Below are 107,797 nucleotides of genomic sequence, written 5' to 3'. Positions count from 1 at the left end.
GAACAATTTCCCGAAGAGAGCATATGGATTCGTTGTCCCTAGACTTGGCGCATCGGCAAACAATCCGATGTCTCCGGAATCAACGGTTTTTCCTGAAAAAGCATCAAATTTTCCTTAGCATGCTATGAAAGCTTGATGCACACCGCGACGCCATAGTCAGGCAGCTACCACGTGGGTGAAAAATGGCTGGAATATTCAATTGCAAACTTTCTTTTAACTAGAAAATGATCATTGCGAGCAATCCTGATATTATTCAGTCGAATTCTGAATCTTTGCATAGCAAATTTGTATTTTTTTGCAAATTTTTCATCCACGTGGTAGCTGCCTGACGTATGGCGTCGCGGTGTTCATTAAGTTTTCATAGCATGCTAAGGAAAATTTGATGCTTTTTCAGGGAAAACCGTTGATTCCGGAGACATCGGATTGTTTGCCGATGCGCCAGGTCTAGGGACAACGAATCCATATGCTCTCTTCGGGAAAAGTGTTCTCCAGACCATTCCCCATAGGCCTGACCATACCAGAAGTTGGCGCGTGATTTTCTCAGACCTGTAGGAGCGTTTGAACAAAAAGTTCCAATTTCCCATAGGAATTCCCATGTAAACTTTAACCCTGATGCGCGCAGCCAGTTTACAACCAAATGAGCTGATATTTGGCATGAAAGTCCCTATGGGCATGCCCTACAAGGGGAACCATACTAAAACTTGATCCGAGAACTTTTTGAAAAACGTACCCACCCTACTATCCATGTTTGTTAAAACAGCAATTTTGCATCATCCGCAAGGTTGAAAAAAATCACTTCTTCGAATTTTCAACACTGATCATTCGTTTTTCTATGCAATTATCCTGCCATACAGGGATTCCACATGGGTTTTGAAAATGTCTGTGAAAAAGTTTGTGTATGTCTGTGCATTTGTCTGAAATTCTAATATATTAATTCATAGTCATAGAAATCCATCAGAAATTGCATTTATAAGCATTTGAAGACTAACGAAATAAGTTCCGGTTGATATTTTTTTTACAAAATAATAAGATCATGAAGTTTTCAAAAGTCTGTGCACCTCAAAAAATTTCTGACACAAGCAAAAATATCTGTGAAACACAGGCAAATCTGTGCATCTGGCATCTCTGCTGCCATATCAAATAGACATAACAAATGTAGAAAATCTGTTCAAAGAGACGGAGTCATGTTATAGAACGCATTGTGAAAATTCGCATTGAAAAAATACAAAAATACATTGAAAGCCCCTTCCATGTGTACACGATAGACGGTTTGATTGTGTAAAAATCTGAGTGTACAAGAAAGCTCCAAGACTGGCGCCTGCACGGGAGCAAAAAGAGAGCAAAGTTTCAAGAGAAGAGAGAATCTCGGTATTATGCTCTCTCCCCTGCTCGCACGCTGTTATGGCACCTGACTTGAAACTTTCTTGGACACCCAGATTTTGAACACCACCAAACCGTCTGTCGTGTACACATGGAATGGGCTTTCAATGTATTTTTTGGATGCGGCAGTGGTGCAAGTCGTACAGGCTGGCGGCTGTGGGGGAGCAGGCCTGCAAAAAGTTTCCAACCCACTGTACTCATGAAGCAAACCAACATTTAAATTCACTGTTAGCTTGTGACTGTAAGCTTACTGTATCTGTCCAACCACAGCCGCTCGACTCGTGCCGGTCTGCTGCTAGAAAATGAGGAACGTGAATAAAAGAGATCCACTCATTCAATTCCAGTCGTATGACAGACTTGGGGAATCTTCTTAAAACACTATTAAGACTATTTTTAAACATTTGCATGGTTCTAGACGGTGCAAAACACTTAAAACATTGATAATTTGTATTCAAAATTACAGTTCCACGCATAAATGTAAACGTTTTGCATAAAAACTTACTTCTTTATGTGTGTGCGTGCAACGTCGAATGAGCTTTGGCCGACTACTGCCACACAGGGCAGCTGCTCAGTGAGCTAGGGCACTCACGACTGCACTGGGTTTGTTTATGTCACGGTTTTGTGATTTGGTGAATGGAAATGAAAAAATCGTGTCAGCGTCGCCGATTTTTGTCTCATGCTCCTTTACATTTTTTGCACTGTTGGGGAGATTTTCAATTGCGCGGCCAATTTTCATTGTGCGTTCTATGACATGAAACATGATTCCGTTTTTCTGTTTCATGATTTTGGATGAGGTATGGCAGTGCGTGGCCGAATGGTTACGCTTTCCGCTTTGTAAGCGGATGATTCTGGGTTCGATTCCCATCTGCTGCAACCTTCCATCGGAAGAGGAAGTAAAATGTCGGTTCCGGCCTTGGTTGTTAGGCCGTTAAGTCATCCCAGGTGTAGGAGTCGTCTCCATGCCATTAGTACAAACAACACACCAAACCAAACCTACTCCGGTGGAATCGCTGGCGGCGGTTGGACTCGCAACCCGAAGGTCGTCAGTTCAAACACTGGGGTGGAAGGTTCCTTGGAGTAGAAAGAGGTTTGGGTGCTCTCCCCATTCAAGCCTTCGGACTCCTAGGTTCGAGCAGAAACTTGCAATAGAGACCACAAAAGACCCGTGGGTCGTTAATGTGGATGGTTTGATTTTTTTGATGGCATGTGTTCGGACAAATACTTTTGTAAATGTCTTTACCACAAAAACTTGTAGTTTGATCAATAATGGTTTATGGAAAACTTTGAATACAGTCCAGACTCGATTAACCGAAGGCCTTAGAAAATTTTCACTTCGAATAATCAATGCCTCGGATAATCGAATCACGAAAAAAAATCGTTGTCTTATTTTTTATGGCCGAGCTAAAGTATGACCCATAAACTACTTTACAATGATTTTGAATGTTTAAATCCACGATGGCGGCCAAAACGGCGGTGATTACTTATTAGAAAATTGCATTTTTTTATTTAAAAGACAACCAAATTTTTAAATTTGACTAAAATTAGGTTGCAGAACTCGAACTTGATGTTAAAAGTAAACAAATATAAAAAAGAAAAACAAATTTTGTTTGGTCATGATTTTATTATCCCAAATCCCATACAAACCTTCAAATAATCGTACTTCGGCTAATCAAAACTTCGGATAATCAAGTAGTTTTGTAGTTTTCTACGAACAAACAAATATTGAATAGGAAGTAAATTTCCACGACCCGTGATGAGTATCGGGCCGCATTTACAAAGCGGATTTAGAAAAATAAAAGTCGCTCGAGGCGTGGTTCGATCCCCCGTTCTTTGGATTGGTAAGCAAAAATGTTGACCACTAGGCAATGCCGTCTTGGTGAGCTTGGACTGGAATTAGGAATACTGTTACAACAGAGAGCGGGTTGTGGCGCTATAACCACGGCAAACAGAGCCAGGGCATTTGTGGAAATACAATGTCCCATCCCAGAGGGTCCCGGAGTATCAAACCATGGTGCTCCCAAATGGTGTTGTTGTATGAATAATCACTCCGTGGTCCAGATCCAGCTAGTGATGATACACTACCTTATCTTTACCAAGCAATTGAATCCAGAAGGGAAATTTAGTTTTGAGATTTTTTTTATTTTGAATGGTTTAGATCACCAAATCAGCTAGAATTGATCAAAATCTATCAGTTTCATGGTATATAGTTTGGATTGTAAATCCTGCTATGTATTTAAAGAGAATAATAATTTATTAAACATTTCAAGTCAAAACGTTTTTAAATTCAAAATATTTTTCAACTTGCTTAAACATGCTTGATGTGGTTATCTGTGTGAAAAATGCATTTTATTTTGTTTTTTTTTTTTTGGAAAAATATAATGTAGGGGAAATTCTCGTATGTTTGGCAGGTTAAGGGAGCGTTCTTTTATTACGTAACGCAGTAGGGAGAAGGGGGTGCGAGGCCGTGTTACGCTCCATACAAAATTTTTAAAATTTGTATGGAAATTTTGTTACGAGGGGGGGGGGGAGGGGGTCTAAAAGTCCGATTTTTCGCGTTACGTAGTAAAAGAACGCTCCCTAAGCACTCGCTCCTAACTCCATCCAATTTGCTGATTTTCACTATTTAAATAGCTAATTTAGTCAAACTTTTGATAGAAACTTGCTTGCTCACTTCTTATTGAGCTATTTATCACTCGATTTCAGTTGAAAGTTAGCTTTAAATGAATGTCAAAGTTCTGACCTGCCAACATTAGAGGCACGCTGGAATTAGATGCTGTTCCCCTATGCCGTTTGATTTTTTTTATCAATTATGAAAGCGAACGGTATAAGCTTTGAAAAATATTAAGCAACTTTATCATTTTCAAAATTAAAATATGATCAAAAAAAACTATTAATATTTTTTTGGCAAAAATATCAAATTTGAAATAATTTGAATACTGTTCAGAATCTATTATCCGAAGCCTTGATTATCCAAAGTTTCGATTAACCGAAGTTCGATTATCCGAAGGCCATACAAACATAGGATAATCGAATCATGAAAAAAAAATTTCGTATTTTTTTATTTTCTTACTTTGCACATCATATCCGAGTTCTGTGACTCCATATTAGTCAAATTTGAGTTGTTCGTTGCCTTTAGCATACAAAATATTTTTTTGTTGTATTTCAACACCACCATTTTAGCCGCCATATTGGTCTAAAAAAATCTAAATCACTTTGGAGCATGTTTGGAGTCATATTCAAGCTCAAAAAGAAAATAATTTTAAAAAAATCCTCATTCGATTATCCGAAGATTCGATTATCCGAAGTAATTTTTTTTTAAGGCCTGCGGATAATCGAATCTGGACTGTATACATTCTTTGAAAGTTTTCGCTCTCTTTCTTCCATAAATTACAAATATTTAAATCGTATATGTATGCAACAGTTTTATTTCTTGAGTTTTATTTGAAAAGGTTCTACATTGGACAATCATTGGACAACATTGGAAATCGCGTAGGTTATAGGACTTTTTAAAAATAACTCTAGATTTGTTTTTCAAACTTTCAGTGAACATTATTTCCGGCCCATCACTGCTTAAAAAATATCTGGCCCGCTGTGCTAAAGGGTTGGGCACCCCTGCTGCATATTGTTTTCAATCACGTGAGGTTTGAGCCCTTACTCAATTAATGTAATGATTTATTGGATTAACACAAATATTACAATTGTACTTTTCGTATTTTTTTTATAACATGCTTAGGACCAAACAAATGAAACAAAACACCGCGACAGAATAAATAGCAACAGGTAAACACTAGAGGTGTCTGAAGAAAACCAAACACAGTAAAAATAACAACAACATTTTGAATAAAAACTTCAAATAACACATTTGTTTGCTTAAATTAAAATAAATCACTTACATCAAACCCAAAAAAATGTATCGCCCCCGAAACAAGCTAAAATGAATAATCGGAAATGGTGTGAATGTCTGGCATGAACACTCAGTGCGTGTTCTAGCGTGTTGCTCGTACTGACTCAGAGCGAAGGGTACATAGGGAAGGGATCTTTTTTTCTCTCTTAAAAAGATTTTAAATGAGGGGAAACAACACAATTTCACATTTTCAAACGCAACAACTGAAAACGGCAGAAAAACATGTTTAGGCATTTCTACTACACGTTTAAAAGGTGAAAATCAATTTGTTAAAGTTTTAAAGAAACTTTCTAGCTATCTCCTAAATTACAGTCCATACATAATCATTCTTGGGCTGCTCGAGTTTTCGTCCAATTGAGTTCATATTTGTGGTTTTAAAAATGCAACCAACGTGCTTCGTTGTTTTCTCAATACCAGTCAACCGTGTGACCACTTTTAAATAACTTCCCCCATCGTGATGAGCCACGATGACGACCCATGGCCACACAACCCGGCCACCCCCACTAATGTATCGAAAGTTAAACGAAGAGGAAAGAGATACTCCACCGATAAACTGTGCTCAGTTAACGCTTTGCTAGCGTTATTTCATGCTACGTTTGCAAACATCAAAGAATTATACACTGATATGCATAATAATGAAAAAGGATGCCATTGCGCTATTCTCGTATAACACTTGTAGGTATGAGGTACGAAGGGTACCAAGTGATTATTGGTCATTCATCTTTTTCTAACACGTTATGCTTGAATGTTACCTGTGGGGGGAGCCAGTATTGAAAGGCGATTATTTCGTTTCAATGATTGCACTGGTTGGCTGCTATATTTATACACATATTGAGATTCAACACGTGTCGGACCATTTAAGGATAAGGGTTAAAAGGATAAAAGCAAAATGGAAATTGGACCCAAAAAACTTGTGAAAAGATGATAAAATGTTTGAAACAAAGAAATAAATATAACTTTTTGTCAAATGCAGAACTAAAAATATATATATATTTTTTGTCACTGTATAGAAAGGGAGAAAGTATCGGTGAAGACCTCATCCAGATTTTGATGATCAGCAAAATTTGCAAAATAAGTTGTGTTTATATTGTGTCTACCTACAAACTTTTAAAAACGTGCCCAAAAATTGATTTCTTTCCATGCACAGAGTTTATTTTACTAGAGGAACCATTATAAATAATTAAAATGTATTGAATTTCCAATTTCATTCCCTGATTGCTAGCTAATATTTTATTATTCTTAAATTTACACTAGCTATTAATATCAATCAACTCAACCAAACGCTTCAATGTAATATATTTAAAACTGTTTTAATATTTTTGTTCAAATTTATTCTTTCTACACATATGATAAGTCAATTTCATAAACTTAACATCAAATGAACTGTACAATCCTTTTAAAAATGACACTCGTTGGTTACTGTCATGCGCACTTGAATTTTCCAGAAATCTACCTTTATTTGCCAGCACAGTGGGAGTTTGTAATCAGAAATACAATGAAATAAGAGTTTTTTTTGTCAAGCTGAATAATGCATCGAGATGAGTACAAACTAATCTAAAGCAAAAAATCGAAACTTTCAATAGAACGTACTAATATTCATCTGGAAATTGTGACAAATTTTGTGTCAAAAATGTGTAATTTTACATCAGGAACTTTTGAAAATATAATCAGTTTAGGATTGTGTACTGTCAATACCTAGATCCGTGACTCATGGTAAAACATCCAATAAGCAATAAATATAAATTTTGTTTATTGGACCTTTAAAAAACAAAAGAAACTATGAATCATTGATGTGATTAAACTTTCGTTTTGAGAGGCACCTAAAATTAACAGTTTTGACTTTTTGCTGTCGTTCTGAAATATACTTCCAATATCAACTCAATCCCATGCAATAGCCAAACGATTTGTTCCATACAGAACTAGGTGATATACGTCCACTGTACGCACTTGCAACACATCTGGAGAGGGAAATGAATTTTCCCCCACTTTTACCATTTCGAGTAAAAGAGGGGAAAATTCAGGATAGAAAACCCGAGTACCTCATATGAAGAAATTTATTCTGCACGTGTCAGTTTAGTTGAACAGACGTAAGTTGATAGCACCTGTTAAATCTTAAGCGTACTGATAAGGACAAACACGTTGCCATCTTTCGAGTCAAACCCAACACCTTCGATTATCCTAAAATTGAACAAATAACTAAGTGTTGCTCCGCAAGTTGAGCGAAATCCTGCAATTGAAATTTTTGGGTGTTAATCATTTATTAAAAATAAAACAGGGTGCCATTACAGGAAAAGCGATGAACATTCGATATTCTCTGCGGTGTAACTGTGTTAGTGAGTGAAGCACGAAGTGCAAGTGCGAAACCATGCGATGGTTGAACGAGAGCAATCGGTGAATTTCACCTCTTCACGGAATTTTCACTCCATAGTCCTGTCTTCACTGTTGATGAATCAAGTCGATAAATTCAGGTGTTGGCTGAAAAATTTATAAGAAATCATGTTTAACCTTAACTATGAGTTGCCAATTTTCATCTAATGTTGGCTTGCAAGTTAATCACAAAAAAACTGAGAAGAACAGTGCAAAATACAAATCCTTGAGGAATAGTTGAAGTTGGTACCTACGCAATGATTCTCAATTTGAAAAATAGTTCAATCAGTTTGAAAACAGCGCACACACATTTGCTGTAACTACAGTAAAGAAATTTGTTTAAATTGAAGTCAATTTGAATCGTTTCTGTTACCACACCGTGCTTTGTTACAGTTTAATGGTTTGAAAAGTTTTAGAAATAGACACCTTTAAATATAATTGATCGAAAAGTTTCATTTCTATTTAATTCATGTGTGTGGCGCTTGTGCGTGTGTCTGTGTGCGCGCTGGTTTTCTCTTTTCTGTCCTGGCTAATCAGTATTGCTCTTGTGTAGAAAAACCGAGAATTGAGAGAGGAAAAAAGTATTTCTTCTCGAATCAAATTTAAGAGAATGTGACCAGCCCAGGTGTAAGAAAAAAGCGTAAACCAATGGAAAACTTTCGTTCTTTGTGTGTTTATGCAACCAGAATCATCATTATAGTGATTCAACAAAACTAAAGCGTGTCAATGAATACCCCTACAATTCCTAAAAGTGCTTGAATCAAAGAAATCAATCAATGTCAATAAGAACTCTACACTTGAATACGATTATCTTCATCGTAGTTTTGTCGAAATGAAAGTGAAATTGCAAGTAAGTAATTGGTTTCAGAGATCTGTTTCAAGTGTAACTTCAGTGTTTTTCAATGAACAATTATTGGTCACAATTGTTGTTTAAATCTTTACCATTTCCTCAAAATGTTAAATGGTGTTTTTAGAGACATGATTTGTATGTGTTTCGCCTTTCTTAAAAAGAAAGGTAAAAAATGCTTGTTTCTGGCCGCTTTTTTTGAATATACATCAAAATTCGTCGGTTAAAAAGAATCAAATATTGATTCAAAAATTGATTCTAAACCCTTGGTGGTCGTGCAAAGTGCCATTGCACTTAAAAATAAGCTTTATCGTTGTGGCTGAGAACAATAAAATCACAAATTTGACCATACAATTTTAGAACCAGTGACCAAACATGAACGCCAGCGTCACAAGCGAACAATTTGATTTTGATTTCAACCAAACTTTTTATTTCAATTTATGTACCTTAATCCAGATTCATGTTGAAAACGTGGAATTACACACTTTCAATTACACGATTTCAATTTACAGTTTAGACTCGACTCGATCGATCTGAAGGGTTGTATGGGACCTCTGATAATAAAATCAAGAACAAAAAAAAAGTTTTCGTATTTTTTAAGTTTTAACTTTGATTATACAATTCAAATTCTTCAATTCCATTTTACTCAAACTTGAATAGTTGATTGCCTATTAATGTACAAAATGCTTTTTTTTATAATTCATCACCTCCATTTTGGCCGCCATCTCGGATTTAAAACTTTGAAATCACTTTAGAGTATATGTGTACAATCAAAAATAAGACAACAAAAAAAATGTATGCATTTCTCTGCGGTTTTACACAATTTTAACATGTTTAATTTCGTTAACAAAAATATTTACAATCTAAAGTAATTTCGATGTACGCCACCGCTTCAATTTCTTCTTCGCAAGAAAATTCTGTCAAGTCAGGTTAAAAATTTTAACTATTGATTGCAACTTTTTACTATTGAATTGTTGAGATTCTGGCTTTTTATGTTTTTTTTTATATTTGTTTTACTTTTTATTCCCTCCCTCGACCAGAGCCGAGAGACTAAAACCATTTTTTTTGCATCTGTACAATTCTTTGCGAAATCAGCCGACTTTTTATGTTTTGTAGTTTTTGATTTGGTTCAAACTATCACCAAAGAAGCCATTTTGTGTCATTGGTTCATCCACACAATTTTAGTAGCTGTTCATACACAAATGGTACGTAAATATTCGAAACCTGTAACTTTTCAATGATTTTTTTATTGTGTCTTCGGCAAAATTGTAGGTATTGTTGAGGACTATTCAGAGAAAATGGGTTCATAGAAAACAAATTTGATGATAATTCAAATAAGGCTGTTGCAAATAGTTTTCAAAGTTTATGATAAACTATTAGTTGCTGAGATATCGACATTTGAATTTTGAGGGTTGTTTGGGTAAAAAAAAACTTCAATTTTTATGTGTATTTTTCTTGAAGCCGCTGTATCTCAGCAACCAGAGGTCCTTAATGTTTCTTAGACGAAATCGTAGGAAATTTGGTGTACTTTTTCAGGAATGTTAATCATAAAAATCATGGAGACTATTCAAAAAAGTAAAAAACCGGAATTTATCGGATAAAATTAAACTTTGAAGGGCTATATCTTGCAAACGTTGAACTTATTCAAAAAAAAAATGCAAAGTACTTTTCGATTGCAAATTAGATTCTACACAATAAAGATTTCAATTTTATAACAAAAATCACAGTGGCAGTGCGTGGCCGAATGGTTACGCTGTCCGCTTTGTAAGCGGATGATTCTGGGTTCGATTCCCATCTGCTGCAACCTTCCATCGGAAGAGGAAGTAAAATGTCGGTCCCGGCCTTGGTTGTTAGGCCGTTAAGTCATTCCAGGTGTAGGAGTCGTCTCCATGCCATAAGTACAAACAACACACCAAACCAAGCCTACTCCGGTGGAATCGCTGGCGGCGGTTGGACTCGCAATCCAAAGGTCGTCAGTTCAAACACTGGGGTGGAAGGTTCCTTGGAGTAGAAAGAGGTTTGGGTGCTCTCCCCATTCAAGCCTTCGGACTCCTAGGTTCGAGCAGAAACTTGCAATAGAGACCACTAAAGACCCGGGGGTCGTTAATGTGGATGGTTTGATTTTTGTTTTTTGAACAAAAATCACTGTTTAAAAAAAATCATAACTCGTCGACAAAATTTTGATCCATACTTCTGAATGGCTTAAAAGATGCGGATTTTTGTCCTCTTAAACATATAAAAAAATCAAAAGTGCGGTTTTTGGGAAATTGATTATTTGAGAAAAAAAAAGTTAATAAAAAAACACAAATCAAATTCCTTTCTAAGACCCTAAACAACCCAAGACCCTAAACTTTTGCTGCAGGCTGGATACATTGGAAAGCACCGAGCCTCAACCGGTAGTTGGTCGATTTTCAAAATGGTTCCTTTTCTAATTTCAATTGAGTTGCGTCTCGCTAATTTCAAAATCATGTTAAAATCCAAAATGTAAAATTTTCCGTGTAAAACAGCTTCTATCGAGAAATTAAAAGTGAGAGTGTGTGCAACATGGAGTTAAACTTTCTGTGAAGTTGCTGTGAAGATTACCATGGCACTTTGAAAAGTTTAACTCCATGTTGCACGCACACACTCTCACTTTTAATTTCTCGATCGGATGGTGAAGTAAAACGTCGGTCCCGGTTTCTCCTGTCTCGTCAGAGGCGCTGGAGCAGAAATCCCACGTTAGAGGAAGGCCATGCCCCGGAGGGCGTAGTGCCAATAGTTTCGTTTTTTTTTCGTAAAATTTTCCGAACCCGACACACTCCAACAACTTTCATCAAGATCGAAAATTGCAGTTCACGATCACTAGTTACAACTTTGTGATCTTACATCTACATCTACAAAAAAAAATCTTTATTTGCGTCTCTCGTCGCACCTACCCGGTGACATGAAACGGTAACTGTTATACGGATGAAAGCTTTTCGTTCACGCAGAAAACGCCTACAGGTATACTATGTGCTGTTCAATGTTTCCAGTAAATTTTGTTTTTATTCCGCCCTCAAACGTCAAACCTTACAAATTCGTTGCCGGATCTCTTCAAAAAATTCTTTGGTTTGATGTTTGGATTTTGTAATCCAAAGGAAGTCGTCCTGTTTTTGTATTCGAATTTTCAAATGGAATTCATTTTGAATCGTATACGAGTTCCGTTTCAAACGCAACAACCGGCTCTTGTTCGTAAATGTACCTAAAATTTTAACAAGTTCCAAGTCGACGAGAGAGAATGACCTTACTCAAAATTGAAATCGAATACACATATTTCACTGGTAAAGTCCAAATAAGGGCCGTAAGATGGAGTCTCTTAAACACATAAGAAATTCATTAAAAATTTTGTTTTAGAATATTTTAATATAATATAAAATATTAAACATGAGTGATTCAAAGTTTTCTTGTTCTCAAATTATTGTTCAACTTAACCCCTTTCCGCCCAGAGAAAAATCGAGATTTTACAGTTTTCCTTGCTATTATCTACAGAATTGACCAAATTGGATGGAATTTGAATTGGAGGCAGTAAAAATCTTAAATAACACTGTGCAGGAAGAATGGGATCATATTATTCATTAGTTTTTGAGAAATTTCAATTTTTATTGGTGCTCGGGTGCAATCATAGGCGTTAGAGGGTTAAAAGAACATTTTAATCGAATCTAATCTAACCTTAGCGCAGCCATTCTTTCGGAAGCATCCTGGAGAATGTTGGGGTGATTACTTTTAAAATCCCTCTTTTCTAAACGGCCAGGCTTACTGCGTCAAGTTTTCCACAAAGATGATTCGTTGAAGTGGATTTAGTTTGAGCACGAATGTTCAAACAACAATACAATTCTGAATCTAGGTCTATTCATAAGATAATCAAAACAAGAGAAAACATTAAACTTAAATAGTTCTGTGTGCAAAACATCAATCAATATAGATCAATTGCAGCTAATACACGCAAATAACATAGCTCGTAGCAATAACAATAGCATTGTAGCTCCAAAACATCACTGTTTACCTGAAATTTTATTCCAATTTCGGATTCAGCGGACAAAATTACTATAAGAAAGCATACCCTGACCTTTAAAACGCAAAGTCGTGTAATTAGTAGACCTTGCTTCTGAATTTTGAGAAATTTTGAAAATTGCCACTTTTTTCTCACTAATACTCAAATATCTCGGCACTGGAGTGTAAAAATTAAATTTTCTCAGAGAGAAAAATGTTCGCCATGATTTTTTTTACAAGCTGCATGCACTGGTTTTGCTGGGAAAAAATGCCTAAATTAAATGACCATTTCTGAAAAAAGTTTCGAAAAATGCGATTTTTTCGACATAAATCCGCCTAGGAGAGGCCAAAAACTTCAATTTTGGTCCAATTTTGATAGTGTATCTTAATCTATGGACAAAAACCTATCGTTTAAGCAAAATACACAGTAGATTGAAACAGTTTTTGTGTTGATTCCAACAGATTTTAGAAAATTTGTTCAAAAAAGTGACTTTTTTAGTAAATTGAAGTGGGGGGTGCGAAAAAGTATTTTATTATTTTTTCTTGTCTTAGAAGACATTGTTTCTAACATCATAATCTATCATTTAAGAAGTGAGCACCTGAAATTCCTCGACATGACTTCAAAATGGAACAGCCTTGTATACACGAAGGTGGGTCTTGGAGGTCAAATTAAAAATTTCGTATTTCGAGTGATTTTATAGTCTTTCCTCAGTAAAGCGAGGAAGGCAAAAATATGGAAACAATAAGGCAATGTTGGAAAAATTAAATAAATATGTGTCGGTCTTTGCGTAGCCACCGACGTCATTTAGTTTTTTTCGAACAGATCTTTGTAATGTCAATCTTCAATGGCATATTTAAAACTTCAATTTTCATCCAATTTTTAGCAAGAATCAATCATATGCATTAATTTGACAAAGTCAAATATTTCGAACTTATTTTTAAATAATTCAAGCAACTTTTGAACCGGCACTTGATTCATACAAAAACTTGCTTTTTGTACTGTAACTGTATTGAGGTTTTCCTCGCCGAACAATGCTCCATTATTGTTCTTCAGTACAGTTGACCTTTGACTATTTTGCCTTCCACAAGTGTTCTCGTGTTTCATGTGAAAAAAGAAGCAAAAAACATGCTGAATGTGCACCTACATGCTGCTTAAAAAAAAGAACGACAAACATAACAAGAAGAGTCGACCGTGATACAAGAGCCTTTTGTGATGATTGACTGACTATAGTGAAGATCGGGCATGAGGTTAAAGCAAAGGTAGAGTATAATCGAGAAAGTATACAGGAGGAAATTTTTGCTCTCACCCTCCATCCAACCGGAGACAGTTTTATTAGTGACAACCAACAACCGGATGATGAAAATCGATATTTTTCACTTTCGTAACTAACGCCTACAGAAGCTTCTCTGAAGCATATAAATTGGGTGTGGTCTTGGCGTTCTAGCGCGTTAACTTGCTTTGTAATCATGTTTTTTTTTCTAAATGGTAACAAAACATTTTGCCAAATTATTGATTGTTTTAATTAACTTTAAAAAAATCTTGGTACATAAAAGCGCAAATTTTGAAATGTATCCTTCTTTAGAATTTTTTTTTTCATGATAATTATCAAATCAATCTCGCACCTGGCACCTCAGACGTACTTCTGTTTCCTTTTTAAAAAAGTAACGCAACCAGTTGACTGTTGCCAAACGAATCGTTCTCGCAACCTAGCTCATTACCATGAGTGTCATTCACAAGTTATAGTGCTTATACGTGTTCAAGATAACTTCGTACTAATTAAACTGCAAGCCGAGCCAGGCTGAGAGTGGAAAACATGAAATGTGGGGTGCTCTTTGCTGCACAGCTTTCTTTCGGGTGTTTAAAATACAACAATGACATAGCTAGAATAAACATTTGTTGTTTTCTGAATCGACAGAACAATGTTAATTTAACCAAAAAAAAAAATAGCCAAATTTAAATATGTGGTAATATATCAAATGGTGCCATGTACATAGCCTTTGCTTGTATTTCAAATGTCAGTGATCGAAAGTTATGAGCACTAAAGAGTGCTTATTTTGGCTGAAAATAAGGTCTCTTTCTTATGTTTATGATATTTGAATTAAATTTTATAACATTTTCCAAGGTGGTATATTTTGAATCAAGTTATTGAATACATGTGAGGAAGTCATCACCGCCTTACTTTATCCGAAGTTTTTTATTAATTGCCAAATCGTTTTTTTTATGGCCAGGTCTGGATGGTTTTCAAGTAAAAATCTGTGTAAGTTTCATAAGTGTTTTTTTTTCTTTCTTTATCAATTACAGTTGAAAGGCAAATGCAAAAAACAAGTTTAACAACACGCCACAAAAATGTGAAAAGTAAGAACCTTTGTTTGTAGAACACAACGTTATAGTACTGTTAAGTTTTCATAAGTGAATTTTTATTTAGTTCATGTGATAAAAGGTTAAATAGCGGTACAGTAAATCATAACCTGTGGACATCAGTGTAACATGCGTGAAGCTTTTCCGGGTCTTCCATTTAATAGTAACGTTGCAGCTGAAAAATTACTCCTGTCAACGTTGTCAGCACCACTCGATCAAACGGTTCATCTAAAAGAGCAAAAAGTCAACAACAAATTAAGACATTCAACAGTGTCACCGTTAACAGTTTCACTGTCATCGTCGTCGTTGTCGTCGAACGCAACTGTAGCTTCAAATTCAGCAGCAACATCGCACAAACACGGACCAGGCATAGTCATCACCGAAAAGATTATAAATAATAGCCAAGGTGAAACCATTGAGGAAGCATTGGTGGATACCGAATCGGAAAAGAATGTTGTACTTGATTCTCACAGTGCACAAAGCAACGTTGGCAATCTGCCATCAACAGTCGTCCAAGCAGGAACAGCAGTAGCAACAACAACTACAACAAGTAATGCTGGAACATCATCAACTACTCCATCATTCGGTGAACTCGATGAATTGCACAGCATTTTGCATTTCCCCGAAGAAGTGGCGTTACGGATAACCGATACCGAGTATCATTTGTTCTATCAGGTGAGGTTCATCGTCGTCATCCTGCTTTGGCTGGGTCAATTGTTAAAGGCGATATATCATCCTTTTAGGTATTACCCAACGATTTCATTAATGACGCAATCCTTGAGCTACAGAAAGAGCAAACATTTAAAACCAGTAATCAAAATCACACTAGCCTGAGCACAACGAGCGTCAGTTGTAGTAATAACAACGTTAGTCGAACGCAAGAACCAAAAGATTCTTCATCAGTTAACGGTATTGGAACAGCAGACAGTACTGCAATAACAGCTGACACTCACAGTGAATATCAATCATCACTGAGTTCTATACGGAAACGGTTTGAAGAGGTTCGTATGCGTGGAATTTGGGACATTTCGATTTTAAATTTAAATCCTTATTTTCAACACATTTTACGCGAGGATGCTTGACTAGCTTAATTTGTATCAAAACATTCAAAGAGAAGAGCGTTCACTGGCTCAATCAAAAGGCTGTGAGTTACACACGGCGAACGAGTCTAGTGTGCGTATTCTAATGTTATTTTTGAAATGGTCCTATAAGCTATTGTCTTATAGCCTCTGGTTTTGTTTAGTAAAAATCGTATTCGTTTTTTGCATGATTGAGATCGTTCAACAACATAGATTTTACGTGCCGTCATCAGGGGTGAAATTGGGTCTAGGGGTGAGATTAGGTCATACTAAAATGCTGACCCAATATCACCCCCAGACATTGAGTCACCCCTGATGATTGTAACAAGAACTAAAAATATAAACGTGCCAAACAGGTGCGCTTAAATTTCGTCCAGCATTTAGTTTAAAAGATCAGTTTGGGTTGAAAAAATGATTAAACCGTTTTTTTTTGCGCAAATTACTTCTGGTCAGCTATAAGTTTTAGTAATGTTTGCTTCAAATTTCCTTCCAGACCAGTGCGTGGACCAACTACTTTGTTCTTTCACAAGGTACACAAGATGAACGAAAAGCGGCCTTTGCATGCCTGTTGCGTGTTGCTATTTCATGCTGGAATATTGGAAATTTCAATGGTGCTAAAGAGATAGTGGATGGTCTGAAGTAAGTGGGTGGCAAAGGGAAAGTAATACTGCAATGCAAAAACAAAAATCAAACAATTCCCGCAAAACATCCGGATCAGGGGTTTCTTTCGGCCTCCAGCGGAATACGATTGCTGTAGGCCGGCGGAAACTACTTGCTTCTGGTGGCGTTATATTCATCGTAATCGTGAAAATTAACAAATGTTGTCTTAAATTTTGCATAAATTGTATTTTGTGTAGTACAACTTCAATTGTTTACTGCCCTCGCAGGTCAATCAAACGAGAATCAATCTGGTCTTCGGAAGCAGAACGAGCGAGGAATTCTGCCTTCGAATTTCTTACAAATGTTTTTGATTCCAACGAATATGAAAACGCTCTATCAAGGGCACTGGTAAGGGCATGGAGTTTGATTTTTTTCTCCAAATTACTCTATTTGAAAATCAACTTTCAGGCAATCTCAACTTGTAGGACTGTTCCTTATTTTAAGAATCATATTAATGAGTTGAAAAAGTTGTTACGAGCGGTTCCAGAGTCATTACATGATGGTGATGATGATGATGTCCAATGCCAACAAGATAGATATTATTTGGGAGAAACAAAACAGATTCTCCAAGAGGATGACGAAGAAATGTTGCTTCGGTTATCCCAGGTGGAGCTACCACTGAAACATCCCGAAACATCCACTTCAAGTGAAAGTCCTACAGTTGATAATTTAGAGCAAACCATTTATCAAAGGGTACAACCCGCCTTCAAAACTATACTTGCGTGCGTTAGCCATCATCAAAGTTTGTGCCGTGAGCTGCCTCACAGCTTGCAGGAGTTTCTCAGAACAGCAGCAAACAGTCCTCGTCAAACTAAAATTCCCCTGTATCAACCGTCGAATCTTCAGGAATTGGAAGAGGACTACGAGGTGGAGATTGGGAATTACAATCCTGTTCAACCTTTGTTTTACGACCACGGAGTCAGCATCGTACCTCTTTCTACCAAAAAATCCAACGTTGTTGATCATCACATTTTGCAGGTAACATATAGCAACTTTTGCAGTTGTTTTTTTTAACTTTACTAGCATAAAAATACATCTAGATATTACATCATGGAACGACAGCAGTACTGTGGGAGCCAGAAATCCCGGCGGAACGTTCTACCTTTGTGTATCTGCGGCTTGAGCGATCATGTTCGTGCATTTCTTGGCAACGGACTGCGTGGCGCAGAATTAAGTCTCAACAAGGTGATTTACTCAACCAGCAATTCCGAGTTTAAACCAACAGGGGTCAAACCAAATGGGCTCCGATTTAACTTTTTTTCGAATCGTTTTTTTTTCGAAAACGTTGCTTAATCCACCCTTAGTAATGCTATCCAAAATAGACACAAGGGGGACCTTTCAGTGTTCTATAAATTTGACTCATCATTCATACCATCAGATTGGGTAGGCAGATCTTCATAATTCAGGACACTTATGTGTTCACAACTTTTGATAGGGTTGTCAGATCTGTATTTAACTAAACTAATATAATTTAACATCGCTATTTATGGGATTCCAAGCCAGATCGAATGAGACCAGACAAAAACGGTTGTGCCAGAGGCGATATTCAAAAAAAAGTAAAGTTATGGTTATATGTTGGACAAGGCGAAAATGTGTTCTCAAAATTGTGACATGCTTTCGAGATATAATTTCTGTCAAAAAACAAAACCGGTGCATCAGCATTATGTAATGGAGACGCATGTCGCTTTGAGTTTTTTTTTAACTTAAAAGCAAAATTTAACCCTCTACTGCCCAAATTTTTCTTTTCAAAATTTTTTATTTTTCCCTTGTTCAGAAGGTCATTTTGAGCAACTTTTGTTCTACGAAAAACTTTACATCTCTTTTTTATGCTTTTCTTTTTTCCTTTTTAGTATTTTAATTTGCATTTATCATGTTCAGTTAATGTTTAGCCTATTCTACCACCTCCTATCATTACATTTTTCCTATCTAATTTTTTCATGTTTTCACTTGTTTTTAAGCCTGTTTTTAAAATTTTCGGCTATAAAATAGCCCCATTATTATTTAAATTGTAAATAAATGCGAAGAGGCATAGTCTGGAACACTAGAAAAATTACTGCATACTTCTTTTTACTTAAAATATAGGCGAAATTCTCGTATGTTTGGAAGGTTAACCCTCTACAACCTAACCCCGCCTTTAGACGGGCTTTGATCTGAAAATCGCCAAAAATCCATTTTTCAACCAATTTTTAATCTTTAAAATGCAATGAAGAACTCTTGAAATTTTAGAAAATTTTAGGGTTGGAAGTTTTATTTGCTTTAAGTGACTTTGCCAATGTTTTTAAAAATGTCATTTTTTTAGGGGTCAACTTTGGCTGTGTTTTTTACTAACATTTCCTTTATTTTAAGTAAAAATAAGTACGCAGTAATTTTTGTAGTGTCCCAGACTATGCCTCTACGCATTTGTTTATAATATAAATGATAATGGTGCCATTCTATAACAGAAAAAGTGAAAAACAAGTAAAAAATGGAAAAAGTGACTGTAAAAACATGAAAAAATTAGATAGGCAAAATGTAATGATAGCAGGTGTTAGAATAGGCCAAATACTACTAAAAACAAACATAAAATAAACAAGATAAATGAAAATTAAAATACTAAAAATAAAACAAGAAAACCATAAAATCAGAGAAGTGAAGTTTTTCGTAGAACAAAAGTTGCTCAAAATGACCTCCTGAACACGGGAAAATAAAAAATTTTCGAAAGAAAAATTTGAGCAGTAGAGGGTTAAGCACTCGCTCCTAACTCCATCCAATTTGCTGATTTTCACTATTTAAACAAATAATTTTGCAAAACTTTTGATACAAACTTGCTTGCTCACCTTATTATATTACTCGATTTCAGTTGAAAACACTTTTAATTAGCTTTAATTGAATGTCAAAGTTCTGACCTGCCAACATTAGAGCCACGCTGGAATTAGATGCTGTTCCCCTTGGAAATGTTAGTAAAACACAGCCAAAGTTGACCCTTTAAAAATATTTTTTTAAACGCATTGGCAAAGTCACATAAAACAAGTAAAACTTCCCACCCATAAATTTTCTAAAATTTTAAGAGTTCTTCTTTCCAATGCTTTTTAATGATCAAAAATTGGTTGAAAAAATTATTTTTGGCGTTTTTTTTAAGTCGTAGCCCATCTGAAGGCGGGGTTGGGTTGTAGAGGGTTAAAAAAAAGTCTTAAGCGTTTTTGTTTTGGATCCTGTTGGTTCAACATGAAACTGCTGGTACAAGAAACATACTTGTAGCGCGGCCGCCCTCAACCATGATTTGATCCACAGATATTAATCCCAATCAAAACCCGGAGGAAAACGTGACATGGCGATTTGCATCAAGATGTACATCCAATATAGGGGACGTAGAGGTTCAGAGTCAAAACTTGGAAGAAGGGATACTAGACCTGGGCACCGTAAAGGACATTGCCATGGGCTCAAGAAATCACGAATATGATCACGATATTCTGGCAGCAGGGAAACGGTTTGGGCTGACCCACGTTGAAAGTTGCATTTCCCTGCTTTACGGAAATTCGGCCAGTGAAAATCGGTTTCTGTGTATTCTCTGCCCACCGTTACTGTGTAGAACTTGGTTCATCGGTCTGCATTGGATGTTACGGGGCTTTCGGCGCCAGCAAAGTTTAATAGACCGATCGATGCTTTGGCTCAAGGAACTGTACATACAACTTTACTACGAGGAAGGCATGTGCAGCGAACCTACAGTTTCGGATGCGATAAAAGCATTTGGGGGTCAACTTTATCTGTCTTCCATGAAATCCTTATCACGGACGCAAATCAACGATTCGACGCCAGAACTGGTTGCGACCACCACGGCTGCAACTGCAAACAAGAAAGATTGCAATTCCAAGATTCGTAAAAAACGTTCCATGGCAAATTTGTTGAATCAAAGCACAGTTCATAACAGCAGTATTTCTGCAACGGATCCTTGCATCAGTGACTTGGAAAAGTCTCGATTGAACGACAAAAAAAGAGACCGTTACGACTCACAGGACCAGCTTTGTCAGAACATGAAAAAACTCAACATTGGATCAGTAACGCAGGATACCCAACTGGATTTTCTCAGTTTTGTTACACTGTACAGATCTTTTAGGTAAGGAGTAAAAATAAATTTGATTTGCAGCGAATTCCGTCTAATTGAACTTCCCACGCAGCATACTGATTCGTCACGATCTTCAAGATATTTTCAACCAGTTGGCGGTTGCTTCCATGAGTCGAGCAACGCTTAATGGCGAAAAGAGTAGAAGTGCGCCCGAACTGTCTGAAATGGCAGTCAAGCGTAAGATAGGTAATCCGCGGGAAAAAGATATGTTTTTTTAGCATTCAATTTTGCTAAACCAATTGACTTTCAGGACTCTTAACACGGAATTGCTCGCTGGACTTAGAGTCATCTGACGCGAAACATACGCGGAAAAGACATTTCGATACTATTGCAGCTTCTAGCATTGCTGTGAAAAATGATCACATAATAAGCAGTAACAAAGTTATCACTTTGGCTACGTTGAAAAAGTTTCTCGAAACTCGCCAGATGGAATTACTTAACGACGAGGATGTTAAAACAATTATACAGGTACTATTGCTTTCTTTTGTTTTCATTCGGATATCAAGTCAATCATTTGTAAATTTATCAACAGCGACATGAACCGGAAGCTGCACATCGTATCGAAAATTGCATGAGTTTCGAAGGATTCGCGCGGTACATGATGGACAAGGATAATTACGCATTTTTAAGTGAACTGATGCCGGAAAGCACTTATATGAACTTGCCGCTGTCCCAGTACTACATTGCTTCTTCGCACAATACATATCTAACAGGACATCAGCTCAAAGGGGAAAGTTCTGTCGAACTGTACAGTCAAGTGTTGTTAACTGGTATGTTTTAAAAGTTGTGAGTTTAAATTTAACTGTGAGACCCTTCACTTCACTTGTTTAAGGTGCACGTTGTGTTGAACTGGACTGTTGGGATGGTGAGGATGGAACGCCCGTCATCTACCATGGGCACACATTCACCACAAAGATTCCGTTCCGAGCGGTGGTGGATGCAATCAACAAGGCCGCATTTGTTCAGTCTGCATATCCCGTCATATTGTCAATTGAAAACCACTGCTCAGTTGTACAACAGCAACGAATGGCAACAATCTTTCAGGTGAGATTTGGGGTTTGATTTTTTTTTTTTGGTGGTCGATTTTCAGTGAGAAAAGCTTTCATTATTTTCCAACAGTCCATTTTTGGCGAAAAATTGGTAACGAATTTCCTGTTCGATTATGACTACACGGACGAACCATTTTTGCCTTCTCCGCTTTCGCTGAAGCACAAAATTCTGATCAAAAATAAAAAGCTGATTGTTGAAGTACCAGCGACCCTATCGACCGGATTGACGTAAGTAAAAATCTACCTGGTTGGTTACGGCGCTCATTAAATTCAACGATCCATTTCAGTCGCCAGAATACGTACAAACAGTCGAACTTATCGAGTCGGGCAAGTTCAATCATATCGAACACGAGTGGCAATTCCTTGAACGAAGAGTTTAGTGATGACGAATATGAGGACGATGATGATTTCGACAATATTGATGGTAATTGTTCAGCTTATTGTGTTTTTTTGCAACTTTGTAATGCATATAAACTTTGCAGACAAAACATATCACGTAAATTGGGGATCAATAGAGGATAAGTCTAGACATAGTTTGTCTCATGGCAATATCTCGACTCCAACGAGGCAACATTTACAGCTCCAACATCAGCAGCAGTTCTTCCAGCAACAACAACAACAGCAACAACAACATCAGCAACATCTCCAACAAGAAGAACGATCTCGCAAACGCAGCAACCAAATTGCTCGGGAGCTATCGGATTTAGTCATCTACATCCAAGCAATAAAGTACCGCGGTCTTAATCCTTACAGTCCGCATAATTCAACACGTGCCAATCCGCGACAGCAACTCAAAACTAGTGGTAGTGTAGTGACAGTGGGAAGTATTCTGAAGAATAGTTCCGGTGACACGCTGAGCCTCCCCTCGTCAAGCCATCTTTCGGATAGTCTTTCGTTGAGCTATGACTCGAGCATGAGTGGTAGCGAGAGTCACTTGCCACCAACGACTCGAACACGAAACATGCCGAACGCAAACCATCCGTGCTATCAGTGCTCGTCGTTGAACGAGGCTAGTGCGAAAAAACTTTGCCGGAAGGATCCACTGGGACTGATTGCTCACACCGAAACTCAACTGATGCGAACATATCCAGCGGGGCTGAGAATCGACTCGTCCAACTTTAATCCAGTTTGGTTTTGGTCGTTTGGATTTCAGATGGTAGCGTTGAACTACCAAACTGAAGACATGCCAATGCATATCAACAAAGCCATGTTCGAAGAGAACAATAGCTGTGGGTATGTGCGCAAACCGGATGTGCTTTGGAACCGCTCACATCTCATGTATAGGCGTTTTAATCCGCTCGAGAAAGAATTTGACGGTTTACACGTAACACAGCTGGTGATAAATATTGTCTCGGGTCAGTATTTGCACCACGTAGCGAATGGTTCCACTATTCATGTAGAAATAGAACTGCTGGGCATTCCAATCGATTGCGGCCGAAGACGAACGAAACCAATCAAACATAATCTCTTCAACCCGGTGTGGAACGAAACCTTTTTCTTCAAGATAATGTTTCACGACTTGGCGTTCCTTAAGTTTACCGTTTACGAGTCCGAGTCGATAATCGTAGCGCAGCGAGTGATATCGTTGAAATGTTTTAGACCCGGTTATCGCCATGTGCGCTTACGATCTCCGACGAATCAGCCGCTGCACATGGCGTCACTTTTCGTTTACACAAGAGTAGAGGAGGAAGGGTTAGATAGATCGTATGGTGAAATTGATGAGCAATACCTTCAACAAACCAGACAAGCCAATAGGAAAGATATACCGGAGGATATTGAACCGATATTGGAAAGTAAAGTTCCTTTGCTGAAACGGAAAACATTTTTCTGTACCGTGTATGATGCGGTGCCGAATAATCCATTCACAATCCTAAAAATAACCCAAGAATGCACAACGAAGGACGTACTAGTGATGGTACTGCAAAAAATGCACAAACAAAAGGCGGACATCTCAAACTTTATCCTGATAGAGGAAGTGTACACGGGATGGGAGAAGAAGGACAAGCGACATCCGCCGACGCAAAGGGTTTTGGACATGACTGAAAAACCGCTGCAAGCACAGGCCTGCTGGAAAGGTGACGGGCGTTTTATACTGAAACGGATAGGCAACGACCCGAGCAGTCGAGCATGGGTAACGTCAATTCGTAGAACAGCGGACGCAAGAAGGGCTTCGATCGCAACTACAACCGGCGGTGGGGAAGCGGCTGGTGGACTACAAGCAGGATCAACCCCGGATGATCCACTCGCACTGGAGAACGTGGACAACTTTCTCGTCTGTGTGTTCAATGTTTCGAACGACATACCATACGCAATACTTCGAGTACCTATCAAATCAACTGCACAAGATGTGCTGGCACAAGCTCTACTGAAAGCTCGGCGCCTTGATAACCCCAACAATTTTGTACTGGTCGAAGAACTAAACTATAGCAACAAAAGCAATGATACTATGCAGCGAATCCTGCTGGACGATGAAAATGTGTACATGACGCAGGCCAACTGGAAGTCAATCGGTCGCTTTGTCATTCATGAACGAAGCCAGCTAACACCATCGACAATACGTAAAACTATCCTACCGATTGAGAAAATAAGCCGTGGCTTCAGCATCAGCCGGGGCTCCTCGTCCTCATCGACCTCTGTTCACTCGCTGATCTCAAAGTCACCTATCCAGGTTGCGTTGAGCGATCCAACCACGTCAAGAATCAAGTGCCGCTCGGCGGATGTGCACGGGGCACGATCGAAACATTCGCATTCGGGGCCCGGGTCCGGCACTAGCATCGGTGGACGGCACAAGTATAGTTCGGAAAAAGAAACTTCTTTTTCAAGTACAAGTAGCAGTAGTAACGCCACATCGAAATCGAGCAATCGTCGCGAGGTACACTCAGAGGGCGAAACCCTTAGTGACGAGGATGTTAAAGAAAACGACATCCTTTCCACAATGTCGCGCTTCAAACGAATGTCTATCAAAAAACTCAAATCGTGGAAATCCTAAGTCGGTACACTTGGTTTATACTTTTGATTGTTGCTTTTGTAATGCACTACAAAAAAAATGCGATTGAGCTTCTCAAGCACTGTGCGGTGAAAGATTTCCTTTGAACTTGAATAAAATGGCATTTTAGCAAAACTAGCTTTTTTCATTCAAGTGCATATGAATAAAGCAAGCAACTTTTTTTAAACAATGTTGTTACTTTAAGTTTTACGAGAAATTTGAGTTGCCTCAACTTCCTTTTTTTTCTTTGGTGAGCCATAGAGAAACATGCGTTACCATTGAGTACTGTTATCAATCCAAACAAAAACTCGTTTACAGTTGTGTTTTATGCTATAAAATAAATTCAATTTATAGATAATTTCTGTACCAACATGAAAAATGAGCGCATACGCATTATGACAGTTCGAACTACTAGGTACTTTTTTTTCTAAAAACTTTAAAAATGTGAAATAATAGCCGTAATCCCGCAGCTTGCTATCAAAATGCTTATGCGCCCTTTCGCAAATGTTGCTCCAGATTTTCCGTGCAGTTCAATGTAACAAAAAGTTAACATGAAACAGTCAATGGTTGGAGGTTAGACTCTATGAAACTTTATCTTGAAATATCCCGAAAGTCCAGTACTGTATATTTTACAACTCGAATCAAATCTCGTGAGTAAAAACCTCATGTTGAGAAAACGCAATCAAAGTTTAAGTACTTACAAGAATACAAGCTTGGATTACCAGTAGTCAGGTTTGTACAAAATGTGAGCTGCTTTAATTGTGTGGGTTAATTTATTTCAAAGTTGACTTTAAACCTTGCTGAGAATGGCGGATTTTAAATTTCTTTCGTTTTTCATAAATCCACGTCACTAATGGTCTGTTTCGTATTCTTTGAATTGATGTCATCGATTAGATGTGGCAAAAAAAAACATAAAGATAGATTATCACAGCATCGGATACTCAATAAAAAATAATAATAAATTACAAATGAAAACTATGTGATAACTTTTAATAAAAACTTAAACTGTATAAATATATCAGATTGACCCGAAGTTATGTTAATTTTACCAGTAGTGTGTTGTAAATAATAAAATCATTAATTTTAAATATGTATCATGATTGCTCTTTTAACTTATTTAGTCGTTTGTTCAAGAGTACTTAATGCATAAATCAAATGTAAAAATGCGAAACTTGATTTAGGTTTATTTCTTTTGGTGACGTAAGATTGAAAAAAGTAAGCGTATCATCAACTGGGGCAAATCGGGACTGCAGTTTAACTGCAGTTTTTAGAGCACATAAAGGTTTAAGATTTGGTAATGAATGAACGCACTATATTGGTCTGAGTCTGGGTCCTGAAATCAAAGTATTGAGTTCCAACATGGTTGATTCGTTCCAGTTTACGTTACGCTTTTTATAGGCTTGAATCTGTTATAGCGACGACCATGTGGCAATCTTGATCACACTCCAACAGAAACAGAACCCTGTTCTGTAAGTTAAATTTTCTGCAAAGTTAACAATCGTTTATGTTCCTGTAGCCTTCATCTGACAGTAAAAAAAATACATTTTCGGATTTGCCGATTTGAAGATTTAAGTATTAAAGTACTCGTTCCGTTAACAAAATGTTTACAAACTTGTGTAAAATGCTTCTATTTTCGTTTGGAATGGAACACTCAAAGTGTCATGCAATTTGTTAGCAAGTGATAAAGAGAAAGTGCTTTGTGATTGTTTGCTCACGAAAAATATTTCCTTTCAGACCAAACAACTATTTCAACATTGCCGGATGAAAGCAGACATTTAAAAAAGAAATCTTCTATATAATTATGAACTGAGCCAAATCGGCATTGTAAAATCACAAACAAAAGTTTATTCTTGGTGTTTATATGTGTCAATCTGAAATTTGTACGAATGTTTATAAAGTTAAAGAACAAACAAAATAATAAAAATAGAAAATGACTAGGGCAAAAGCTAAGACGAGCAGTGTAAACAGATTAGAGGAATGATCACCCTTTGAACATGTTGTAATGAAAACCAAAATATGTTTAGGAACTTTTATAAGATATATTCTTTTTTATCATGAAACAGCTACTGTTTAGAAGAACTAGTTATTGATATGATGACCATAAATAACGAATTTGGTCGTGTTGATCCATTGCATCATGAATCAATTTGAAGAAAAGTAACATAATGAAGAAATATTTTTATTAAAATAAAGCATCCCATCAAACTTTAAAGTAGAAATATTATAAACAAAATGATACAGAACGAATTGACATACACAATATATCAATTAGTTGCGCTATTAAAAGGCTTAAAATTAGAACATTGATGAAAAATGAGCAGAAAACGAAATTAAAAAAAGAAAATAAAACCAATTTTGCTAACAAAAGCTAATAGTATTTTCATTTCAGCGGTACCTATTTGTAATCTCGTTGTCGTGGTGAAATCTTACCAAGGGTGTTACACAAATCTACTTTTTAATGAGCTCAAACCTCAAACTCGATTTGTTACAACAGGGGTGGGCCATCCAACTCTGACTTTTTGTTATTTAATTAGTTTAAAAAATATAAACTATGAATTAAAATCCTTGTGGTCGAAATGATGACCTATTGAAAAAAAAGGTGCTGTGGTAATGCTACAGGCATAACCATCATGACGAAGAATTTCGGACACAAAAGTAAATGAATTTTTTATAGTTATTAATATTTGCGTTTCTCGGCCACAAAATCAATCACGAAAGAGTTATTTCTTAAGATCTATTTATTTCTGCTTTGCTTCCGCAAATGTCCCCTTATCGGAACATCCCTGGGGCCTCCGGCCACTACTGCCAAAATGTCAAATTTCATGTCCAGTATCAAAATCCCTAAAGTTTGATACCCATATTGCCCCAACTCTTATAGTTCCCCTTATCGAACATCCCCGGGGCCTCCGTCCACTCCAGGTGTTTGCCAGTTCCAATGATCAACTCCCGCTCATTCCGGCTAGCATGTCTTGGCGTGTTCATGCCTCCAGGCCATCTGCTCCCGGGCCTTGACCCAGAATGGTCATTTTTTCATTTAGAACAAAATTTTTCATTTTAAAAATTCGTGTTTTTTTCTAACTTTGCAGGGTTATTTTTAGAGTGTAACAATGTTTTACAAAGTTGTAGAGCAGACAATTACAAAAATTTTAATATGTAGACATAAGGGGTTTGCTTACAAACACCACGAGTTATTGTGATTTTACGAAAAAAAGTTTTGAAAAAGTAACTTTTTGCGTTTCTTTTTGTTTCGTCGTCCGTGTCTGTCGCGGGTGACCATGAACGGCCATGATCAACGACGACCAACTTTTTCAAAACTTTTTTTCGTAAAATCGCAATAACTCGTGATGTTTGTAAGCAAACCCCTTATATCTATACATCAAAATTTCTGTTATTGTCTGCTCTACAATTTTGTAGAACATTATTACACTCTAAAAAATAACCCTGCAAAGTTAGAAAAAACACGAAATTTTAAAATGAAAAATTTTGTTCTAAATGAAAAAATGACCATTCTGGGTCAATGTAGATTCAAAAAGTACATTAAATTTCCCATAAAATGACATGTTCCAATATTTTTTACAGTCGAGTAACGGAAAATGGGAGAATTTTTAAAACTTTTTTAGTGTTTTTTTCGATAAAAAATACGTTTTTTCGGAATTCTGAGTACGCCATTAAATCGGGCGTCTAATTTTACATAAAAGTCCCTTTGACACCAAATTTCTATCTCATCACCGTTTCAGGCTGCAAATTATTGGAAAACACCTCTTTTTTCGCATGTTCAAAAATGGAAGGGATCGTACCGCCCCTCCGTCACGAGATATCAAAAAACGGACCTCGGATTCGTGATCAGGGACAAAAGTTACCCCTTAGGACAAAGTTTCACGCAAATCGAAGAGAGGTCGGGGCAACTGCTGTGTGAGTTGTCGGAGAATTATCCATATGTCAAGTATAAAAAATCAGTGCGTTTATAACATTTTATTGCTTCTCATATATTTCAAATTAGAATCATAATACTGCCAAACTTGTGATTTTTAAAACGAAGGCTATTTTTTTTTTATTCCAATAATGCCGTTGCACATATTTTACAAAAAAAAAAACTTTCCTCTGAAAATTCCCAATATGGCAGACAGGTGTAGTGTACGACACGAAAACTGTGCCAAGCTGACACAAAACGGGCGCCGAACGCTCCACCCCCAGAAAGAGCGTGAACTGGGAGCGAGCAATCAGCACCAGACTAATACATTGATCTCTCGTCCTCTCTCTCACTCTCTCTCTGTTCCGTAATTTACACTTTTTGTTCGCGTTCTCTCTCTCTGTAAGCTTCCGGTATGTACTTGTTTGCGCCTGCATGCATGCAAAATGAAGGACTTCAAAACTAAACTTTTTATAGCAAGTTGTGAAATATGTATTTCCGCAAAATCAAAAGTGGTATACGGATTTAATCTTCCAAGCAGCCTGGATTCCCAAGAAAGCTCAAGGACAGGTGCCATAAAATAACGCGAGACGAGGCGCGAGAAGAGTGAGAGCACAGTTTTCTCTCTCCTCTTCGTACTTTGCTCTCTCTTAGATCCGGATCTACATATTATTTTGAATCCGTTTTTGAGAACAACTTTCATTGATTGATTTCATAATTAAACCTCTTCTAAAATTAATTTAAATTTGTCTATTTTTATAATTTACAAAATCGGGAGATTGACTTTTATAATAAAAATTATGATTTCTCCCAAAATAAACTGAGTTTGTATCAATTTTATGTTTCTCAACTTCGACAAATTGACCTCTTGTGGTATTTTGCACATTTAAGAAGTGAAGAAATGACGTTTGAATGGAAACTCACTTTTTTCGGACTCGATTGCGACATTTTTCGGAGCAAAATCGAATGAACAGCAAGGTGTTTTTGTTGTTTAGTTTTGATTAAGCGATTTATTACTAGTAACCTTACCAAGATAGTATTACATTTCCGGGGGAGGGTGTCTCGATTGCGAGGTTGAGACCATGACTATCACTAGTACAGCTTAAAGTGGTGACCGCTCACAACCGTCTTGGTTCCACACGAAAGATTAGGCGGTAATTTGGAGAGAACAAACTGTGCAAGGAAAACAAAAAAAAGTTGTCAATTTAGTATTGTTTGTACATTTTGCTGAACATTTTTTTACGCAAGAGTTTACTATAATGCTTACCTTTGGTTTCTTCTGTTTTGAGGACATAAATCCTAGACACATTGAGCTAGTTGTGTGTGCCCATAGCAAATCTCCATCTCGGCTGGCAGCATTATAAATGATCGACAGTGATCCAGCGTGAATTTCGTTGTGTTTAGCTAGGAATGGAGATTCGAGCAGCTTCTTTTTGTAGGTCTGATGCTGTGAAGTTATAGGGCAGTTGCAGCTTATCAGCCCATCGGCCAGCTCTTTGGCAAACAACGTTTTCATTAAATACTCTCCATTTCCGGTCGTACACGTGGCAGCTGACATGGAAGTTGTGTCATCCATCGATGCCCAGCATCCTGCGCCGTAGGTTGCCGCTTGTCCAACCCGGCCACGAACCTTCAACACTAGTCCTCCTGAGCTGCACCCGGCCACGATTGTTCCATCAGCTTCGACGCAGACCGCGCCAACGGTGTCCAGCGGGGATAGTTTGAGTTGGTTTATTTCCTCGTACTTGGATATATTCCGTCGATAGTGATCATAGCTTTTGGCAGCCTTGGCCGAAACCATTTGTTCCGTCGGCACTATTTGCAGTCCGACTTCAGCTGCATAATCGGATGCTCCTTTGCCTGCCAAAACCATTGGTGGAATCCGACCGAAGCTCAACAGTTTGGACTGGCGATCACATAGATGTCTTGCCAATTTAATCGGATTCCTTACGTCGGGAACATTAGTGCAAGCACCAAATTGCAGATTTGATCCGTCCATTATTGAAGCGTCACATTCGACCTGCCTGTCCCAGGTTAAATTCGATCCGAATCCAGCGTTGGTGGCCCACGAGTTTTCTAACGTTACAATCGCCACCTCGCACGCGTCCATTGCACTTCCGCCATCTCTAAGGGCGTTAATCCCTTGAACGCACGCTTCTTTGCAAACATCCTTGTACAGAGTTTCGTCTATACAATTTCCGGCTCCTGTAATTAGATATTACGCATGAAGGACCTAAATTCAACCGGTAATTTCACAAAAAGAAACAAGATTTTATATTTACACTGGCAAGTGTTTAAAATTAGCACAAATGTCAATATTTTGTATCAACACCCTTTTTACAATCTTAAGACTTATCTAAAATTTATCATGTTCAATTTGGACTTGTGGGAATGAACCCCACGGCAGATCAAATGAGACCAGTACAGTTAAAATGTTCGAGCCCAAACAAATCATGTAGACCACTAAAGTCCGATGGGTTAATAAGGAATAAAGAATTAAAATCCAGTCATTGGCCATCTGTTCGGTCATGGACCACCACACCCAAGCAGGGGTAAATACTAAGGGAAATTCGTGGAAATACTTTTCTAAGGTATCAATACTAGTTTAGTATTCGTGAACCCTTAAAAAATAGTCTCATTGCAAATTGAATGTTTTTTTTTTTTTGGTTTTATTAATATTCTGGTTTTGTTTGTGTTATTCCAGTTTTATACCTAATTCCTATGAAACTTTGGGATAATTTTGACAATTTTTAACAAAGCCATTTATTTTGCTTCAAAGTGGCATTCCAAAACGAATGCATTCACTGGAAACAAAAAAAATTGTAAAATAAGTAAATTGGCAAAATCATCAAGTCTGAATAACAAATTAAGATATTTTTGTGGTATTCTGTTGAGGTGTTTTTTTTAACTAAATTCCTCTGAAACTGTGAAATAAATTGATCAATTTTGCATCAAAAATATTTTTCAAAACGAATGCTTTCATTGAAAATGAATAATTCCAAAGCTTATTTTTTTTTATTATTTATGTATCCAAGATATACCCCCTAAGGAAATATGTAAAATCGTCATGATTTTTCTAAGCTGGGATATTTGATATGTTTGTGGCATTTTAATTTTTTTTTCTCAAATTCCTCTGAATCTATGAGAAAATCCTGTCCAATTTTGACTAGGTCATTAATTTTACATCGAAATGACATTTCAAAACAAATGCTTTCATTAGAAATAAAAAATGTCAAAGTTGATTTTTTTTGATATTGATAAACCCACTAAGAAAATTTGCAAACTCGACAAAATTTTCTTAGTCGGGATGTTTTGGTATTTTGTTTTGTAATTTACTTTTTTTCCAAATTAGCTGAAACTGTGTGGACTTTTCACTCTGAGAAACTTTTTATGAACTTATATCTAGTTTGATTTTAATTACTTTTTTATCAATCTTAGTAGCATCGCTGGCATCGAAGTTAACTGCTGGACTAAAACGGCATGAAAATACCAAATTTGTGTTTTACTTGGGTAAATAACAGCGACTAAAATGTGTCTGTCAGTTGCCCAGGAAAAGTTGGTAAAATAACATGAAATCATACCAAAATCATGTATGTAGAAGACCACAGCATTACCTAAATCTGATATTTCAAGGGCAAAAGAATGCCAAAAATAGAATCATTTCAATACCTTGTATTGGTATTCAAACAATGTTCCAAAATCCAGAATACCTCACATTGGCATTGAAATGCTAGTTTTTCCTCAGTGAGGAAGGCAAAACATTAAACATTAATTTGGTTAGGTAGCAAATAAAGACAAACAATACTCTGCCTGGACATGATGTTCTAAATTATAGATTATTGTATGCGTGTTTTGACTCTTACCTGTGTGTACAGCAACGAATCCGGGCATTTTTATTGATTATGCTCTACGTCGTCCGAAGGTGTTGTTTTTTCACCAAATTGATTCAGTTTTTAAGCGTTGCGTTTTTCATTGACTTTATTCATTTCAAAACCATTAAAAGTAATGTTTGTTTACATTCTGATTGAGGCGACAGAACTACAAAACTGCTCCCTTCATCGAGGGACGAACAAGCAACGGGGAACCAAATCGGCTACACGATGATTTGAGAATGTTGTATTTTACTTTATATCAGATAATAACACTAAAGCACTGCAGACCGAACATCCATTCCAGTACAGACATGTACAAGTCAGGTTGTGAGAATAAAAAGTGAAATCTCACCAGGAAAAACCTATAAAAAATATGTTAAATATTAACAAGCAGGGTTGGGGAAATATACCAATTTTAAGCCTAATAAGCGGCCGTGTTTGAATTATGCTGGATAATCAGGATTCTTGAAATTTACTAAAACCAAGTAACTATTTCCCCTAAATAAATATATTTAGATGTTGATATTTTGATAGGGGATGTCGTTCCAAGTAGGTCGATGAAATTATTAGTTCTACCAATATGAAACATCTGCAACACACAACATTCACCTGCAAGCATCCCGTGCGCAGATACAAATTGAAAACACTGTTCACATTACTTGCGTTGCGTTTAAACCTTTTTTCTAGCATCTTGCTTTTATTTGACGGATGAAACACAAGTGAAAAATAATAAGACAACTACAAAGTGAAGAGACGAATGCCACTCTGAAATCGCTTTTATAAATTGGTGATTTTGGTTATTCATTATAAAGTGAAATTCCTTGTGCTGGGTGTTGAGTCAGTGCTCAATTAGTAGCTTACAATATGGAGCGACGAATAAAACTCAAAACACTGAACAAGCATATTACATGCGAAATATGCAGCGGATATTTCATCGATGCCACAACTGTCACAGAATGTCTTCATACGTGTAAGTGTTTAGTAATGGTTGCTTGAAATGTTTTTATCTTAGCCAGATATGTTGAAATTAAATTTCTTATTTCTTTATTATTACAGTTTGCAAAAGTTGTCTGGTGAAGCACCTGGAAGAAAACAACACTTGTCCCACTTGCGAAAATGTCATACATCAATCACATCCGCTGCAATACATCAGTTTTGATAGAACAATGCAGGATATTGTCTACAAATTGGTACCAAATTTGTTGGAAAGTAAGTACCTGATCAAACTATCCGAAATTTTATCGTTGTGTAAATCTACCCATGGCGCTACAAAATACAAACTCCGAAAAATGTGTAAATTGCGCAAATTAATCACAAAAAGGATTTACGAGAACAGAAATGTAAGAAAAAGTCAAAGTTGTCAGTCGTAGACACAACCGGAATGGTGTAGAATACGGAATTATGTCGGATGCTCCACGTACATTTGGACCAATATCTATTTCACGTAGTGGCTAAGTGCTAGGTACTTGAAATTGAATTCAATGTTTGGAAAACGCATAACAACAATAGTTGATAGGTTTGCGGTTCATAGTTCAATAGAAAATTGCTGATTTATATTGAGTCGATTGACACCATGGATATTGTTTGTTTGTTTGCGGTAGTGTAATGGCTCCTTGAGATGTTCCGCCGAATAATCAAGATGATGATTTTTTTAATTTCTTTTAACGAGCCCTCGGGCGCGAGAGAGGAGAGCCATGTTCCCTTCCGATTTTTTCTCTCGATGTGCGTCAAAAGATTTTTTTTGTTTATGAATCTGCCATCGCTGATTGATACACTCAACCCCCGGTGGTTGGTCACTTATTCGTTTGACACTTTTTTAGTTTGTACCCGTTGGTCAAACTAAAAAGTGACAAACTGTCACTTTTTACACTCCAGATCGTTTGACAACAGTTGGTGTCATACCATCGGGGTTTCAGTGTTCAAAAAAATTTGACTGATTGCCGGATGTTAGTAAAAAAATATATAATAAATTATAGGAAGCACTAATTATCGGATTTTAATTTGCTTTCAATGCTTCAATGGCTTTCAACGCTTCAAGACATTAAATTAGCACTTTTCCCTTGTGGCAAAAAATCAAATACTGGGTGATTTTTAAGATTTGTAATTTTTTGTTTTAAAAAGTTTTTATTTTTAGCTATAATTTTGCTCAAGACACCATTGATTTAAAAATCCCTTTCAGGATTATTTTTAAAGGTCCAATTTGCAAATTTTATTTTTGCGCTTTTTGGATGTTTTCCAAACTTCTTTGAGTCAGGAGTGTTCAAAAATACAAAAGGCCAAAAGTGATAATGTTGTTTATTTGATTTTAGATTTTAAACCCTTTGTGGTCGTACAAAAGGTCATAGTGCTAAAAAAAATAAGCTTAATCGTTGTGAACAATAAAATCAGCAATTTAAGCTGATGTTTAGGACCCAGTTATTCTAGTCGAAATGTAGTTTGAGCATAGTTGTGAACGCGTCAAAAATTGACAATTCGCGAAAAAGTTGTGGTTTGGAGCTGCTCTGCTTTTCTTAAAACTGTTATTCCGCAATTTTAGATGAAACCCAGCGAGAGCGTGAGTTTTACAAGTCCCGAAACTTGCAATGCCCGAAGGACATGCCCCAGCAGCAGCAGGACGGCGACGATAAGGCGAACGAGTTGGCTCACCAGGAAGCCGATTATCACCGGATGGACGAGCAGGTGAATGTCTGCCTGGAGTGCGTCAGCAACAACCTTCGACATCTGAAGCGCCGGTTCATACGGTGCAGTTCGCAGGCCACAATTACGCATCTGAAGAAATTTCTCGCTAAAAAGGTTCTCAACGGAATCGAACGGTACAAAGATGTAAGTTGCAGAGCAAACACCTTTTGGGTTGGGTAAAACATATTGATTCTGTTATTTCTTTTTTAAGATTGATATATTATGCAACGACGAGCTGCTTGGAAAGGATCATACACTAAAGTTTGTTTATGTTACACGATGGCGTTTTAAGGATCCTCCTCTGCGATTGCAATACCGTCCACGAGTCGACATATAAGCTGCAATTATTATTTTTTTTATTCATGATGATTGTATTGTATTTCCCTTATTTGTATATATGATACAAAACGTGAATTATGCAATGAAATTTTCAAAAAAAAAAGGTTTGTTTTTTCTTTGGTCGAGACAAAATTTTGGGATGTATTTCAGGTTGTTAAGGAGGTTTATTTTTATGTTTTTCTTCTTCTTTCATTATTTATTCTCATTCATATTTTAAGTTGCAAAATAGTAGTTTATGCAACAAGTTGCGAAAACGTGAATTTTTGATTAAAACTTTTGCAACTGAGGTGCGGTGGAGGCGCGCGGCCGATGGCCGGCATTGTGTGTGCAAAAAAAAAAACATGTTATTTTTTTCGTTCAGTTCAGTGGAAGCAGTGAAGGTGATCAGTGCGGCAACATTCCGCCTGAAGTGATTTTTTTTCGTCTTCTTTTGTTTCGCGTCCTTTGAACTAAATTTGTGCTGTTGTGCTGCGCGGTCATCTTTCCGCATTGTGTGTTTTCCTGATTAATCGAGATTGGCTTGGACACCAGCAGCAGAAGTATCAGTTCAATTTGTGCGTAAAAGGCGGCGCGCAATCGATGGGCGACATGAGTTGATCGCAAGCAGCGTGGCCACGCGGTTGCATTGCATGTTTAATCGTGATTTCGGGCGTCCATCTTGTCGAGTGAAAATGGCTATTTACTTTTCCGCGATTAGTTTGTTTATTTCGTAATAATCTCGAGGTATTTTTTGTTGTTCTCTTTACATATTTTACGATAGATATGAGCCGATTTTTGTGAAGACAAGCAAGTCGTAATCCTTAATTAATTCCTTCCTACATCATCGACGTTTCGTTTAGAAGGCATGCTGACGAATATGTTTTAGGGTTTATGATATTGCACAAATCATTCTAATATTATTATATTTTCACTGAGATCTTTTCAAACACGCACGAAGCAAAATGTTCATCGTTCGGTCAAAACGTTCATCGTTTGTGCACAACGAGAGAGAATTGAGAGAAAAGTTACCATTTCCGGTCTCTATTCGCTCAATTCTCTCCCAATTATCGTCGAATTCCTTCATTTTCTTGACATTCGCGTCCTACTTCCTACTCTTTGATGCCTGTTTGTGACTTTTTACATGCATTTGAGATCATCGCTCATCAATTTGAGTTCATTGTAAGTGCTCGTTTGAAAACCTACCAATGAAATCGTGAATAAATGAAGTCGGCTGTTATTTTTGGTGAGAAGAAGTAAATATCTGGAGTAAGGAGCGGCCGTGGCTGACTGGTTACGGTGTTCGCTTTGTAAGCGAATGGTTCTGGGTTCGATTCCCATCTGCTCCCAACGAGAAAGTTAAGAACACATACAATTGAATTGATGAATATGAACGAAAAATCAAAGGCCATGACGACTTGGTAAGAGTGGACTGGAATTAGGAATACTGTTACAGAGAGCGAGTTGTGGCGCTATAACCACGGCAAATAGTGTCCAGGGCATTCTTGGGAAATTTTTTTTCAATGGAACATATATCTGCTACAAGCTGCTGATTAACTTTGATTCAAGGATATCAATGAAACACTGGTCTTTGTTGATCTTTCGTATATCTTTATTCATAACTGTACTTTTCTGTTGTAGTTATCGTAGGTATTACTATGAATGATGAATGTAAATTAATTTTGAGTTCAAAAACCAGTAGAAAAATGCTGAAATAATTGATTTTGCAACGAAGTGAATTTAACATTGAATATAACAAAATAATTTAGTTTTTATTTTTTTTTAATGAAAACATAGTTTCACCGTGGACAAATGATAACGCAAAGAAACATTGGCAAAACTGTTGCTACGTGGATAGCAATGATTTGTAAACGTTAGCAATGGTTTCCATTCATCATTTGTCTTTAGACCAGCTCCAATCTCTTCATTTCCTTGTACAATTCTTTGCCCATCTGGGCTGGACTTCTGGTCACAATCACTCCGGATTTTTCAAGCGCGTTGATTTTATCCTGAGCGCCTCCTTTGCCGCCCGAAATAATGGCACCGGCATGTCCCATACGTCGACCGGGCGGTGCGGACAATCCGGCGATGAATGAAACCACGGGTTTTGCCTTGATACCCTGTTGAAAATTAATGGAAAAAATAGCATTAGACTAGAGCGGAACATTAACGATGAGTACTCCTACCTGGTTGTATTGCATCAAATAATCGGCAGCCTTTTCCTCGGCCACACCGCCGATTTCTCCGATCAGAATGATTCCTTTTGTTTCCGGATCCTTGAGGAACACCTCGAGGCAGTCAATAAAGTCGGTGCCGTTGAAAGGATCTCCGCCGATACCAACGCACAGAGTTTGACCCAAGTTAACTTCGGTAGTTTGGTGCACTGCTTCGTACGTAAGAGTGCCGGAACGAGAAACGACACCAATCTTTCCACGCTTATGAATATGACCTGGCATGATGCCAATTTTACACTGAAAATAAAACAAAACAGATTATTGCTTACTACTGATAACAAATCATGCTGGACTCATGAAAGGAAAGTAACATTATCTTATCACACACTACAAGCGCTCACAACAAACATTGATGTACGCTGAAAGTGCCGTTGAACTTTGTTCTCATGAATGTCTAGAAGGAAACAAAAATTACCTGCTCTGGCGCTATGATTCCGGGACAGTTAGGTCCAACCAGCCGGGACTTTTCCTGGGCCAGCAGGGCATGCTTTACTTTCACCATGTCGTGCTGCGGAACGCCTTCGGTGATGCAGACAATCAGTGGCATTTCGGCTTCGATTGCCTCAAGAATCGCTTTGGCAGCCCCGGGCGGAGGGACGTAAATCACGGTGGCGTCCGCTCCCGTAGCTTGTTTTGCCTCCTTGACCGAGTTGAACACGGGCAGATCGAGGTGCGTTTTACCGCCCTTTCCGGGTGAAACTCCGCCAACCAGTTTGGTTCCATACTCGATGGCCTGCTGGGAATGGAATGTACCCTGTTTGCCGGTGAATCCTTGGCAGATCACTTTAGAGTTGGCGTTGAGTTTCAAATTTTTGCGAGTCGACTCGTAGCTAGCGAAGCGAACGCCAACGTTTCGGCCATCTGTGGAAAATCAAAATATTTTAAAAATGCGTCTACGCACACGAAGCAACAGTTGTTTTGATTTTGATTTAAAAGTATGCGTGGGTGCTGCAAAAATGTGACATTTCTTAGTTAGTTTGATTCGAGTTTGTCCAACTAACGAACCGGTTCAAAAATGTCAAACAATACGGTTTTTACTGCTTTGGATGGGACATTATAATTCAAAACAGAAAATAAAAAATCTTCTTTATCATTCGACCTTTGGACCTTTGGTTCTTATATACACTTTAGACAAAAAAGTAACAAGCACTCAATAATCACTACTTTGTTTTCAAATTGACCCCAAGTCTCGGAATCCTGACCATTTGACCCCAGACTAATCGATCTATTTATAGCAAAATAAGAAGCAGTATTACATAATATTCGCGTGAATGCTGGCAACAGGAGGCCATGAAAACTTACCAAGTTTAACCCGAGAAAACAGTCGCACCATTCCCGAAGCAGCCATTTTCACTATTCAATAATTCTCCAACTGGAGTCGCTCGGAAACGGACAAGAAGTTGGACGAGATTCTACAACTAAAAGTAATATTTTTTAAAGAATTATTGCACCGACCGCAGCAGCTGCATCACCAGATGATGATTAATGTGCTTACACACTGATGTGAGAGAATGAGAATGGAGCCTACTGATTGCAATGACGTTTATGTAAGGTTTGACGGAACAAGAATATCTATGTACATCTGAGAATATCGTAAATTACCAACGAAAATGTTTCAAACCGTACGGGAAATGGGTCGATTCGGCACTGTTGAAAGGGATTTGCACTTTGGGTGACACACGAAACGAATGACACCCGTTTCAGTTTAGCCGGATCTCTTTGAAAACCTCATTGGACCAATGACACTGCCGTCAGGTGACGTTTCTCCCTACCCATGCAGCAAAAATACAAATGGCATGCACGCACGAGCACGCTTCAAAGCTTTAATTGTAACCATTTCTGACTGCTTTGCACACTGAAAAGCTCACCCACTCCGACCACCCTCTCCACCCGTGGTGCGTGTCTCGACTGGGCTGAGATGCTTTCGAACACTGTAGAACAGTTTCAAACAAGAGAGTTTTTTTCTGTCGTAGCTCTAGGTGTGCTTTATGTTGGAGAGCATTGCAATTGCTGCAATTGTTGCTGAACTCTGACATCTAAATATCTAAAATATTTAGAAACTTGATAAAACGGTCTCAATACACAATTCCCCAAAATTTGTATACTCGGAAATCCATTCGCCAGAATGACGCATTCCCCGGAAACGGTTAATGTGGTTGTATTACCAAAGAAAAGGGCACATTAAAAACTTTTGAAGATCGAATCTCCATAAATTTTGATAGTTCTTGTAACAATACCCTTTACCTGACATTTTAAATGTTTTACAAAACACTAAAATACGTACGTCAGAATTCTTATTTTTAGTTGAATTCCCGAAAAAACGCCAGTTGACTGCACCCAGGAGAATTAAAACAGCTTCTTGAGTAATACAGGCAACATTTTATAAATCGAAATGACCCATAGGAGATTTACACGTAGGAAGTTGTGAATACGAACGATTCAAAATATTTTATCAGTGAAAGTTGCGTTTTTGCTCATTTATTACCAAGCATTTTCGTTACTATGAAAAAACACATCTATTCAGATCTATTCAAAACAAAACTTTAAATAATGTTTTAAAGAACAATTTTTTTTATTGATCAATAATCTAATTTTAAAATGACACATTGATACTATTCCGAAAGATTTGAGCGCTTTACCTTTTTTTTTAATAAACTATAACTTTTCTTTACAGTACTAAAACTTTATATTTGTAATTGCGTGTTCTATATAAGATATTTGTTCCTGTATATTTACCACTTAGTTTCCCTCATTTTAAACACTATATAAGAATTACTTTAGAAAGGCTTCTACAAGATTGTCGTATTTCGTTATTCTTCTAGGAAAACATAGTCTTACATGTGAAAACATGTATATTTGTATGTACACAACCTTTTGAAAATTTTCAATACTATTCAGCACTTTAGAGTTATTACAACATTATAATAATAAATGGGATAATCTGCTTGAAAAAAAAAGAATCATTGTGAACTGTTTGATAAACAAGTAGTAATTGATAATCACTAATACAACAAAAATTAACTGTTGCATTTTTAATGAAACTTATTTTAGCGCTTAAATGAAAACATTTAACACATAAATACATACATAAGTACAATTACTACTTTTTCTTGGCACATTTAACAAAACCATTCTGTAGTTTCTCCCGGAAAGTGTATGTGTTAGCTTTATCGAATCGGGAAAGCTGTACGAGCCATATTATTAAACAATGTTTTGTAATTTCCGATTCGTTTAGGTTGCTACAAAACTCCTTTCCTAGTGCATTGTGCGCCGGGTTTAGGCTTGGACTGACACAGAACAACGAAATTAGTTTATCGATTTCCCAATTTGAAAAAAACTGTTCAGTGCGTTTAAAACTGCTGTCCCGATTCAGACTGTATCCCTAATTTGCGTCAGTTGATAGTAAAAAAGGAGTACTGATGAAGCCTATTATTTTTGCCTTCCTCACCTTACTGAGGAAAGGCTATAAAATCACTCGGAAAATGAACTTCTTAATTCGACCTTGTAGACCCACCTTCACGTATACCTATCGACTCAGAATCATGTTCTGAGCAAATGTCTGTGTGGATGTGTGTAGGTGGGTGGACAAAAAAATTGTCACTCGATTATCTCCGGACTGGATGAACGGATTTTGACCGTAGTAGTCTCATTCGATCCGTCTTGGGGTCCCATAGGTCTCTATTTTAAATCAGCAAGTTTAGTTAAGTACTTCAAAAGTTATGCTAAAAAAACGATTTTGGCGTATGTCCGGAAGATTGTAAAAAGGGTGGTTTTTGCAGGAAACCCTATCATGTTATACATTTTCAGAAAGGTATTAAAAAGACCTTTCCAATGAGCCCAACACATTGAAGATCTGACAACCCTATCAAAAGTTATTAGCACTTAAGTGTTATTTATACACTTTTTGGAGGCCGGATCTCAGATATTTCAATGATAATGATGTCCGGGTCCATCATGAAACCCATCGTTAGTTAGATAATCGAAAGACCTTTCAAATGAGCCTAAAACATCAAGGATCTGACAACCCTATCAAAAGTTATTGGCACTTAAGTGTTATTTATACACTTTTTGGAGGCCGGATCTCAGATATTTTAGTAAAAAAAATTTCCGGGTTCATCATGCGACCTGTCGTTAGTTAGATAATCAAAAGACCTTTCAAATGAGCCTAAAACATCAAGGATCTGACAACCCTATCAAAAGTTATTAGCACTTAACTGTTATTCATATACTTTTTGGAGGCCGGATCTCAGATATTTCAGTAAAAATGATGTCCGGGTCCATCATGTGACCTGTCGTTAGTTAGATAATCAAAAGACCTTTCAAATGAGTCTATTACATCAAGGATCTGACAACCCTATCAAAAGTTATTGGCACTTAAGTGTTATTTATACACTTTTTGGAGGCCGGATCTCAGATATTTCAGTAAAAATGATGACCGGGTCCATCATGCGACCTGTCGTTAGTTAGATAATCGAAAGACCTTTCAAATGAGTCTAAAACATCAAGGATCTGACAACCCTATCAAAAGTTATTGGCACTTAAGTGTTATTTATACACTTTTTGGAGGCCGGATCTCAGATATTTCAGTAAAAATGATGACCGGGTCCATCATGCGACCCATTGTTAGTTAGATAATCAAAAGACCTTTCAAATGAGCCTAAAACATCAAGGATCTGACAACCCTATCAAAAGTTATTGGCACTTAAGTGTTATTTATACATTTTTTGGAGGCCGGATCTCAGATATTTTAGTAAAAATGATGACCGGGTCCATTATGCGACCTGTCGTTAGTTAGACAATCGAAAGACCTTTCAAATAAGCCTAATTCATCAAGGATCTGACAACCCTATCAAAAGTTATTAGCACTTAAGTGTTTTTTAAAAACATTTTAGAGGTCGGATTTCAGATATTGTGATAAAAATATTGTCTGAATCTTCCATGCGAACTATCGTTAGATAGGTTTTTTTTTGCCGATGAGCCAGAAAAATTAATGGTCTGCGAACCCTATCAAAAGAAATTAGTAATAAAGTTGATTTGTTAAACATGTTAAGGGAATGTTGCTATTTTTACTGAATGTATTAACTTTATGAATGTGAGGAAGGCACCAACCACCTAAAGGTGGATTAAGTAACGTTTTTTTTTTGCTCTTGCTTTAAAAAAAATGAACATTTTTTTAATCTTTCCGGGACATCAAAATGGGTTTTGTTTGATTTTACTGTAATATCGAATAATTTTGCTTTTTTTGGTGTTTTAGAGAGAAATGATGATTGACATGTAACCTAATTTGACAAATAAATTATAGGTTTCATATGACATCTTCCTTACAAATCTTAATATTTTAAGACAAATTCCTTTGCTCTCTGCTATTGGAGATGTGGCTTATTTACCATTGTATAGTTATGCTTTCTAGAAATCCTATCACTTTTTTCAATCAAGTTATACCACACAATTAGATCATATTACTAGATTAACTTGTTGAGTTCAGGCCTTGTGTTAGCATAGAAATTACGCGATAAACAATTGATTTAAGAATATAACGCATTGTAACGAAATATTTAGAGATCTGCTACAATAGAACAATACATCACATGTTATTTTTCCTAACAGTATTTTTTGCCAAATTTGATATTTAAATTACACCTTTCTACGCTCAGAAATAATTCGAAGAATTTCACAAGATTCAGATTTTTTCACGATTCCATTTATGTCAACGTTTTCGTTTTGCACATTCAACAGATTAAAAGAATGATCTAAGGCAGCTGAGTTTGATAGGGTTGGTAATAGTAACGAATTTTCGTTAGTTTCATTGTCTTCGTCGAGAGCTACTTGCTTGAACAGTTGTTTCGTGCTTCCTGAACGACTTTTTGGTTGCAGTTTTGGTACTGACAAAAATGACTTATTCGTTGGTATAACACTCTGGGAACTATTGGTATCTGCATTATGGGAACCATTGTTTGCAGCCATGTCTTGAATAAAATTTGACTTTAGTTCACAGTCGAGGCTTAATTGACGGTATTTCTTTGATGTGCTTTTGTTAGCCGATACTATTGTAGGGCAGGACAATTTAAAGCTGCTCTCAAAATCTGAGGTCGGCTGTTGATTTGAACTTTCCACCCAGTTATTAGCAGTTGTCTTATCTTGATTGATAAAATGGTCAATATTTTTGTTTTGCTTTTTACATCCATCGACCGACGCCCTTTTCTCAAGATTTTTGTTAAACAATGATTTATCGATGTGGATTTTATTATTTGCATTTTTGTCGTTAGATGTGTTGTTGGTAGAGCTTGGCGATTCGTCATCGTCATTGGAAATATTGTTTTCTGCTGTTTCATCGTATGAATTACTGTTGGTGTACGAATTACAAATGGAAACTCCCAGATTATGATTAAAATATTGTATGGTTTGACGACGCTGAATGTTCAATTTTTTATCCATTATAGGTGTACTGTACGTAAAGTTTGATGGTAATGACGAAACTTTAGTCAAAGGTCGTTTTTGCAATTGTTTTTGATCATCGTTTAGCTGCATGCAAAGTGCCTGTTCTTCTTCAAATTCTTGCTCTCTCTCGAATTCTCGTTCTAGCTCAGTTTCTATTTCTTGTTCATCTTCCTGTTGCTTGTGACTTTCCTCCAAATGCTTCATCAAGACGGCAACTACCACATTGACCAGTACAAATTGTGCCATCAATACAAAAATTACAAAAAATATTGGAGCAATTATCGTACTAACACAGCAATTCTTCACACAATCAGCAGCGTCATCGCAATCGTCTCTCAGTGTGTCCTTCATGATGCCGTTCCAATTGTCCCCTGTGGCCACTCGAAACAATGTAAGGAATGCCATACCGAAATTTGCAAAATGAGCATGTTCACCCAAACCTTGGCATGGAACTTCTTCCGAGCATTCTAAGCGACCAAACAGCTCGACGCCCAGCGCAGCAAAAATAAAGAATAGCAAGAAAAATAAAAGTCCGAGATTTCCAACCTGCAAAACGTAATTATGAATTAACATGCAACATTTGTACGGACATCTAAAAGATCATCACCTGAGGTAATGCTTGCATCACAGTGTCCAGTAACGCTCGTATTCCTTTTGCCATTTTCAGAAGCTTTAGCACTCTGGCTATTCTCAAAACTCGCATGACTCGTATGATAGTTGGATTGATGGGAATTATGTTGGTCTCCAATTCTTCCAAGACAATTCCCACAATTGAAAGTATTACAATTGCTACATCCAACTGATTCCACTTGTCTTTCATGTAAATTTTTAATCCCAAAGCCACAAGCTTCATTATGGCTTCCAGAATGAATACCGCAGTGAAAAAGTAGTTGAAAATTTTAAGAGCATATTCCAATGCTAGCGGCATCATATAGTATTCCATGGCCATCGTCACCACGTTTAGTCCTATCACCGCTGCAATGGCCAGGTCGAAATATTTCGAAGTCACAACATTATGCACAAATAATCTTAACGGCGAATAGTTCGTGTAGTACGGTGGCTCGTGCATTCCTGGAAAAGTGCAATGGTAAAGAAGATTTTGTAAAAAATCACCACAGTTTCGTATTAATTTTGCATTTGTTAGTTCTCAAATTATACTTGTTATACTTACGCCTTCTTTTTTTCTCCATTTGAAGGGCACGTTTGGCCGCTCGTCTAATTTTTTCCTCTTTTTCCTGCTCTTCTCTGCATCTATGGAAATTCTCAACAACTACTCCAACAAACATGTTCAACACGAAGAATCCTACTAACAATATGAATGCAATAAAGTACAACAAGCGCCACTCGTTGAAGTTGACTATGGGCTGCAAGACATCATAATTCAACATATGGTCTACAAAAACAAAAGCTACGATCGAATTACCTGTTGGTCGACGCCAACAGCATCTAGTCCGGTATACATGATATTGACCCATCCATCTCTAGATGACAATACGAACAAGGACATCAACGCTTTGCCAAGATCATCAAAATTGTACTTTCTGTTTATCCATACATTTCCTTCTATACTTTTGCAATCGGTTTTATTTTTAACGCCTTTGATATTTTCTCCTTCGCAGTAATAAAATGTTCCTTTGAACAACTTTAATAGAAGAATACATTAAAATACCAATTCAACATTTATTTTGTCCATAGACAATTAAAACTACCTGAACACCCAAAATTCCAAATATGATGAAGAAGGTACAACAAATCAAAACAATGTTTCCAATCGGTCTCAATGAAGACAGCAGAGTTTGAACAACGAGTTTTAATCCGGGAGCTCTGTTGATGACACGCAACGGCCTCAGAGATCTCAAAAGTCTGAAAACCTACAAAAACAGAAAACGTGAGTCCGATTGATCTACCGAGGCGAAATAAGATATACCCTTAAAATTCCAAATATCCTAGGACTGGATTCACTTATGACTGACATTAACAAATCGATTATGGAAATTGTTACTAAAGCTCCATCCATGATATTCCAACCCGATGTAAAGTACGCATCTGGCCCGTAAAACATGCCCGTTGCAACCACCTGCAAAGTAAATGGTGTCAGTATTATCAATATTAAAAAAAAACACGTGTTCTATTACCTTGACGAACATTTCAATTGCAAAAACTACAGTAAAAACATAATTTGCTGTTGCTAGAAAGTAGCGTTCATTACAATTTGGCGGAATATTCGGCCTTTCCATGGCCAACGTAATGCAATTCAATGCAATGAACAGCAAAATAACATTATCAAACCATTTTTGCTCGACGAACCATACGCATACTTGGCGAAACCTGAAATTGTCAAATTTTTATTTAATTTTACATGAGTATATAATATCTGAATGATTGTTTAACCTGTTATTTTTTGGGAAAAGGTACAATGTATATGCATCGCGTTCCTCAACGAAATTATTTGGAGTGATGTATCGAAAGAATTGCTTCAAACGGCCTTTGGACTTCTTTTTGCACTTTACGTTCAAGCTGTCGGACGCTGGAGCTAAAGTCGATGCTGTTGAAGTAGTATTATTTATTTTGTTTTTTGTGAGCTCTTCGTGAATTTTGCTGATTTCCAAATTTCGAGTGCTTATGCGCGATTGTTTTTGAAACGATTGCTCAATGGCAGACATTCGTCTTGCATTGTTTGGGGATTTTATGTCGCACAATCGCAGCGAACTTTTTCGATCAATGTAGTATTTGTTTTTGTCGTTGTACTTATATTTCGAGTACGATGCTGCACTTATGTTGCTAGCAATACTGCCTGGGCCACTGTCGATTTTCACGGAGGATGACCTTCTTATCGAACTTCTTCTAGATGATTGATTTTTGTCACGTTGTGTATCGTTTTGGATTACGTAGCTTTTTTGATATAAGGAATCATTTTTTCGCAATTCCCGCAAGGTTTGTCCTAGAAAGAATAACATTGGGAAGCATCACTATTGTTACTAAACTGGCTCTTCGTCATATGGATTTTTTTTTAAATTATCAGATCAATCCAGAACCAAGTTATGTTTTGGGCCTCACAACACTAAAATTTGCACATTGAATATCAATTTTGTATGGGAAAATCTTCTTTTATAAATTTTGATTTTTATCATTTTTATTTTCCACTAAGGCCGTTGCAAATATTTTTTGAAGTTTATGTCCCTCGACTCTGACCAAAGTCGAGGGGTGGGCAAAAAAATAAAAAAAGTATAAAAATTGAAATTACGAGTCATGGTTTCAACATTTTAATGAAAAAAGTGTTTTAAAATGCATTATACACCTGTCCAGTTGTTTTGCCATCATTAGTTTCCAAAATATCTAAGTATTGACGAAAATTTATTTTTTTGCGAAAAATATTTTTTTTGCGTTGCTGTACATTGGAATTTTATATAAATTCAAAACATTTTTAAACAATTCCAAATTTGACTATCAATGCAGGCAAATGCATTTCATGGAAATTTTGAAGTTTTTTGGAAAAATTATTTTTTTGCCTAAACTTCTGATAACTGAGACTTAGATAGATCAATTTAAATTACCTCTGACACACGGCACTTGCTTCCCGTTGTTCAAAATTTCTTCTTCCTTTGTAATCTTGCGATTTTTCAAACTGGACTTTCTTTTTTGATTTGAATCGGTCTGATTGCTCAAATGAAGACGACTACCCGATAGTCTTGCCTCGCAGGCGTTACTGCTCGATTTTTCCGAGTTTCTTCTAATTTCGTTCAGAATCGGCGTTCCCTCAAAATACGACCGATCATCCAGAGCCTTCAACGAGCCAAGTACTGGTGGTGGCTTGAGTAGAGCAGAGTTGTGTTTTTCCAATTGCTCAAAATCAAGGTTGTCCCAGTCTTTAAAGCCTCTACTAGAGCCATGCGTGGTAGTAGGTGAATCCAGAGGTGTAGCGGCAGTAGTCGTGATGATTGGAGGCTCGATAAATTGGAGATTGGACAATTTCAGAATATCACACTTATTCTGAAATGAATCAAATTGTTAAGGCTGTTGATAGTTTTAGTTTAAATTAAACCTTTTTCACCGAATATAAATCAATCGATTTGATGGCATCTTTGTCAGCATTCAGCTTAGGTATTGATAAGTTTATATCGTCGTAACCGGGTTGTAGCAAGCGTTGTTTTTGTATATTGCACTTAATATCTCTTATCTAAAACAACCATGTTTTATTGGCATGTATTTTGTTTCTTTAACACCATTCAAAACTACCTTTCTTAGCTCTTCTGCACTGAACCATTTTCCTTTGGTCTCATTGTAACTATCGCTGGTTGTAGACTCTGAAAAACTTTTCGGATCATCAAAAATTTCACTTCCCTGCTCCTGTGCTGCCGCTTCAGCATTTAGTTTTGCCTTAACCAATTCTCGTTGCTCGCGCTCTCGACGTTCGTGACGCTGGAAATAGAAAGTTTTTGTTTCGTTTGAGAGTTTTTTCCCAAATATTTTTTTTTCTGAAATCTACCTCTGAACTAAATCCTTCGACAAGTATAGCAACCAAGAGATTGAATAGAACGTAATTTCCAAATGTCATCAGTGTTACGAAATATAACGCAGCCCAATGACTTGTTTTTTCCATACCATTAAATAAAACCACATTCCAATCTTCTTGTGTGAGGATCTGCATAATAGAACACAGCATTACAATTAACAGTTGTTTGAATCTTGCTAGAGAAAATTACATTTATGTTTGTAAAAAGCTTGTTACAGTTTTGTACAGAGCAATCACACACAGTTAGACGTCTATATGAAACACTCATGCATATCATTTGATAAAACAATATTGTACAATCAATATCATTCAAAGTTTCATTTGAAGAGTTCTTCTGAAGAAGTTAGGCTGGCTCATAGATTATTTCAAAATTTGTAACTTGAAACATGCACTTAGAATAGATATGGTTGTAAACGAGCATTGAGTTAGGGGAAAAGAATTAAATTTGCTAAAATGAATGAAGATCTTCATAGCATAAAATAAAAAGTACAACATTCAGATAAAAATGAAAACATGGAAAATATGCTAATGTAATTAAGAATTAAAACATGTTTTACCGCTTTGGTGGACAAAAATAATAGTTACACAGACATAGCCAATGCAAATGTAATTCAAGTTAGGCTGATGCATTTTTTCACCGTTTTTGTCCCTCAACTCTTTACGAAGTCGAGAAACTGTTGGAAAATGCTCTATACACTTAGATTTCAAAAATGTAAAAAAAAACGCTAAAAATGATTCGAAATGCAGGGGAATGCATTTTAAATTGATTTTAGCTGATTTCACTCATATTTTGATTCAACTGATAAAAAAATATATCAAAAACTTTTGCAACAGCCTTATTATTTTCAAAAATAAGGGTGCAAACAGAAAAAAAAATCACTGAAAAATGATATTACACTATTGCCAACCGTCTATTGGTATACATAGTGTAACATTTGATTTTATGTTTGAAATCAAATATGTCACATTAAGCTATATCGGTTTATAAAATGGAAAAAAATCATAGATTCGTTGGTATTTCAATTCTTTCTGGCCAAATTTTAACTTGATAAGAAAAATACTATTTTTTGCACTTATTTGTGTATGTATTAATTTAGCCGATAAGTATTAATTTAGCTTTTTGTATACAAATATCAACATTTCAAGATCGTACTGGCTCCACATACAATAACAACGTGCAAGACTATTCATGTGGAAGTGGTATAAAATCCCCAGAAATATCGTAATATTTAGTCTTTTTTTTATTAAAACTCTGGTAGCTTAAAACCTTTAAGTGTTTATCAAGAATGGAACAATGTGTTTCTAAATATAATGTACAGAGAAAAAAGAAAACAAACTATAACGATAAATAATATTTTATTTCTTAACACAATCAACATGCAACGAACTCGTTAAATATAAAAATGAATGGTGAGCAATCTGCATTTGCATCAAATTAAAATGTTATTCTTTCTGATTAGTTTCGTGCAGTTTTTAACTCAAGACAAAAGAAACGCTTTGTTGCGATAATTCATTCGTAATTCATGTATTTTCTTATTTCACAACCATTAAGTAAGGCAATGTGATGACAAAATAAATAAATAAAATTTGGTGTTATTTGAAAAAAAATATAAAGTCAGATTTAGTTACTTTTGTTTTGATCCCAAATAAAATAAAACTACAACACATAACTTGCCAATATTCAGAGCATGCTTCACACATTGGATAGCATAAAAAAACTAAAAGATGAAACATTATAACTGATTGACTTAGATCTACTTACTTGGAACACGGTTACAGTGGCCCACAGAAAGTTGTTGAAATGCTTTCGGTCACATTCACACAGGGGATGCTTGGAGACAATTTCAGGACAAGTACATTCCCTTTCTTGTCCAGATTCATCGACAAATTTACAAAACTTACCTCCGAACAAATACATGCCAAGTATGCTATAAATTATTATGGAATGTTATGTTTTCTGTAATGTGTGTTAGCTATATGTTTAATTTATTGTTGTATTTTTATGTAGTTAGATTATAATGTTTAATTGTCAATGTTTACTGTTTACATCGTGTATAATGGTTTCAAATATGTCCAATTTTTGATTATTATTTTTTGAGTATCGTGTTTTTGGCAGTCTCATGTCATTGTTAAATGTTTTTAAATGTTGTTCGTAAAATACATGATTGATAACGCAATAAATTTGTGATTGCTTGAATATTTACATGTATGTCGGAATTCTACGCATAAAAAGTATAACAATATTTAACGGGATTCTATATACAATGGTAATCCGTTTTGAATTATTATGAAGTTCCACATTCCACATTTCAGTTCGATATATTTGTAGTAATTTAGGAACTAAACAAATGTTTTGAGAATTTAAATTTAAACTCAATACGAATAACTATTTTCGTATAATCCAATTATTAGTTATGGATTCTCTCTATTCAAAGCCATATTCCATTAATGCATGGATATGTAGCACAAAAGTGATTTTTTAACGTTTTTAGATTCTTCATATCTGAACATGAAGTATCACACCTCAATATTTGAACAAAATTTGAACAAAATTTGATTGCCTAATAAAAAAGATATATTAGTATATTTTGGTTGGGCCTCATGGAGGTTTTTCTGAATGAGATAACAATCACTGAAGCGCTATTGTGCCCTCGAGTGCTACAAAAATTAAGAAAATTTACAAATGGTTGGTGTTGATGAAAAACTGAAAGTGTACAGTGTTTGTGAAATCGCATCAAATAAGTAAATTGTAACTGCATTGTCATGAAAAAATGACTCTTTAATGAAAAAATGCTTTAATTTTGTTTTTATTTTACAAGCTAAAATATGTATAAAATGTCATTTTTGAAAAAAAAGTTAACAGTATGGATAACTTACCTTAAAATCAGATACACTTATATGAAAAACTTCCTTTAAAATTAAAACAATTCATTCCGTATTGTTATCAGATTAGTGAGCATTAAATTATACAGATTTAAATAATTTTGGAAAGCCAATTTTGCAATTTTCATTGAAACGAATGCGCTCCCATTCATTTTAGTCAGATGAACATTAAGAAAATGGACAGTAAAAAAAGCGTTTGAAATTATGTATAACAATCAACTTGAAATAAAAGTAAATGGAACAATAATCAAAACAAGCATTCTTATTTAAAATCAAGAATCATTACGAACACGTTTTTAGTAATGTGCTTCCAAATGTCACACACTTTTTAAATTCTTTTCGCAATGCATAACAATTAAGGTAAAATGGTTAACTGATGAATAAAACTACAACTTGGTGGGACAAATTAACAAATGCATAAACAGAAAGAAGGTGAGCATACTTCGAACAAAGGCGATAAATTTCAACATATCACTGGAGTCGTAATGGTGTGCGTTTAAACTGTTATTCAATGCATGAGCATATACAAAGGAAGCAGAACAAAATAGGGTTAGCGTTGTAGTAATTTGTTGTACCTGAAAAACTGTCACCAATGCCCATAACAGACTGTCAAAATTTTTTCTATCACACTCCACTTCACCTCCCGCTGCCTCATTTTTTTCGCAGAACTTACAGCCAAATAGATTCATGCCAAGGATACTTAAGAGACATTTGTAAAAAATGTAAATTGTTAAAATAGTTATATACAAACAAATTATACCTCGACAAGGTTTAAAGCTATCAAACCCGAAGAGTTCACGCGAGTAGCTTTGAAACCATTTTTAACATGATGCTCATATAAAATACTTATGCCACGCTTTTGTTTAAACTCTTTTTTAGCTTAATTTAATTTAATTGTTTTTTTTATTTCATAAGCATTTGATTTAAGATATAATGATCACGCATATTTAATATAAAAGTACTCACCTGAATATGAATATGAAGAGTATCAACAAGGAAAAAAATATAGCCACATTATCCATGGTCCTCAGCATGACAAATAACTGTCTTCTTAGGTTGGGCATGAATCGTACTAGTTTGAGTATTCTCAACAATCTGAAAGTTCGTAGCACACTTAAACCAGAATTGCCCTGACCTTCTCCTAAATAGGCTTGACCAAGTTCAACAACGCTAAAATGTAGATTGGACGAGTTAGTGACAACCATTGAAAATATAATGTAAAACATACCTTAAAATTACGATCACTCCATCAAATACATTGAATCCATTTGCAACATACCCAAATGGACCTTCTGCCACTATCTTCAGCACCATTTCGAAGGCGAAAATGACTGAAAAAACAATATTACTTGTTTCGACAATCGCTGTTAACTCTTCAGGTTGATCGTGATATTCGATTCCCATTGATAAGGTATTAATTAAAATAGCGAGTAGTATTCCTTGCTGAAAGTATTTGTGATCGACGATTTTTTTAATTATGACTCGAACATAATGCAGACTTCTCTTGATCAATCTATACGATCTTGTCAAACATAAGTATGGTTTTGAGTGATCTTTGTGTCTGTCGTTCATTGATGCTGCGTTTTGATATAGCTCGTAGCAACATGAGAACTCTTCATTGTTTATGTTATTTATGTTCGAAGCGATAGTCTGAGTCATTCCCTTAGCATCACTGGCTATCGATTTGTTCATCACATCGGACTTATATTTCTGAGCGGACTGTGGTGTTTGCTTGATATCTTTGTTTTTGTTGTTTATTTCCTCTGTTCGATTTCTTGTAAGTGTCGAGTAGAATGATTCCAAAGTGGTATGACCAGTTGGCAATGCTGCAGAGAATGCAACAGAAAATGCCAACAGCTCTTGGCATGTCATTGCGTCAGTCAAACAAATATCCGAACAATCATTTAACGCGGATGTCATTGCGTGAATCGACTGTGGCAAACTAACCTGTTATTTAAAAAAAAAGACAACAAAATGGTCATTAGAGTTTGAGAGTGCTGAGTACTTCAACGTTTCTACAAATAACCCATCACCTGCCATATGCCGCCATCACTTGTTTGGGTCATTTTTTCCAAGCAGTAAACATTTTTGTCGGATGCAGGTTCGGGAATAGTTGGAGGTGTCTGCAGCACACCACATTCATTGAACATAACAGATGATTTTCTTCTTCCTGTTGTAGGTGGATTCAATGAATTAGAAGCAGCTTGATTCTAGAAAAAAAAAGATTAGTCGTTTCATCGTTATCCGCCATAAACTAATGATGCTCACATTTTCATGATTCGGAACTTTTAGCAATACTACTTTTTGTTTATCTTCTACTTGCGAATAACTGGAACAATTATTTAGGGCGTTATTTTTCATGTTTTCCACCGACACAAGTTCCGAAACGTCTGGTGATGATAGTTGTTTGTCGCTTCCTATGGTGCTGGACACATTTAATGGAATTCTTGATTTCAAGTTTGTTACACTATCATTCAGGGTTTTTAGAACTTGTTTACTCGGAGAAGACAGTTGTCGAGGACATTTCGGGTGATGTGCCTTTATTCTATTTGGTGATAGCGTAAGGGTCTCCGGAGTTTGAGGAAGTAAGCCTTCTTTTCTGTTCTGGAATTGATATCTAGGGAAAATGACAAAATGTTAGGCATTATAGTCACCGTTTAGCCAACTTGGGTGCTTTTCTGAGGAGAAAAAATATTTATTTATGTTAAAATACACGAAATATCAAGCAAGTTTAGTCTTTGCTTTACAACACAGCCATATGACTTATGTTTAATTATTCTGCTTTACGCCTGCGTATGAATTATGACAAGTAATTCCAAACCTTAACCAGCATTTTTGCTCAAGTTTTTATTTTGTAAATATTACAAGTATTATTATTAGTATTATATTATTGAAGCTTGAGAGGCTAGATTGCTGAAAGACTTAACAAGCCATGCGGAAGCATAAACTTTAAAGTCTGCTGAACACATTTCTTTTGGAAATCTAAAAAATTGTCAGGAGCCGAGCAGCCAGTTCTTAGGACAGGTTGTCATTTTGCTGTATAATAATATTGTTATTGATTGATATTGACGCTAAAATTTTTGCCCCACTTTCCTTGAAGATCTGGGCACGCTAGTGATTTTCATTCTACGTTCTGTGATTTTGGTTTGGTGGTTTCATGATTCTGAGACGAGTTCGCATGTTCGTACAGTTTTATCATTCTCTCTGACTACACCAATTATTCATACAAATTTCTGTACCATGCTGCTCGGCTCCATTTATTAATTAAAAAGAAGGATGCATCCACTTGTCTCGAAGCGTATTTTTTCCACATTTCTTAGTATTGATTGGCGTAGGTGTTGTAGCTCTTGAGCATGCAGTAATTTATAGGAAGGGTTTCTTTCCTTTTTTGTAGTCTGAATGATATTTTAGTATGAAACTATAGGGTAAGAAAGTAATGTTTTTAGCATGCAAGAACCACGATTTTTAATTACTTTCAAAAATACAAGTAAGTATATAATATGTAAACCGAGGTCACATTGATAGGATATCTGCTTATTTTTTCAAATGTTACTTGTCAACCATTTCTTGACCAAAGTTGTCCGATCGTGCCCAAAGTTGGACTGGGGGTTCCTTGGCCGAAATAATTAGACTTGTGTTTTTTTGTTTGGCCGTCAGGGTGGTCCGAAAAATGATCATAGATTTTCGCAAAAATCCCTTTTTTTCAAACGAATTTAGCTGCGGGCATTTAGAGAAAATAGTTTGGCCTTATATTTGAAGAGGTCCTATGAAAACTTTGAATGCGGTTTTGAAGGTCCCGGTACCAAAGAGCCTATGTCTGAAAATATTCGGAATCCTCGTACGATTATACGTAACATATATCAGAATAGTGAAGTTTCATTAGCAGGATTCCGAGATACGATTTTTTGCGGGTTTCGAAAATGCCGCGCGCAAAAACGGGAAAAAATAATAAATTTAACGATCTTCAACCTATCAATGTCACCCCGACTTGAGGTACACCAAAGAGAACAAAATCATTCATAACGACACACGACAACGTCAACAAGCAGTGCATTGTGAGTGCGCTTTTGCTGCATTATTGGTGTGCCCTAATGAATTGTTCTGCTCCGAATGTGTATCTTTTTTGTTTTTTTTTTTTTTGAAGCTACAGAATTAGTGCATACTATATAAAACAACGTAACATCCATACTTATACAATCGTAACTTCTTAATAATGCGTCGTTTGAACCGCCGGTAAAGATGAGCGATGTATTTCACTATTTCAGCGTAACACGTTGTGGGCTCAGAATTATTCGTGCTGGATGCAAGAGTCGAAGTGGAGGTAAATCTGGCCCGCTCTTGTCGCATTCTTTCCATCTCACGTTTTTTGGTTTCTGAAAACTGGGTTGCTATAACAACTAAACACAAATTGATCATGAAGAATGAGCCGATCTGGAATAAAAAGCCATAATAATCATGAATTTGATTTACTTAACCTGATGCAGTCATAGTTTCATAATATTAATCAGTTGCTCTAGAAGAAATACCCAATCACTTCAACCGATTTGCCAATTGTTTTACTCACCACAATGAGAAGAACGAAATAAATCCAATCCCAAAACGAATGGGCGTCTTGTACATAGTACATTATATCTGTCCAACCTTCAAGTGATATTACCTGAAAAAATTATATGTTTGATTTTGTTCCCATTCCCATTTCTATGACGTTGCCATACCAAAAATATTGCAACCCACGCTAGTCCAATGTTATCAAATGATATAGTGCCTTGAAATGGGTTGTTGCCCAGCTGGGTACAATTAGTGTAGTACTGATTCCAATTAACACACGATTTACGCGTGGGTAAATTTTCGGAGAAAGGAATCGCAGAATCTGAAATATTCATAACACTTCATGTCACAGGTGATCATTTTAAATTCATAGAGTTCCAATGCAACGCACCCAAAAATACCCCAAAAATTCTGGGTGGTGCGTGAAAGCTCCATCAAAGGTGCCATAAAAGCACGGAAGCCGAGACGCGAAAGTGGAGAGAGCGAATATGGAGAGGAGAGATAGTAAACTTCGTATTTTGCTCTCTTCTTGCTCGCGGCTCAGCTCACGTGCTTTTATGGCAACTGTCATGAAGTGGTTTAAGAAAAAAATATCTTGACGAAGATTTGCAGACGGACACTTTTACAACAGGTAGAACATTGTAATTTAATTATGTTCATTGTTTTCTTACTTACATTTTTTTCTTGAATCTTTAATAATACTCACCATTACATAGCAGTGGACCAATTCTATAAGGAGGCAAGTTGTTACATAAATGCATCCCAGAGTCTTCCGGTTTTGAACAAATGTAATCTTGTTCTTTTGAAAATTCATAGTAAAATGATATGCTGAAATTCAACAAAAGTAAACAAACAATTGTATTAGGAATTTTTACATTTTTCTGCATCAGTAATTACAGAAAGAGATACAAGATTTCCTATAGGCATGCAATTTCCTAGAAGCTATCATACATTTAGTAAGGTTTAAGTTAAGAATTATGATTTTTTAGAGACACTTGAGGTATAATTTGTATCCCTACGTGAGAAAAAAATATTACAGAAAATATGCTTACCATAATGATTTTAAAATTCAATCGTATGCTACGTACGTAGCATTTTGAAAAATAAAGCCAGACTTGCACTGCACATAAAACTCATTCATAAATAACAGAAAAATATATAAATTGAAACACTCTTGAAGTGTATCAAAATCCCAATAGGATGCACGACTCGGCAAAACAGGTTTATGCTAAATTTCAAATAATCAAAATTACTGCTTCCATGGAAATTTTTGCAATTGATTTTTAGAAATAGCAGCATTTCAAGAGACAAACTCCTTTTCAATAATGATTTTTTTTTTGTAAATTTTACATGCAGAGATCCAAGACATTTCTTCATTTCAGGAATTACTCAAATTTCATTCAACTAAGTGTCTTTTAACAAAATGGTATCTTGAAAAATAAATCTGTAGAAACTAACCATCAACCAAATCAACACACATGGCTTTTAATGTACAACATTATCTTGGAGATCTCTAAATCAAGTCAAGATCGACTTTTACTTTCTCGTCTGATGGAGGACGTGATCAGACGAATCTCGTCTCGAAACATGCTAATTGGGGTCGACTGAGACGGGACCTAGCTGTGGTGAGAAGAAATCACTCTTACAAGGGTTACTTCATTTATTTATTTCTAGCGAACGATTGTTAAATTATTTAAATAAAAAAAATCAGTAAGTGAATGTGACCAACATCAACAATGTTCAACCCAACTGTAAACATTATTGTCAAGTCATAAACTATCGCGGAGTCTGTTTTTGACTTGATATTTTTGAACTAACACACTCTTAACAATTTTGAAAATCATTTTTATCGAATTTCATTTCCAAACGATTAAAATAACCATGTGTTGATTTCTTTACATTCCCTAAAATTCGTGTGACTTTTTAGTGCAATATCTGTTGATCTAATAAATACTTGAATGATTAATGCAGTTTAAAGGTGTATTCACATTATACCGCATCCGCAGCCGTAGCCGCATCCGCACAAAATTTGACAGTACGGACGCACAGTGCGGACGCGATTTCTCCAATGCATTTCATATGCAGCCATTCACACTGTTCCGCATCCGTATCCGCAATACGGATCCGTATACGGATGCGGAACAGTGTGAATGACTGCATATGAAATGCATTGGAGAAATCGCGTCCGCACTGTGCGTCCGTACTGTCAAATTTTGTGCGGATGCGGCTGCGGCTGCGGATGCGGTATAATGTGAATACACCTTAAATATGTTATTTTATCATTTTGGGAGTGTGTCAGTATTCATGAAAGAAAGTGTTGGCGTGAGGTAGCCATTCTTGTTGTACCTTATAGAAATGTTTTCAAATTTCGCAAAGCTTTTCATCTTTGTTTCAATTCAAGAAATATCTTAAAACGCTTCAAACGAAACATATAACGCTTTACATCGAATAAACATCCAACTTTTCTAATCTAATGTGCTCTGTTTGCTAAATCGGTTTGTATGAGAAGATCTACTGTAGAAGTATTATTTTCTGAAAATAATGAAAAGAAAAGTAGTCGACAGAGACACCAAGAAAGAGAATCTAACACGATACTGCCACCATTTAATTGTAATGCTGAAGTCTTACGAATTAACGCGAACGCGAACTCGGTATTCATCTGGAATAGCCCTGAAAAAAGATTATAACAATTGGAATGTCTTGCAAAACCGAGTAAGAAAAACTGCGCTCTGATGCCTTCTCTAAAAAAAAAAAACACCGTGCAAACATTGTTGTACCTCTTGACAATTCTTGTGAGGCATGAAATTTTATATGATCAGAAAGGAGTGTCTCTGGGGACCATAAACCTCATGCTTTCACATGCACTGTCTTGAAACGCAAAATAATGTTGCACTGTGTTATGAAACATAACATATCATTGCACTAATAAAATATTGATTTAGAGACACAACGAAGTGACCGCTGGAACAAAATTCATAATGTTCCAAAAGAAAAATAACTATGACTTTAAAGTTCCAGCAGTCATTTCAGTAAACATAAAAAAATATCAAAATAGGTTTTGCTCACAAAACAAATTTGGAAGAAGATTTTATCCACGCTGAATAGTCTTGAAACTGTTATATTAAAAACAAATGATTAACATAAGTTTGAACTTAAATTAACAATAAGTGTTAAATTTAGAAAAGGTTCAACAAGTATTTTTTAATATGGCTTTCTGTACATAGTTATGTTTAGTGAGTGTTTTGTTTTGTATTGATTTGTTAAGGTATGACTTGTATAATCCATCTACAGATGGTTGGAACTATCCTTTTAAGCATCAGGATCAATACAAAAAAGTGACCGAATTGCCAGATATACATATTGTATGACTATCAACAATAGCATTTGAACTATTTATCTGTCGATGTCAATGTGTAACTTCAACAGGCTTTTTCAACATCTAATTTAAAAAGTATACTGCTTTAATTTTGTCTAATTTTTTATTCTCATTCTTATTAATCCAGAGATAGGCCGTTGCAAATATTTTTCAAAGTTTATGTCGCCCACCTTCAAAATTGGTTCGAAAAATCAGTGGCAATTTTTTTTCACAGACTGAAAAATTTCAATGGAAATAGAAGTCTAATCAACACAAAACAATCTAAAATGTCTTTTTTCTGCATTGATGATCACATTTAGCTTGTTTGGGCTCGTTTAAAAATATTTTGAACTTTCAAGAAATTACAATGTTCACCGCAAAAACAATACTTTTAAATTTTGGCAGCTTATGAACTTATGAAATTTTAAATTGTTGAACCACAAATAAAAAAACATAAAACTTAAGGACTTTTTTCTAAATTCAACATTTAACAAATTTTCGATAAAATTTGATCAAACAGTCCAGACGCGATTATCCGAAGCCTCCTTTTCTGAAGTTTCGATTATCCAAAGTTTATCTGCAGGTTTGTATGAGACTTCGAATAATCGAATCATGAACAAAAAATATATTTTCGTGTATTTTATTTTCTAACTTTTAACATCAAATTCGAGATCTGCGACCCCACTTAAGTTAAATTTGCTTGTTGATTTCGAAAAAAGTGACAAAACCTTTCAATAAAATTTGTACCAGCCTAACTAATTTTTTTTTGTGATTCGACTATCCGAAGCAAATCCGAAGTGAAATTTTTCCGATGCCTTCGGATAATGTAGTCTGAACTGTATAATATAAGTTATCTAGCAAACAATTATGGAAAGATCTCACCGAAACCATCTTCAATAAGTTTTCATTTTTTGATTTTCTGCAATCGGAATTGGACACTGCCAACCGTCTCACGAAAAGAGCTTCACTTTTTTCTTCAAGATTCAAAAAAATGTCTTACTAACTTTTTGTTCGCTTTTAAATATTCAAAAATGAAACTTTTCAGATATTTTTCGAAATAAATTGTAAATAAGAATAATAAATTTCAAGCTCCACTTAAAAAAAAAAATGTCCCTAGACTTTGATTAAGATACTATATTTCAAGCCTACACTGAAATAAAAAAAAGTACCAAATTCCTAAATTCTAGGAATTTTGGCTCCTTTCCTTATTTTGTAATTGGGTTTTTTCGATTACCTAATCAGAAAAGGTGGCGAAATTCCTAGAATTTAGTAATTTGGTACTTTTTTTTATTTCAGTGTAGCTTTGAAAATGTTGAAGCAAAAAGTATTACAAAATGATTTATATATTATCACAGTTGTGCTTTTTTTGTAAAATATCATTGAATTTATGAAAAAAACCCAATTTACCAAAAGTTTAATGTTTTCTTCGATCTGTGGTTCGCGCACTGCTAAATCCTTAAAGCAGCCATTATTCTGTTAAAACGACTTTCCACGCTCAAACTGTGAGCAAAGCTGACACATGAACGGGCGCCGACCGCCACCCCCAGAAAGAGCGCATACAGGATAAGAGAACAAAATGACGGCCGAGTCGCCGCCAGAAAAAAAGCTTCTCTCTTTCTCTGTTTCGTTATTTGAAATTTTATGAAAAAAAAACCATTTTTGTTGGATAAAAAACAAATAATTGTTTACACCTTTTTTCTTTGTGAGGATGGAAAACCATCAAAGATATTCAACAACAAAAAAAATGGAAATTATAAAAAAATGTTTTTTTAATTGTGTTTTTTTTTATATTTTCTTTGACATTCCAACGCCCAAGCCTCCTAAAAAGTTGGAACGGTAACTTCAACTCGCTGGTTCTCGGGCATACAGTCATCCCTCATATTCGGAACAGTTTACAGATCGGCCAATGTTCCAAAAATCATAGCAAATCGATAATTGAACTTAATGATTCGCTTTTACCTTCATTTGAAAGCTTTTCATGCGATCTTTCGAATGCTGTATCGAACAACTGCAAGTTTTAACTTTTATGTCAAGTTTTTAAAGAAAAACTTTGACCCTTGAAATCCACAAATTCGGAACACTTTTTTCTTACGGATGTAAACAAACTTTGGATCTCTCCAGGAGTACATATTTGTAACAAAATAATGACTTCACACACTGCAACCAGTATAACTCAAGCTTAGTGATGTTTTATCCATGGTCTGATAACTTTTTTTTGTGAAAATAACAGTTAAATTCAGGTGTTCCACAATTGTGGGAGGCACAATAACATTCCACAATCATGGAACAGGCAATTTGGAGGCAGTGTTTTGCTGCTCTGGATAAAATAGTCTTCAAATGAAGTTTTTTGTACAAAAAGTACTAATTTTTCTAGTGAAATAGCAAGAAAATGTCCAAATAAAGGTCCTAAAAATAGTAGGGTCGAGAGAAAAGCTGCATTTGGCATGCTATTGACAAATTATCACAAAAGTGTTCCGAATTTGTGGGTGTTCCGAATATGTGGGATGACTGTAACTCAACCAATCAAGATGATTCTTCTTTTCAGTGATTTCATCATCAGATGATTCTAGAACTTTGCAGAACTTAATTTGATCAAATCTGTAATTTATGCGATCAAAAACATCGTTCCACCTTTTTTAAAAATGACATTATTTGGACAGCCCCCAAATTTGTATGATGACTTGTATGAGGGAAACAATACACAGTGGTCCAGATCGGAAAATTAAATTGAGCAGTTTTGGAGCTGGTGTCTTTAAAAGAGTTGTTGAAAATGAGAAGGGGCACGTTTTTGCAGGGTTGGATATTAGGGTGTTTTACGTTTTGAATGTTTCAGAAAATCTAACTTGTCATCAAACCCAAATCCCAAAGATGTTTGTTGCCTTATCCTTTGTTAAACAAAAAAACATGCAAATGCATGTAAGGCCGTTGCAAATATTTTTTGAAGTTTATGTCCCTCGACTCTGGTTGGGTTCGAGGAGGGGGCAAAAAAATAAAAAAAAATATAAAAATTGAAATTACAAGCCCTGGTCTCAACATTTGGATGAAAATAGTGATTTAAAATGCATTTTAAACCTGCCCAGTTGTTTTGCAATAATTAGTATTAAAAATATGCAAGTATTCAAGAGGTTTTTTTTCGCCGAAAAAAAACTTTTTGCATTGGATTTTTACAAAAAAAATTAAATATTTTTTATCAATCCCAGTCATGCTAAATATGATTTTGAATGCAGGAAAATGCATTTCTAATTGTTTTCAGTTGGTTAGACTTCTATTTTTTTTTTGAAGTTTTGAAGTTTTTTGAAAAAAATCTCTTTTTGTCCCCTGATTTTTCGAACCGATTTTGAAAGGGGGAGGGGGGAGGGGCGACATAAACTTTGAAAAATATTTGCAACGGCCTAAATACAATCAGTTTAAATTTAACCATGAATTTTCATTGTTAGTGAAAAGTTAACAAACAGTGAATGCAAAAGTTGTTTGCCAACCGCATGCATGGAGCTGATATTAATGACCAAAATATTTTGTAGCAAACATTATTGTTAAGACTTCAACACCTAAGGCTCTCGAACTGGCTGGGGCTATGGAAGTCGGAAGTCGAATCCACTCAATCCCGACATGGCGGCGTTAACGTCAACTTATGCTCGACTTCCTTTTGTGTCGACAACTAGATTCGTAGTCAGAGTTGTCAGTGTCGTTTTTAGATTTTTTTTTAGAAGACACACGGGTTTCGATTACATAGCTCTAGTCTTTACTACTACCAGTTTATCAGTTCCAATATTATAACAAACACAGCTTTATAAAATTTTGTTGAATTAGTCTAAATTTCTAGTATTCAAACTCGTTTTTATATCAACATGTTAACATAAGAACATAAAAAAGCAACGTTTTGTTATTGCCAAAAGCTAAAAAATAAATCGTTACTCAGATTTCCTTTGCTTCTGGGTCACAATTCTATAGTAAAGATTACGTTGTAAAAATGAGCTACAAAGAAAATATGGAAAATAATCACTATGTACAAAATTATTCAAACATTGAGAAAATTGATAGAAATTTGGGTATTGTTCAAACCTGACATAAAATTAAAAGAAACTTATATAATTTAAAACCAATTCCTGCTCCCTGATGTTCAAGCAATCTTATGTAGTAAGGAATTGTTTTTTGTTTAAACCAATATTTATGTATACCTTACAATATTAAACAACAATATTGACTATTTCTATCAACTTCCTGGTTAGAAGAAAGATTGTATAATACAGCAACATTGGTAACAAATTTTGGAGGATTGTTAAGTTTAGATTGTGAATCCTTTATTGAAATATAAACTTTTTTGTCAAACTCTAGGTTGTTTAAGCAAAATTTAAATAACTAAACTAATTAATAATGACATCCAGAAAACATTTACCCACTAATTACACTATTTGTTTGACTAACCTTGGTGCAGAAACATTGTCTGGTAGTTTGATCACACAACGTTGACGGAGTATACCTTCCCATAGTTGGACACCGACAATTCCAAAAATAAAAAATACAAAAAAGCATAACAAAAGCACATTTCCCAACATTGGCAATGTGTCCAATAAAAGCATCACAAGAATTCTCATACCTAAAATGATTAAAAATCAGAGTCAGAGAGTCTACATGTGTTGTGACAATTTGAAAATTGATGTTTTATCAGGCATTTTCTAAGAGCGAATGAATATACTTACTCGGGATTCGATTTATAGCTCTCAATGGACGCAGTACACGAATTGTTCTTATAGCAGTGAGATTTAAATTTTCTACTTGCAAACAATACTCCAAAGCTCCTGCCAGAACAATGAAAAAGTCAAGTCTATTCCAGGAATCTGCCAAATACGTTCCTTTTCCATATGCTCCCATTGCAACAATTTTGATTGTCATTTCCAGGGAAAAAAAGGCAAAAATGATATCGTCAAAAATCTGTAAAACGTGTTTCAAATAACTAATTGATTTAATGAACGGTGCACTAATTAACCTGTAGAATTTTGCATCTGTTGGTGACACAAGCATCATCTACGCATGGTTGATACATTCCGAGTGTAACACAATTCAAAAGAATAACTAACATTGACACACGCTCAAACCATGTGTTAACAATATCTGTTAAGGAAAATCTGACATTGAACGTTGAATGTAAGCAATAAAACTAACAAAAACTTGTTTGAAAAGGATATGGATTTGTTATAAGCCGCAAACACCAAATTCTAGGTTTCGTTTCTTGACTGAGATACTTGAGAGAAAATTGTACAAATCCTGGAAATGGTAGATTTGTATCTCCATACGACGAGGACGAAGAGTCGCCATCACTGCAGGAACTTCCAGAAGACTCAATCGTGGATGGTGATACAGAACCATTTGTTCTGTTATTTTTACTCTTTCGAAAACTACATGCATCACTAAACTGGCTGCTGTTATCGTTGAAAGCACTATTGGCACTAGGTCTTCTTTTAATATGCGACAGCTGTATCTGTTTCGTCGTAGCATTACTTTTATCGGCCATATTTTGTTGAATGTTTCGCTTGATCTTATTTGAGCTGCACTTTTGTTCGTTATCTACATCTGACTGAGATTCTGAGTATGGCATTTTGGTTCACTTCACTTTGCATTTAACACCGTGCTTTAATGTAAGCGTTTTCACTGTAAATAAAATTAGATATTTTTTTGTATCGTTATTTTATTTTGCAAAAAAATTACCAAAGAGCAAACAAATTCAGCAAACAGTTAGGCTAATGCAAATTTTAATTGAAGTTTTTGGCTTCCCCTCGTTTAAAACATTTCCCGAAAAATAAGGGGGCAAAAAATAATTCGCACCTAAATTTGTTGCAAAATTCTATTTTTTTTGTGAAAAGGACCGATAATCTATTGTGTTTAATATGTTTATAGGACCTATTAAAAAAACTCAAGAATTTCATGAATGCAATTAAATTTAGCTAATTTTGTGAAGATAACTGTTATCATGTATAAAATATTTTGTTTAAAATCATTGAAGACTATCCTTGGAATTAGTTTTTCAACCTCCCCAAGAAACCCCTACCCCACCACTCACCACGACTTCAACCATGGCCGACAGACAATAACTTGAAATATCATTTGTAATAGCCATAAATTTGACATTTTCAATAATCATTGGACATTGAATAATTATAATGCTTTTTTTTTAAATTATAATCAATACCGCACTGGAGAAATATCAAATGAAAAAGCTTGAAATTGGTTTTCATACTTGATTTTTTGCTTTCTTTTGTGTTTCCTAGCTAGATTTCACTTCAGGAAAACACATCAGTACCTAGGTTTTCTACATTCATTTTGTGATTTTTAACAATACTTGTCATACGCACAACCTGTTTCACTTTATATTCCAAAATAAAACACTTGAAAGCTGGATTATCAATAGCAGATGTAAATCTTTTCAATGCTTTGGAGCAAAATCAAGATGGCTCTCTAAAGGGCGTCACAAGATTTTTTCCAATCATAAATTTGCGTTGATCTGTTGGAAATCAACATTTATTCACAACTCATCAAAACACTCAGCTGCTCTCATATCTTTGAACCTTTCTTAATGTGGTTTGATTATCAGATTAACTTGAATTTTAACATTTTGTGTGAAATTGAATCGTGGACTCACTGGGTATTCCAATGCTGAGCTCAAACTGGAAAATGCAAACCCGAGTGAAAACGATTTGTTCCGAGGCATATTTAGGGCATGCGCAGCATCATGTAAACAAATATGTTTTTCCACGAGGAAATGCAACAGCTGAGCAACGAGCAGGGTATTCCAAAAAATACTTGCACATCATCCATGGAAACATTTTAAAGAATACTCTATTTTTAGGGATGCCAAGTATTTGAGAAAACGGTTTGGAAAGTTTTTGCCTCATCACTGTTACCATATATTAATGTTTTACCCGCTCAGTACCTTAGAAAGGTCAGGCAGCCCGCCCAGTTGAGCTGCTGAATGCTTTTGCTCTTCTTCGTATTATCACATATTGAAAAAAAAAGGTTGAAATTTGAGTTTTAGCCAGTCATTTATTTGCGTGACGGGACAACGAAAGGAGCAGATTGATGAATTTCTTTCCCGTTCAATGCCTTATTCAGGCCTTATTTGGTCAATATTTTTGGCCTTTGAGGGAAGAAAACGCAGAAAATAATTAAATTCTATGTAAATGTGGTTAAATGTTTATGATTTCATGCTAAAGAAATAATTATTGTGTCTGGGATCTTAAACACTTTACAATGTTTCAAAGTTTATGTCACCCCCTTTAAAAGTGGGTCGAAAAATCAGGAGGCAAAAAAAATTTTTTTCTCAAAAAAAAATTAAAAATTATACTTTTATGAAATTCCGATGTACAAAATTCGCCAAAAATAAAATGAATGAATGAATAATTCTCATACCCGCCGGCATCTTGATCCAGTTCACAGGTGTTTGCTTGATCAAATAGTTCGTCATCTTATGTTCAGTAGTCTGTTTTTTGTAAGAATTTTGTTGTTACAAATACCAGTGCTTATATCAAAAGCAATTTCCCATCCCCCAAAGCAACGCAAATTTGTAACAGGTGTAGAGACACATTACACAGACGCCCTTGTTTATCCGTCACGACATTGAGGGTATGAAATGTCGCAAAATTAATAAGCATACTACCCATAGCCGAACATTCAACAGAGTGCCGGCAATCGAACACTCACGACCAGAGTAGTACCAGAGTAGTAGTACCGCGTATTTAGTTTTATTGGCGTGGTTTGACTTATTTTTTTTTTTTCATAAAATTATTTTTATTAGGTCCTTTTTGGTACTGGGACCTGGTTAGGACCGAGTCGGCTTTTGTAATTACATTGTTCTTAATGCTAAGAGTAATTACAGAGGATCTTGTGTGTAAATGTTAGTGGGAGGGGAGCCAATTACCCGCGGCCTACTCGGGGTTAGTAGAGAAGGGATTGATGTTAAAAGACAAGGCGTGGGAAAGGAGGGAGGATTGTGTTGACTCTGCTGGCCTTTGCTTTTGCCCTCAGCCGCAACTCGGTGTCCAGCTGCTGGGGTGATCTTGCTTTGCTTCCGGTGCAAACCAGAAACGACGGCTTTGTGTGAAGGCGAGTTATACTAACTGAAGGAAAACTAACTGGCAGAAAACTGAATAGATATTTTGGAATCTGAAAGGAACTGATATATCGGATAGAGAACATCAAGGTCTAGTTGAGATAAGGCGTCTCGCATCGGGATTTCTGTTGGTCTTCCTCGGGCCCTGAGGGTATCTTTCAACTAAATTCTGTGAACATGGTGATCTGCACACGCCCATACGAGATGGTCGATGTCCTGATAACCCTGCCCACATTCGCACAAGTTCGTATCACTCATGTTGATACGGTAAAGATGAGCCTTGGACGAGTAATGGTTCGACATAAGGCGGGAAATCATTCCGATGAATCCACGCGTCAAGTCCATTCACTTGAACAAGGCTTTTCTTTGCACCTCAGGTCGTATGGAATACATCCAACGTCCCTTGGTGTCGCCGTCCCATTGTGTTTGCCAATCCAGAAGCGCGCGCTGCCTCGGAAAACCGTAGCATTCTTGTAGGCTAATTGGCCTTTCAAAAATGTCTCCACTCTCAGCACCCTTCTTGGCGCGCAAGTCCGCTTTTTCATTACCCGGAATCGAGCAATGAGCGCGGACCCACACCACCGTGATGCTGAAGGACTGAGCCGCCAGGTTGTTTAAAGTCTTGCGTATTTCCGTGAGGAAAAACGCAGACTCCCTGGTCGGCTTCAGAGACCGGATAGCCTCAACAGAGCTAAAGCTATCGGTGAAGATGAAGTAGTGGTCAGGTGGCATGGTCTCGATGATTCGCAGTGCGCAGTAAACCGCGGCTAACTCTGCGACATAAACCGAACTCGGGTCCTTCAGCTTAAAGAACAGCTGATAAGATTCATGATAAACACCGAAGCCCGTACAGCCGTCGAGCTTGGAGCCATCGGTGAAGAATCTGTTGTTTGGAGAAACATGGTTGTACTTTGATGCGAAGATCGACGGTACAACTCCCCGCAGAAGATGGTTTGGGATTCGTGAAAATGTTGTTCGTCCTGAAAAGGACGGTTTTGTAAACGACGCACTGTCAAAAATTAATTCGCTGCCGTCTCGGAATCTCCTCCTGGGTCTTCTTCGGCAGCAGGACGGCATGCATGTTCTGTAAAACGCCGCCCTGCGAAATCGTGACCCCGAGCATCAGCCGGTTAAGCTCCTCGTCGTTCTTCGAGTCTTCTTGTTGTCCCGTGCAGCGTTTCCAACCAACTCGAGGAATTCCGCCACCAAATATTCTAGCACGGCAGCCAGGAAGACCGGGCACCGGCGTAGTTGCCCTTCACTAGGAATCGGTTGAATTGTCCGACGGGGAACTGCAGCCCAGCTCGCGACGACCGTGTCTGCTTCTCGCCGATGTACAACGAGCAAAAGGGGCGGAGCATGCGTTGACGCGTTTTGCGCACAAAACCAGTGCCTAAATTTTCATCATTTCTCGGCGGACCATTGAAGAAGATACCACGGATCGAATTTTTCGAAAAGTCGACTGCTGCTGACTCGGCGTTCCTGCCAGGAAGATCGGCGCTCCAGCCATCGCAAGTGTCCTCGCGGGAGATCCAGATCACCGTACGACTGCTGCTGCCCGGAGAGTTGGCAAAGTATGCAGCGATTCATAAAAACAAGCGGCCCTTTTCAGGGCCATAAAAATTCTCACGAAAGAGTTATATCTTGAAAAGTCCGGGCAGATTCGATTTACAAGGTCAAATTTAGAGGCAACGTTTGGGACTTGAACAAATAGCTTCTGGCGTAACACTTAAAAAAGGCGCATAAGCATTTTGACAAAGAAGTCCAGCAATTTGAGCAATTTTACAGCTGGTACTACGACCATACTTGATGGTACAGCTTTTGACCTTACGTTCACAAAGAACGTGACGGCGAAGGTCACGCGGTACATTGCATATTTCTCTCATCATCCCACTCGACATTTTTATTAATTTTACAAAGCATATGTCCATTCATGAAATTTACAGTTTCCTGAAAAAAAAAATCTGAAATCATTTCAAATCAGAAATAGAAAAGTTGCCAAGTAGCCAACGGGAACCTGCTTTGAATGTTTCGGATCAGGGAACCAGTGGACTTTTGAAATTTCAATAAATTCTTTAAAGCTTTTTTTAATAGGATTGTTTTTCCATTTCCGGACAAAATCTGAATTTATTTGAAAAATGAATGAAAAATGTTGCCAAGTGGCCAACCGGAACCTACTCTGAATGTTCCGGATCACGGAATCAGAGGACATTTAAATATTTATTTATTTTATTAGCATTTTTTTTATTAGGAATTTTGTAGATTTCTGGATAATATCTGAATTAATTTAAAATCAGAAATAGAAATGTTGCCAAGTGGCAAACGGGAACCTGCTCTGAATGTTCCGGATCAGGGAAAAAGTGGACTTTTGAAATTCCAATAAATTCTTTAAAGCTTTTTTTTTTATTAAGATTGTTTTCTGAATAAAATCTGAATTTCTGAAACCTGCTCTGGATGCCAAAATATGATTACTATAGGTCAACGGGAAGTTGGGCAAATCGGGACCCAAAGTTTGAAGGTTCAAAAACGTCAAAAATCTTAAAAAGGCTATAATTTAAGCAAAATTCATCTGAAAGGGCTTAAAAAATGCAACAAAATGCAGGGAGAAGCATCCCAATTGGTTAAATCTAAAGGGAGTTATTGACATTTTAGTGAAAAAATAGCATAATTTTAAAACTCAAATAAAATCCATCCAGATATCAACTCGGTTCGACTTGCAGCTTGTAGAGGACATCTGGGACTACCATCTGAGACTGAGAACGCTTTGGGTAAGGCAGTTTAACGTATTAAATAGACACTTTTACTTTCAGTGAATTTTTTGGTTGTAAATTTTTGCTCGGGGGACCCCTAAGATCAAAATTTTCGGTGATGATTTCATCATATTCATGTTCCTGAGACAATTTCACAATAGAAACATGAACAAAAATGTTTATTTTCATCCATTTCAACCTTTAAAAAAATGAAAGTTAAAAAAAATTAAGAAACTGCTTTTTTTTGGTGTCATCTAGTATCCTTGGAAACGAATCGAAGATTTTTTTTTACTTTTATTTTTTATGTGTGTGCATGCTTTGCTCGTGGACTCGCTCTTAATCTTTTTTTAAACTTATCATAGCTACGTTTCGATAGCAAATTCAATTTAATGCTAGAAAAGAGTAAAAAAAATCAAATCAATCCAGCCAGAATCTTGCTAGAATGTTGTTTATCCCACCGGAGGTTGCGTACGTGTACTTTGTACACAGTTTGTAAGGGCACTAGTAAGAAAGGCGAAAACACGCGACTTCCCGAAGGTTATGCACGACCCCTATTAAAGCATTTTTTGTAATTCTTCGAATTTTTTTTTCAGTAAACCATACGATTGAAATGCATTGACATGCTTCAAAAGTATGTTGTTGCAGAGGCGTCGTGTCCACCTGTTTAAAATAATTAAATGAACACGGCAACATGTCCTGGTAAGATAAGCTTTTGGACAGCCGCCATAAAAGCGCGCGCCTCGTTCGCGACCAGAGAGAAAACAAAATATGCAGTTTTCGCTCTCCTTTTTGAACTTTGCTCTCTTCCTGCTCACGCAGTTGAAAGTGTTATACTACATTGCTACAGCATAGAACAGTTTGAGAAACTTTTCAGACATCCTTGCTATAAAATGCGATTTGACATTTATTGTATATGTATGTGTTGAAAGCAACGCTAGTCTCGTACATATTATCAAAATATATTAATGTATTCAATAAGGAATGCTAATCCACCATGTCGTGAGATAATTAAATAGGAACATTTAAGCCAATGCGCTAGCATTTGCGCTCAACTTACCAACTTGCAACTTGTTAAAGTTGTCCTTTTTTTCTCTCTGTACCTCGCCTGGGAAGAGGAATGGAGAGGAGGGTAACTTTTGGGGGTGAATTTTGAGGTAGGAAATCGACTTCTGAGGTGGGTATGATGTTCTAGGGGATTGTTCTAGGGGGTATAACGAGTCATTTGGCGTTGCAAACTCGACCACCCCCAAAACTTTGGGTCGATTTTTCGGGGTGAAATGAAGGTCCTGGAGAGTTGGTGTCAAAGAAGAAAAGTTGCGTCTGGTCGAGACGAACAAAAGCTCTGAAGACCCCAAAGCGCGGGGACTTACGGAAGTGGGTGAAAATGACAATGTTAAAACATGCATGTTTCGCGCAAGTTTGGGCGAATTCAACACTTTTTTCCTGGTGCGGCAGCTTGCATGCAAGCAGTGTGGGGTACGGGTGGGGGTCACTTGGGTGGTGTTGGGGGTCGGATTTTAGTGAGGCGATCATTTTCCGGGGTTTTTCGGACTTTTGGGGTAAGTTTTGGGGTGAATTTTGAGGTAGGAAATCGACTTCTGAGGTGGGTATGATGTTCTAGGGGATTGTTCTAGGGGGTATAACGAGTCATTTGGCGTTGCAAACTCGACCACCCCCAAAACTTTGGGTCGATTTTTCGGGGTGAAATGAAGGTCCTGGAGAGTTGGTGTCAAAGAAGAAAAGTTGCGTCTGGTCGAGACGAACAAAAGCTCTGAAGACCCCAAAGCGCGGGGACTTACGGAAGTGGGTGAAAAATGACAATGTTAAAACATGCATGTTTCGCGCAAGTTTGGGCGAATTCAACACTTTTTTCCTGGTGCGGCAGCTTGCATGCAAGCAGTGTGGGGTACGGGTGGGGGTCACTTGGGTGGTGTTGGGGGTCGGATTTTAGTGAGGCGATCATTTTCCGGGGTTTTTCGGACTTTTGGGGTAAGTTTTGGGGTGAATTTTGAGGTAGGAAATCGACTTCTGAGGTGGGTATGATGTTCTAGGGGATTGTTCTAGGGGGTATAACGAGTCATTTGGCGTTGCAAACTCGACCACCCCCAAAACTTTGGGTCGATTTTTCGGGGTGAAATGAAGGTCCTGGAGAGTTGGTGTCAAAGAAGAAAAGTTGCGTCTGGTCGAGACGAACAAAAGCTCTGAAGACCCCAAAGCGCGGGGACTTACGGAAGTGGGTGAAAAATGACAATGTTAAAACATGCATGTTTCGCGCAAGTTTGGGCGAATTCAACACTTTTTTCCTGGTGCGGCAGCTTGCATGCAAGCAGTGTGGGGTACGGGTGGGGGTCACTTGGGTGGTGTTGGGGGTCGGATTTTAGTGAGGCGATCATTTTCCGGGGTTTTTCGGACTTTTGGGGTAAGTTTTGGGGTGAATTTTGAGGTAGGAAATCGACTTCTGAGGTGGGTATGATGTTCTAGGGGATTGTTCTAGGGGTATAACGAGTCATTTGGCGTTGCAACTCGACCACCCCCAAAACTTTGGGTCGATTTTTCGGGGTGAAATGAAGGTCCTGGAGAGTTGGTGTCAAAGAAGAAAAGTTGCGTCTGGTCGAGACGAACAAAAGCTCTGAAGACCCCAAAGCGCGGGGACTTACGGAAGTGGGTGAAAATGACAATGTTAAAACATGCATGTTTCGCGCAAGTTTGGGCGAATTCAACACTTTTTTTTCCTGGGTGCGGCAGCTTGCATGCAAGCAGTGTGGGGTACGGGTGGGGGGTCACTTGGGTGGTGTTGGGGGGGTCGGATTTTAGTGAGGCGATCATTTTCCGGGGGTTTTTCGGACTTTTTGGGGTAAGTTTTGGGGGTGAATTTTGAGGTAGGAAATCGACTTCTGAGGTGGGTATGATGTTCTAGGGGATTGTTCTAGGGGGTATAACGAGTCATTTGGCGTTGCAAACTCGACCACCCCCAAAACTTTGGGTCGATTTTTCGGGGTGAAATGAAGGTCCTGGAGAGTTGGTGTCAAAGAAGAAAAGTTGCGTCTGGTCGAGACGAACAAAAGCTCTGAAGACCCCAAAGCGCGGGGACTTACGGAAGTGGGTGAAAAATGACAATGTTAAAACATGCATGTTTCGCGCAAGTTTGGGCGAATTCAACACTTTTTTTCCTGGTGCGGCAGCTTGCATGCAAGCAGTGTGGGGTACGGGTGGGGGGTCACTTGGGTGGTGTTGGGGGGGTCGGATTTTAGTGAGGCGATCATTTTCCGGGGTTTTTCGGACTTTTGGGGTAAGTTTTGGGGTGAATTTTGAGGTAGGAAATCGACTTCTGAGGTGGGTATGATGTTCTAGGGGATTGTTCTAGGGGTATAACGAGTCATTTGGCGTTGCAACTCGACCACCCCCAAAACTTTGGGTCGATTTTTCGGGGTGAAATGAAGGTCCTGGAGAGTTGGTGTCAAAGAAGAAAAGTTGCGTCTGGTCGAGACGAACAAAAGCTCTGAAGACCCCAAAGCGCGGGGACTTACGGAAGTGGGTGAAAATGACAATGTTAAAACATGCATGTTTCGCGCAAGTTTGGGCGAATTCAACACTTTTTTCCTGGTGCGGCAGCTTGCATGCAAGCAGTGTGGGGTACGGGTGGGGGTCACTTGGGTGGTGTTGGGGGTCGGATTTTAGTGAGGCGATCATTTTCCGGGGTTTTTCGGACTTTTGGGGTAAGTTTTGGGGTGAATTTTGAGGTAGGAAATCGACTTCTGAGGTGGGTATGATGTTCTAGGGGATTGTTCTAGGGGTATAACGAGTCATTTGGCGTTGCAACTCGACCACCCCCAAAACTTTGGGTCGATTTTTCGGGGTGAAATGAAGGTCCTGGAGAGTTGGTGTCAAAGAAGAAAAGTTGCGTCTGGTCGAGACGAACAAAAGCTCTGAAGACCCCAAAGCGCGGGGACTTACGGAAGTGGGTGAAAATGACAATGTTAAAACATGCATGTTTCGCGCAAGTTTGGGCGAATTCAACACTTTTTTCCTGGTGCGGCAGCTTGCATGCAAGCAGTGTGGGGTACGGGTGGGGGTCACTTGGGTGGTGTTGGGGGTCGGATTTTAGTGAGGCGATCATTTTCCGGGGTTTTTCGGACTTTTGGGGTAAGTTTTGGGGTGAATTTTGAGGTAGGAAATCGACTTCTGAGGTGGGTATGATGTTCTAGGGGATTGTTCTAGGGGTATAACGAGTCATTTGGCGTTGCAACTCGACCACCCCCAAAACTTTGGGTCGATTTTTCGGGGTGAAATGAAGGTCCTGGAGAGTTGGTGTCAAAGAAGAAAAGTTGCGTCTGGTCGAGACGAACAAAAGCTCTGAAGACCCCAAAGCGCGGGGACTTACGGAAGTGGGTGAAAATGACAATGTTAAAACATGCATGTTTCGCGCAAGTTTGGGCGAATTCAACACTTTTTTCCTGGTGCGGCAGCTTGCATGCAAGCAGTGTGGGGTACGGGTGGGGGTCACTTGGGTGGTGTTGGGGGTCGGATTTTAGTGAGGCGATCATTTTCCGGGGTTTTTCGGACTTTTGGGGTAAGTTTTGGGGTGAATTTTGAGGTAGGAAATCGACTTCTGAGGTGGGTATGATGTTCTAGGGGATTGTTCTAGGGGTATAACGAGTCATTTGGCGTTGCAACTCGACCACCCCCAAAACTTTGGGTCGATTTTTCGGGGTGAAATGAAGGTCCTGGAGAGTTGGTGTCAAAGAAGAAAAGTTGCGTCTGGTCGAGACGAACAAAAGCTCTGAAGACCCCAAAGCGCGGGGACTTACGGAAGTGGGTGAAAATGACAATGTTAAAACATGCATGTTTCGCGCAAGTTTGGGCGAATTCAACACTTTTTTCCTGGTGCGGCAGCTTGCATGCAAGCAGTGTGGGGTACGGGTGGGGGTCACTTGGGTGGTGTTGGGGGTCGGATTTTAGTGAGGCGATCATTTTCCGGGGTTTTTCGGACTTTTGGGGTAAGTTTTGGGGTGAATTTTGAGGTAGGAAATCGACTTCTGAGGTGGGTATGATGTTCTAGGGGATTGTTCTAGGGGTATAACGAGTCATTTGGCGTTGCAACTCGACCACCCCCAAAACTTTGGGTCGATTTTTCGGGGTGAAATGAAGGTCCTGGAGAGTTGGTGTCAAAGAAGAAAAGTTGCGTCTGGTCGAGACGAACAAAAGCTCTGAAGACCCCAAAGCGCGGGGACTTACGGAAGTGGGTGAAAATGACAATGTTAAAACATGCATGTTTCGCGCAAGTTTGGGCGAATTCAACACTTTTTTTTGGTGCGGCAGCTTGCATGCAAGCAGTGTGGGGTACGGGTGGGGGTCACTTGGGTGGTGTTGGGGGTCGGATTTTAGTGAGGCGATCATTTTCCGGGGTTTTTCGGACTTTTGGGGTAAGTTTTGGGGTGAATTTTGAGGTAGGAAATCGACTTCTGAGGTGGGTATGATGTTCTAGGGGATTGTTCTAGGGGTATAACGAGTCATTTGGCGTTGCAACTCGACCACCCCCAAAACTTTGGGTCGATTTTTCGGGGTGAAATGAAGGTCCTGGAGAGTTGGTGTCAAAGAAGAAAAGTTGCGTCTGGTCGAGACGAACAAAAGCTCTGAAGACCCCAAAGCGCGGGGACTTACGGAAGTGGGTGAAAATGACAATGTTAAAACATGCATGTTTCGCGCAAGTTTGGGCGAATTCAACACTTTTTTCCTGGTGCGGCAGCTTGCATGCAAGCAGTGTGGGGTACGGGTGGGGGTCACTTGGGTGGTGTTGGGGGTCGGATTTTAGTGAGGCGATCATTTTCCGGGGTTTTTCGGACTTTTGGGGTAAGTTTTGGGGTGAATTTTGAGGTAGGAAATCGACTTCTGAGGTGGGTATGATGTTCTAGGGGATTGTTCTAGGGGTATAACGAGTCATTTGGCGTTGCAACTCGACCACCCCCAAAACTTTGGGTCGATTTTTCGGGGTGAAATGAAGGTCCTGGAGAGTTGGTGTCAAAGAAGAAAAGTTGCGTCTGGTCGAGACGAACAAAAGCTCTGAAGACCCCAAAGCGCGGGGACTTACGGAAGTGGGTGAAAATGACAATGTTAAAACATGCATGTTTCGCGCAAGTTTGGGCGAATTCAACACTTTTTTCCTGGTGCGGCAGCTTGCATGCAAGCAGTGTGGGGTACGGGTGGGGGTCACTTGGGTGGTGTTGGGGGTCGGATTTTAGTGAGGCGATCATTTTCCGGGGTTTTTCGGACTTTTGGGGTAAGTTTTGGGGTGAATTTTGAGGTAGGAAATCGACTTCTGAGGTGGGTATGATGTTCTAGGGGATTGTTCTAGGGGTATAACGAGTCATTTGGCGTTGCAACTCGACCACCCCCAAAACTTTGGGTCGATTTTTCGGGGTGAAATGAAGGTCCTGGAGAGTTGGTGTCAAAGAAGAAAAGTTGCGTCTGGTCGAGACGAACAAAAGCTCTGAAGACCCCAAAGCGCGGGGACTTACGGAAGTGGGTGAAAATGACAATGTTAAAACATGCATGTTTCGCGCAAGTTTGGGCGAATTCAACACTTTTTTCCTGGTGCGGCAGCTTGCATGCAAGCAGTGTGGGGTACGGGTGGGGGTCACTTGGGTGGTGTTGGGGGTCGGATTTTAGTGAGGCGATCATTTTCCGGGGTTTTTCGGACTTTTGGGGTAAGTTTTGGGGTGAATTTTGAGGTAGGAAATCGACTTCTGAGGTGGGTATGATGTTCTAGGGGATTGTTCTAGGGGTATAACGAGTCATTTGGCGTTGCAACTCGACCACCCCCAAAACTTTGGGTCGATTTTTCGGGGTGAAATGAAGGTCCTGGAGAGTTGGTGTCAAAGAAGAAAAGTTGCGTCTGGTCGAGACGAACAAAAGCTCTGAAGACCCCAAAGCGCGGGGACTTACGGAAGTGGGTGAAAATGACAATGTTAAAACATGCATGTTTCGCGCAAGTTTGGGCGAATTCAACACTTTTTTCCTGGTGCGGCAGCTTGCATGCAAGCAGTGTGGGGTACGGGTGGGGGTCACTTGGGTGGTGTTGGGGGTCGGATTTTAGTGAGGCGATCATTTTCCGGGGTTTTTCGGACTTTTGGGGTAAGTTTTGGGGTGAATTTTGAGGTAGGAAATCGACTTCTGAGGTGGGTATGATGTTCTAGGGGATTGTTCTAGGGGTATAACGAGTCATTTGGCGTTGTAACTCGACCACCCCCAAAACTTTGGGTCGATTTTTCGGGGTGAAATGAAGGTCCTGGAGAGTTGGTGTCAAAGAAGAAAAGTTGCGTCTGGTCGAGACGAACAAAAGCTCTGAAGACCCCAAAGCGCGGGGACTTACGGAAGTGGGTGAAAATGACAATGTTAAAACATGCATGTTTCGCGCAAGTTTGGGCGAATTCAACACTTTTTTCCTGGTGCGGCAGCTTGCATGCAAGCAGTGTGGGGTACGGGTGGGGGTCACTTGGGTGGTGTTGGGGGTCGGATTTTAGTGAGGCGATCATTTTCCGGGGTTTTTCGGACTTTTGGGGTAAGTTTTGGGGTGAATTTTGAGGTAGGAAATCGACTTCTGAGGTGGGTATGATGTTCTAGGGGATTGTTCTAGGGGTATAACGAGTCATTTGGCGTTGCAACTCGACCACCCCCAAAACTTTGGGTCGATTTTTCGGGGTGAAATGAAGGTCCTGGAGAGTTGGTGTCAAAGAAGAAAAGTTGCGTCTGGTCGAGACGAACAAAAGCTCTGAAGACCCCAAAGCGCGGGGACTTACGGAAGTGGGTGAAAATGACAATGTTAAAACATGCATGTTTCGCGCAAGTTTGGGCGAATTCAACACTTTTTTCCTGGTGCGGCAGCTTGCATGCAAGCAGTGTGGGGTACGGGTGGGGGTCACTTGGGTGGTGTTGGGGGTCGGATTTTAGTGAGGCGATCATTTTCCGGGGTTTTTCGGACTTTTGGGGTAAGTTTTGGGGTGAATTTTGAGGTAGGAAATCGACTTCTGAGGTGGGTATGATGTTCTAGGGGATTGTTCTAGGGGTATAACGAGTCATTTGGCGTTGCAACTCGACCACCCCCAAAACTTTGGGTCGATTTTTCGGGGTGAAATGAAGGTCCTGGAGAGTTGGTGTCAAAGAAGAAAAGTTGCGTCTGGTCGAGACGAACAAAAGCTCTGAAGACCCCAAAGCGCGGGGACTTACGGAAGTGGGTGAAAATGACAATGTTAAAACATGCATGTTTCGCGCAAGTTTGGGCGAATTCAACACTTTTTTCCTGGTGCGGCAGCTTGCATGCAAGCAGTGTGGGGTACGGGTGGGGGTCACTTGGGTGGTGTTGGGGGTCGGATTTTAGTGAGGCGATCATTTTCCGGGGTTTTTCGGACTTTTGGGGTAAGTTTTGGGGTGAATTTTGAGGTAGGAAATCGACTTCTGAGGTGGGTATGATGTTCTAGGGGATTGTTCTAGGGGTATAACGAGTCATTTGGCGTTGCAACTCGACCACCCCCAAAACTTTGGGTCGATTTTTCGGGGTGAAATGAAGGTCCTGGAGAGTTGGTGTCAAAGAAGAAAAGTTGCGTCTGGTCGAGACGAACAAAAGCTCTGAAGACCCCAAAGCGCGGGGACTTACGGAAGTGGGTGAAAATGACAATGTTAAAACATGCATGTTTCGCGCAAGTTTGGGCGAATTCAACACTTTTTTCCTGGTGCGGCAGCTTGCATGCAAGCAGTGTGGGGTACGGGTGGGGGTCACTTGGGTGGTGTTGGGGGTCGGATTTTAGTGAGGCGATCATTTTCCGGGGTTTTTCGGACTTTTGGGGTAAGTTTTGGGGTGAATTTTGAGGTAGGAAATCGACTTCTGAGGTGGGTATGATGTTCTAGGGGATTGTTCTAGGGGTATAACGAGTCATTTGGCGTTGCAACTCGACCACCCCCAAAACTTTGGGTCGATTTTTCGGGGTGAAATGAAGGTCCTGGAGAGTTGGTGTCAAAGAAGAAAAGTTGCGTCTGGTCGAGACGAACAAAAGCTCTGAAGACCCCAAAGCGCGGGGACTTACGGAAGTGGGTGAAAATGACAATGTTAAAACATGCATGTTTCGCGCAAGTTTGGGCGAATTCAACACTTTTTTCCTGGTGCGGCAGCTTGCATGCAAGCAGTGTGGGGTACGGGTGGGGGTCACTTGGGTGGTGTTGGGGGTCGGATTTTAGTGAGGCGATCATTTTCCGGGGTTTTTCGGACTTTTGGGGTAAGTTTTGGGGTGAATTTTGAGGTAGGAAATCGACTTCTGAGGTGGGTATGATGTTCTAGGGGATTGTTCTAGGGGTATAACGAGTCATTTGGCGTTGTAACTCGACCACCCCCAAAACTTTGGGTCGATTTTTCGGGGTGAAATGAAGGTCCTGGAGAGTTGGTGTCAAAGAAGAAAAGTTGCGTCTGGTCGAGACGAACAAAAGCTCTGAAGACCCCAAAGCGCGGGGACTTACGGAAGTGGGTGAAAATGACAATGTTAAAACATGCATGTTTCGCGCAAGTTTGGGCGAATTCAACACTTTTTTCCTGGTGCGGCAGCTTGCATGCAAGCAGTGTGGGGTACGGGTGGGGGTCACTTGGGTGGTGTTGGGGGTCGGATTTTAGTGAGGCGATCATTTTCCGGGGTTTTTCGGACTTTTGGGGTAAGTTTTGGGGTGAATTTTGAGGTAGGAAATCGACTTCTGAGGTGGGTATGATGTTCTAGGGGATTGTTCTAGGGGTATAACGAGTCATTTGGCGTTGCAACTCGACCACCCCCAAAACTTTGGGTCGATTTTTCGGGGTGAAATGAAGGTCCTGGAGAGTTGGTGTCAAAGAAGAAAAGTTGCGTCTGGTCGAGACGAACAAAAGCTCTGAAGACCCCAAAGCGCGGGGACTTACGGAAGTGGGTGAAAATGACAATGTTAAAACATGCATGTTTCGCGCAAGTTTGGGCGAATTCAACACTTTTTTCCTGGTGCGGCAGCTTGCATGCAAGCAGTGTGGGGTACGGGTGGGGGTCACTTGGGTGGTGTTGGGGGTCGGATTTTAGTGAGGCGATCATTTTCCGGGGTTTTTCGGACTTTTGGGGTAAGTTTTGGGGTGAATTTTGAGGTAGGAAATCGACTTCTGAGGTGGGTATGATGTTCTAGGGGATTGTTCTAGGGGTATAACGAGTCATTTGGCGTTGCAACTCGACCACCCCCAAAACTTTGGGTCGATTTTTCGGGGTGAAATGAAGGTCCTGGAGAGTTGGTGTCAAAGAAGAAAAGTTGCGTCTGGTCGAGACGAACAAAAGCTCTGAAGACCCCAAAGCGCGGGGACTTACGGAAGTGGGTGAAAATGACAATGTTAAAACATGCATGTTTCGCGCAAGTTTGGGCGAATTCAACACTTTTTTCCTGGTGCGGCAGCTTGCATGCAAGCAGTGTGGGGTACGGGTGGGGGTCACTTGGGTGGTGTTGGGGGTCGGATTTTAGTGAGGCGATCATTTTCCGGGGTTTTTCGGACTTTTGGGGTAAGTTTTGGGGTGAATTTTGAGGTAGGAAATCGACTTCTGAGGTGGGTATGATGTTCTAGGGGATTGTTCTAGGGGTATAACGAGTCATTTGGCGTTGCAACTCGACCACCCCCAAAACTTTGGGTCGATTTTTCGGGGTGAAATGAAGGTCCTGGAGAGTTGGTGTCAAAGAAGAAAAGTTGCGTCTGGTCGAGACGAACAAAAGCTCTGAAGACCCCAAAGCGCGGGGACTTACGGAAGTGGGTGAAAATGACAATGTTAAAACATGCATGTTTCGCGCAAGTTTGGGCGAATTCAACACTTTTTTTTCCTGGTGCGGCAGCTTGCATGCAAGCAGTGTGGGGTACGGGTGGGGGTCACTTGGGTGGTGTTGGGGGTCGGATTTTAGTGAGGCGATCATTTTCCGGGGTTTTTCGGACTTTTGGGGTAAGTTTTGGGGTGAATTTTGAGGTAGGAAATCGACTTCTGAGGTGGGTATGATGTTCTAGGGGATTGTTCTAGGGGTATAACGAGTCATTTGGCGTTGCAACTCGACCACCCCCAAAACTTTGGGTCGATTTTTCGGGGTGAAATGAAGGTCCTGGAGAGTTGGTGTCAAAGAAGAAAAGTTGCGTCTGGTCGAGACGAACAAAAGCTCTGAAGACCCCAAAGCGCGGGGACTTACGGAAGTGGGTGAAAATGACAATGTTAAAACATGCATGTTTCGCGCAAGTTTGGGCGAATTCAACACTTTTTTCCTGGTGCGGCAGCTTGCATGCAAGCAGTGTGGGGTACGGGTGGGGGTCACTTGGGTGGTGTTGGGGGTCGGATTTTAGTGAGGCGATCATTTTCCGGGGTTTTTCGGACTTTTGGGGTAAGTTTTGGGGTGAATTTTGAGGTAGGAAATCGACTTCTGAGGTGGGTATGATGTTCTAGGGGATTGTTCTAGGGGTATAACGAGTCATTTGGCGTTGCAACTCGACCACCCCCAAAACTTTGGGTCGATTTTTCGGGGTGAAATGAAGGTCCTGGAGAGTTGGTGTCAAAGAAGAAAAGTTGCGTCTGGTCGAGACGAACAAAAGCTCTGAAGACCCCAAAGCGCGGGGACTTACGGAAGTGGGTGAAAATGACAATGTTAAAACATGCATGTTTCGCGCAAGTTTGGGCGAATTCAACACTTTTTTCCTGGTGCGGCAGCTTGCATGCAAGCAGTGTGGGGTACGGGTGGGGGTCACTTGGGTGGTGTTGGGGGTCGGATTTTAGTGAGGCGATCATTTTCCGGGGTTTTTCGGACTTTTGGGGTAAGTTTTGGGGTGAATTTTGAGGTAGGAAATCGACTTCTGAGGTGGGTATGATGTTCTAGGGGATTGTTCTAGGGGTATAACGAGTCATTTGGCGTTGCAACTCGACCACCCCCAAAACTTTGGGTCGATTTTTCGGGGTGAAATGAAGGTCCTGGAGAGTTGGTGTCAAAGAAGAAAAGTTGCGTCTGGTCGAGACGAACAAAAGCTCTGAAGACCCCAAAGCGCGGGGACTTACGGAAGTGGGTGAAAATGACAATGTTAAAACATGCATGTTTCGCGCAAGTTTGGGCGAATTCAACACTTTTTTTCCTGGTGCGGCAGCTTGCATGCAAGCAGTGTGGGGTACGGGTGGGGGTCACTTGGGTGGTGTTGGGGGTCGGATTTTAGTGAGGCGATCATTTTCCGGGGTTTTTCGGACTTTTGGGGTAAGTTTTGGGGTGAATTTTGAGGTAGGAAATCGACTTCTGAGGTGGGTATGATGTTCTAGGGGATTGTTCTAGGGGTATAACGAGTCATTTGGCGTTGCAACTCGACCACCCCCAAAACTTTGGGTCGATTTTTCGGGGTGAAATGAAGGTCCTGGAGAGTTGGTGTCAAAGAAGAAAAGTTGCGTCTGGTCGAGACGAACAAAAGCTCTGAAGACCCCAAAGCGCGGGGACTTACGGAAGTGGGTGAAAATGACAATGTTAAAACATGCATGTTTCGCGCAAGTTTGGGCGAATTCAACACTTTTTTTCCTGGTGCGGCAGCTTGCATGCAAGCAGTGTGGGGTACGGGTGGGGGTCACTTGGGTGGTGTTGGGGGTCGGATTTTAGTGAGGCGATCATTTTCCGGGGTTTTTCGGACTTTTGGGGTAAGTTTTGGGGTGAATTTTGAGGTAGGAAATCGACTTCTGAGGTGGGTATGATGTTCTAGGGGATTGTTCTAGGGGTATAACGAGTCATTTGGCGTTGCAACTCGACCACCCCCAAAACTTTGGGTCGATTTTTCGGGGTGAAATGAAGGTCCTGGAGAGTTGGTGTCAAAGAAGAAAAGTTGCGTCTGGTCGAGACGAACAAAAGCTCTGAAGACCCCAAAGCGCGGGGACTTACGGAAGTGGGTGAAAATGACAATGTTAAAACATGCATGTTTCGCGCAAGTTTGGGCGAATTCAACACTTTTTTTCCTCGGTGCGGCAGCTTGCATGCAAGCAGTGTGGGGTACGGGTGGGGGTCACTTGGGTGGTGTTGGGGGTCGGATTTTAGTGAGGCGATCATTTTCCGGGGTTTTTCGGACTTTTGGGGTAAGTTTTGGGGTGAATTTTGAGGTAGGAAATCGACTTCTGAGGTGGGTATGATGTTCTAGGGGATTGTTCTAGGGGTATAACGAGTCATTTGGCGTTGTAACTCGACCACCCCCAAAACTTTGGGTCGATTTTTCGGGGTGAAATGAAGGTCCTGGAGAGTTGGTGTCAAAGAAGAAAAGTTGCGTCTGGTCGAGACGAACAAAAGCTCTGAAGACCCCAAAGCGCGGGGACTTACGGAAGTGGGTGAAAAATGACAATGTTAAAACATGCATGTTTCGCGCAAGTTTGGGCGAATTCAACACTTTTTTTTCCTCGGTGCGGCAGCTTGCATGCAAGCAGTGTGGGGTACGGGTGGGGGGTCACTTGGGTGGTGTTGGGGGGGTCGGATTTTAGTGAGGCGATCATTTTCCGGGGGTTTTTCGGACTTTTTGGGGTAAGTTTTGGGGGTGAATTTTGAGGTAGGAAATCGACTTCTGAGGTGGGTATGATGTTCTAGGGGATTGTTCTAGGGGTATAACGAGTCATTTGGCGTTGCAACTCGACCACCCCCAAAACTTTGGGTCGATTTTTCGGGGTGAAATGAAGGTCCTGGAGAGTTGGTGTCAAAGAAGAAAAGTTGCGTCTGGTCGAGACGAACAAAAGCTCTGAAGACCCCAAAGCGCGGGGACTTACGGAAGTGGGTGAAAATGACAATGTTAAAACATGCATGTTTCGCGCAAGTTTGGGCGAATTCAACACTTTTTTTCCTGGTGCGGCAGCTTGCATGCAAGCAGTGTGGGGTACGGGTGGGGGTCACTTGGGTGGTGTTGGGGGTCGGATTTTAGTGAGGCGATCATTTTCCGGGGTTTTTCGGACTTTTGGGGTAAGTTTTGGGGTGAATTTTGAGGTAGGAAATCGACTTCTGAGGTGGGTATGATGTTCTAGGGGATTGTTCTAGGGGTATAACGAGTCATTTGGCGTTGCAACTCGACCACCCCCAAAACTTTGGGTCGATTTTTCGGGGTGAAATGAAGGTCCTGGAGAGTTGGTGTCAAAGAAGAAAAGTTGCGTCTGGTCGAGACGAACAAAAGCTCTGAAGACCCCAAAGCGCGGGGACTTACGGAAGTGGGTGAAAATGACAATGTTAAAACATGCATGTTTCGCGCAAGTTTGGGCGAATTCAACACTTTTTTCCTGGTGCGGCAGCTTGCATGCAAGCAGTGTGGGGTACGGGTGGGGGTCACTTGGGTGGTGTTGGGGGTCGGATTTTAGTGAGGCGATCATTTTCCGGGGTTTTTCGGACTTTTGGGGTAAGTTTTGGGGTGAATTTTGAGGTAGGAAATCGACTTCTGAGGTGGGTATGATGTTCTAGGGGATTGTTCTAGGGGTATAACGAGTCATTTGGCGTTGCAACTCGACCACCCCCAAAACTTTGGGTCGATTTTTCGGGGTGAAATGAAGGTCCTGGAGAGTTGGTGTCAAAGAAGAAAAGTTGCGTCTGGTCGAGACGAACAAAAGCTCTGAAGACCCCAAAGCGCGGGGACTTACGGAAGTGGGTGAAAATGACAATGTTAAAACATGCATGTTTCGCGCAAGTTTGGGCGAATTCAACACTTTTTTTCCTGGTGCGGCAGCTTGCATGCAAGCAGTGTGGGGTACGGGTGGGGGTCACTTGGGTGGTGTTGGGGGTCGGATTTTAGTGAGGCGATCATTTTCCGGGGTTTTTCGGACTTTTGGGGTAAGTTTTGGGGTGAATTTTGAGGTAGGAAATCGACTTCTGAGGTGGGTATGATGTTCTAGGGGATTGTTCTAGGGGTATAACGAGTCATTTGGCGTTGCAACTCGACCACCCCCAAAACTTTGGGTCGATTTTTCGGGGTGAAATGAAGGTCCTGGAGAGTTGGTGTCAAAGAAGAAAAGTTGCGTCTGGTCGAGACGAACAAAAGCTCTGAAGACCCCAAAGCGCGGGGACTTACGGAAGTGGGTGAAAATGACAATGTTAAAACATGCATGTTTCGCGCAAGTTTGGGCGAATTCAACACTTTTTTCCTGGTGCGGCAGCTTGCATGCAAGCAGTGTGGGGTACGGGTGGGGGTCACTTGGGTGGTGTTGGGGGTCGGATTTTAGTGAGGCGATCATTTTCCGGGGTTTTTCGGACTTTTGGGGTAAGTTTTGGGGTGAATTTTGAGGTAGGAAATCGACTTCTGAGGTGGGTATGATGTTCTAGGGGATTGTTCTAGGGGTATAACGAGTCATTTGGCGTTGCAACTCGACCACCCCCAAAACTTTGGGTCGATTTTTCGGGGTGAAATGAAGGTCCTGGAGAGTTGGTGTCAAAGAAGAAAAGTTGCGTCTGGTCGAGACGAACAAAAGCTCTGAAGACCCCAAAGCGCGGGGACTTACGGAAGTGGGTGAAAATGACAATGTTAAAACATGCATGTTTCGCGCAAGTTTGGGCGAATTCAACACTTTTTTTTCCTGGGTGCGGCAGCTTGCATGCAAGCAGTGTGGGGTACGGGTGGGGGGTCACTTGGGTGGTGTTGGGGGGGTCGGATTTTAGTGAGGCGATCATTTTCCGGGGTTTTTCGGACTTTTGGGGTAAGTTTTGGGGTGAATTTTGAGGTAGGAAATCGACTTCTGAGGTGGGTATGATGTTCTAGGGGATTGTTCTAGGGGTATAACGAGTCATTTGGCGTTGCAACTCGACCACCCCCAAAACTTTGGGTCGATTTTTCGGGGTGAAATGAAGGTCCTGGAGAGTTGGTGTCAAAGAAGAAAAGTTGCGTCTGGTCGAGACGAACAAAAGCTCTGAAGACCCCAAAGCGCGGGGACTTACGGAAGTGGGTGAAAATGACAATGTTAAAACATGCATGTTTCGCGCAAGTTTGGGCGAATTCAACACTTTTTTCCTGGTGCGGCAGCTTGCATGCAAGCAGTGTGGGGTACGGGTGGGGGTCACTTGGGTGGTGTTGGGGGTCGGATTTTAGTGAGGCGATCATTTTCCGGGGTTTTTCGGACTTTTGGGGTAAGTTTTGGGGTGAATTTTGAGGTAGGAAATCGACTTCTGAGGTGGGTATGATGTTCTAGGGGATTGTTCTAGGGGTATAACGAGTCATTTGGCGTTGTGAACTCGACCACCCCCAAAACTTTGGGTCGATTTTTCGGGGTGAAATGAAGGTCCTGGAGAGTTGGTGTCAAAGAAGAAAAGTTGCGTCTGGTCGAGACGAACAAAAGCTCTGAAGACCCCAAAGCGCGGGGACTTACGGAAGTGGGTGAAAATGACAATGTTAAAACATGCATGTTTCGCGCAAGTTTGGGCGAATTCAACACTTTTTTCCTGGTGCGGCAGCTTGCATGCAAGCAGTGTGGGGTACGGGTGGGGGTCACTTGGGTGGTGTTGGGGGTCGGATTTTAGTGAGGCGATCATTTTCCGGGGTTTTTCGGACTTTTGGGGTAAGTTTTGGGGTGAATTTTGAGGTAGGAAATCGACTTCTGAGGTGGGTATGATGTTCTAGGGGATTGTTCTAGGGGTATAACGAGTCATTTGGCGTTGCAACTCGACCACCCCCAAAACTTTGGGTCGATTTTTCGGGGTGAAATGAAGGTCCTGGAGAGTTGGTGTCAAAGAAGAAAAGTTGCGTCTGGTCGAGACGAACAAAAGCTCTGAAGACCCCAAAGCGCGGGGACTTACGGAAGTGGGTGAAAATGACAATGTTAAAACATGCATGTTTCGCGCAAGTTTGGGCGAATTCAACACTTTTTTTCCTGGTGCGGCAGCATGCAAGCAGTGTGGGGTACGGGTGGGGGTCACTTGGGTGGTGTTGGGGGTCGGATTTTAGTGAGGCGATCATTTTCCGGGGTTTTTCGGACTTTTGGGGTAAGTTTTGGGGTGAATTTTGAGGTAGGAAATCGACTTCTGAGGTGGGTATGATGTTCTAGGGGATTGTTCTAGGGGTATAACGAGTCATTTGGCGTTGCAACTCGACCACCCCCAAAACTTTGGGTCGATTTTTCGGGGTGAAATGAAGGTCCTGGAGAGTTGGTGTCAAAGAAGAAAAGTTGCGTCTGGTCGAGACGAACAAAAGCTCTGAAGACCCCAAAGCGCGGGGACTTACGGAAGTGGGTGAAAATGACAATGTTAAAACATGCATGTTTCGCGCAAGTTTGGGCGAATTCAACACTTTTTTCCTGGTGCGGCAGCTTGCATGCAAGCAGTGTGGGGTACGGGTGGGGGTCACTTGGGTGGTGTTGGGGGTCGGATTTTAGTGAGGCGATCATTTTCCGGGGTTTTTCGGACTTTTGGGGTAAGTTTTGGGGTGAATTTTGAGGTAGGAAATCGACTTCTGAGGTGGGTATGATGTTCTAGGGGATTGTTCTAGGGGTATAACGAGTCATTTGGCGTTGTAACTCGACCACCCCCAAAACTTTGGGTCGATTTTTCGGGGTGAAATGAAGGTCCTGGAGAGTTGGTGTCAAAGAAGAAAAGTTGCGTCTGGTCGAGACGAACAAAAGCTCTGAAGACCCCAAAGCGCGGGGACTTACGGAAGTGGGTGAAAATGACAATGTTAAAACATGCATGTTTCGCGCAAGTTTGGGCGAATTCAACACTTTTTTCCTGGTGCGGCAGCTTGCATGCAAGCAGTGTGGGGTACGGGTGGGGGTCACTTGGGTGGTGTTGGGGGTCGGATTTTAGTGAGGCGATCATTTTCCGGGGTTTTTCGGACTTTTGGGGTAAGTTTTGGGGTGAATTTTGAGGTAGGAAATCGACTTCTGAGGTGGGTATGATGTTCTAGGGGATTGTTCTAGGGGTATAACGAGTCATTTGGCGTTGCAACTCGACCACCCCCAAAACTTTGGGTCGATTTTTCGGGGTGAAATGAAGGTCCTGGAGAGTTGGTGTCAAAGAAGAAAAGTTGCGTCTGGTCGAGACGAACAAAAGCTCTGAAGACCCCAAAGCGCGGGGACTTACGGAAGTGGGTGAAAATGACAATGTTAAAACATGCATGTTTCGCGCAAGTTTGGGCGAATTCAACACTTTTTTTTCCTGGTGCGGCAGCTTGCATGCAAGCAGTGTGGGGTACGGGTGGGGGGTCACTTGGGTGGTGTTGGGGGGGTCGGATTTTAGTGAGGCGATCATTTTCCGGGGTTTTTCGGACTTTTGGGGTAAGTTTTGGGGTGAATTTTGAGGTAGGAAATCGACTTCTGAGGTGGGTATGATGTTCTAGGGGATTGTTCTAGGGGTATAACGAGTCATTTGGCGTTGTAACTCGACCACCCCCAAAACTTTGGGTCGATTTTTCGGGGTGAAATGAAGGTCCTGGAGAGTTGGTGTCAAAGAAGAAAAGTTGCGTCTGGTCGAGACGAACAAAAGCTCTGAAGACCCCAAAGCGCGGGGACTTACGGAAGTGGGTGAAAATGACAATGTTAAAACATGCATGTTTCGCGCAAGTTTGGGCGAATTCAACACTTTTTTTCCTGGTGCGGCAGCTTGCATGCAAGCAGTGTGGGGTACGGGTGGGGGTCACTTGGGTGGTGTTGGGGGTCGGATTTTAGTGAGGCGATCATTTTCCGGGGTTTTTCGGACTTTTGGGGTAAGTTTTGGGGTGAATTTTGAGGTAGGAAATCGACTTCTGAGGTGGGTATGATGTTCTAGGGGATTGTTCTAGGGGTATAACGAGTCATTTGGCGTTGCAACTCGACCACCCCCAAAACTTTGGGTCGATTTTTCGGGGTGAAATGAAGGTCCTGGAGAGTTGGTGTCAAAGAAGAAAAGTTGCGTCTGGTCGAGACGAACAAAAGCTCTGAAGACCCCAAAGCGCGGGGACTTACGGAAGTGGGTGAAAATGACAATGTTAAAACATGCATGTTTCGCGCAAGTTTGGGCGAATTCAACACTTTTTTTTCCTGGTGCGGCAGCTTGCATGCAAGCAGTGTGGGGTACGGGTGGGGGGTCACTTGGGTGGTGTTGGGGGGGTCGGATTTTAGTGAGGCGATCATTTTCCGGGGTTTTTCGGACTTTTGGGGTAAGTTTTGGGGTGAATTTTGAGGTAGGAAATCGACTTCTGAGGTGGGTATGATGTTCTAGGGGATTGTTCTAGGGGTATAACGAGTCATTTGGCGTTGCAACTCGACCACCCCCAAAACTTTGGGTCGATTTTTCGGGGTGAAATGAAGGTCCTGGAGAGTTGGTGTCAAAGAAGAAAAGTTGCGTCTGGTCGAGACGAACAAAAGCTCTGAAGACCCCAAAGCGCGGGGACTTACGGAAGTGGGTGAAAATGACAATGTTAAAACATGCATGTTTCGCGCAAGTTTGGGCGAATTCAACACTTTTTTTCCTGGTGCGGCAGCTTGCATGCAAGCAGTGTGGGGTACGGGTGGGGGGTCACTTGGGTGGTGTTGGGGGGGTCGGATTTTAGTGAGGCGATCATTTTCCGGGGTTTTTCGGACTTTTGGGGTAAGTTTTGGGGTGAATTTTGAGGTAGGAAATCGACTTCTGAGGTGGGTATGATGTTCTAGGGGATTGTTCTAGGGGTATAACGAGTCATTTGGCGTTGTGAACTCGACCACCCCCAAAACTTTGGGTCGATTTTTCGGGGTGAAATGAAGGTCCTGGAGAGTTGGTGTCAAAGAAGAAAAGTTGCGTCTGGTCGAGACGAACAAAAGCTCTGAAGACCCCAAAGCGCGGGGACTTACGGAAGTGGGTGAAAATGACAATGTTAAAACATGCATGTTTCGCGCAAGTTTGGGCGAATTCAACACTTTTTTTCCTGGTGCGGCAGCTTGCATGCAAGCAGTGTGGGGTACGGGTGGGGGGTCACTTGGGTGGTGTTGGGGGGGTCGGATTTTAGTGAGGCGATCATTTTCCGGGGTTTTTCGGACTTTTGGGGTAAGTTTTGGGGTGAATTTTGAGGTAGGAAATCGACTTCTGAGGTGGGTATGATGTTCTAGGGGATTGTTCTAGGGGTATAACGAGTCATTTGGCGTTGCAACTCGACCACCCCCAAAACTTTGGGTCGATTTTTCGGGGTGAAATGAAGGTCCTGGAGAGTTGGTGTCAAAGAAGAAAAGTTGCGTCTGGTCGAGACGAACAAAAGCTCTGAAGACCCCAAAGCGCGGGGACTTACGGAAGTGGGTGAAAATGACAATGTTAAAACATGCATGTTTCGCGCAAGTTTGGGCGAATTCAACACTTTTTTTTCCTGGGTGCGGCAGCTTGCATGCAAGCAGTGTGGGGTACGGGTGGGGGTCACTTGGGTGGTGTTGGGGGGGTCGGATTTTAGTGAGGCGATCATTTTCCGGGGTTTTTCGGACTTTTGGGGTAAGTTTTGGGGTGAATTTTGAGGTAGGAAATCGACTTCTGAGGTGGGTATGATGTTCTAGGGGATTGTTCTAGGGGTATAACGAGTCATTTGGCGTTGCAACTCGACCACCCCCAAAACTTTGGGTCGATTTTTCGGGGTGAAATGAAGGTCCTGGAGAGTTGGTGTCAAAGAAGAAAAGTTGCGTCTGGTCGAGACGAACAAAAGCTCTGAAGACCCCAAAGCGCGGGGACTTACGGAAGTGGGTGAAAATGACAATGTTAAAACATGCATGTTTCGCGCAAGTTTGGGCGAATTCAACACTTTTTTTCCTGGTGCGGCAGCTTGCATGCAAGCAGTGTGGGGTACGGGTGGGGGGTCACTTGGGTGGTGTTGGGGGGGTCGGATTTTAGTGAGGCGATCATTTTCCGGGGTTTTTCGGACTTTTGGGGTAAGTTTTGGGGTGAATTTTGAGGTAGGAAATCGACTTCTGAGGTGGGTATGATGTTCTAGGGGATTGTTCTAGGGGTATAACGAGTCATTTGGCGTTGTGAACTCGACCACCCCCAAAACTTTGGGTCGATTTTTCGGGGTGAAATGAAGGTCCTGGAGAGTTGGTGTCAAAGAAGAAAAGTTGCGTCTGGTCGAGACGAACAAAAGCTCTGAAGACCCCAAAGCGCGGGGACTTACGGAAGTGGGTGAAAATGACAATGTTAAAACATGCATGTTTCGCGCAAGTTTGGGCGAATTCAACACTTTTTTTCCTGGTGCGGCAGCTTGCATGCAAGCAGTGTGGGGTACGGGTGGGGGTCACTTGGGTGGTGTTGGGGGTCGGATTTTAGTGAGGCGATCATTTTCCGGGGTTTTTCGGACTTTTGGGGTAAGTTTTGGGGTGAATTTTGAGGTAGGAAATCGACTTCTGAGGTGGGTATGATGTTCTAGGGGATTGTTCTAGGGGTATAACGAGTCATTTGGCGTTGCAACTCGACCACCCCCAAAACTTTGGGTCGATTTTTCGGGGTGAAATGAAGGTCCTGGAGAGTTGGTGTCAAAGAAGAAAAGTTGCGTCTGGTCGAGACGAACAAAAGCTCTGAAGACCCCAAAGCGCGGGGACTTACGGAAGTGGGTGAAAATGACAATGTTAAAACATGCATGTTTCGCGCAAGTTTGGGCGAATTCAACACTTTTTTCCTGGTGCGGCAGCTTGCATGCAAGCAGTGTGGGGTACGGGTGGGGGTCACTTGGGTGGTGTTGGGGGTCGGATTTTAGTGAGGCGATCATTTTCCGGGGTTTTTCGGACTTTTGGGGTAAGTTTTGGGGTGAATTTTGAGGTAGGAAATCGACTTCTGAGGTGGGTATGATGTTCTAGGGGATTGTTCTAGGGGTATAACGAGTCATTTGGCGTTGTAACTCGACCACCCCCAAAACTTTGGGTCGATTTTTCGGGGTGAAATGAAGGTCCTGGAGAGTTGGTGTCAAAGAAGAAAAGTTGCGTCTGGTCGAGACGAACAAAAGCTCTGAAGACCCCAAAGCGCGGGGACTTACGGAAGTGGGTGAAAATGACAATGTTAAAACATGCATGTTTCGCGCAAGTTTGGGCGAATTCAACACTTTTTTTCCTGGTGCGGCAGCTTGCATGCAAGCAGTGTGGGGTACGGGTGGGGGTCACTTGGGTGGTGTTGGGGGTCGGATTTTAGTGAGGCGATCATTTTCCGGGGTTTTTCGGACTTTTGGGGTAAGTTTTGGGGTGAATTTTGAGGTAGGAAATCGACTTCTGAGGTGGGTATGATGTTCTAGGGGATTGTTCTAGGGGTATAACGAGTCATTTGGCGTTGTGAACTCGACCACCCCCAAAACTTTGGGTCGATTTTTCGGGGTGAAATGAAGGTCCTGGAGAGTTGGTGTCAAAGAAGAAAAGTTGCGTCTGGTCGAGACGAACAAAAGCTCTGAAGACCCCAAAGCGCGGGGACTTACGGAAGTGGGTGAAAATGACAATGTTAAAACATGCATGTTTCGCGCAAGTTTGGGCGAATTCAACACTTTTTTCCTGGTGCGGCAGCTTGCATGCAAGCAGTGTGGGGTACGGGTGGGGGTCACTTGGGTGGTGTTGGGGGTCGGATTTTAGTGAGGCGATCATTTTCCGGGGTTTTTCGGACTTTTGGGGTAAGTTTTGGGGTGAATTTTGAGGTAGGAAATCGACTTCTGAGGTGGGTATGATGTTCTAGGGGATTGTTCTAGGGGTATAACGAGTCATTTGGCGTTGTGAACTCGACCACCCCCAAAACTTTGGGTCGATTTTTCGGGGTGAAATGAAGGTCCTGGAGAGTTGGTGTCAAAGAAGAAAAGTTGCGTCTGGTCGAGACGAACAAAAGCTCTGAAGACCCCAAAGCGCGGGGACTTACGGAAGTGGGTGAAAATGACAATGTTAAAACATGCATGTTTCGCGCAAGTTTGGGCGAATTCAACACTTTTTTTTCCTGGTGCGGCAGCTTGCATGCAAGCAGTGTGGGGTACGGGTGGGGGGTCACTTGGGTGGTGTTGGGGGGGTCGGATTTTAGTGAGGCGATCATTTTCCGGGGTTTTTCGGACTTTTGGGGTAAGTTTTGGGGTGAATTTTGAGGTAGGAAATCGACTTCTGAGGTGGGTATGATGTTCTAGGGGATTGTTCTAGGGGTATAACGAGTCATTTGGCGTTGCAACTCGACCACCCCCAAAACTTTGGGTCGATTTTTCGGGGTGAAATGAAGGTCCTGGAGAGTTGGTGTCAAAGAAGAAAAGTTGCGTCTGGTCGAGACGAACAAAAGCTCTGAAGACCCCAAAGCGCGGGGACTTACGGAAGTGGGTGAAAATGACAATGTTAAAACATGCATGTTTCGCGCAAGTTTGGGCGAATTCAACACTTTTTTCCTGGTGCGGCAGCTTGCATGCAAGCAGTGTGGGGTACGGGTGGGGGTCACTTGGGTGGTGTTGGGGGTCGGATTTTAGTGAGGCGATCATTTTCCGGGGTTTTTCGGACTTTTGGGGTAAGTTTTGGGGTGAATTTTGAGGTAGGAAATCGACTTCTGAGGTGGGTATGATGTTCTAGGGGATTGTTCTAGGGGTATAACGAGTCATTTGGCGTTGCAACTCGACCACCCCCAAAACTTTGGGTCGATTTTTCGGGGTGAAATGAAGGTCCTGGAGAGTTGGTGTCAAAGAAGAAAAGTTGCGTCTGGTCGAGACGAACAAAAGCTCTGAAGACCCCAAAGCGCGGGGACTTACGGAAGTGGGTGAAAATGACAATGTTAAAACATGCATGTTTCGCGCAAGTTTGGGCGAATTCAACACTTTTTTTCCTGGTGCGGCAGCTTGCATGCAAGCAGTGTGGGGTACGGGTGGGGGTCACTTGGGTGGTGTTGGGGGTCGGATTTTAGTGAGGCGATCATTTTCCGGGGTTTTTCGGACTTTTGGGGTAAGTTTTGGGGTGAATTTTGAGGTAGGAAATCGACTTCTGAGGTGGGTATGATGTTCTAGGGGATTGTTCTAGGGGTATAACGAGTCATTTGGCGTTGCAACTCGACCACCCCCAAAACTTTGGGTCGATTTTTCGGGGTGAAATGAAGGTCCTGGAGAGTTGGTGTCAAAGAAGAAAAGTTGCGTCTGGTCGAGACGAACAAAAGCTCTGAAGACCCCAAAGCGCGGGGACTTACGGAAGTGGGTGAAAATGACAATGTTAAAACATGCATGTTTCGCGCAAGTTTGGGCGAATTCAACACTTTTTTTCCTGGTGCGGCAGCTTGCATGCAAGCAGTGTGGGGTACGGGTGGGGGTCACTTGGGTGGTGTTGGGGGTCGGATTTTAGTGAGGCGATCATTTTCCGGGGTTTTTCGGACTTTTGGGGTAAGTTTTGGGGTGAATTTTGAGGTAGGAAATCGACTTCTGAGGTGGGTATGATGTTCTAGGGGATTGTTCTAGGGGTATAACGAGTCATTTGGCGTTGTGAACTCGATCACCCCAAAACTTTGGGTCGATTTTTCGGGGTGAAATGAAGGTCCTGGAGAGTTGGTGTCAAAGAAGAAAAGTTGCGTCTGGTCGAGACGAACAAAAGCTCTGAAGACCCCAAAGCGCGGGGACTTACGGAAGTGGGTGAAAATGACAATGTTAAAACATGCATGTTTCGCGCAAGTTTGGGCGAATTCAACACTTTTTTCCTGGTGCGGCAGCTTGCATGCAAGCAGTGTGGGGTACGGGTGGGGGTCACTTGGGTGGTGTTGGGGGTCGGATTTTAGTGAGGCGATCATTTTCCGGGGTTTTTCGGACTTTTGGGGTAAGTTTTGGGGTGAATTTTGAGGTAGGAAATCGACTTCTGAGGTGGGTATGATGTTCTAGGGGATTGTTCTAGGGGTATAACGAGTCATTTGGCGTTGCAACTCGACCACCCCCAAAACTTTGGGTCGATTTTTCGGGGTGAAATGAAGGTCCTGGAGAGTTGGTGTCAAAGAAGAAAAGTTGCGTCTGGTCGAGACGAACAAAAGCTCTGAAGACCCCAAAGCGCGGGGACTTACGGAAGTGGGTGAAAATGACAATGTTAAAACATGCATGTTTCGCGCAAGTTTGGGCGAATTCAACACTTTTTTTCCTGGTGCGGCAGCTTGCATGCAAGCAGTGTGGGGTACGGGTGGGGGTCACTTGGGTGGTGTTGGGGGTCGGATTTTAGTGAGGCGATCATTTTCCGGGGTTTTTCGGACTTTTGGGGTAAGTTTTGGGGTGAATTTTGAGGTAGGAAATCGACTTCTGAGGTGGGTATGATGTTCTAGGGGATTGTTCTAGGGGTATAACGAGTCATTTGGCGTTGCAACTCGACCACCCCCAAAACTTTGGGTCGATTTTTCGGGGTGAAATGAAGGTCCTGGAGAGTTGGTGTCAAAGAAGAAAAGTTGCGTCTGGTCGAGACGAACAAAAGCTCTGAAGACCCCAAAGCGCGGGGACTTACGGAAGTGGGTGAAAATGACAATGTTAAAACATGCATGTTTCGCGCAAGTTTGGGCGAATTCAACACTTTTTTTCCTGGTGCGGCAGCTTGCATGCAAGCAGTGTGGGGTACGGGTGGGGGTCACTTGGGTGGTGTTGGGGGTCGGATTTTAGTGAGGCGATCATTTTCCGGGGTTTTTCGGACTTTTGGGGTAAGTTTTGGGGTGAATTTTGAGGTAGGAAATCGACTTCTGAGGTGGGTATGATGTTCTAGGGGATTGTTCTAGGGGTATAACGAGTCATTTGGCGTTGCAACTCGACCACCCCCAAAACTTTGGGTCGATTTTTCGGGGTGAAATGAAGGTCCTGGAGAGTTGGTGTCAAAGAAGAAAAGTTGCGTCTGGTCGAGACGAACAAAAGCTCTGAAGACCCCAAAGCGCGGGGACTTACGGAAGTGGGTGAAAATGACAATGTTAAAACATGCATGTTTCGCGCAAGTTTGGGCGAATTCAACACTTTTTTTCCTGGTGCGGCAGCTTGCATGCAAGCAGTGTGGGGTACGGGTGGGGGTCACTTGGGTGGTGTTGGGGGTCGGATTTTAGTGAGGCGATCATTTTCCGGGGTTTTTCGGACTTTTGGGGTAAGTTTTGGGGTGAATTTTGAGGTAGGAAATCGACTTCTGAGGTGGGTATGATGTTCTAGGGGATTGTTCTAGGGGTATAACGAGTCATTTGGCGTTGCAACTCGACCACCCCCAAAACTTTGGGTCGATTTTTCGGGGTGAAATGAAGGTCCTGGAGAGTTGGTGTCAAAGAAGAAAAGTTGCGTCTGGTCGAGACGAACAAAAGCTCTGAAGACCCCAAAGCGCGGGGACTTACGGAAGTGGGTGAAAATGACAATGTTAAAACATGCATGTTTCGCGCAAGTTTGGGCGAATTCAACACTTTTTTTCCTGGTGCGGCAGCTTGCATGCAAGCAGTGTGGGGTACGGGTGGGGGTCACTTGGGTGGTGTTGGGGGTCGGATTTTAGTGAGGCGATCATTTTCCGGGGTTTTTCGGACTTTTGGGGTAAGTTTTGGGGTGAATTTTGAGGTAGGAAATCGACTTCTGAGGTGGGTATGATGTTCTAGGGGATTGTTCTAGGGGTATAACGAGTCATTTGGCGTTGTAACTCGACCACCCCCAAAACTTTGGGTCGATTTTTCGGGGTGAAATGAAGGTCCTGGAGAGTTGGTGTCAAAGAAGAAAAGTTGCGTCTGGTCGAGACGAACAAAAGCTCTGAAGACCCCAAAGCGCGGGGACTTACGGAAGTGGGTGAAAATGACAATGTTAAAACATGCATGTTTCGCGCAAGTTTGGGCGAATTCAACACTTTTTTTCCTGGTGCGGCAGCTTGCATGCAAGCAGTGTGGGGTACGGGTGGGGGTCACTTGGGTGGTGTTGGGGGTCGGATTTTAGTGAGGCGATCATTTTCCGGGGTTTTTCGGACTTTTGGGGTAAGTTTTGGGGTGAATTTTGAGGTAGGAAATCGACTTCTGAGGTGGGTATGATGTTCTAGGGGATTGTTCTAGGGGTATAACGAGTCATTTGGCGTTGCAACTCGACCACCCCCAAAACTTTGGGTCGATTTTTCGGGGTGAAATGAAGGTCCTGGAGAGTTGGTGTCAAAGAAGAAAAGTTGCGTCTGGTCGAGACGAACAAAAGCTCTGAAGACCCCAAAGCGCGGGGACTTACGGAAGTGGGTGAAAATGACAATGTTAAAACATGCATGTTTCGCGCAAGTTTGGGCGAATTCAACACTTTTTTTCCTGGTGCGGCAGCTTGCATGCAAGCAGTGTGGGGTACGGGTGGGGGTCACTTGGGTGGTGTTGGGGGTCGGATTTTAGTGAGGCGATCATTTTCCGGGGTTTTTCGGACTTTTGGGGTAAGTTTTGGGGTGAATTTTGAGGTAGGAAATCGACTTCTGAGGTGGGTATGATGTTCTAGGGGATTGTTCTAGGGGTATAACGAGTCATTTGGCGTTGTAACTCGACCACCCCCAAAACTTTGGGTCGATTTTTCGGGGTGAAATGAAGGTCCTGGAGAGTTGGTGTCAAAGAAGAAAAGTTGCGTCTGGTCGAGACGAACAAAAGCTCTGAAGACCCCAAAGCGCGGGGACTTACGGAAGTGGGTGAAAATGACAATGTTAAAACATGCATGTTTCGCGCAAGTTTGGGCGAATTCAACACTTTTTTTTCCTGGTGCGGCAGCTTGCATGCAAGCAGTGTGGGGTACGGGTGGGGGGTCACTTGGGTGGTGTTGGGGGGGTCGGATTTTAGTGAGGCGATCATTTTCCGGGGTTTTTCGGACTTTTGGGGTAAGTTTTGGGGTGAATTTTGAGGTAGGAAATCGACTTCTGAGGTGGGTATGATGTTCTAGGGGATTGTTCTAGGGGTATAACGAGTCATTTGGCGTTGCAACTCGACCACCCCCAAAACTTTGGGTCGATTTTTCGGGGTGAAATGAAGGTCCTGGAGAGTTGGTGTCAAAGAAGAAAAGTTGCGTCTGGTCGAGACGAACAAAAGCTCTGAAGACCCCAAAGCGCGGGGACTTACGGAAGTGGGTGAAAATGACAATGTTAAAACATGCATGTTTCGCGCAAGTTTGGGCGAATTCAACACTTTTTTTCCTGGTGCGGCAGCTTGCATGCAAGCAGTGTGGGGTACGGGTGGGGGTCACTTGGGTGGTGTTGGGGGTCGGATTTTAGTGAGGCGATCATTTTCCGGGGTTTTTCGGACTTTTGGGGTAAGTTTTGGGGTGAATTTTGAGGTAGGAAATCGACTTCTGAGGTGGGTATGATGTTCTAGGGGATTGTTCTAGGGGTATAACGAGTCATTTGGCGTTGCAACTCGACCACCCCCAAAACTTTGGGTCGATTTTTCGGGGTGAAATGAAGGTCCTGGAGAGTTGGTGTCAAAGAAGAAAAGTTGCGTCTGGTCGAGACGAACAAAAGCTCTGAAGACCCCAAAGCGCGGGGACTTACGGAAGTGGGTGAAAATGACAATGTTAAAACATGCATGTTTCGCGCAAGTTTGGGCGAATTCAACACTTTTTTTCCTGGTGCGGCAGCTTGCATGCAAGCAGTGTGGGGTACGGGTGGGGGGTCACTTGGGTGGTGTTGGGGGGGTCGGATTTTAGTGAGGCGATCATTTTCCGGGGTTTTTCGGACTTTTGGGGTAAGTTTTGGGGTGAATTTTGAGGTAGGAAATCGACTTCTGAGGTGGGTATGATGTTCTAGGGGATTGTTCTAGGGGTATAACGAGTCATTTGGCGTTGTGAACTCGATCACCCCAAAACTTTGGGTCGATTTTTCGGGGTGAAATGAAGGTCCTGGAGAGTTGGTGTCAAAGAAGAAAAGTTGCGTCTGGTCGAGACGAACAAAAGCTCTGAAGACCCCAAAGCGCGGGGACTTACGGAAGTGGGTGAAAATGACAATGTTAAAACATGCATGTTTCGCGCAAGTTTGGGCGAATTCAACACTTTTTTTTCCTGGTGCGGCAGCTTGCATGCAAGCAGTGTGGGGTACGGGTGGGGGGTCACTTGGGTGGTGTTGGGGGGGTCGGATTTTAGTGAGGCGATCATTTTCCGGGGTTTTTCGGACTTTTGGGGTAAGTTTTGGGGTGAATTTTGAGGTAGGAAATCGACTTCTGAGGTGGGTATGATGTTCTAGGGGATTGTTCTAGGGGTATAACGAGTCATTTGGCGTTGCAACTCGACCACCCCCAAAACTTTGGGTCGATTTTTCGGGGTGAAATGAAGGTCCTGGAGAGTTGGTGTCAAAGAAGAAAAGTTGCGTCTGGTCGAGACGAACAAAAGCTCTGAAGACCCCAAAGCGCGGGGACTTACGGAAGTGGGTGAAAATGACAATGTTAAAACATGCATGTTTCGCGCAAGTTTGGGCGAATTCAACACTTTTTTTCCTGGTGCGGCAGCTTGCATGCAAGCAGTGTGGGGTACGGGTGGGGGTCACTTGGGTGGTGTTGGGGGTCGGATTTTAGTGAGGCGATCATTTTCCGGGGTTTTTCGGACTTTTGGGGTAAGTTTTGGGGTGAATTTTGAGGTAGGAAATCGACTTCTGAGGTGGGTATGATGTTCTAGGGGATTGTTCTAGGGGTATAACGAGTCATTTGGCGTTGCAACTCGACCACCCCCAAAACTTTGGGTCGATTTTTCGGGGTGAAATGAAGGTCCTGGAGAGTTGGTGTCAAAGAAGAAAAGTTGCGTCTGGTCGAGACGAACAAAAGCTCTGAAGACCCCAAAGCGCGGGGACTTACGGAAGTGGGTGAAAATGACAATGTTAAAACATGCATGTTTCGCGCAAGTTTGGGCGAATTCAACACTTTTTTTCCTGGTGCGGCAGCTTGCATGCAAGCAGTGTGGGGTACGGGTGGGGGTCACTTGGGTGGTGTTGGGGGTCGGATTTTAGTGAGGCGATCATTTTCCGGGGTTTTTCGGACTTTTGGGGTAAGTTTTGGGGTGAATTTTGAGGTAGGAAATCGACTTCTGAGGTGGGTATGATGTTCTAGGGGATTGTTCTAGGGGTATAACGAGTCATTTGGCGTTGAACTCGACCACCCCCAAAACTTTGGGTCGATTTTTCGGGGTGAAATGAAGGTCCTGGAGAGTTGGTGTCAAAGAAGAAAAGTTGCGTCTGGTCGAGACGAACAAAAGCTCTGAAGACCCCAAAGCGCGGGGACTTACGGAAGTGGGTGAAAATGACAATGTTAAAACATGCATGTTTCGCGCAAGTTTGGGCGAATTCAACACTTTTTTTCCTGGTGCGGCAGCTTGCATGCAAGCAGTGTGGGGTACGGGTGGGGGTCACTTGGGTGGTGTTGGGGGTCGGATTTTAGTGAGGCGATCATTTTCCGGGGTTTTTCGGACTTTTGGGGTAAGTTTTGGGGTGAATTTTGAGGTAGGAAATCGACTTCTGAGGTGGGTATGATGTTCTAGGGGATTGTTCTAGGGGTATAACGAGTCATTTGGCGTTGCAACTCGACCACCCCCAAAACTTTGGGTCGATTTTTCGGGGTGAAATGAAGGTCCTGGAGAGTTGGTGTCAAAGAAGAAAAGTTGCGTCTGGTCGAGACGAACAAAAGCTCTGAAGACCCCAAAGCGCGGGGACTTACGGAAGTGGGTGAAAATGACAATGTTAAAACATGCATGTTTCGCGCAAGTTTGGGCGAATTCAACACTTTTTTTTCCTGGGTGCGGCAGCTTGCATGCAAGCAGTGTGGGGTACGGGTGGGGGGTCACTTGGGTGGTGTTGGGGGGGTCGGATTTTAGTGAGGCGATCATTTTCCGGGGTTTTTCGGACTTTTGGGGTAAGTTTTGGGGTGAATTTTGAGGTAGGAAATCGACTTCTGAGGTGGGTATGATGTTCTAGGGGATTGTTCTAGGGGTATAACGAGTCATTTGGCGTTGCAACTCGACCACCCCCAAAACTTTGGGTCGATTTTTCGGGGTGAAATGAAGGTCCTGGAGAGTTGGTGTCAAAGAAGAAAAGTTGCGTCTGGTCGAGACGAACAAAAGCTCTGAAGACCCCAAAGCGCGGGGACTTACGGAAGTGGGTGAAAATGACAATGTTAAAACATGCATGTTTCGCGCAAGTTTGGGCGAATTCAACACTTTTTTTCCTGGTGCGGCAGCTTGCATGCAAGCAGTGTGGGGTACGGGTGGGGGTCACTTGGGTGGTGTTGGGGGTCGGATTTTAGTGAGGCGATCATTTTCCGGGGTTTTTCGGACTTTTGGGGTAAGTTTTGGGGTGAATTTTGAGGTAGGAAATCGACTTCTGAGGTGGGTATGATGTTCTAGGGGATTGTTCTAGGGGTATAACGAGTCATTTGGCGTTGCAACTCGACCACCCCCAAAACTTTGGGTCGATTTTTCGGGGTGAAATGAAGGTCCTGGAGAGTTGGTGTCAAAGAAGAAAAGTTGCGTCTGGTCGAGACGAACAAAAGCTCTGAAGACCCCAAAGCGCGGGGACTTACGGAAGTGGGTGAAAATGACAATGTTAAAACATGCATGTTTCGCGCAAGTTTGGGCGAATTCAACACTTTTTTTCCTGGTGCGGCAGCTTGCATGCAAGCAGTGTGGGGTACGGGTGGGGGTCACTTGGGTGGTGTTGGGGGTCGGATTTTAGTGAGGCGATCATTTTCCGGGGTTTTTCGGACTTTTGGGGTAAGTTTTGGGGTGAATTTTGAGGTAGGAAATCGACTTCTGAGGTGGGTATGATGTTCTAGGGGATTGTTCTAGGGGTATAACGAGTCATTTGGCGTTGCAACTCGACCACCCCCAAAACTTTGGGTCGATTTTTCGGGGTGAAATGAAGGTCCTGGAGAGTTGGTGTCAAAGAAGAAAAGTTGCGTCTGGTCGAGACGAACAAAAGCTCTGAAGACCCCAAAGCGCGGGGACTTACGGAAGTGGGTGAAAATGACAATGTTAAAACATGCATGTTTCGCGCAAGTTTGGGCGAATTCAACACTTTTTTTCCTGGTGCGGCAGCTTGCATGCAAGCAGTGTGGGGTACGGGTGGGGGGTCACTTGGGTGGTGTTGGGGGGGTCGGATTTTAGTGAGGCGATCATTTTCCGGGGTTTTTCGGACTTTTGGGGTAAGTTTTGGGGTGAATTTTGAGGTAGGAAATCGACTTCTGAGGTGGGTATGATGTTCTAGGGGATTGTTCTAGGGGTATAACGAGTCATTTGGCGTTGCAACTCGACCACCCCCAAAACTTTGGGTCGATTTTTCGGGGTGAAATGAAGGTCCTGGAGAGTTGGTGTCAAAGAAGAAAAGTTGCGTCTGGTCGAGACGAACAAAAGCTCTGAAGACCCCAAAGCGCGGGGACTTACGGAAGTGGGTGAAAATGACAATGTTAAAACATGCATGTTTCGCGCAAGTTTGGGCGAATTCAACACTTTTTTTCCTGGTGCGGCAGCTTGCATGCAAGCAGTGTGGGGTACGGGTGGGGGTCACTTGGGTGGTGTTGGGGGTCGGATTTTAGTGAGGCGATCATTTTCCGGGGTTTTTCGGACTTTTGGGGTAAGTTTTGGGGTGAATTTTGAGGTAGGAAATCGACTTCTGAGGTGGGTATGATGTTCTAGGGGATTGTTCTAGGGGTATAACGAGTCATTTGGCGTTGAACTCGACCACCCCCAAAACTTTGGGTCGATTTTTCGGGGTGAAATGAAGGTCCTGGAGAGTTGGTGTCAAAGAAGAAAAGTTGCGTCTGGTCGAGACGAACAAAAGCTCTGAAGACCCCAAAGCGCGGGGACTTACGGAAGTGGGTGAAAATGACAATGTTAAAACATGCATGTTTCGCGCAAGTTTGGGCGAATTCAACACTTTTTTTCCTGGTGCGGCAGCTTGCATGCAAGCAGTGTGGGGTACGGGTGGGGGTCACTTGGGTGGTGTTGGGGGTCGGATTTTAGTGAGGCGATCATTTTCCGGGGTTTTTCGGACTTTTGGGGTAAGTTTTGGGGTGAATTTTGAGGTAGGAAATCGACTTCTGAGGTGGGTATGATGTTCTAGGGGATTGTTCTAGGGGTATAACGAGTCATTTGGCGTTGTGAACTCGACCACCCCAAAACTTTGGGTCGATTTTTCGGGGTGAAATGAAGGTCCTGGAGAGTTGGTGTCAAAGAAGAAAAGTTGCGTCTGGTCGAGACGAACAAAAGCTCTGAAGACCCCAAAGCGCGGGGACTTACGGAAGTGGGTGAAAATGACAATGTTAAAACATGCATGTTTCGCGCAAGTTTGGGCGAATTCAACACTTTTTTTCCTGGTGCGGCAGCTTGCATGCAAGCAGTGTGGGGTACGGGTGGGGGTCACTTGGGTGGTGTTGGGGGTCGGATTTTAGTGAGGCGATCATTTTCCGGGGTTTTTCGGACTTTTGGGGTAAGTTTTGGGGTGAATTTTGAGGTAGGAAATCGACTTCTGAGGTGGGTATGATGTTCTAGGGGATTGTTCTAGGGGTATAACGAGTCATTTGGCGTTGCAACTCGACCACCCCCAAAACTTTGGGTCGATTTTTCGGGGTGAAATGAAGGTCCTGGAGAGTTGGTGTCAAAGAAGAAAAGTTGCGTCTGGTCGAGACGAACAAAAGCTCTGAAGACCCCAAAGCGCGGGGACTTACGGAAGTGGGTGAAAATGACAATGTTAAAACATGCATGTTTCGCGCAAGTTTGGGCGAATTCAACACTTTTTTTTCCTGGTGCGGCAGCTTGCATGCAAGCAGTGTGGGGTACGGGTGGGGGGTCACTTGGGTGGTGTTGGGGGGGTCGGATTTTAGTGAGGCGATCATTTTCCGGGGTTTTTCGGACTTTTGGGGTAAGTTTTGGGGTGAATTTTGAGGTAGGAAATCGACTTCTGAGGTGGGTATGATGTTCTAGGGGATTGTTCTAGGGGTATAACGAGTAATTTGGCGTTGCGCACTCGATCACCCCAAAACTTTGGGTCGATTTTTCGGGGTGAAATGAAGGTCCTGGAGAGTTGGTGTCAAAGAAGAAAAGTTGCGTCTGGTCGAGACGAACAAAAGCTCTGAAGACCCCAAAGCGCGGGGACTTACGGAAGTGGGTGAAAATGACAAAAACATGCATGTTTCGCGCAAGTTTGGGCGAATTCAACACTTTTTTTCCTGGTGCGGCAGCTTGCATGCAAGCAGTGTGGGGTACGGGTGGGGGTCACTTGGGTGGTGTTGGGGGTCGGATTTTAGTGAGGCGATCATTTTCCGGGGTTTTTCGGACTTTTGGGGTAAGTTTTGGGGTGAATTTTGAGGTAGGAAATCGACTTCTGAGGTGGGTATGATGTTCTAGGGGATTGTTCTAGGGGTATAACGAGTCATTTGGCGTTGCAACTCGACCACCCCCAAAACTTTGGGTCGATTTTTCGGGGTGAAATGAAGGTCCTGGAGAGTTGGTGTCAAAGAAGAAAAGTTGCGTCTGGTCGAGACGAACAAAAGCTCTGAAGACCCCAAAGCGCGGGGACTTACGGAAGTGGGTGAAAATGACAATGTTAAACATGCATGTTTCGCGCAAGTTTGGGCGAATTCAACACTTTTTTTCCTGGTGCGGCAGCTTGCATGCAAGCAGTGTGGGGTACGGGTGGGGGTCACTTGGGTGGTGTTGGGGGTCGGATTTTAGTGAGGCGATCATTTTCCGGGGTTTTTCGGACTTTTGGGGTAAGTTTTGGGGTGAATTTTGAGGTAGGAAATCGACTTCTGAGGTGGGTATGATGTTCTAGGGGATTGTTCTAGGGGTATAACGAGTCATTTGGCGTTGTGAACTCGACCACCCCAAAACTTTGGGTCGATTTTTCGGGGTGAAATGAAGGTCCTGGAGAGTTGGTGTCAAAGAAGAAAAGTTGCGTCTGGTCGAGACGAACAAAAGCTCTGAAGACCCCAAAGCGCGGGGACTTACGGAAGTGGGTGAAAATGACAATGTTAAAACATGCATGTTTCGCGCAAGTTTGGGCGAATTCAACACTTTTTTTTCCTGGTGCGGCAGCTTGCATGCAAGCAGTGTGGGGTACGGGTGGGGGGTCACTTGGGTGGTGTTGGGGGGGTCGGATTTTAGTGAGGCGATCATTTTCCGGGGTTTTTCGGACTTTTGGGGTAAGTTTTGGGGTGAATTTTGAGGTAGGAAATCGACTTCTGAGGTGGGTATGATGTTCTAGGGGATTGTTCTAGGGGTATAACGAGTCATTTGGCGTTGCAACTCGACCACCCCCAAAACTTTGGGTCGATTTTTCGGGGTGAAATGAAGGTCCTGGAGAGTTGGTGTCAAAGAAGAAAAGTTGCGTCTGGTCGAGACGAACAAAAGCTCTGAAGACCCCAAAGCGCGGGGACTTACGGAAGTGGGTGAAAATGACAATGTTAAACATGCATGTTTCGCGCAAGTTTGGGCGAATTCAACACTTTTTTTCCTGGTGCGGCAGCTTGCATGCAAGCAGTGTGGGGTACGGGTGGGGGTCACTTGGGTGGTGTTGGGGGTCGGATTTTAGTGAGGCGATCATTTTCCGGGGTTTTTCGGACTTTTGGGGTAAGTTTTGGGGTGAATTTTGAGGTAGGAAATCGACTTCTGAGGTGGGTATGATGTTCTAGGGGATTGTTCTAGGGGTATAACGAGTCATTTGGCGTTGTGAACTCGACCACCCCCAAAACTTTGGGTCGATTTTTCGGGGTGAAATGAAGGTCCTGGAGAGTTGGTGTCAAAGAAGAAAAGTTGCGTCTGGTCGAGACGAACAAAAGCTCTGAAGACCCCAAAGCGCGGGGACTTACGGAAGTGGGTGAAAATGACAATGTTAAAACATGCATGTTTCGCGCAAGTTTGGGCGAATTCAACACTTTTTTTCCTGGTGCGGCAGCTTGCATGCAAGCAGTGTGGGGTACGGGTGGGGGTCACTTGGGTGGTGTTGGGGGTCGGATTTTAGTGAGGCGATCATTTTCCGGGGTTTTTCGGACTTTTGGGGTAAGTTTTGGGGTGAATTTTGAGGTAGGAAATCGACTTCTGAGGTGGGTATGATGTTCTAGGGGATTGTTCTAGGGGTATAACGAGTCATTTGGCGTTGTGAACTCGACCACCCCAAAACTTTGGGTCGATTTTTCGGGGTGAAATGAAGGTCCTGGAGAGTTGGTGTCAAAGAAGAAAAGTTGCGTCTGGTCGAGACGAACAAAAGCTCTGAAGACCCCAAAGCGCGGGGACTTACGGAAGTGGGTGAAAATGACAATGTTAAAACATGCATGTTTCGCGCAAGTTTGGGCGAATTCAACACTTTTTTTTCCTGGTGCGGCAGCTTGCATGCAAGCAGTGTGGGGTACGGGTGGGGGGTCACTTGGGTGGTGTTGGGGGGGTCGGATTTTAGTGAGGCGATCATTTTCCGGGGTTTTTCGGACTTTTGGGGTAAGTTTTGGGGTGAATTTTGAGGTAGGAAATCGACTTCTGAGGTGGGTATGATGTTCTAGGGGATTGTTCTAGGGGTATAACGAGTCATTTGGCGTTGTAACTCGACCACCCCCAAAACTTTGGGTCGATTTTTCGGGGTGAAATGAAGGTCCTGGAGAGTTGGTGTCAAAGAAGAAAAGTTGCGTCTGGTCGAGACGAACAAAAGCTCTGAAGACCCCAAAGCGCGGGGACTTACGGAAGTGGGTGAAAATGACAATGTTAAAACATGCATGTTTCGCGCAAGTTTGGGCGAATTCAACACTTTTTTTCCTGGTGCGGCAGCTTGCATGCAAGCAGTGTGGGGTACGGGTGGGGGTCACTTGGGTGGTGTTGGGGGTCGGATTTTAGTGAGGCGATCATTTTCCGGGGTTTTTCGGACTTTTGGGGTAAGTTTTGGGGTGAATTTTGAGGTAGGAAATCGACTTCTGAGGTGGGTATGATGTTCTAGGGGATTGTTCTAGGGGTATAACGAGTCATTTGGCGTTGCAACTCGACCACCCCCAAAACTTTGGGTCGATTTTTCGGGGTGAAATGAAGGTCCTGGAGAGTTGGTGTCAAAGAAGAAAAGTTGCGTCTGGTCGAGACGAACAAAAGCTCTGAAGACCCCAAAGCGCGGGGACTTACGGAAGTGGGTGAAAATGACAATGTTAAACATGCATGTTTCGCGCAAGTTTGGGCGAATTCAACACTTTTTTTCCTGGTGCGGCAGCTTGCATGCAAGCAGTGTGGGGTACGGGTGGGGGTCACTTGGGTGGTGTTGGGGGTCGGATTTTAGTGAGGCGATCATTTTCCGGGGTTTTTCGGACTTTTGGGGTAAGTTTTGGGGTGAATTTTGAGGTAGGAAATCGACTTCTGAGGTGGGTATGATGTTCTAGGGGATTGTTCTAGGGGTATAACGAGTCATTTGGCGTTGTAACTCGACCACCCCCAAAACTTTGGGTCGATTTTTCGGGGTGAAATGAAGGTCCTGGAGAGTTGGTGTCAAAGAAGAAAAGTTGCGTCTGGTCGAGACGAACAAAAGCTCTGAAGACCCCAAAGCGCGGGGACTTACGGAAGTGGGTGAAAATGACAATGTTAAAACATGCATGTTTCGCGCAAGTTTGGGCGAATTCAACACTTTTTTTCCTGGTGCG

At 40.6% G+C, this 107,797-nt stretch overlaps 5 protein-coding genes and 1 long non-coding RNA gene across 26 annotated transcripts; 2 read left to right on the top strand and 4 right to left on the bottom strand.

Moving 5' to 3' along the window:
- The first annotated feature begins 7,323 nt into the window (after positions 1 to 7,323).
- On the top strand, positions 7,324 to 25,841 carry LOC6052556 (1-phosphatidylinositol 4,5-bisphosphate phosphodiesterase epsilon-1). Of its 5 annotated transcripts, XM_038259835.1 has the most exons (17): positions 7,740 to 7,893; positions 8,205 to 8,501; positions 14,809 to 14,862; positions 14,933 to 15,540; positions 15,609 to 15,866; positions 16,438 to 16,583; positions 16,832 to 16,952; positions 17,013 to 17,582; positions 17,645 to 17,789; positions 19,875 to 20,697; positions 20,759 to 20,892; positions 20,957 to 21,174; positions 21,239 to 21,476; positions 21,539 to 21,750; positions 21,826 to 21,983; positions 22,043 to 22,179; positions 22,238 to 25,835. In XM_038259835.1, exons 4-17 carry the CDS (start codon positions 14,995 to 14,997, stop codon positions 24,742 to 24,744), a joined length of 6,213 nt encoding a protein of 2,070 aa, XP_038115763.1. In that variant the 5' UTR covers positions 7,740 to 7,893; positions 8,205 to 8,501; positions 14,809 to 14,862; positions 14,933 to 14,994; the 3' UTR covers positions 24,745 to 25,835. The 5 variants fall into 5 exon arrangements, with proteins under 5 accessions (XP_038115760.1, XP_038115762.1, XP_038115761.1 ...); XM_038259834.1 differs by having other exon boundaries at positions 7,733 to 7,893; positions 8,352 to 8,501; positions 14,809 to 15,540; XM_038259833.1 differs by having other exon boundaries at positions 7,734 to 7,893; positions 8,338 to 8,501; positions 14,809 to 15,540.
- On the bottom strand, positions 7,381 to 11,336 carry LOC119768766. Of its 2 annotated transcripts, none has more exons than XR_005278217.1 (3): positions 11,131 to 11,336; positions 7,571 to 7,759; positions 7,381 to 7,511 (listed from the first exon to the last, which is right to left on the bottom strand). It is a non-coding gene; the product is annotated as an uncharacterized LOC119768766 (long non-coding RNA). The 2 variants fall into 2 exon arrangements; XR_005278216.1 differs by lacking the exon at positions 11,131 to 11,336 and adding an exon at positions 7,906 to 8,206.
- Positions 25,842 to 29,632: 3,791 nt separating the features above from the next.
- Positions 29,633 to 32,761, bottom strand: LOC6052554 (threonine aspartase 1). The gene is made up of 3 exons (XM_001868770.2): positions 32,515 to 32,761; positions 29,919 to 30,856; positions 29,633 to 29,824 (listed from the first exon to the last, which is right to left on the bottom strand). Exons 1-3 carry the CDS (start codon positions 32,540 to 32,542, stop codon positions 29,744 to 29,746), a joined length of 1,047 nt encoding a protein of 348 aa, XP_001868805.1. The 5' UTR covers positions 32,543 to 32,761; the 3' UTR covers positions 29,633 to 29,743.
- A 484-nt stretch (positions 32,762 to 33,245) lies between these two features.
- Positions 33,246 to 35,644, top strand: LOC6052553 (polycomb group RING finger protein 3). The gene is made up of 4 exons (XM_001868769.2): positions 33,246 to 33,493; positions 33,580 to 33,732; positions 35,060 to 35,346; positions 35,414 to 35,644. Exons 1-4 carry the CDS (start codon positions 33,388 to 33,390, stop codon positions 35,537 to 35,539), a joined length of 672 nt encoding a protein of 223 aa, XP_001868804.1. The 5' UTR covers positions 33,246 to 33,387; the 3' UTR covers positions 35,540 to 35,644.
- Positions 35,645 to 37,107: 1,463 nt separating this feature from the next.
- LOC6052557 (succinate--CoA ligase [ADP/GDP-forming] subunit alpha, mitochondrial) lies at positions 37,108 to 39,508 on the bottom strand. Of its 3 annotated transcripts, none has more exons than XM_038264609.1 (5): positions 39,354 to 39,508; positions 39,054 to 39,169; positions 38,167 to 38,612; positions 37,704 to 37,988; positions 37,108 to 37,637 (listed from the first exon to the last, which is right to left on the bottom strand). In XM_038264609.1, the coding sequence occupies exons 2-5, from the start codon at positions 39,097 to 39,099 to the stop codon at positions 37,422 to 37,424; spliced, it is 993 nt and encodes a 330-aa protein (XP_038120537.1). In that variant the 5' UTR covers positions 39,100 to 39,169; positions 39,354 to 39,508; the 3' UTR covers positions 37,108 to 37,421. The 3 variants fall into 3 exon arrangements, with proteins under 3 accessions (XP_038120537.1, XP_038120539.1, XP_038120538.1); XM_038264611.1 differs by having other exon boundaries at positions 39,378 to 39,451; XM_038264610.1 differs by having other exon boundaries at positions 39,247 to 39,422.
- Positions 39,509 to 42,872: 3,364 nt separating this feature from the next.
- LOC6052552 (voltage-dependent T-type calcium channel subunit alpha-1G) lies at positions 42,873 to 66,169 on the bottom strand. 14 transcript variants are annotated; one of them, XM_038261701.1, is made up of 27 exons: positions 66,052 to 66,145; positions 64,675 to 65,137; positions 64,476 to 64,587; positions 64,189 to 64,420; positions 63,914 to 64,085; positions 58,762 to 58,803; positions 56,840 to 56,961; positions 56,301 to 56,455; positions 56,150 to 56,242; positions 55,775 to 56,016; positions 53,854 to 54,202; positions 53,619 to 53,795; positions 52,814 to 53,532; positions 52,552 to 52,755; positions 52,161 to 52,284; positions 48,676 to 48,831; positions 48,426 to 48,608; positions 48,232 to 48,366; positions 47,744 to 48,179; positions 46,581 to 47,130; positions 46,325 to 46,517; positions 46,117 to 46,266; positions 45,899 to 46,060; positions 45,613 to 45,831; positions 45,361 to 45,553; positions 44,797 to 45,260; positions 42,873 to 44,735 (listed from the first exon to the last, which is right to left on the bottom strand). In XM_038261701.1, the coding sequence occupies exons 2-27, from the start codon at positions 65,082 to 65,084 to the stop codon at positions 43,386 to 43,388; spliced, it is 7,344 nt and encodes a 2,447-aa protein (XP_038117629.1). In that variant the 5' UTR covers positions 65,085 to 65,137; positions 66,052 to 66,145; the 3' UTR covers positions 42,873 to 43,385. The 14 variants fall into 14 exon arrangements, with proteins under 14 accessions (XP_038117629.1, XP_038117624.1, XP_038117625.1 ...); XM_038261696.1 differs by lacking the exon at positions 52,161 to 52,284 and adding an exon at positions 50,465 to 50,630; XM_038261697.1 differs by lacking the exon at positions 52,161 to 52,284 and adding an exon at positions 50,465 to 50,630 and having other exon boundaries at positions 48,241 to 48,366.
- Positions 66,170 to 107,797: the final 41,628 nt, after the last annotated feature.

Source organism: Culex quinquefasciatus, chromosome 3, assembly GCF_015732765.1.
Source record: "Culex quinquefasciatus strain JHB chromosome 3, VPISU_Cqui_1.0_pri_paternal, whole genome shotgun sequence".
Classification (NCBI taxonomy): Eukaryota; Metazoa; Arthropoda; class Insecta; order Diptera; family Culicidae; genus Culex; species Culex quinquefasciatus.
The sequence above is the reverse complement of the archived record's forward strand: the minus strand, read 5'-3'. Positions and strand labels throughout refer to the sequence as shown.

Excerpts from the sequence above, each read along its gene's own strand:
- LOC6052556 (XM_038259832.1), top strand. The coding sequence starts at position 14,995 with ATGCGTGAAGCTTTTCCGGGTCTTCCATTTAATAGTAACGTTGCAGCT. Across the intron at positions 16,584-16,831 it reads GAGATAGTGGATGGTCTGAA|GTCAATCAAACGAGAATCAA; the intron begins GTAAGTGGGTGG and ends CTGCCCTCGCAG. Across the intron at positions 21,751-21,825 it reads GAATGGCAACAATCTTTCAG|TCCATTTTTGGCGAAAAATT; the intron begins GTGAGATTTGGG and ends ATTTTCCAACAG.
- LOC6052554 (XM_001868770.2), bottom strand. The coding sequence starts at position 32,542 with ATGCCCGGATTCGTTGCTGTACACACAG. Across the intron at positions 30,857-32,514 it reads ATTCGTTGCTGTACACACAG|GAGCCGGAAATTGTATAGAC; the intron begins GTAAGAGTCAAA and ends ATCTAATTACAG. Across the intron at positions 29,825-29,918 it reads CAAAACAGAAGAAACCAAAG|TTTGTTCTCTCCAAATTACC; the intron begins GTAAGCATTATA and ends TTCCTTGCACAG.
- LOC6052553 (XM_001868769.2), top strand. The coding sequence starts at position 33,388 with ATGGAGCGACGAATAAAACTCAAAACACTGAACAAGCATATTACATGC. Across the intron at positions 33,733-35,059 it reads GGTACCAAATTTGTTGGAAA|ATGAAACCCAGCGAGAGCGT; the intron begins GTAAGTACCTGA and ends CCGCAATTTTAG. Across the intron at positions 35,347-35,413 it reads GAATCGAACGGTACAAAGAT|ATTGATATATTATGCAACGA; the intron begins GTAAGTTGCAGA and ends TTCTTTTTTAAG.
- LOC6052557 (XM_038264609.1), bottom strand. The coding sequence starts at position 39,099 with ATGGCTGCTTCGGGAATGGTGCGACTGTTTTCTCGGGTTAAACTTG. Across the intron at positions 38,613-39,053 it reads GTTTTCTCGGGTTAAACTTG|ATGGCCGAAACGTTGGCGTT; the intron begins GTAAGTTTTCAT and ends GATTTTCCACAG. Across the intron at positions 37,638-37,703 it reads ATTTGATGCAATACAACCAG|GGTATCAAGGCAAAACCCGT; the intron begins GTAGGAGTACTC and ends AATTTTCAACAG.
- LOC6052552 (XM_038261689.1), bottom strand. The coding sequence starts at position 65,084 with ATGCCATACTCAGAATCTCAGTCAGATGTAGATAACGAACAAAAGTGC. Across the intron at positions 56,017-56,149 it reads ATTTCGTTCTTCTCATTGTG|ATCGGCTCATTCTTCATGAT; the intron begins GTGAGTAAAACA and ends TTTTTATTCCAG. Across the intron at positions 53,533-53,618 it reads GTGATGGCGGCATATGGCAG|GTTAGTTTGCCACAGTCGAT; the intron begins GTGATGGGTTAT and ends TTTAAATAACAG.